At 35.6% G+C, this 121,896-nt stretch overlaps 1 protein-coding gene across 1 annotated transcript; it reads left to right on the forward strand.

Annotated features, from left to right (window-relative positions):
- The first annotated feature begins 19,324 nt into the window (after positions 1–19,324).
- Positions 19,325–121,689, forward strand: LOC149794781 (poly [ADP-ribose] polymerase tankyrase-1-like). The gene is made up of 29 exons (XM_089964430.1): positions 19,325–19,514; positions 27,490–27,714; positions 30,529–30,624; positions 31,609–31,721; positions 35,936–36,030; positions 37,674–37,740; positions 38,920–39,106; positions 40,194–40,309; positions 42,972–43,063; positions 45,858–45,936; positions 48,464–48,635; positions 48,846–48,925; positions 50,597–50,748; positions 52,323–52,389; positions 54,865–54,963; positions 55,575–55,668; positions 60,397–60,522; positions 62,810–62,919; positions 64,014–64,136; positions 69,254–69,319; positions 72,582–72,715; positions 77,485–77,774; positions 84,698–84,742; positions 87,613–87,695; positions 89,614–89,682; positions 90,891–91,074; positions 95,147–95,255; positions 95,841–95,997; positions 117,476–121,689. The coding sequence occupies exons 1-29, from the start codon at positions 19,331–19,333 to the stop codon at positions 117,557–117,559; spliced, it is 3,498 nt and encodes a 1,165-aa protein (XP_089820556.1). The 5' UTR covers positions 19,325–19,330; the 3' UTR covers positions 117,560–121,689.
- The last annotated feature ends 207 nt before the right edge of the window (positions 121,690–121,896 follow it).

Here is a 121,896-nt window from a genome sequence, read left to right on the forward strand (position 1 = left end):
TCCATCACCCGATTCAACATCACCCTAACATCGAAGGAGACCGTTTAGGAGCCTGGACAGACGAACATCCCGACGACAAGATTCTAAGTTTCGTCAGTGGCGGTCCCAAAAATTACGGCTACGAATACCGGGACAAACAAGGAGAAGTGCACACGACGTGCAAAGTGAAAGGACTGACTCTGAATTATCGTACCAGTCGAGTGGTCAACTTTGGGGTATTGAAAGAAGCCTTGCAATCGGGAGAGGATGGAAACTTTAAAGTGACCACTCACCAACCGAACAAGATTGTACGTTTACCCACTCACCACATCGTCAGTCGACCTTTGGAAAAAGTTTATCAAATCGTGTACCAGAAGCGAGTTCGACTTCCCAATCATTTCACCTTACCGTATGGACACGTTGGTATAAAACATTGGTTGTAAGAGGATAGTTACCCCACCAGAAAGATGACTTCGCCACAGCAAGAATCGAGTGAGAAACCCGATGAGAACTCCAAGTTCAAACCCTACCATTTTCCAGTCTTCTTACCTGACTATTGTGATTGTGCCCGTCGATTGGACACGTTTCAGAAATGGCCTACGGATAGGGAAGGATTACCTTCTTCGCATGTTTTAGCTAGAACAGGATTTGTCTACTTGGGACCTGAGTCAGGATTGGGATACGAGGTGCAGTGTTTCGCTTGCGGACTGAAGTTACGAATGGATCTATGTATCTATAAAGATTCAGCTATTCTGGAACATACTCGATGGTCTCCGCACTGCCCTTACCTTTCTATGGCCTTTCCACCCATCACACTACGGTACAATGTTGACGGTACCTTAGAGACGGTACCTTCCGAAACAAGACATAAAAAACGTAAAAAAGGAAAGATGTACAAGCTGGAGACTGCATTGCGACTAGTATAAAAAAGGGGCTATGGTCAAGATCGATAGTTCATTGTGACTACCAAGACCGAGCGAACAAGATGAATACTTTGAAAGAGACATCGTTCCAGTTTGGGGATTGTAAAAAAGCTGTATCTTTCTCTAGTGTGACTAATACTGGATGGATAAGACCCAGGCATTGCGACGGAAAATGTCCGGAAGGAAACTGCGATTGTCCATGTGGTTACCATTGTAATTGCGTAACGGAGTTTGCAGACGAGTGCGATTGTGAGCCTTGCGATGGGACCGATGCTGTACGTTGTGACCTGAGCGATGCCGTAAAGCATCATGGGAACTTTAGTGCCCCTACCCCTATCATGGAAAGTGATGCTGTGCGTGTCAAACCTGTGGGGTGCGAAAGCGATGCTGCTCGTCCTCTTGGACATTTTACTGGGTTTCGTTTTAAAGGGGAATGTTCACCTTCACGTCTACCCCCCTACGGATGTCATCCAGCCCTGAGCAAACTCCTGTTCATGTCACCCAACCCTCATCGAAACGAACCTGTGAAAGACGAATATTCGTTTCCTGTGCGTTTGTCGGAATACTGCGACTTTGAAAATCGTCTTCAATCGTTCAAAGGAAAATGGCCAAAGTATCTGGGAGGACCGACCCCCGAAGAATTAGCCAGAGCCGGATTTTTCTACTTGGGCGAAGGAGATAAAGTCAAGTGCTTCAGTTGCGGTGTGTCACTTCACCACTGGGAACCGCAAGATTCGGCCTACGTTGAACATGCTCGATGGTCACCGAATTGTCATTACTTACCTTTAGTGGGACCGAGACATTGAAGTAACTTCTTACCATAATCATCTGTTCATGGATACTTTACAAGAGAACATTCGTGCTTTGCCTGTGGAGTTGAGAGAACGCATTTACCGAGAGCTGGTCAAAATACAAGTGAAACGTAAAGAACAATTGCATCCGATACGTCACCGGTGTTTGAACCACTGGTACCTGAAGGCTATACAAGGACTGATTCAATTGAAAGTGTTCCATTGGACAGACATTGATCAACGACCTTCTGGTTATAAAAAGGAATGGTTTGGTATGGACGATTGTAGTTACTACATTGTAAACGTACTGCATCGAATTCCAGAGGAAGAGTTAACGAATTACAAACTTTTTGAACACAATGTCAACTTGGTGAAAGAGGAAACTTCTGAACGAATTGTAATGTGTAGATTAGTGACTCAACGATTTAAATTCGACACTGAAGTGAAACCATGTTTGTGCAAAGAGTACATTTCTTGTGTCAGACCAAAGAGGATTTAGTATGACCTATTCATGGATACTTTGCTAGAGAACATTCGTGCTTTGCCTGTGGAGTTGAGAGAACGCATTTACCGAGAACTGATCAAAATACAAGTGAAACGCAAACTCAAAGTGATTCATCCGTTTTTAAATTATGCTCTGTTCCAAAGTACAAGAAGACTGATTATGAGTGGATATTACATTAGGCACAAAGTTAAACGAGGCTATTGGCTACCACCCAGCGATTCCAAAAACAGTGTATATACTTATGGATACTTTACAAGAGTACATTTTGGGCTTGCCTGAGGAGTTGAGAGAAAGGATTTATCGAGAGTTGGTGAAAATACAAGTGAAACGTAAAGAACAATTGCATCCGTTACGTCACCAGATCTTTAACCACTGGTACCTGAATGGTATAAGAGGACTGATTCGTCAGAAATTTTTTCACTGGTCAGACCTTGTTGAATACTTTCAGTATATGAATGATGATGGGCTAGACGTTCGTAATTTTGGTTACTTGGAGATTCACTTACTGCAACGTATTGAGGAAGACGAGTTAAAGGATTACCAACATTTGTTACATGGAATCTGCTTAGAAAAAGACGAAACATCTAGACAAACTCTGGCGTTTCAGTTACAGTATGTAACATTTAAATTCCCTACTGGAGAACGAACGTGTTTGGTTAGAAATTACCTTTATTGCTTCCGAAACAAAGACACTATAAAATCAAGTTGCCATGCCACGGATTATGTCACATATCATTCAACAGATTCCGTGGAAGGAACTCAATGACCATATTCAAACCGTGGATCATTACCATCAATTATTACAAGAACTATATCCATTCAATTTGGGACGACAAGTGGTGTGTGTCTTAGTGACTTGTTTTCTGGGATTTCGTTTACCAGCCGATTCCTTGTGGACTCTTTACGATCAGTACTTACCACCTCCATGGCCTTAAATGGTCACGAAAAACTCCTTTTGCTCAAAGCCTTGCGTTTTCATCTGGATACTTCTCGACCTCAACAGGAAAAAAAGATTCGTCAACTTTTAGCTACCCAAGACGTGTATGACGATGTGTGTGTAGCTTGTGACTTACATCCCCATTGGACAGATGTTCGTGATTGGAAAAAGGGGGGTTTTGAGGCTTGGACCCAAGAAGTGGCCCAGTATGCACAAGAGTTGTTCAAGGAAAAAAGTTACTTTTCAACCTGTGTTAGTGACGGTGCCAGAAGAACCCGTCACCGAGAACAACCACTCGCTTCAGGACAGGACTGTCATGGACATGCCTGAAAGGTCATTCCGGGAGGACACTTGTGTGACAATACCTCATGTAGAAACTGTAAGAACATTACACACTGTCCCTAGGACATCTTGGTTAACCAAAACATGTTGTACAGACACTTGTTTATATTCCACTTTGATCGCTTTGCTGTGTTTTATATTCCTGTACATCACTATTTGGGTTGTATGTATTTTTGTCTTTCGTGTTCATATTTGAAACATTCAATAAACGTGTTCTGAAAAAAGTATATAAACTCTTGTCTTGTTTGTTTTTTCGTGTCACAAGTGACATTTCTCATACCATGGCTACCTCTGCTGTCTCCGCTCCCTCTTCCTCTACTGTCAAAGTCATCGACGAACACTTAGATCGTGCCAGTTGGGAGGCTTTGTATCTTCGCCATCCCTTTAACATGCTCATTGCTGGACCTAGCGGTTCAGGCAAAACCGAATTCGTCAAACGTTTGATCGAACATAAACATCATTTGATCGATCGGCCCCCTCAACGGATCGTGTGGTGTTACAAAGAGTGGCAATCGGCGTACAACCTCTTGCGAGAAAGTCAAGGCGATTCCATCGTGTTTGTGGAAGGCATTCCTAAAGAAGACGATGGCATCGTCTCTGACTCCCGTCTAACCCATTTGGTCATTTTCGACGACATGTTAGGAGAAGACGAAGAAGAAATTAAATTGTGGTTCACGCGCAAAGGGCATCACCGTAATGCCAGTGTCGTTTACATCACCCAAAATTTGTTTCAACAAAGTAAAGCCCATCGCACCATCAGTCTCAATGCGCATTACGTGGTCTTGTTTAAAAGCCCTCGAGATAAATCGCAAGTGCAAGTCTTAGCCAAACAGTTAGGAACGCCTTGGCTGACTCAGGCGTACGACGATGCCACTCAAACGCCACACGCCTATTTACTCGTCGATTTGAAACCTACGACCCCCGAGGATTTGCGATTTCGTACCCACTTGTTTCACCACTGGTGCCAAGACGGAGGACCTGTCCTGTACACGTCTCCGTCCTCGACTTCATTTCACTCCTCCCATGAAAAAAATCTATAAAAACCTCAGACCCTTTTTCGTCTGTCTCACACAGTGTGAACATGACGTCCCTTCAGTCACATCTTCCCGTCAAATTGATTCGTGCCTTGTATGGCATCAGCCGAGAAAAAGATCCACAAACACGAGCCCGTGTCTTAGAAGCTAGTCTCAAAGAAGTCTTACGATGGTTCACGGTGACGGCACGTCAATTACTCCAAGGAATCATTCAGATTCCTCATCAAACCCAACGCTTTTTCGATCGAAACAAAGTCGCTTTGGTCCAACTGGCCGATCCCCGCATCGACACTCAAACCAAAAAACAAATCATTTTGAAACCTGGAGGGAGCGGTACTCTAGGAGGGGTCATCATTCGCTCACTCTTAAGATGGGATCCTAATGCCCCCAAAGTTATCCCCAAGACAAAAGTCCAACGAAGCCCCAAGAAGAAAAAGAAAAAGACCAAGTCCCCAAGAAGAACTTCTCCAGTGGCGGGACCCTCCTCTTACCAGACACCACCACCATCACCCCGGAAAAAGAAAAGAAGCCCCAAGAAAAAGAAACAGAGAAAAAGTCCCCAGAAAAAGAAAAGTCCACAGAAGAAAACTAGTCGCAAGAGAGGCACTTCGGCCAGGACGCAACCTTACACTCGCAAGCCACGACCTGCCACAACGTCTCCGGCAGCCTCACGTTTGTCCACTTCTCCGTTGATGTCACCAGGAACTGAAGAGTACTTGGAGACGTTGATTACACCAAGAACTTCTCCGTTGATGACCCCCAAAAGAACTTCCCCAGTGGCAGGACCTTCCAATTTAGCGGCAGTGGCTGCTGCTCACAAAGTACCTTCTCCCAAAATCAAAGTTCAAGAAAGATCGGGCATGTTACAAAGTTTACTGGATTTGTCCAAGCAAGAACTGGCTCGATTTAGTCCGTTACGTACCCCTGCACGACGTGTCATGCCTGTCCTCAAACTGATAAAACGTAAAGACAATCAGTGGCGACGCGTTCCAGTATAAAAAAGGCCTGTGACCGAGTAGGGTATCAGTGTTTTTAGGTGCTCCTAAAGACTCAAAGATGTCACCCTCCAGAAAACCCAAAGGAAAGAAAAGAAAAGGACTACCACCACGTTTAGCCAAACATGGGGACCTGTTATCTGTCCTGTCCAAAGCTTCTCCACCCCTACGAAAAAAACTCATTCAAACAGCCTCCAAAGAGGTCATCGATACCGTGTGCGAATGTTGTTTGAACGTTTTGAAAGGCACGATCCCTTTGTCCAAACACCAGAAACAATGCTTAGGCAAACATCGTCACGTTCTTCGGAAAATGGTTCAAAAGAAAATTCCCATTCGTCAAAAAAAGAAGATGTTGGTCCAACGTGGAGGCATTTTACCTCTCTTGTTAGGCCCCATACTGAAAGGAGTCTTGGGAACCATGTTGGGAGGACTGATGGGAGCAAGATAAAAAGGCCTTCGGAAGTCCCAAGATCTCAGAATTCACCCCTGACAACCCCATGGAAGGACGAAAACTAGCTTTAGTGCCTTACAAACGATGGATGGAATACCATCGGTGGCAAGAACAACGCACCCCGCATTTACCTCCCAATCCCAATTTGAGCGAAATGTCCCAGTTACAACACGAATTGCAATCCTTGCTGGATCGCCAAGATTTGTCCGAAACAGAAAAATCGCAAAAGTACGGTCAACTCTTGCAAAGACTGCAACTCTTTCACCAGAAAGCTTTAGACGAAACAGCTTTACCCACTCTGAAAGATTTTAAGACTTTGATGAAAAGTCCAGCACCATCACCAGTACCAGTACCAGTACCACCAGTACCCGTGACCAAGACAGAAAAAGGAAAAGAAGAAGAAGAAGGGTTTCAAACTCCACCAGAAAAAGTACGCAAGTTAACAACACCACCTACCTCCAGAATTGGATGGATTAAAAAGATGATGGCGACCCCTTCTTCCTCACAAGAGAAAAAGAAAGTGAAGACAGAAGTGAAGACAGAAGTGAAACAAGAACCGATATCCCCTGCTCAGACATCCTCCTCCTCTTCGACACCTATTGCTGGCCGCACACGCAAAGCCTTGCAATCCAAGAAAATACCCCAAGAGAAAAAGAGTAGCCTCTTCCAAGAGTGGGTGCCTTATTAAGACACCAATCCACACAAAAAATGGAAAAAGTCTTAGCTAGCATTTACTACGATCCCTCCCATCCTGCAGGTTACGCAGGAGTTCAAAAATTGTATCGAGCTGCCAAAACGCGACTGAAAAGTCTCCGTTTACCTCAAGTGCAACGATGGTTACAAGAACAAGCTACCTACACTTTACACAAACCCATTCGACGCAAGTTTGCCAGAAGTCGCACCCGAGTGGAAGGCATCGATCATCAATGGCAAGCCGATTTAGCCGATGTCTCTCATTTGGCCAGCTACAATCGTGGCTACAAATATTTGTTTTGTGTCATCGACGTCTTTTCCAAATTTGCCTGGGTCGTGCCCTTGACTTCCAAATCCAGCAGCGAGTTAGTGCGAGCCCTGCAACGGGTGTTGAAACAAAGCGGTCGTCACCCTCTTCGATGGCAAACGGACAAAGGCACCGAATTTCTGAACCAAGCTTTCCAAAAAGAATTAAAGAAACGTGACATTCATTTTTTTACCACCGAGAATCCCGAAACCAAAGCCAGCATCGTGGAACGTTTTCAACGCACTTTGAAAGAACGCATGTGGAAATATTTTACGCATCACCACACTCTGAAGTACATCGACATCTTACCGCACCTGGTGCAAGCGTACAACCAATCTTACCATCGAAGCATCGGACGTGCCCCGCAAGACGTGACTCCCGACAACGAAGTGCTGGTGTTCGAGCGCCTGTTCGGTACGTCCCCGACGAGGGCTGTCCCCAAGAAAAGTGGAGAGTTGGCCGTAGGAGATTGGGTGCGCATTGGCAAAACCAAACGCACTTTCGACAAAGGTTACTTACCTAACTGGACGACCGAATTGTTTCGCGTCACTGGACGAGTGCATGGCCGTCATCCTGCCGTCTATAAATTGGAAGACATGAACGGAGAAGTACTCAAAGGAACGTTTTATTTGCCCGAGTTACAACGTGTCACCAAAAAAGAAGACGACGTGTACGACATCGAAAGCATTCTGGAACGCAGAACCCGTAAAGTGGGCAAACGACGTGTCAAAGAAGTCAAAGTACGTTGGAAAGGATATCCACCCAGTTTCGATTCTTGGATCGACGCTTCGCAAGTCATCGACTATAAAAAGAAGAAGTGACCATCATGCCCTTTCACACAGCAGACGCAGCTACGTCGACCAGTCCTTCTTCCCCTAGTTCTTCTGTGCAAGATTTACAAAAACAACCCTTGTGGGTGTGGTGTGGAGAACGTGTGCCTAAAACGCAAATCGTCTTTTTCTGCCAAATCTTCGTGGTGTATTGTGTCATCGGGGCAGCCATCGCCAATTTGAGTTTGCAACAAGGAGACAAACAATTGTGGACCATTTTATTGAGCAGTTGCATCGGTTACCTACTTCCCAATCCCTCCCTGAAATTCTCCTCGAACGGGAACGTTGTGTCCAGTGCCAGTGCCAGTCACCACTCCAACAACAACCACAACCAGAACCCCATTTTGGGCGGAGACACACCTCTGACATCCACTAATATTCCCTCGGACAGCCACAGAACTCTAGAATTATGAGTCACCAAAACCAATTTTACTTAACCTTACCCAGTGACAGTTCCATGGAGGTATTTCCCAACAACACGTTGTGCTGTTACACGGCCAAATTACCTCAAGCCATCCCCTTAGATCACGAAGCCCATTGGGAAGTGGCTTTGGTAGAAATGATTCACCCAACCCAAGTCCTCAATGTCATTCCACAGCAAAATTGGTTTAAGGTGGAAGTTCATGACAAACAATTGCAAGAGGAGTTAAATAAGATTGGCACATATACCAATAAAACCTATGATGACAAAACTCAAACGTGGACCTACAACTTGATCATTCCCGCAGGCTATTATTTCAGCGGTCAACATTTGGTCAGCACCATAGCCACCAGGTTTAATAGCGTGTTCCATAAAGCTTTGGGGAATGTCCAAAAAAGTGTCACCCTGGAATACCACAAAATAGCTCGTCGCTTTCTGATGAAATTTTCTGAGGGGTCCAAAAAATTCATGTCTTTCTTATTTTGTCCTGAATTGTTTGACATATTGGGCGGTGACACGGAGCTGAGGAAGACAGGAGAACAAAAAAAAAGCCCCGAATTAGCAGTCATTCATGACAACGACTCTTTTGCGAGGTATTTTCGTTTCCCGGTAGAACTGAACCAAGGACTGAATTTGATCTTCGTGTACTCCGATGTGGTGGAATACAACGTGGTGGGACACACCTCCGTGCCGTTACTGCGTGTCATTCCTTTCAAAGTGGATTCTGCCACAAACGCTGACGAGGAAGGTGGAAACACTTATCACGTCCACCGCGAATTTGTCCATCCTCACTATTTGCCGGTCAGCAAGTCGTATTTGGACACGGTCAACATTACTATAAAAGGAGATTTGGGACAAAATATTCCATTCACCAAAGGAAAAGTCACGGTGAAACTCCATTTTCGAAAACGGTTCTCTCACGACTCGTAAGTCATGTATCCAGTGTACCGAGGGGTGGCTCGACAGCGAGGACACGGTTTAGGAGACATGTTAAAATCGGCCTTTCGTTCGGTGGCCCCAGTGTTGAAACCGATGGTGACACGCGGATTGCACGCCTTGAAAGATGCGGCACTGACGCAAGGCAAAGAATTTCTCCAAAATGTCATCATCGACAAACAAAACCCTAAAGAAGCCTTCATGAGGGCTGGCAAAAATGTCTTGCTGCAAACGGGCAAAGACATTTTGGGCCGACGAGACACACCTATAAATGCCCTGCACGCTACTGAGTCAAGCATTCAGCAAGGACAAGGCAGAAAGAGACGACGACGAAGAAAACACCCTTTCACCAGACTTCAAGCGAGAAAGGCCAAGAAAAGAAGAACCGTTCGAGACTTAGACGTTTTCGATTATTGAAACACAGCAACAACAAAAAATGATGCACCGAGAGTCTTGCGCCTGTTCCAAGACGGAACTGGATCTGTTTGCCATGCCCCCCACCATGATGACCATGCAAGAATCCCAATGGGTGGAATTTCATCCCATCTCCTCATTGACCGATTCCGCTCCCATCGAGTTTGAAATCAAAGGACAGCCCGAAGATTACATCGATTTGAATAGCAGTTACTTGTACTTGAAAGTCCAAGTTCTAAAAAAAGATAGTAAAGGAGTAGAAGACGATGATAATATAGCTCCCGTCAACAATTTCATGCATTCCTTGTTCAGCTCAGTGGATTTGTACTTGAATAACAAACTGGTCAGCAGCAGCATGGATACTTACCCTTACCGTGCCTACCTGGAAAATCTCTTGACGTACGGAACAGATGCCAAGACAAGTCATCTCAATGCCTGTGTGCTGTGGGTAGATGACACACCGGACAAGTTCGACACAATAGATCCAAGCAATGAAGGCTTTGAGGCAAGAGAAACCAAAATCTTAAACAAGAAAAGTTTAGAACTGATGGATCGTTTGCATTTGGACATGTGGTTGCAAGAGAAATATTTGCTGAACGGGGTAAATGTCCGCTTGAGACTGAACCGCAGCAGTACCACTTTCCATTTGCAGGCTGCTGATCTTGCTAAGGCTCCTAAAAGCATAATCCAAGAGGCCAAACTCTACGTACGACGCGTAGAAGTGTTACCTAAAGTGGCAAACGAAATCAGTCAGACGTTGAGCAGAACGAACGCCAAGTATCCCATCCGACGCGTGGAAGTGAAAACGTTCACCATTCCCGCTAACCTTCAATCCATAACCCAAGATCATCTGTTTCAAGGACAGCTACCCAAGCGTTTAATCCTTGGTATGGTCGATAATGAAGCCTTCAACGGAGCCATCAATAAAAATCCATTCAACTTTCAACACTTCAACGTGTCCAAGATAGAAGTCAGTCGCGATGGCAAGACCTTGTGTACCCGACCCTTTGAACCTAAGTTTGGTGACGAAGAGAAGAATTACTTGAGATCGTACTTGTCCCTGTACGAAGCCACCGGCCAGTTAGGAACCAACACCAGTCACGGCATTGAGTACGAAGAATATGACGGAGGCTATGCTTTGTGGGCTTTCGATTTCACTCCAGACCAAGGCAGCGACGAGGGACATTTCCACCCTATAAAATCAGGCCAGATTCGTGTGGAACTTCAGTTTGCAAAGCCACTGGACAATACAGTGAACGTCATCCTGTATGCAGAATTCGATAATACCATAGAAATCAACAGTTTGAGAGAAGTCATTCTAGATTATTAGAAGTCATGGAAGACTGTTATCCCTCTTTACCTAGTGGAGAAACTTTGGAGATGAAATGTGAGGAGACCGTGGAAGGAGAAGAATCTCAAGACAAAGACGAAGAAGTTTTGATGAAGTCGAGATGGCCAGAACAAGAAGCCCATTTAGTCTGCTGTTTTGCCAAACACTTGGTCGACAAAATGACGGAATTGATCAAGAAAAATTGCTATGGATGTCAAAACGATCATCCCAGTCAAATTCAACACGATAAATGCCTGATGTTGAGTCAAGAAGAAAAATTGGACGAGTATCTGGACGAAGCTTGGAGCCTCATCTCGAACAAAGACGTGTTGCACCAGTGGTATAAAGACTTGCGTGAACATTCTTGTCCACCATTAACCACTCAAGAGATCCATCGTATCGAAGCTCTCCTGAATCAGAGTGAGGAAACAGAACGAATAACCGTTTATTCGTCAGACATTTTCAAGCAAAAAGTCAGGATCGAATTGACGACTTATTATTACCTGTGAAGAAGAAAAAAAAGCACACACAAATCAATGGATACCTGGGAACTTTATTACCTTTTGAACCACAGTTCGTATACGGCTTCTTGGAATCCTGTCGTCTGTGCTAAAGATGAACTCCCTCATCGCAAACCTAAAGACCATCAAGCTTACGTGATCAACACGGACGAAAGTCATCTCCCAGGAACCCACTGGGTAGCCGTCTACTTTCCTCAAGAAGGATGTGTGGAATATTTCGATTCGTACGGATTGCCCCCTTTGGAAGACGATATCATCGACTTTATGAGAAGAAATGCTCAAACCACCCGATTCAATAACGTGAAATTACAAGGCACAGATTCCTTGGTGTGTGGACAGTACTGTGTGTATTTTCTGCATCATCGCAGCCTGGGCTATTCCTTAGAACATTTAGTGACTCATTTCGATCCTCGTTCTTCTGCTAGAAATGATGTGAAAGTAGATCGATGGTTTTGTGACCATTATGCTTATCTTTTGTCTCAAGCTAGGAAACGTAGTGTCCATCAATGGCCTAATGATTTCCAACAGTGGAAATCACAATTTCATTCACAACGTTGTCAGCCCTGTTCAAAGTAGTTAGTATTTGAAGAAAAAAATGTTTCTGATTTGAAAAAAAATTGTTTGATGTTATAGTGTTGGATTATTGTTAAAAATGTTAGAAATGTTGTTGTTTAGTGTTAAGTGATTTTTGAATAAAAAATGTTGTGTTTTGAAAAAAAATGCCTTTGTGGTTTGTTTAGCTATAAGAATATTGGATTGATGCTCTTTCATTTCTTACTATCCCTCTCATGAACGTTGCGGCTCGAAAACCGTGTGGGGAATGTTTTCCTTCACGTCCGCGCTTTCACTTTAAGAACCGGGGTTGTTTCCAGTCTAACCATCCATTGTCGACTCATCCTCCTAAGAAGATGTGCTCCAAACTAGCTAAGCTCAACGAAGCCTACGTGAATTTGCATAGGGTCAGACACAGTTTGATACCGAAGCCAGAAGAAATAGAGAACGTGAGAATGTTAAAAATCACTGAAGACCTGATAGAAGAGCTCTTCAGAGAAGAAATGAACAGGGAGAAAGAAGAATGGACAGAGAAGTACAGACTTCAAAAACAGCAACAACAACAACAACAACAACAACAGCAGCAGCAACCTGAACCTGACAGAGGCTTTGTCGATTGCCGTATCGACACCAAAGAGTTCTTCTTCTCTTTCCGAAGAAGCAGACCTATTGCCAGAAAGTCTATCCTCAGAGGACATCGCATTCTTAGAAACTAAAAAAAGAATGCCATAGCAAAACAAAAAACAGCCCTTTTCAGGGCTACCCAATACTCTAGAAAAGAAATAACTATTAATTTGCCAATGTGTGTAGGTAGAGTAGTGTGAAAATAAACACTAACTCTTTTTCAAAAAATGTGAGGGTATGTGTTTGTGTGATTGTGATTGTAAGTGATAAAGTAGGTTGGTGTGGATAGTAGATTAAAATGATGTTAGTTTGTTTTTTTGGGCTGCTTGAGGTGTATATTTGGGGTTAGATTGGATTGCTTTGCGTATGTGGATAGTCTATTGAAGTGATGGGTAGCATAAAAAAGTGAGCGAGTGTTTCTTTTAGGTCCGCGCGTTGTTCTGGTTAATGATCTAGGTAAGATGAATTTTATGTTTTTAGGGGGATGTTTTCCTTCACGTTCGCGCTTTCAGTATAAATTGAAACTCGTTCGGCAGTCCAGCTACCCTTGTTGATTGATCAACACAGCCAGAAGAATGACTAGCAGAATAGTGAAACTGTTAGAACTCCAGATGCACCTGGAATATGCCAGGCGGATAGTAAATGAACTATCAGCGGAGGCTATCGTAGAAGAAGCAAGAATAAAGAAGGAAGAAGAGGAGAGAAGACAGAGGGAAGAGGAGGAAAAGAAAAGAGAAGAGAGGATGTCGTTTAATATTCCTGAAACAGAGGATTGGGGTGCTGAAGCGAATCATCCTCCCTCTGCGCTCCCCAGAAGAAAGGTGAAAGAAGACTGGGGAAGAAGATGCGTGTGCGGCGCCAGGCCAGGAAGGTGCAACCATTAGATAGGTGCATCTGGAGTTTAAAAAAACAGCCCTTTTCAGGGCTACCCAATACTCTAGAAAAGAAATAACGATCGATTTGCCAATGTGTGTAGGTAGAGTAGTGTGTATATAAACACTAACTCTTCATTAATAGTGTAAGTGAATGTGTTTGTAAGAGCTCAGGTATGTTTGTGTGAATAGTAGATTATGGGTTTCTTAGCGTATGTGAAGAGTATAGTTAGGGTTATATTATATGAAAAAAGTAGGGGGATGTTTTCCTTCACGTTCGCGCGTTGTTGGGCCATGATCTAGGTAAGATCCATTTTATGTTTTAGGGGGATGTTTTCCTTCACGTTCGCGCTTTTCGTATAAGAACCCACAGTATTCGTCGTTCAAACCATTCTTCATAGAAGATGGCTTCAAACCACCTGGATAAATTTCAATCATTGCAAGACGTCCTTGACAATTTGGGAATGATAGAACAAATGCTCGTACGACTAGTTGAAGATCACTATTCTTATAGTCCGCATAGAGTAAAAATGGAAATTAATAATTTAAGAAAAGCAAAGGATATGATAAGTGCTGTAATGAAGGAAATAAAGGAGGAGAAGGAGGATGAAGAAGAAAGGACAAGGATGAGAGCATGGAATGAAAAAATTGAAAAAGAAGAAGAAAATGAGAAGAGGAAGAAAGAAGAAGAGGAGGAAGAGAAGAAAGAAGAGGAGGAGAAAAAAAAGAAGAAAAAGAGTGTAGGTGAGAAAATAAGAAGTTGGTGGAGGAAAAGAAGAAATTAGAAGCAGAAGAAGAAGAAAACCCAAAGGCCCTTTTCAGGGCCAGCCATATTTCTCGAAAAGAGATAGCCTTTCCATTGCCTACCCCTTTTTTAAAAAAAATTTTTTTAAATTTAAAAAAAATCCCATGTTAAATTTCCCTTGTCCGTAGAGTGACCCACGATTTATTGCCATGTTCAATTCCCTTGTACGTAGAGTGACCCACGATTTATTCCCATGTTAATTCCCCTTGTACGTAGATTGACCCACGATTTTTCTCCATGTTAAATTTCCATTGTACGTAGATTGACCCAAGGGTGTTTTTAATGCTAATTCCCATTGTACGTAGAGTGCCCCCCTTCACTACTAATGTATTTTTCATCTTTGAAATCTTTGCCTTGAAATAACAAAGGTCTGTACACTTTTTGAGGGTGTACTTTCAAGGTGTAGCGTGGAGCCAAGACGTCTTGCAATTTGTGCATTTCAGGAATGCCACAGGATGTGTCTTTGAATAGGCTCACTCACTGTAACAGGAGGTTTGCTTCTCTTCATTATTTGGCATGGTTGGATTTTTGAATAGCTTTCCAGGCTCTTTTCCATTCTGCCGTCTTGTCCTTGTCGGCATACATTCACCCCACAACGATGGCACAGGCTAAACACATCTTGTCTTGAGGGTTGTTAATTTGGACGAGGCTACACTTGATGCTATGAAGGTCGTCCACCAATAACATTTTTCGTCCACAAATAACATTTTTCTGCATTGTCCGGTCCCTTTGGAAAGAGACATGTGGGTTATGAACAGTGTCGCCTTTTCATCAATGATATGAAACTTGTCGTTGGATTGTTGCCAAGCTGAATCTCGTCGATGACTTTGGAAGGTGACAGTTCTGCTGGGTTACTAAACTCGATCCAAACAGGGAACTTCAAACTGCCGTGATGAATGGAAAGTCTCAAGTGATCGTCTTCATTTGGCTTGACATTATCGTTTCAGTGGTTAACAAAGACTCCCACACCTCAGTGATGAACTCGTCTGCTTTCTCCAACGGTAAGTTGGACTTGAAACTTCACCGTGTACTTGTAGGCTGTGGTTCTAAATTTTCTAGAGAAGCACTTTTCCATCTCGAATATAGTAGTATTTTTCAGGGTTTACTGTGACTGTTGTGGACTTCGGTTGGGTGTTGACTCTCTGAATTTGGATTCTGGCTCACTCATGTCATCTTGGCAAAAATTTGAGCCAAGACATCAGCTACTATGCGAGGCGATAAATCACGTTTCTGTCTATTACTTTCTTCTCCTTTCTCCACAAAATGATGCCACGGCCAATGCCTACTTCTGGACATGCTCCTGTCGATGATGATTTGGTAGAAATCACTAGGGTGGGTATCTCAGGCATAGTAACAGGGTTGGGTAGTTTGGCTGGGGAAGATCTTTTCCTCTTGGATCATAATAAAGAAGTCTGATACATTTGTTTCAGACTCCTTGATCTGCCAAAATGTCTAAGAGTACCATCACCTTTTGACTTTCACTGTCATCCTTCTCTCCTAGATATTATTTCTTCGTTGCTGCTTCTTCTTCGTCCTGTCGTTTCCTTCTTCTTGCCTCTTCTTCTTAAAGCTGTTGCTGTTGAAGAAAAGCTTGTTCTGCTTCTTTCTGCTGCAGTAAAAATTTATCCAATTCTTCTTTCTGTTTCTGTTTAAAATCCTTGACGCGTGGTAAGAAAGGGTAAGGTGGCGAAAGTACTTTTACCGGAAGAAATTATTGTGAAGAAGAGAGAAAAGCATCTAAATCCCACTTAAAATTTGTCTCTTCTGGAAGTAAACATGTACTAACTTTGGTAGCCACTGCTATGCTATCGCTTATCGTCTCCACGGCCGGTGCACCCAAATTCACACTCTTCTTAGCTTCTGTCATGTTTGAAAAATTTGTTGCATTGATTCTCTGCACACAGACGCTAGTGCATCTATATAGGGAATGTGACGTCACAGGCAGCTCTCTTCTGTTTGGAAGACAGACTCCACAATGTGACTGAGTTTTGTAATGTGTACTGAGAGTGGTAAAAAAAAAAAAAACTCAATCCGTTTCAATCCACTCTTCCACTATAATTAACAGCTGATCATTTCATTTGCTTCACCTGTTCTCGTCACAAGATGTGGACTAACGTTGAATCATCTACCCTCGTGTCTTCAATACTTACCCATGTATGTCAAATCATGAAGATCACCAATACGAGCATTTGGAAAAGAAGGATATATGTGGAGAGACAAGGCCGTCTCAAGACAGTCCTCACATATGGTCCAGAAGTCAGAAGAACTTTAAGATAAGTAGACCTATGCGATGCCCTCTATGTTAGCGGAATGATGTCAACAAAAATACTAAAGGCTCTTTTCAGGGCCACTCATATGCCTCGAAAAGATTTGCTTACTTGCCTAAAAAATTTTTTTAGTCGGTTGTATAGTTGTTTGTGTGATAGATTAATGTTCATCCATCTATGTATATATGTTGCACGTGTTATATATGTCTGTGTCTATATCCCGTCAGTTCCGCCCCCACCCCCGTGCTGTTTAATGGGTATAGTTTATGAACTAGTTGAACTTACCCGCCACCCACTGAACTTATCCGCTACCCCCTGTGACTGTTTGTTGTTTGGCCCTATTGAGGTCAGCCCCTTGCAACATTGTTACCAATCTTTAGTACTGTGACGTCACCTCACCTGTTCCATTCCTACTGTCCCTACACAACAACCCCACTTTCCCTTGTCCGTATACAGTTCCAATATTCCCCATGTTAAATTCCCATTATCCGTATATCGTCCCAGGGTGATCTGAAAAGTCTTGTCCGTATATCGTCCCAGGGGGGGTCTTGTAATTAACTTTCCCATTGTCCGTATATCGTCTCTATACACTACTAATGTTAATATAATAGTTATATCAATGAAGATAGTTAACAGAAACATTAGCTTTAAAAAATATTCTTGTAGTGTTCCGGTGTGTGTTACAAGAAATCGAACGAGTTTATATGACCACAAAGACTTTCAATTATAAATTATATATTTTGTATTATGGACATCACACAAACAAGATGAATACCTAATGGGAAGAAAGGGTTTATTATACAGCGAGTGGAAAACAGTCTTGAACGTAAGTGTGGAAAGACAAATGCATATTCTTCCGATGCAGTTACTTACAAAATCAAAGGTGCATAATAAATTGATGTCAGAAACATTGAATGACAAAGCGTAAACGTGTCTTTAATGTTATTTCATTTGGTAGATAATTTCTTACTTTTTAAAGATGGAGAAAAAAAAAGACTTAAAAAAAGAGCATTGTTCCTGTACTCGTGTTAATATAATTTTATAATAAATAATACATATCAGAGTTCAACAACAATATAAAGTACGGATTTAAAAACGAATACTTTTTGTTACCAATACTGAAAAAGTTTTGCCGTATAACTGTCAGAGATGATCACTGATGGAAAACAATGGCAATATTTCCCATACTATTCAGTACCAAGCGTATGATAGTCTAAGAGAAGGGGGCAAAAAACATGTAATCGGATATGCGCTAAACATATTTTATCAAGGAAAATGTATTCAACGATCTATTTGACAATCTGAACCCTCTACTTACTCAAAAATGACTGTGACTATTTAATAGTACGTTTCATAAAATTAATTACATTTATTTGAACATAAATTAATTTAAATAAGTTGCGCACGGGACTTAAAATGGTTTTGTCAAAATGGGTTAAAAACAAAAATGTTTATATCAGAGTTACAAACAATGACGACTCATGCTTTTTGTATGCAATCAAATCAATTCTAAACACATCCGTAAGCGAAACCCTGATACCAACAATATTAATTTTTAAACAAGTGTTCCTGTTGTTTTAGTAGATGTCCGATAAAAAGCAGGATTGCAACAAATTTGACAATGATTTTGATACCACTGCATATATCTATGAATTTACAGAAATATGCCTAATGATCAAAAAGGAATATACACTTTTCTATGATGAATTTGTACCATTACATTGGAATACAGGTACAACATATAATCAAGAACAGACAGAGTGAAGCCATCATATAATCAAGAGGTATTTCAGTTATTCTAACCCAGGTTTGTTTCTATTAAAAAGGATACACTCTGATACTAAAATAAGAGGCAAAGATTAAATTCGATTGAAAATAATGGCTTTCATTGAAACTAAATAGTTAAATAAACAGTTACAATGAACTGTCTGCTTTTGATGGAGACAAAACTTAATAGAGACTATATAATAATCTGTTATATGATGTAACAATCGGGGCTGCTTGATTTTCTTACCATCTTGGACACCACACAGATGACTATAGCATCTCGTGTTTGGTAACTTTCAGACGAACAAGTCTGCTACAACACCTGACAATTGTGACAGTACTAAACAGCATCAACAACAGCAAACATCGATTCCGCAATGATCGATAATAATAGTCCGACATATACAGGGCCTAAGTAAACACTTGCAATAGAAAAAGACGTGTGTGAGGTAGTATAATTGAATTTCAGTGCGAATGTTAATAACGATGATTTATAATCTCAATTAGGTAAATGAACAATTCAAAATGCGATCAAATAATGTGGTAACTTCAAAGTGGCAACATCTTTGTTGCTAACAGCATTGTTCTAAGGTACACATTTCTATCTTTTAAATAACTTATTTCCTTCAAAGATAAATATTAAATAGCTTTTCTGGGTGACAAGTTTTGGGGTGACTTCTCCAACCATTTGGGGCGACTTCTCCAACCACTTTGGGGCGAGTTCTCCCAGGGCGAGTTCTCCATATACCTGCAACATGACACTTCGTTAGAAAGGAAGAATTATAAATGAAAAAAGAAGAAAAGCGCGGCACAAAGAGATCATATGTTTTTCTTATTTCTAAATAGCAACAATTTCCCATCATTAACTAAAATCACGCTGTTATTGACTTTATAAAATGATGCCTCACAGTACCCACTAGACGAGGTAGCGCATGAGCGGATATAGTTACTAAATACTGCTAGGAAACCAGCCTGGAAGCTTTCGATGCAAACCACGTTATTTGCGTGATGTAGACGTGAATTTAGAAATCAAAATGGCGACGAGCCGTCGCGCTTTGCTGGAACAAAATTCTCCGTCCCAGAACGATCCGGGTAGAGATTTATTTGAAGCATGCAGAAACGGAGATTTGAATAAAGTAAAAAAGCTTGTTAATCCACATAATGTGAACGCTAAAGATACAGCTGGAAGAAAATCTTCGCCTCTCCATTTCGCTGCAGGTGAGGGGTTTTGTTTTGATTTCTTTGACGTGTGACAAGTCACAAATCATTAGGTTATCTAGTGGTAATTTTCACTATTTTAGCTAATCATTGTGCATGTAAAAGATATTTAAAGTATTAATATTGGTACATGACTTCGACTCACGCTCTGTAGAGCTTATAAAACAATAGAAGAATTGTTAAAAATGCATAATTTTATCGAGACTTCTGTAGTATAATATCATAGTGGACATTTACTATCTTAAATTAAAAATTAATTTGTTGTTCAAAAAGTTAATAATAATATAGTTTAACCAAAGTACATTCAGTCCTGATTATTTAATGCTCAGCACATTAGCTGTCACGAAGAAACTCTCAGGTTCACTAGGGATGTTTACAAAGGTGGCCAGGTACACCCTGAGTTTCCTCTGACCCTTATTTTAGATTTTTTTTTACAACAACATTGAAAAGAGGGTTCATTTTTGATATCATGTGACTGTTTAACCTCTGTCATGGACATGTAGATTGCAAGATTAGTGTAGTCATGTTTTGGGGGGGCATGTAAATAATGACTTGATACTGAATGCATATATGACCTATGTGACTTTTACTATGAAACAACTTGAACGAAATGCTCTATGCATCTTGTCCTACTTTGTAAGGTGTCTACTCAGATAATTACTTTGTTTGGGTCGACATCGTGGCATTGTGCAGTGTGTTTCTTGGTTGACTAACGGGAACTATAGGCCAGATTTTCAGGATTGACTCTCACTTGGCAGCAGATATTTGGACTTTGCTGCAAATTAAATTATAATTGCTTTAGTTAAACAATACTTTTTCTGATATCTTTTAACTTTTGGAATCAAATTCTGATGCAAGTGGGTGGGTTTTCAAGTTGAATTCACATACATGTCAGTTGATTGAAATGCAATGGTAGCAGAGGAATTATGAAGTAAATTAAACTTGTGAATGTTTCATTAACAAAACAGATAAAGCATAATAATGTTGATGAAAGCAAATACGTGGCTTAGTTTTCTTATAGAGTCTCCGTTATCTTTTAACTGACTTAACCATTTCTTGACCACAATTGCATTTCAGCATTTTCTCAAGGTGATTAATTTGGAATACTTTAGTAGCCACTGTTCATTTGTCCGTGGATTATAAATCTACTTGCCTGACTCAAAGTACATCTCATATTAAGCACAAATTTGCAAGGTACAGTTCTCCTGAATTATGATTTGGTAGACTGAGTCCATAACCACAGATTGCATTATGTACCAAACAACATTATCGCAGAGATGATAAGAAATTATATGACTGTGTGTTGGGTTGGAGTAAATAAAATTAATGAGATGTTTAGTAATACCAGGGCTGATCAGATCTTTTATTCAGCTTGTTTCACCTGCATTTTTGCTTTCCCCAGAATTTTTTCTCTTTCTGAGGTTAGACGACATGTACATATTTTTTATTGATAATAAAAGCAAAGTAAACAGTGTACAACATATTTATTTCTTCAGAAGGGGTGGGTCATGTGGCAGAGTGGTATAAAGTGCTTTATTGATTACTGCCATCTCAACTGTCTTTGGGGGTTGGAGTCAATTGCTTGGCCATTGAGGGTATGTGAGAAAGCTTGCCAGTAGCTTCCTGTGGGCTGGTGGTTATTACAGGGCACATTTTACCGGGTTTATTTACCACCATTTATCCTGGATGCCATTTATAGCCTATCATGTGTTGAAAAGTCACAATAAACCCAAAAATGCACCAAAAAACTCTTCAAGGATATAATTTTGTAATTGTTTTAAACATCTGTGTGTGTGTGTGTGTGTGTATGTATATATATATATATATATATATATATATATATATATATATATATATATACACACACATTTCTTGCTCTGATATTCACATTTCGTCGGTCAGCAAGAATGGAAAGGAATTTAATTGAAATCAGACCTTTCCTAAAATGTCCCCAATCCTAAAAATTGATAGCACAAAGTCTCTTGCCCCATGTCTATTGTTGTAATTAGCACCAAGTTTAAGACTGTTCCTCTACACAGCATTTCCATATTTAAAAAATGGTTTTCCATATTAGATTAAAGTGTATTGCTTTTCCTGGTGGAGTGTTAGCAAGTCTAACTTCAGGGACTTTCTTTTCTTGCTGACTCATGTTATGCATATGTGGTGCTGTACAGGTTTTATGAGGTCCAAAACTGTCATGGGACTTGCTTCATTAGATCAGAATTTGTCAGTTCCTTTGACAAATAAAATAGCTGAATTTTCAACCATTGCTTATTTGGGATATTGTTTGCAGTAACTGCTAAATGCCTTTCAGAGTCAGTGAATTCAAGCCATAGATAATTATCAACCCAATTTGACAGAACATTTCTTTGTTACTTAGCAGGGTATAAAAATAGTATTGATGGGTGGGTGCAGGACCTGTCACCCTCTGAGGGAGCCAGGTCTGACATGATTAGAAACAGGTTAGAGTTGCTGAGCTGTTGTGAGAAACATCAGATTCAATACAAAAGCATAGCTATATGTTTGAGTTTTAATAAATGAATTAAGTAGTTATTTTTAAACAATGCAATTTCCATTCTTTACTGATCTGAATATATGTCCAGCTTTTGTACATGTTCAGTGTCTGTATGCCTGCCTGGCACACTGTATTCAAGAAGGATAACACTACCAGGTGAAGTTTGTGACTAAGTTGCTGAAAAAATGTGAACATTACCAATTTTTTTAGGAATGCAAAAATGGCTTTGCCCTGTGATTTTTTTCTTCTTTTTTGGACATACATTGAGTCAAATACTTAATGGTTTTTGAAATACTCCCTCAACCTACCCAAGTAACTGAGGATGTAAGCCCCCAGGCAAAAAGTTATCTTTTGAGTGAGAAAATATAGTTTGTGTTTTGAAACTTCAATTATCAATATGTAAACAACAATTTGTGTTTTGGAATAAAATCAGTGAAAGCACTTTCTTAATATATTTAAGATGAGTGATATATGTTTCCATTACTAATTTTGATCTTGATTTTGTCCAAGTTCAACAAATAGGAATCATTGTTTGGGTATTTTCTGGTTTAAAAAGTGGGATCCATGCCTGATGCTGCATTTGAAGCAGGTTCGCGAGTTATCAGGGCGCAAGTTGACGAGGAAGTTCTGTACTTCACATCCACATGTCTTTCCGCATAAACATATGGATGCAGTTACACCTTTTTGAGCAACCTTTGCTATGAGTGAACACCTGTCATATATGGCATAATTGTAATGCACAGATTGATTTTATAATGCAAATGAATTTTCATGAGTGACCACATGCATTTCATTGTTGCTATGAACAATTGCATCCAAAAGAGATAAATGCCACGACCTTGGTTTAATCCTTTGTAACCATGACTGCTTATGAGGGTCTGTTGCAAGGTGCAGATTCTTTTTAATAACACTGCTATAAAATAAACGTATGGCAAGAATGGAGACAAACAGCATTACCTTTTATTGTAAACATTACCACTTTAGAGGAAAGTAAAGACTGTTACAAACAAAAAACAAAATTAGGCTACTGGTTTCTTAAATTTTACAGGTGATACATGTATCATATATTATAAACTGTAGACCAGTCTAAGGCACCCACAGATTGTCGCAAAATAACACTACATGTACTATGAATGAATTTATCATGAAAGAACAGTTATAACTGATCTAACTTAAAAAGTAAAGACCACTCTACCCCCCCCCCCCATTCAGGGCTGGTATCTGGTTTCCTATTTTACAGGTCATGCATGTAATGTAATATGATAGAGGGCTGTAAACTAGACTAAAGTACTTGTCACTAACCTCCATTGTAGTGTTTGATCACATTATTTGTAAGAGTTAATCCCTAATGCCAGATGAGGGGGGAGCTTTTTTCTTTGTCTTCAATATCAATAATTGCGAATCATTTTTTAGATTTGATTGCCCTTGTTGAAAGAAGGACTGCATCACTTGACAGGGAGCAATGACTGATCTAATGCTTGTATGTAGCTCAATTTTTAATACTGGTGAACTGTACATTATTGGGTCCAGTCAGGTTAATTGGGCTCTCTCTTGGAATTTGAATGGTCATTTTTAAACTGGCCAAATATCAGTAGATGTCAGGCCTAGTTAGTATGCAGACAGCCAGTGTTCCTTTAGCCAAAATTTGTCCATTTTCCACAATTTCAATGTAAAAGAAATTCCCAATCAAAACTTGAACAAAACCCACAAAAAACTGATGCAGTTTAAGAAAATATGACTGCATATTGAGTTTAGCAGTGGATCTATAGAGTCCAAGTAGTCAGGGCTTTTGCATTATGTCCTGGAATATTTTCTTTGTCAGTTTTGTGTAAATTAAGTGGTTTTTTTTTATTATAAAAACAGTCTTGTTAAACATTAGTAGGATTTTGGTTATGGGGGCCATAGTAGTACTGTATTATGTTTAAAATCAAGTTATAATCAGTTGGATTATACAGCTGTGGTAGCATAATCTGCAACAACATTTAGTACATTGCATAAATTAAATGGGATGACATGTAGAGCACTTTGGATGAATGGGTATGATCTCTTGTGCACAATTTATAAACGTAAACGATTATGATCTATTGCTTGCATTGGACGAATTGAATGAGTATGATCTATTGTATGAATTGAATGAGTATGATCTATTGTATGAATTGAATGAGTATGATCTGTTGGATGAATTGAAAGAGTATGATCTATTGTATGAATTGAATGAGTATGATCTGTTGGATGAATTGAAAGAGTATGATCTATTGTATGAATTGAATGAGTATGATCTATTGTATGAATTGAATGAGTATGATCTGTACACAACTCATCATACTCATTCAATGTATACAACTGATCATATTCATTTAATCCATTCAATGTACACAACAAATCATACTCATGCAATCCATTCAATGTACTCAACAAATCATACTCATTTAATCCATTCAATGTACTCAACAGATCATACTCATTTAATTCATTCAATGTATACAACAGATCATACTCATTTTATTCAGTCAATGTATACAATAGATCATATTCTCATGTTGCGTGTTTAGGCTCAAATAAACAGTAACACAAGAAAGTGTTAAAACAACAAGCTTTGAAAAATATAATAAATAATTTATTTCTCAAGAAAAATATTGTAAAAATGAAAAAATATGAACTTACGGTTTAAGAATCAAATCCAAAAATAATCCACGAATAATATTTTAGAAGTCCTAATAATAAAATGTTCTAGTGATTTCAAGTTCGAGTACCAACTAAGAATCCAAGATGTAAGGCGATGACGTAAGCTGTACTATGCTGAAGTCTATAGTTCCTTTGAGAAACACAATAATTAATCCTCCTGTTTTGGAAATCCAAATAAAATTTGTAAGAAATGTCCTTGTTCAAGAATTCTGTATGAATACAATAATATTTCCAGAGAAACGAATTAATCTTTTACAGTACAAATAATCTGAAGAAACATTAACATTTAACTCAAAAAGTTAGTATTAGTCACAACAGAAGAAAACTTGACATTAAATTTTGAAAGCCCAAAAAACTCTCAGATCTCTCTCTCTCTAAACATCACTATTAATACTAAGTATTTTGCAATTTTGAAAATGCCTAATTGCAAACTAGAGGATCACGTGATCATGTTTACATATAAAATCACAGAGCTCCAGTATGTCCCTGATAAGAACCAATCATTTTTCTCCGAAAATAAAAGTTGTTTACTTGACCCTCAGTCAAGGCCAGGAACTAAGTCATAAATAGAAACAGTTTTTCTATTATTAGATATTTATGGAAAGATTCAGATCAAATTGAATTGTCTGGAAAATATCAAATTCCTAGCAAACAAAACCACATTACATTGACATGTAAAGAAAATAAAAATATTACAAAACCCACAATCAATCAAATCAAATCAACTCAAATATAAATTAAATCAAATATATGTAACAATACTCATTTAGTTCATTCAATGTATACAGGGGGCCCCGAGTGGCCGAGTGGTCTAAAGCACTCTCCGTTACGGATCACTGCCATCTCACCTCTGTCTGCGTGGGTTCGAGTCTCGGATTCACCCAATGTGGGTATGTGAGAAAGCTTGCCAGTAGCTTCTCGTGGGTCGGTGGTTCTTTCCGGGTTCTTCCTCCACCATTAATACTGGCCGCCATGTATATCGTGTGCTGAAAAATGGCGTTAAACCCTACAACAACAACAACAAATCAATGTATACAACAGATCGTATTCATTCAATGCATCTGATGTATAAAACAGATTATACTCATTCAATTCATTCAATGTATAAAACAGATCATACTCTTCCAATTCATCCGATGTATAAAACTGATCATACTCATTCAATTCATTTTTGATGTATAAAACAGATCATGCTCATTTAATTCATTTGATGCATAAAACAGATCATACTCATTCAATTCATTTTTGATGTATAAAACAGATCATACTCATTCAATTCATCTGATGTATAAAACAGATCATACTCATTCAATTCATCCAATGCATACAATAGATCATACTCATTCAATTCATCCAATGCATACAATAGATCATACTCATTCAATTCATCGAATAGATCATACTCCTTCAATTCATCCAACAGATCATACTCATTCAATTCATACAATAGATCATACTCTTTCAATTCATCCAATGCATACAATAGATCATACTCATTCAATTCATCCAATGCATACAATAGATCATACTCATTCAATTCATCGAATAGATCATACTCCTTCAATTCATACTCATTCAATGCATCCAATCAAAATTAAGTTGTTCAAAATTTGAAAACTGTTCTTACATGATTGAGTCAAGGGAAGAACACAACTTAAATGGACAGATAAATAAGCAAGTTTCTAGTGTCAGTCCCTGTTTGCACAAATACATTTCACTCAAATATATCTGTAATGGCTTCCCTTTGGTACATAGTCATACTTTCGATGTTAAACTTGCAAAGTATCCTTTTTAGGTCAATTGCCCCCTTCCATCTTTGGCTGATGTACAATGCACCACACTTTTTGTTGGTTGGCATTACATACTGAGGGAGGCAATTCATGAAATCCAATAGATGTTGCTTGGACAAATCACCAGTACATCTGTTTAATCTGCCATGGCATAGATACAATTATCATATTGGAACCTTGACTAGCAAAGACGCTTTAACTCCTGTTAGTAAAAGTAGTAATGCATTACTTCCGCTTCCTTTCTCTTGTAGGCTGATTGAACTGTTTTCCCTTTCACAAAATGGTTTCAGTTTATGTAAATTTTGAGTTTTTGTTGATTTCACTTGATTTTATAATCTGACTGACAAAATCTTTGTCTCTAGTAATTTTTGTAAGTGGTACAAACAAACCAGTGTTGAGAGTGAGAACAATTTTCATACTTTGCAACTAGTGTGCACAATTTACATTTATAATGGTGAAAAAGTGGTTTAAAAAAAACCTGTAAAATATTTCAGAATGAATATTTATGTTACAATCTTTTTTACATTTAGAACAAACACTTACTGACAAAGTACATATACATGACCAAATATAGTTCTGCAATTTGTGTTATATTTTCTGATTTTGCACAACAGTTTTTTTGTAAAGAGTACATTTCACCAGTCAGTTTGAATTTCTTGTCAACAACTTCCACTCTAATAGATTCTTTGTTTGAAAATGGGTAAACTATGCATATTAAACATAAATTTTACATGTACCACAACATTCATACATTGGTACGGTTCACTCAACTTCATCATGCCCCCCCCCCATTTTTTAAAACTATTCACTGTGTGAAATTACTTTGTACTATCGCATCAGCTTATACTTTATATAGGTCAATGCTATGCTCATACATCAATCAGTAATTTTTACCTGTTGGTAAGAACTGTTTTTTTGCCAGTCCCCTGAATGGTCTCTAAATACAGGTGTAAATATTATGCATTTTTGTTTGTTCTCTTTGTAGGTTTTGGTCGTAAAGATGTTGTTGAACATCTCTTGGAATGTGGTGCAAGTGTGCATGCCAGGGATGATGGAGGGCTGATACCACTGCACAATGCATGCTCCTTTGGACATGCAGAGGTGGTACAGCTTTTACTGAGGCATGGAGCAGATGCCAATGCCCGTGACAACTGGAACTATACCCCCCTGCATGAAGCTGCCATTAAAGGGAAGATAGATGTGTGTATCGGTAAGTTCCAACTTTTTTTTCTCCACTAATATAAGTGGATGCAGCAGACTATGAAATTTACATTTCTTCACATTCATCCTTTGAAGACTTTTATTATTCAGGTTTTAAATTGAGGTAGGAAACTATTTACCAATAATGATAAAATGTCAATTGACTAAGATAATGTGAGATTGTGTGTGTCTTTCATTGAATTAACAACTCTTGAGGGAGATTTAGGACTCCGTGTGTGTGTGTGTGTGTGTATATATATATATATATATATATATATATATATATATAGGCTATATAGTGCAGAGTAAAATCTAGTTGTAGATTCAAACACCATGCTAAAATTTCCAGGAAGACAAACCCCTCAAACCAAAAGTAAAAATATCCGCTTTGAGACAAAAGATAAAATATAAAGATGTAAAATTTCCAGGAAGGCAAACTCCTCAAACCAAAGATAAAATGTAAAGATGTTGCAAACAAAGCAAAGAGGAAGTCCTCTTAATTCTTTTATAGGAACTGCAGTCTTCTTGAATATCTAAGATGTTTTCAGTTAGAACACTACGATCACAGGATGTATCACACTGCAAACAGGTGAACAGTAAAATATTTAAAAAGATGCAATGGCTGAACTGTTGCTTAACTTCCTCTAAGGGGATTAGAGGCATTCACCCGCAGTAATAGATGTTTTAAATTATTATTATTTTGTTCTGAAAAGCTAACAAGACAAAGGCGTGCATTACAAGTTTGGCTTGAAGGGAATGGGGGAATTTTATTATGAAACTTGTATAAGCAGCTCCCATTAAGAATAATAATTTTAATTTTACCCATTCTGAGTTTTCTTTGTGAAACCTTTAAAATTCTCGGTTATGGTTTTTGATTGCTCTCAAATTAGGCCATAATGGATATTGTCAAGTGGCTGTAACAGTCCATATTGAGAGGTAACATTCTCTGAATGGAGTAGTGTGCTAAGTTAATGTTACAAGAAAACAGGCTGGTCTTAACAGCTCAGCTGGTGTTGTCAAGATATTCTAATTGGTCATGGATGATTGAGCCCCAAGCAAGCGTGTGGGCTGCCATGAAACACTCACTAACTACTTGATGAGCTGGATAGTGTTAAATCAGTGGAACCATATTAGTGAAAACCAAGTTCTACTCATGTTCACAGTGGAGTTTCCAGGTGTATGTATGCTAATCCCCAAGCACTGAAAGTGTCATGAGAATAACTCACAAAGCTTAGAACCCTTGGGGCTCAATTCAGGTCCTGCCATATAGGTCTTTGGTGTGATAAAGATCTTTACAATAGAAACAGGAGACAAGCATTAGAAATGTTGCCTCAGGTGATAAGTACAATATATTTGTCTTCCTGTATTAAGCAAGTATTTTGTTAGCTGACATGTTAGTGAAAAAGTCATCATTTGAAAGTGTCAGTGCAGTGAAATGAATGTGTTTCTGTGCAGGATGCTACTTTAAAGAGAGGAAATTACCAAGCTTTTTTTTAGTTGGTCTTTTTTCTTATAAAAGTGGTATTTGTTGTGTACTTTGATCAAAGAAAGACATAGAGTATTTGTGAAAGATATGATTTGTTCTATCATTTGCTTGCATGGATTTATAAGGAAAGAAATTGGACTATTTTATTCACTATTAGTGTTCTGTTGCACTGGAGCTAAAAATCATAAAAATCAAGAAACTATATTCCATAGTTGGACCTTTAATGTTAGCCAAGATTTTTTACTCCTAAACTCAGTTCATTATTGACAGAGACTGCATATATTTTTTAAAAAATCACATTTTACTACTACATTGATTACCATACTGCAGTTAATTTATTCCATTCTTGATATTTACTTTTACATTCCTTATATTTCTTTTTGTGTAAATATTGTAAAAATCGTTTTAAAATTTAAATTCTTGGCAAAAGTTAGGATCAGTAAATTGTGGTTTGAAAGAGTAAATGTGTTCACAAGACAGCAATGAGAAAGAGACCAGAAGGTGTTGGAAGCAGTTGCCGGGAACGAGAAGCTTACAACATTTGCACAGGAGATGGACAAGAGGACACATCTGAATGGAGTGTATCCTACTCTGTCTCATTTGGAACTCCTCATTTGCGCGCACAGTCAAAACAGTCGCATTTTAGACCAGGTGACAGGAAAAAAAATGCATGTAAGAAGACATGCAAACAGCATAAAACATCCATTCAGTTTGAAAATCAGTTGGGCCACAAATCTGTGCCATCCCAACCTAGATCTGTGTTAAATGTTTCCCCATCTAGTCAGTATTCTGAAGATGAATATCTGCCAAAATACGGTGATACCTACACTGGTCGGGATTCCAAAGATGTAGACAGATGTTGCTCAAGATATTTAGGAAACAAAGCTACTGAGGCACGCATATCAGAACGTATGAATGTACCCTGCACTCCTGTCCATCGTAGTTATAAAGATGGACATGCAGGTGGAAAAAATCCAACATCCACTGGTCGTAAAAAGCAATTTTTTCGAGCTAACCCAAACTGGGATGTATCTTCAATTGATGTTGATGTTTTGTCAGATGAGTCTGATGCTTGCAATTTTCCTGAAATGCCACTTCATTCACATAATTGGGGTGTATCCAGCATATACGCCAACCCTGCTCCTACTGAGTGGGACTTGTCCAGTATTCATCCATCTATGGATAGGCAGTCTTTCCTTGATGCCACAGACTTTGAGCAGTCAAGCTTTGGGTCTATTGATCAAATAGATTGGACAGATCAGGAGACTTTATTGCAGAGTGAGTGGGAACAGTCCAGTGTAGTGCCATGTAACCCCAATAATACTCTTGTTTCTTCAGTGTTACTTCAACATAGCGCTGACCCAAACATAAGGAACACAGACAGTAAGACGGCTCTTGACCTGGCAGATCCATCAGCGAAAGGAGTGCTTACAGGTAAGTTATTACACAATATATATTGGTGATTCATATAACATTAAGGATGCAGTAGCATGTTTTGTCAAGTGCTGTAACAAGAATAACTTATGGCTAAAAGATGTACGTTATTAAGTATCTTGCTGGTGATAAAATGTTGCCAATGCCAAAATATTGTACTCGCAATAACTGTCAGTCCATTCATCATCAGATTTATGTTAAAGTTTTTGAATGGTCAGTATCTATTTCTGTTTGCACCATTTATCATACAAAGATTGCATCAGAGAAATTGAAGGTCAAGGTCACTAAACAAACGATTACATTTTAGGTGTAAATGGTGAAAGTTTTTAAGTCAGATGTTGTTGGCAATAAACTGTCACCAGACATTGAAAATAAATTTGTTGTGATATATAAAATACATATATGTTTAGATATTGTGACATTAAAATATTTTATGTCAATGTAATGGTCAGTTCATGTTTGAAAAAAATTGTCATTGATTATTGTTTGGGGCATTCTGAGGATGACATATCAAGGGGTCAAATATCTGATCTTTTAATGAACTAATTGTTTTGTCAATCAACAAGATTTTTTAAAGAGTTTGTATATTTAATTTTTCCTGAATAAACTTTTATCAGGATCAGTTGTGTCACTTCTGTCTTATCATCTATTTTTCCTAAGTTAAAATTACGTGCTGAATGTGCTTCACAGTTGAGCAACATCGCTGTCAAGAAAGTGGATATGAATGACCTATATGAGACCAATAAGTCCGAATTTCTTAATTTCTCTTGAAGAAAGAAAATGAACAAACCCACCTGTTAAAAATAAATTTTTTTATTATTTTACTTTGATTGTTAGTCTTGGTGATATAATAAAGAAGTTATTATCAGTTCGATTGGGATCTTGCATAAAATATTGTCTTTCCTTTAGATCGGGTCACAGAATTTCATGTTATGTCCACATCATATTCCAGTATACAAACATTATTTTATAACATCATTTAAGGGGAGTATAAGAAGGATGAGTTGTTGGAGGCAGCCAGAAGTGGGAATGAGGAAAAAATGATGTCCTTACTGACACCACTTAATGTCAACTGCCATGCTAGCGATGGCAGAAAGGTGAGTCATGTAACCATTTTGTTCTTAAAACAGTAATGCTGTGTTGAAAGACCTGCTATAGATGACAGAAAGGTAAAAACCTACAGCAGCCACGCTACGTTCTTTAAAATGAAATGTATGTTTTGCTTCTATCACATTGGAAAAACACTTTTTTTGTTCAATAATTATCCTTTATTTTATGAAAAAAAGTTGTATTATTGTTCCATATTTCAAGTAGGAATTTCCAATTTTTATAAAAGAAATATGTACCAAAATTGAGTTTGGTCTATGAAATATGCATGCAGATACATTTCATCAAAACTAATTCAGCCATACCAAACTTTGGTCACACTCTAATGAGTCTCCATAGCTAAACCACATCTCAAGTAGTGACATAACTTGAATGACTCCAGTATTTTTGTCTGTACCACTCTGTATATTATTGGTTACTCTAAATGTGCCCGCTTGACAGGGGATTTGTGTTTGAGTAAATACCTTTTTATGTTTCTTTTGATAATCTTTTCTCTGCAATGTTCATTGACCTGCTTCGACATTAAGGCACATAAGGCTGTCATGTATACACCTATGAGATCGTTTTATTTTATCCCTAGAAAAGGTTTACAAAACCTGCATTTGTTTAAACGATAAATAAAGTGCATGACAAAAGACATACTGTAACACCTAGTCTTAAGTAAAATGGCTGAAAGTAAGCATGGCACATGATTTCCTGTCTGAAAGTGTGCCACAGCTGTTTATGCCCATGGCAAGCATGAAGTTAAATGTAACCCAAACACTACATTGTATTCTACATTTGGCATAGCACCAGTATAATTAACCATCCATGACATGCATACAAGTCTTTTAAATGTCTGCATGTGGTTTCAGGCAGAAATGTATTCATCCAGAATAACATGTCGTGTATGTGTGATCTACCACGCAGCTGCATTCAAAATTTGTTGTGCCTTGTTAAATGCCTCTTGTATAAAGTGCCAAGATAAGTAAGGACAGTTTGAGGTGAACTCCATTGCTTGGCAGGAGAAATAAACAATTGACTTGACTGGTAACAACTAAAAAAACGTTTTGCGGTACAGGTTAGTTTTGCATAGGTGTTATTGCTAACTGATTTGTCTATATCAGTACTCTCCATGAATGATCTAAATAAGATTTTTATGTCTGTAATTATTCACTTGTAAATTCTAGGAAATTGTCTTTGCATGTTTTTGCATTTAGTCTGTGAGGTAAAATTGTGGTATGCTTAACTTTTGCTTTACAGTTTTCAGATATAAATTTTGTACCTTTTGGTCTTTATCTACAACCTTGTCAAGCAAATGTATGTACCAGGACAGATTGAAATTGTGTTTGAGTTCTATTACTACTTTTAACCTCGTTAACAGTAATTTAATTTATGGAATAATTAGAACCTAGGAATCAGTCCTTACTCCATAATACACCTTTCTTCCCCATACTTATACAGGTCTTGTTCAATCAAAGTAAGTGGTCGCTTAAGTAAACTGGTAAATACTATTTTCTAGTAATTTGTATTACTGTATAAAAAATTTAATTTCAGACTTAACTGAGAACACTTTACTGTCTTGTCAAGACTAATATTGAAACAACTCACATTGCCACGTCTGGCATGCAGCCAGATTTATCATCTTTAAATGGAATTGTTTGAAGTTCCGATGATTGTAAAAATGTTAATAAGTTTTGTAAACATGACAGACTTAGTGGCCAGTACCCTTACTCTTTCAGAAATAAATCTGTTCTTAATGCCACAGTATTGATTAATATTTTGTTTTCTTTTGGATAGAACTTGTTTGAATTGCTCACTTTAAGTAGAAAATGGGATTTTATAAACATTTACATCGCTTCAGTGTTAGGATGGGTTTATCAGTGAATGTATGATTACATATATTTACTGAAAGTAATATGACCCAAATGAGAACTTGTAAAAGATGATTTGATGCATTTCTTTACTTGAGTCATTTTGGAAAAATAATTGGTGTCGAGGACAAGCAGGCATTATTTGTATCAAGGAACTTAATTGGTCTATTCTGTGAACTCCTAATAATGGTCTTGTCTGATCTTCAATTTTCTATATCAAAAGATTACACTTTGATTCAAAGTTACATGTATTATTATTGGGGGATTAATGTGGATGCAGTGTTCCTGCTAAGGAATATGAGTGAAATAGTCAAACTGGAGCCATTTTGCCTAAACATGATGATAAAGCTAAGACCACTGTCTTAAATTGATTCCACTGCATTCCCCTGTTCCATTTTGCTTCTGTATAGTCCATTACATTACAGAGTAACACAATAACTGTTAATTTTACCTGGAGAGATAAAGGTGGAAGGTTAGTAAAAATATGTTTTCTGCCTTGTCAGTTTGGTGCCAGTTTGATGTTAAGAAATGCCAGAAATTGCTATCTATAAAATTCCCATTAAAAAATTCATGCATTAAAAAATATGGTGAAAAGTTGGATTTTATACAATGATAGTTGAAGTAAAATAAGAAGAATTTTAATTCTCAGCAATGTTTTAATAGTATTCATTGGGATTTTAGCAGTCTGACATTGAAATATGACAAAAATAACTATTTTGAACATCATAAATTTGGAAATGCTTTAAAAGAATTATCTTAAATAAAACGGTGCATAAGAAAGGTTTTTAGTGGCAACATTTGAATTTGGTAAGTCCCAGCACTGTACTTGATAATATGTTTGCACAATATCTTCACAAGTTGTATCTTTTTTTTGTCATTTGTTTGAAACAGCTCACAAAAATTCTAAATAATTGCCCTGAAAATAAATACTTTTATTTGTTATAAAAATCAAAATTTACCTATTTTTCTGTAACAAAAGATGGAATAGTTTTGAATCTGTATTTGACCACTTATCATTCAGAGTTCTCTCCCATTTATTGTCCTTGCATCAAATCTTCTACTAGAAAGCAAAAGCACAAAACAATTGGCCAATCAGCTACTTGCTACTCAGCATTTCTACTGCAATTACTACTTCAGTATCTTACAGAACTGGGTACAGCCCAAAATTTGTACTGCAGCATACAGGGGTATTTCTCAACATACTGTGATTTGTAGCTTGGTATGTATTAGGGATCATCAATTCAATGTTCTGGGGCAGGAGTCTGAAACTTCTTTAATTCTGTCTGTCAATAACTGGGAAAAATATCTTGCTCTGATTTATAGCACAATAACACCATATTACACCCATATTATTATTAGGACAAAATAATAACATATTACATCCATATTATTATTAGGAACAAAATATTAATTATCTTGTTATAAAAGAAAAGAAAATATTTCAGCTCAAAAGAAAATTAGTCCCTCCCCCCACCTGATAGTTAAATAGCCAGTACCTTACAGTAAATGAATTTGCTAAGTGTATGTTAATAGTTGTATAATTTGCAATCAAAAAGCTGTAATTGCAGTGGAATGATTAAGCTTACACTATAGCTGATACTGTGAAAGACATTGTGCTTCTATTAGAGAGCCCATTGATAAATATGAAGGGTTGATACTGTAGCATACAATTTGGTAGCTACACTGTTGATATAACAGGCATGGAAACTTTGAGTGGTATGCAACCACCTGAGCAAGATATTTAACAGAGAGGCCCAGTAAATATTAAACATGTTTACTCTTCAAATGAGAAAATAGTTTCTTTACTTGAAATTTTGTATAGTTCAGAAAGAAAACAAGTGCGCTCCTGAAAATTGTAGGATGATTTGCAGACTTATAAAGGATTACATATACTTAACAATTTTACATGTGGTAGTAAATACCTAAAACATATTTTTTGTTTTCTTAAATCTGAAAGTTGGATTGTGTCTGAAATTTTTGCACAGGTCATTTGGTCACTGTGTTGTCATACATGACAGGTGTTAAAGATATGATTAAAGGATCACAAATAGAATTAGATTTGTCATCATTAATTTGTGTCAGATCCAACCATTTTGTAAAAAAACAAAACAAATGAAAATAAACCTATTATCATTAAAGTTATAACATGATTCCTTGGGAATTTCCATACATTCCTTGCCGGTGGAAACTACAGACATACTGGTACAGTCAGAAAGGACTGTGGTACATACCACCCAAAAAAGTGTTACACTTATACCATGCACTTCAAGTATCTTATCTATCTTACTTACTTACAGACTCTAGATATATGCTTACATACTCACTTAAAAATTATATCCTTTTATTTTCAGTCAACACCTTTGCACCTGGCTGCTGGATACAACAGAACCCGGATTGTTCAGCTCTTGTTGCAGCATGGAGCAGATGTTCATGCCAAAGACAAGGGGTGAAAGAACTTATTTCTTAATCCTGATTTTGTTAAGACACACAGTTCTATTGAGTATGATTTGTGCAAAGTTAGTGGACAATTTAATTTTCAAAAATAATTTCATAACACAGTGAAAGCAGTTTAACTGAGTATTATCTCCTACTTTATCATGAGTGATTTAAAGAAAATGGGCAAGAAATGGTAATGTTATTGTTGTCCCTCCACTTGCAACATACACAAACTCTAAATAGGGCAGTTATCCAATATGGCCTCCATAGTGGGTATTTTGCAGATCTTCTCATCGCTATTCCTTCTGTATGGATGAATGGGTATATGAACATTTCCTATCAATTTTTGTCGGTACTAAATGAAAATGGTGTTATGGTACATCCAGTAGTCACCACAATACCTATCTTGAAAATATTATCAATACTTGAACGTATGGAAATATTGATGTGGGATTATCACAAAATGAGATCTTATGATGTCTGGTTTGGGCCTAAATGAATATCTTGCATCCAGTATGACTGGCATGGTGGCCATCTTTAGAACGTTGTTATTGCTCATAAATAGCATGTTGTTATCTGTCAACGTGACACAATGAATTGCGACTTCATAATCTTCAATGAAAGACTTGTTCATAGACAGATTAATGATATGGATATGGTGTCTGATTATTTCTATTCTGCATGTATACACAGGTATTAGTTGTACAGGAACTACAGTTTTTATAGTCTAGAAAACATTCTTGTGTTTTCAAATTTTCAGCAGTATTTAATAGTTTTTCTTGTGTTATCACTAACTACATGTATCATGCATATTTTGGTATGAATCAAGATACAAAAGATAGATATTCATTGTGGTCATTTTGATTGTATGATAAGAAATGTGTTAACTCTACCTTCTGCTAACACATATGTATTGCTAAAAATAGCCTTGTACCCTAAGAGATGCATATACAGGCTGCTAATAATATTCTTTGCCCCTGTTGGCTCATACATGCATTTCTGGCCAAGGGTTGGGAAACCCCAGAAACATATGTAACCGTTTTGTATTAAAGCATTGTATTAGATGATATTGCAAACATATGACTTTAATGCAGATTCAGAGCCAACATTTAATTAGATGAAAATGCAAGGGAGATAGATTTCTTAGAGTTTTTTTACTGAAGAAATTTTCCAGGTGTGCAAAATAGTGGTGAGAAAAGTAGTCTAATATACATTATAGGATTATACAGACTTGTTGGTCGAAATGAGTGGCACAAAACTTTGATAAGTGTTTAAAATATTAGTTTTCATTAAATTACATAGTTTGCAATGGGCAAGATTGATATAGAAAATGTAGACAGCATGTGCACTAACTCAAGAAGCTGTCACTCAGGCAGCCATTATGATATTCTGGGGTTCAGCCTACAAACAGCTGCTAGAAGGCAGGCTTCGTAGGCGGGGCAGTAAATACTTGCAGAAGGTAAAGTGTTAAAGAACATAAAATTGCATTTGATCTATAAATAGATGCTTATGTAAAATTACTAATTGTTAACTGAGTTGACCAGATAGATGGTATCCTATATATAATCTCAAGTTGCCTTTAATAATTGACGCAATGAAAACTAACAGATCATATTTTTATTATTTGTCAACTGTTGCTTTATCATCTTACAGGGGCTTAGTTCCACTACACAATGCATGTTCCTATGGGCATTTTGAAGTTACAGAGATGTTGCTGAAGGTGAGTAAATTCTGAATTATCAAATATGTTTGTTTTGTTTTACTTTATTTCTTGTACCACGGCACACTTCTCGGTTTATTGGCATCTCATGTATCACAGTCAGTGTTTTATTGCCGAGGTCAAGCTTACGGATATCTTTCTTACCCATTTTCTCCATTTTCCTTAAGTGCCTTTTACATATGGCAATGAAACTTATCTCTGTTTTATGTCATTACTGCTTTGTCTTACAAGGTTACTTTAAATAGATTGATTTTTATGATTCATATTGTTGCACTTCATGTTTACATTTATTTGGAATGGTTTATCTTCCATGTTTTGTGATGAATTCTTACAGTCAGATATATTCTTAAAGGCTTCAATCAAACACATTCTTGTAAAGGCTACAGTCCGACACATTCCTATTGGTTACAGATAATACTTAAGATTTTATTGTTGTGAATTTTAATGGCCTCTCCAGTCAGCTGAATTTGCTTAAATCCATATACAGGGTTTATATGGTTTTTGAAGGTCACTGACGGTTTGGGAAAAATGAGGTAACATTTTCAAGGCCTTGAAAGTTTGGGAAAATCGAACAGATTACCCTGAGGTCTTTAAAAGTCTTTGAAAATTTAAATAAACCCAAATTTTTAAAATTATTTCCATAATCACAAATAAAATTGTCCAAGGTTGTTAGATTCCGATGTAGTCGAGTTTTCCCGGTTTCTTTCTTTTGATGACCCGTTCAGTTTCATTTCATCATTAAACAATATTGTAGTATTTTGCATTCATTTTTTTCTCATATAACATAACTTGTATACAAAAAGTTAGTGAAAATAGTTCTTGGAAATTTCAGTTTGTGGTCTTTGAAAGTTTGGGAAAGGTCTTTGAATTTATCATTCAGAATTCTGTTTGAACCCTGATACAGTATGTTTTATATGTAATACACATGATGATGGCAAGGTGATATGACATCAAGCAAGAGAAAAGGTGTTATTTTATATATGCGAATAACATTGAGATCATCTTGCTGAGAAATTAAACCCAGAAAAAAAGAAGTACATGTTCGTCACATGATAAATAGATGTTTGCATTGTGTATTGAACATTTTGCTGGGTTGTGCAATATTGCATTTGTCAGCTGAAAATTTGCTTGATTACATTAGATGTTAAATTTAATCTTAGGAATGCTATATATTTGCAGGCTGGAGCTAATGTTAATGCCATGGACTTGTGGCAGTTTACCCCACTTCATGAGGCAGCTTCCAAGTCTCGTATTGAAGTTTGTTCCCTTCTCCTCTCCCATGGAGCAGATCCAACCTTAGTCAATTGTCACTCCAAGAGTGCATTGGATGCTGCCCCATCAAGAGAACTTGGAGAGAGACTGCATTGTAAGTTGATTTGGCTTCACTGTTACTAAATTATGCTGTAGTTGATGTATAGACTTGAGATTTTGACTTGAGCAAAATTGTCACACCTAAATAGGGATGTATTATTAAGGTAAAAAATGACCTAGCTCATAATCTCATTATTTCTGATATATTACATCTCACTTTTGATGCATAAGAAATAACTGTTGCTTCTTGATTATCACTGAAGATGATGCTGATCTTAGAGCCAAAATGGCCACTATGGTTCTGTCCTTGAAAATCATATTTACATGAGGGGCCCTGAGTGGCTGAGTTGTCTAAAGCACTCACCGTTACAGATCACTGCCATCTCACCCATCTGCATGAGTTCGAGTCTCGGGCTCGGCTAACATGGGTACGTGAGAAAGCCTGCCAGCAGCTTTTCGTGGGTCGGTGGTTCTTCCCGGGTTTTCCAGGGTTCTTCCTCCACCAATTATACTGGCCACCATGTATAGCCTATCTTGTGCTGAAAAATGGCATTAAACCCTACAACAACAACAACATATTTACATGGGGATTTATACAAGAGACTTCTTATATCAGAATTTATGGTCATATTGACATAGGGATTTATACAAGAGACTCCTTATGATATCTAGTTGGTCCTACATGCAAATGGTGCCAATTTATCAGATATATCTCTGTCATGATAGCTGTCTTAAAACATATTGTGACCACTATTCATCCTGAATGGATGGTTATTGGTATGATGTTTTGAACATCTTCAGATGACATTCAGTTTGTCTTAAATGAAAATGGTGCCAATCTTACATCCTATACTAAAGCCACAACAGCTAATTTTTGAAAATCTATATTTTTGAAGAATACAAGAGATGGCTTTGACACTTCGAATTTTATAAAAAAGAAAGTTTTATCTTTGGTTCCTGAATTTACATATTTAATGATTATAATTTTGATCTGCCGTAATTGTGTTTTGGGAAAATAGGTATTTGGAATAAAAGAACTTTTTACTGAAGACTTATTTATTCCCATGTTTGTGTTTAAACTCAGTGACAAGAATAATGGCTTCTTATTTTGTTTATCGTGTTTTTTCTCACCTGTTTTCTAGATGAGTTCAAAGGTCATTCATTGTTGGAAGGGGCCCGACAAGCAGATATAGCAAGGGTCAAGAAATACCTGGAGGTTGTGAATTTTAAACATCCTTACACAGGGGACACAGCTTTGGTAAGTCATTAACTTCTGACTGAGGTATTGTCTTAGCCTGCAGTTATGACATAAATTAATCCAGTAATTGCCTTCATATGATTTTCAGTTCTCTTGCAGATTTTATAATTTTGAATGTTCACTCTCTGACATTTGAACAAGCTCATCAGATGGTGAAGTGGATAAATTATGTGATCATAGTTAAGGAAATGTTTTGGAATATTTACATAATTGTTATTCACTTCGGAATCCATCTCACTGGAACCAAGCAGATCCCATCAGAAATCAGAAAGCCATCTTCAGGCATGAGCAAAACTGCTTGGACTTTGTGAAATTTAGTTCACAATCCACTGTACAAAATGATAGCAAATATATAATGGACATGCAAGTTTCTGTTATGTGTAGTTTGATTGTGTTAGTTCAGTGTCATATTTCAGCATATGGTAGGTTATACATGGTTGATGACGAGCCTAGGAAGACCTCTGGAAATTCCATCAAGCCACGGGAAGCTACTGGCAGGTTTTCTCACACACCCACATTGGCTAAGCTGAAACTCCCACGTGTGGACAGCAATGAAATGTGAGTGATCTAAGACTCCCACATGTGGACAGCAATGAAATGTGAGTGATCTAAGACTCCCACATGTGTGGACAACAATGAAATGTGAGTGATCTAAGACTCCCACATGAGTGGACAGCAATGAAATGTGAGTGATCTAAGACTCTCACGTGTGGACAGAAATGAAATGTGAGTGATCTAAGATAAGCACATTATACCACAGTCCCACCTGGCGCCCTATATTAAGAACAGCAAACTAATATAGGGACATATTTGAAATAGCAAGTCAGTAACCTGTCTTTATTTTATTTACAAAATTCTGAAGAATTTGGAAAGAATAATTCTTTTAAACAGTGTGTAGATCTTACAGTCCAATGTATTTTTATACCAGAACATCACATGTGATGGTCTGTGATCCTTTACTTGTTTTAATGATCTGTCATCTGTTGCCTACCCCTCTCAGTAGCATTTTCCCATCTTGATCTGTCATCTCTTGTCCATCCCTCTCAGTGGTATGTTTTCCATTCATCTGTCATCTTCTCTCCATCCCTTCGATAGCATCTTTTCATCCATCTTGATGATCTGCCATCTGTTGTCCATGCATCTCAGTAGATTCCAATTCCATCTTTGTCTTTCATCTGTTGTCTATCCCTCTTGATTACATATGTTGCCCATCCATCTTGCTCACCTGTCATCTGTTGTTCACTGCTAATGATGGCTTGATATTTGTTGCCTGTCAGTCTTTTTGGACATGTTTTAGTTCACTAGTGAAAATGATGCAGAGTTCACCTTCAGAATGTCTCTCTTAATGTCAATCCTGAAAATCTGTTTTACTTTTTCTGAAAAGATGTTTGTAACAGCATAAGTATATATATATATATATATATATATATATATATATATATATATATATATATATATATATATATATATTTTTATATATATATATATATATATATATATATATATATATATATATATTTATATATATATATATATATATATATATATATATATATAATATATATATATAATATATATATAAATATATAATTTTGTAGCAAGTCATGAATGAAATTGTTGTTGATATGACTTTCAACATGGCGGCCATCATGATAATCTGTTTATCACAACTTCTTAAGAAAAGTTAGTGGCATTGACATGTTTTGTGTGCTAAATTACCTCCTGTAATTGGTAATTGGTCCAAAATAAAAATTGTTTGGACATTAACTATACCAGTTGTAGACACATGAGAAAACCTGACCTACTTGATCATGGAGATAATTCAAGGTTGCAATTTCATACTTAGTTGAGGTTATGAACATGGACTTGTACATATACAAATCAGTTTTAATTAGACATTATATTTAGCTGCATTCCAGTAATCAGTTAATAGCACTCTGACATTGATTTTGTAGTCAAAAGTTTAAATGGAGTTTTTTTTATCAAACCCAGTTTGTGGACTTTTCTAATACCTTGAATCACACCAGTTAACTATAAAATAAATTTAAAAAATGATATGTATGGATTAAACATAGCATGTGGGTTTTTCTTTACAGTGCAAGATTATATCAGGCTCAGGCTCACTTATCTTTAACTATTACATGTAAAAAGGAAACTTTTACCCCCCATTTGGTATCTTGGATTTCTCAAAAATTACTGGGATGTTTCAGTACTGAGCAGGTGGGAAGAAACTTCTCATTAATTTCTAGACATTTGTTACACAATTTTTACACACAGTAGAGCACAAGCCCCTTCAAAAGACATTCATAATTTGAAAATGCACAATGTTTTGGGTTTTTCTCTGCATCCATATATAGAAGGTTTGGTTAGATTTTCAAATCGTTACATCAGTTTTTAAGGTTTTTGTACACTGTCCAGCTATTTAGATTTTTAATCTTTTTTTCTTAAAAGCCTTGATAGCACAAATAAACTGAGACAGTTTAAGGTAGTCATATACAATTTTGTAGGCATATTTGTTTTAATATCTTGATAACCTTTCATGCAATTATTTTAATTTTTCAGATATTTTACATTTTTTCAGTTTTTGTTGCACTGGGTGCATATGTGTTGTACAATTATAAATCTAGTTGTAAATATACTAAAGAATGTCATGTTCTTACAGCACGCTGCTGCTGCCTCACCATTTCCAAAGAGGAAACAAGTAGTTGAGGCACTTATTAGGAAAGGAGCAAATCTAAATGATAAAAACAAAGAGTAAGTATTGTTATATTTTGAAACCCTTTTGTATTTTGCTTTGATCATGTCAGTCCATCAATCCATCCAGAGAAACTTGTTAGAAGAATGGCATGAAAACCACTCAGTACATACAAATGAAATCTTGGCACATTTGTATCCACAGTGTTGCACTTTTTGAACTTGGGTTCATGAGTTTCCTGTAGTTTTTTGTTGTATATCCCTTCCAAATCTTGACCTTGTGCATTTTTTTTCATCAGGAAAATATGCCTTCATGTCTTTGTTGGTAGTACAATAACCAGTCACAAAAGGTTCTTTGACATGTAAGATTGCAGTGAATATCTTTTTAAAACAATGGCAATGAAAATATTCAGGAATTAATATGGTCACAGCGTAAAGTATTCAGCAGTCATTAGTGTAACACTTTTTCCAGGTTCAAATAAATTGAAGATAGTTTAAATTTATGCAGATATTTTCTCCATTAGTTTATGGAAAAAAATCAATCATAGCACGGAAAGAAAAGGCAATAAAGAAACAAGTATTTGTTATAATAAATGCTAGGAAGATAATGATTGTTATAATAAATGCTAGTAAGATAATGATTATAATAAATGCTAGTAAGGTAATGATTGTTATAATAAATGCTAGTAAGATAATGATTGTTATAATAAATGCTAGTAAGATAATGATTGTTATAATAAATGCTAGTAAGATAATGATTGTTATAATAAATGCTAGTAAGATAATGATTGTTATAATAAATGCTAGTAAGATAATGATTGTTATAATAAATGCTAGAAAGATAATGATTGTTATAATAAATGCTAGTAAGATAATGATTGTTATAATAAATGCTAATAAGATAATGATTGTTATAATAAATGCTAGTAAGATAATGATTGTTATAATAAATGCTAGTAAGATAATGATTGTTATAATAAATGCTAATAAGATAATGATTGCTATAATAAATGCTAGAAAGATAATGATTGTTATAATAAATGCTAGAAAGATAATGATTGGTATAATAAATGCTAGTAAGATAATGATTGTTATAATAAATGCTAGTAAGATAATGATTGTTATAACAAATGCTAGTAAGATAATGATTGTTATAATAAATGCTAATAAGATAATGATTGTTATAATAAATGCTAGTAAGATAATGATTGTTATAATAAATGCTAATAAGATAATGATTGCTATAATAAATGCTAGAAAGATAATGATTGTTATAATAAATGCTAGAAAGATAATGATTGTTATAATAAATGCTAGTAAGATAATGATTGTTATAATAAATGCTAGTAAGATAATGATTGTTATAACAAATGCTAGTAAGATAATGATTGTTATAATAAATGCTAGTAAGATAATGATTATAATAAATGATAGTAAGATAATGATTGTTGTAACAAATGCTAGTAAGATAATGATTGTTATAATAAATGCTAGTAAGATAATGATTGTTATAATAAATGCTAGTAAGATAATGATTATAATAAATGCTAGTAAGATAATGATTGTGCACTAAAGTTAAATGAGAACAAGATCCAGAACAGATAATTCCATGGTGCAGCTCATTTTAGGTCGGTCAGATATTCAAGAATGTTAATGCTTACATGAGACACTAGAGCACATAAAAAAATATAATTGCAATAATGTAAACGGCCAAGAAAAATATGATAGTACTGTGCTGACCAGAAAGCTAAGGTGTCAGAACTTGAAGCAATAAGATTATCTCATTTTTATCACACATATTTTCTATTGCCCATCTGAAATAATGTGTCTGCCAAATTTTGAACAGTGGGGGACACAGTGTTCCCCTCCATTTGGATCATGTGTGTATCACTGATTTCTTATGTAGATAATTTTATTAGATTTTCAGGCCATTACAACAATTTTAAATTTTTTTAATTAATTTTACAAAGTTTTTTGACTTATTTGACAAAAATCTTGATGGCACAATTAATCAAAACCACTTGAGAGAAGTGACATATGGTTGGTGTGTTTGCGTGAATACAAAGAAGACTTGAATACTTTTTCCTGTCATTAGAGCCATTTTTCAAAGTTTCATAATTGTTGCTAATAATTTGAATTTTACAAAATTAAATGCATTTTAATTGTTTTAAAAAAAGGGATTTTCATGTGGACCGAAACAATTTAAACTTATGGACATAATTGAAGAGGATTTTCTGGATTTGTGTCATGGTCAGAATAAATTGATCTACTCGGGGTTAGGGATTGTGGGGGGATATGTTTGACCTGTATTATGAGAAGGGAAGGAAGGTATTTAGGTGTATATTCATATTTTATATTTTTAAACACAATTATTGTTTCAATAGGAACTTATTTTTAATGTCATCCTTACCGCATCAAAACTTGTTCATGATTGGATAATAATTTGTGGATCTGTATTGTGGTCTGAAATTTTTTATCCACTCATTTGCTAGGATAGCAGCTATAGATGATTGATTTGGATTGGGGAAGGGAAGGAATGTTTATTAGATGGTGCCAGAACTATATTCATAATTTAAAAAAAGTGTGAAATGTGCTTTGCTGCAGGTTTCTTTTATATCAATTTGTCAAAGGCTTAAACAGGAAGTTAAGCCTTTTTTTATTTTTTAAGATCAATTTTAATATACTCTATAAGAGTTAGCAGCATTTAAGGACCAAGTTTCAGTGCTCTGCAAATGGTACCACCTCCAGGATGTGTCTGAATTTTTTAAAGATGTTGATCTCTGATCTAGCACAAGACCTGCTGCATAGAAAGAGTGGTAACTCATATAATCTTGTTTTTCTTTTTTGCTTCCAGCTGTTTAGCTCCCCTGCATATTGCTGCTGACAAAGCTCATTATGATGTGATGGATGTGCTTCTTAAACAGGGAGCTAAGGTAACAGACATTTTGAAATGGAATATATGTATTATTCAGAATGAAAAGACTGTTTCTGTATTTTAAAATATAATTCCCCCAAATGAGATAATTTTGAAAGATCATTATATTTTCTAGCTTGCTTTCTGTCATTTGCTTATACATGAAGAAAACATAGGTAAGTCTTTCATTGTTAAACACATAAATATGTAATAAAAGAAATTGTTTTAATTGGATTAATGAGGTCAGATGGTATTTGATACTCCATCATGAGTGTGATAGGGGTGTGTTGTTATCATCCATCCAACCATTTAAATTTAGATAATTTTTTCAGGCATTGTGGTTAGACATTTCATGAATACATTTCCTGTTCCAATTATATCTGATAATCATCTTATAGAAGTGTTTTTAAAATAACTCTCATTTCATATTTTAATCTAATTATTTCTGAATCTGTTATTTACATGATTGTTGTCTTAAATTATTCTCCCTCCTTTCCTGAGATGATAATGCCTTGTATGGACATGTACACACTGTTACTGGCCTGGTACAGCATAATTTCTAGGTACTGTGGTATATAATTTGTTGAGGGAGCCTCATTGGCTCGGCTTGTAGAGCACTGTACTTGTAATCTAATGATTCCAGGTTTGATACCCACTCAGACTTAAAACCAATCCTATTTCCTGAGCGTGATATAGCCAATAATATGTTAAAAGTACCAGTAAGCCAACAAAAACACAAAACTTTGTCCAGATGGGCTAATAATCTTCCCTCTTTTCATTTTTTTCATGCAATTGAATACCTTGGATGGCCAAGGACAGTCTTATCGCAACACTGAGTGCTCCTTTAGGGCAATACGGTTGCCTTACAAAATGTTACATGGAAGACTGATATTTATAATTATTTTGCTAATTATCTTCTACCATCCTATACAGGATTGTCCTTTAAGGAGTATCCCAGTAGCGCAGAAGGATTATACTGCCCTCTGATTCAGTTTAATGCTGAGGATGGTATAATTACTTCATAGGGCAGTATAATTACTTCATAGGGCAGTATAATTACTTCGTAGATTATCATCTACCTTCACATAAAGTTAAATCCTCTACTTGCATACTTGCATAGCTGCCAACCCTCACGAATTTGGTGTGAATTTCACGACTTTTTCAGTGATTCACAGATTCACGCCGCAAGCCAGAAATTCACAAATTTTCCAATCAATTATTTTAAATCTTTAATAAAATAACCGATTTACCGTTAAGCACTAGTCGTGATATTCGCAGTTGCCGAAATGGTCTTGTACTTCTGGTCGTGATATTAGTAGATCTGCAGCCAATTAGTACAGTTGGCCCGGTAGCAAGCATTTTAGCCTATTTTAATCTATATCTATAAGAGTAGTTTTACAAATGCTTTTGAGAGAAACTGGGGCCAAACCGGAATTTTGCTCCGTGCATGCGTCACCAACACTGATTTGCCGTTCCGCATCGCATGTAAGATCTTGAAAATGTTTTCTCCACCAAGGAAAAAAGACAGGTATTACTCAAAAAGTGAAGTTTAATTTGGAATATATCAAAAATTGGCCGTGCATTCTAATATTCATCATGCTTTTTGCACTCAGTGTGCCATCGCAGAGACGATGTGAGGAAGCACATCGGTTGCAAAAACACTTAGAAGTTGGGGAAAGTTAAGAATTTGCAGATTTCAGCTCTGGAATATTTTAAGCCATCAGCGGAAGATCTGCAGGCTACTGATGCTGAAGCATTATTTGAGTTTCTTGTCAAACACAATCTACCTTTATCAGCTGGAGACCATGCTAAACATTTGTTATGACAAATGTTCCCGGACTCGAAAATCGCTTCCAAATTTTCCTGTGGAAGAACCAAACGTGCTGCAGCTCCTGTGCATTCCTCACAGCAGCAGTGACAGCAAAAGAGTATTTTCTCTAGTGAGGAAAAATAAGACAGACTTTAGGGCCTCCTTAGCTGCAGAAAATTTGTCAGCAATTTTAGTCACCAAGATCAACCAGCAGGCAAGAAGTCTGAACTGTTTAGAAAACAAATTTACGATCAATCAGTTGAGGAAGTTCAAGTCTGCCACAGTATCATGTCTTGATAAATAAATATTTCTGCATATATGTAGTGTTTTAGTTTTTATATTGCGAACTTGATATAGTGTAGTATTGACGGTCAGAGTGGATGGAGTTATTGTCATGGTATTTTTCACTAATTCATGTCCAAATTCACAACTTTTTATCCCTATTTTCACTAATTGTGAGCCAGGAAGGTTGGCAGCTATGTACTTGGTCACTATCATGCTGACCTTGGCAGTGATTCAAGAGGGCAGTATGATTACTTTCTAATTGTCTTCTACGTCATCCACCCACTCCCGCATTGTCCCGTGGTCTCATATGAATATGTTCAGTCTTGTCTCATTCTCATACCTTGTTGCTTCAGCATATTAATTTTTATAGATTAATGCTCTGGATGGATATGACTTATAGAGTGGTCCAGCAGATCATATCTTATTTCCCCAGTATAATTTTACTTTGCAGGTTAATGCTCTTGATGGTCAGGGCCAGACTGCCCTCCACCGAGTGGCCCAGCAGGGCAATGTGCAAGCCTGCAGACTGCTCATGTCATATGCTGTGGATTGCAGCATCAGATCACAGCAGGGATATACAGCAGCAGAACTGGCCACAGAAAACATACAAAAAATGCTACAGGGTTTGTATTTTTATATATTACAGTATGTTTTGTTTTGTCATGATTAGCAAATCAGTGTCGAAAACATGTCAGTAATAACTATCTTCAACTTTTAATTTACTTTTGTGCATCATGCATTTCAATTTAGAAAAAAGAATTAAGTTTTATGATGATTTGTAGGTGCATTTTTTAGACAAGCACTGACCTCATGCATATTGCTGTTTATTTCAGATGATCCACCAGTTGGAGGAACAGATGTAGACCTTCAGCTTCTGGAGGCAGCAAAAGCAGGAGACCTGGAGGTTGTCAAGGTAACTGTGACCATCACAGTTGTCATTACTGGATTATTATTAGTGTTTTAGCAACAAACATTTTAAAAGTCTGATCATTTTTGTTTGCTTATTGTCAATGGCCAAATGTATGAGGTAGTTCAGTCCTTGTATTCTCAGTGGCCAAACTGAAGGCATCAGATAGGCCAGGTCTTGTATTCTCTATCGTGAAAGTGAAGGCAGGAGGTAGTCCAGGCCTCATCTTCTCCGTGGCCAAAGTGAAGGCAGGAGGTAGTCCGGGCCTCATCTTTGTGGTCAAAGTGAAGGCAGGAGGTAGACCAGGCCTTATCTTCTCTGTGGCCAAAGTGAAGGCATCAAATAAATTTGGGCCTTGTATTATATGTTACCAAAATGAAAGCTTGAGATAGTCCAGGTCATGTATTCTCTACAGCTATCAAGAAGGCAAGAGATAGTCTAGGTCTTGTATTCTCTATCTCCAAAGTGGAGGGATAAGGTTGTTGTTGTAGGGTTTAACGCCTTTTTTCAGCACACAATAGACTATACATGGCAGCCAGTATTAATGGTGGAGGAAGAACCCGGAAAAACCCCGGAAAGAACCACCGACCCACGAGAAGCTACTGGCAAGCTTTCTCACATACCCACATTGGGTGAATCCGAGACTTGAACCCATGCAGACAGAGGTGAGATGGCAGTGATCCGTAACGGAGTGCACTTTTGGCCACTCGGGGCCCTGGAGGGATAAGGTAGTCCAGACCTTGTAATTTCAGTGGCCAAAGTGAAGGCATGGTGTAGTCCAGGTCTTGAATTCACTATGGGTAAAGAGAAGGCATGAGGTAGCCCAAGTATTGTACTCTCTAACTTTCTTCACAAGAAACCCATGCTCAAAAATCCCAAACTTTTGAAAGGCCATAGCTTTAATTGGAATTAGGTTAGAATCGCAGAGCTTTCAGAATTTTGTTAATTTCAGTTGCTCCACTAGACACATTTTATTTGGGTTATATAAGTTCTTTTTAAGTGCCATATCAGATTTTGGGGTATTGAGCTGGAGTATAACTGGCTTAGAATACTTGCTAGAATATGTGACCTGGATTTTTAATTTTTATTATAAAAGCACCAATTTAAGTAAGCAGCCATCAGTCCTTGAACTAAGTAGCATGATGCCCATTGAGTTTTCTTGCTGCTGATGTGCTTGCCAGTTGAAAATCATTTAGACTTTCAAGACATTATTTGTGAAGACAACTGCTCCGGTGGCCTGGTGGTTAGAGCGTCCGCCTCAGATGTGGGAGGTTGTGGGTTCAATCCCCGGCTGAGTCATATCAAAGACTTAAAAAATGTTACTAACAGCTGCCTCGCTTGGCGCTCAGCTTTAAGAGGTTAGTGTTAGGACTGGTCGCCTGGTGTCGGGATAATGTGACTGGGTGGGACATCATGCTACATGTCTGCGACATGATGCCCAAGTGCTAGACATCACTATAAACTGTCACACTGCAGACATCATAGCGATATGACTGAACAATTATTAAAGCTACGTTAAAAATCCAAATCACACACACACACACACATTTGTGAAGACTAAGAAGAGAAGATACTACTGAAATATATATGATCTTAAATAATTGTGATTTTTCCACCCATTATTTTAACAAAATTTACAAATAGGTCAGAGTTAATACTTCGGTTTTTTCTTTGCAGAAACTGATCAGTGCAAATCCACATGCGGTTAACTGCCGGGATTTGGACGGTCGACACTCCACACCCCTACATTTTGCTGCAGGATATAACCGAGTAGTAGTGGTTGACTATCTCCTACAACATGGTGCTGATGTACATGCCAAAGATAAAGGGTCAGTTTGATTAGAAGTCCTAAACCTATAAAAAAAAATTAGCTTTATGTCATACCACAAATCTTAGACCTGTTGGTAAAGGCATTTAGTGTTGACCTTGTCCACCTGTCCATGTTTTGTTTTTATGTCACTTTGTAGGCTCAGTGGTGGGTTATTCATGCTCTTGAAATAAATTTTAGTTTGTCAAGAAACAGTTTTAAAAAATTTAGTTTAAAATTTTTATTTTAAAATATGTAGAACTGGCAAGAAGGGGATTCATCTGTTAGATCTGTTTCATCTTTTTGTCAGCTTCATCCATTTTCATAACTTTTAATACACTGGTCATCACAAAGCTGTGTCCAGTATATGTTACATTTACAAAATTGGGAGTATTCATATTCTTTCTTCTTGCTGAAGCATTTGTGCAGATTAGAAGAAAGATCTTGGTTACTAACTAACAGTAACAATTGGCAAAATGAAATATATAATTTTTATTAGGCCTGTATTGAATATTCGCTTTAGGCCTGAATAGTTTATTAAATGAGGTATTCAACCAAATAATATGATGGAGCCAAATACGAATAATACAGTTAAGTCAACCTTTCTGAATATCAGACTCATTGCAATCAGAAAAGAGGACCTTAATTTGTATCAATAACCAATTGAACGAACTTCTGAATGAGCCATGTATCCCATTGGATATTGATCCTCCATCATGGTGGCAGATCAATGCTGACAGGTTTCCTTTACTCCATTCTTGTACCCAATGTTATCTAGCAGCGCCTCCAGCAAGTGTCTCAAGTGAACATCGATTCAGTACTGCTGGTAACACCTTGTCAGACAACAGATGTCTACTCGCAGACATTGTCGAGAGACTCCTTTTTTTTAAAAGCTAATGTTTTCTTCATGCAGTACTAACTTTTGGACTGCTTTTGAAAATTTGAATCTTACTATTCATTAGTTAACATATAAAGCATTATCAAGACGTTTAACTGTAGCACTCTGGTATTTTGGTAATGCCTTAGTTACTGTGAATCTAAACATGTTCATTGTTATTACTTTATAATTAATTTTAAAATGTCATTAGACCTGCTGAAAAAATTATTTTATTTTGGAGCATTCAGTCACTTCATATTCATAATTGGCCAAATAGTTATGGGTCTCTATTTGTATTTGGCAGAATAGTTAAAACCACTATTCAGTACAGCCCTAATTTTTATCTCACAAGATTTAATTGTTTGCTCAAGAAATATATTATTATCCAGAATAAAATGAAATGTTTAAACATCAAACCTTTTATTTCTCAGAATGTGAATAATTTTTTAATTTAAAAAAAAAAACATCTTGTTCCCAGTGCATAACCTTGCAACAGCTGAAATTCTTCATTTTTGTTTTATGGCAAAAATAGTCTTCAAAACATGTTTTAATAATAACATCTCTTAGATCATTTTGACACTAACAGAGCAATCTCCTTCAGACTTACAGACATCTAGAACTATATTACACAGAATGATGCACATGACAAAATATGAAAAATACAAATTCTGTTTCTCGTCACTGGAAACTAAACAGCCTTGTATGACTTTGTCTTTCAGTGGGCTGGTCCCATTACACAATGCTTGTTCCTATGGTCATTATGAAGTTACAGAATTACTAATAAAGGTAAGAATAGAAGTAGGAATGTGATTTGTATCACTTTCATCATTTGCAGGAGGAATTATTTCTGTTTCATTAAACTTAACATGTATATTAGCTTTACTTTTCTTGAACCAGGAGAGCTGAAGTCGGTTGTTCATCATCCATCCATCCAATAAGGGCTGTTCCATTACAGCATGCATGTAACCCAGGGAAGGCACTTTTAAAGTGGGGTACTCACCCATAGATGCAATTTAGAATTGTCTTATCATTTTAATATAAACTCTGTGAAATCAAAGTACCCTGGCATATATTTTTTTTAAAACTGCCTTCCCAGGGTAAAATGGAACATACCTAACTCAAGTTTGTAAATGCTACTCTTTCTAAGCTGTTTAGAGGAGTGCCATGAAATTTTACACACACATTAATCGCATGGTCTAATTATTCCATAATGAAAATATTACAACCGGTATGTACAGTATGGCCACCTGAATAGATGGTCATATCAACATGGGGTTTTCAGCAAAGATTTATTATCATGTCTAGTTGGTCCTAAATGGTGTCAATCTGTCTAGTAGGGCCACCATTTTGACTGGAACTGGGGTGGCTCAGTTGTTAGCATGCTGGACTCACAACTGAAAGGGTGTGGGTTCAAATCCTACTGTTGGATCGGCCTGGGTCAGCTAGTGTAGTGTCCTTGTTCAAAGCACTTTACTCCAGTTGCATGAAATAACCTGCATTTGGTGCTGTACCATAAAGCACCAAACCAAACTAGAAAGTCTTATTGACATAGGGTTTTCACCAGAAGACTGCTTAAGACTCCAAGCTGGGCCTAAATGAAAATGGTGCCAATCTGATATCTACAGCAGTCATTGTAAAACCATGTTTGGTTACGCCTCCTGAACGAAAGTGATATTTTCACAAGAAGACTTCTACCTAGCTTGTCTGAAATGAAAATGGTACTGCTTGTACTTCCAGTATGGCCACCATTGTGACCAGCTTGAAAATTTTGTTATTGCTTGTGCTCTTGAATTGATGGTTGTATCAACATGGGATTTTTTTAATGACATCTTATGTCAGGTTGGTCCTGAATGAAAAGGTGCTTCACAGACATCCAGTCTTCCTATCACTATTTATCCTGATTGAATGGCATTATAAGCAAGGAGTTTTCACTGAAGGACTTCTTATGATGATTTGTAAGTAAAAATAAAAATGTTGCCAATCAGAACTTAAATATGTCTGATAATATGGCATTTTGAAAATCTTGTTATTGCTACTTATCTTAGATGGCTGGTCATATCAGCATTATGCACTCGCCAAAAGATTTATTATGTCTTGTTGGTCCTAAATGGAAATGGTGACAGTCTGATATCCAGACTTATTATGTCTTGTTGGTCCTAAATGGAAATGGTACCAGTCTGATATCCAGACTTATTATGTCTTGTTGGTCCTCAATGGAAATGGTGCCAGTCTGATATCGTTCAGGGCACAGACACTCGCTGCCAAAAAGATGTTTCATTTGGTTTTGTGTGTTTAACACCATTTTTCAGTACATTATAGCAAGTATCTGTCCCCTCAAGAAAATCTAGTTTAGTTAAGAGAAAAAGTGTGAGGGTGCATAGTAATCTCAAGAAAGAAGTTTAGTTCATTTCTTCACCAAATAATGAATCATTTAGGCTCCTATCTTTCTATTGCCTTGACCTTATTTTTTAAAAAATCTCTGTGATTAATTTTCAATGAGGCAGACTCACTCATATTTTATGGAAATATTTTTTTTTACTTGATAATGAAAAATAATTCTTCTGCTTCAAAAGAAAGGACTCTGCTAATTTTAATTGCTTGAATTGTAAGTGTTGTGTCTTGGGTTTGCCTTTTATTTGAAGGTTACATGTACGTAAATAAATTTACTTGCCTTAATCATTGATAAGCAGAGTCTGTGCACTGAAGATTTAAAGATAGTTGTATTGTGGCTACACTCATCAAAGAGATTGAAAGAATAATGGGCCCTAATATCTTCTTACCAGAATGGTACTTGGATATTCATTTCAGTTAGAAATGTTTCTACCTGTATTCAACATTTATATAACAAATTTTAAAACTTTGTGTCAAAAGAGTTAATTTCAGAGAATTTAGGGGAGAACAGCCATGTATTTGGGGATCTAAATTGAGTTTTATCAGTGATGCACAAGTGGAGCCAATAAAACACCTTTGTTAAAGTAAAACCACCATGAACATTCTCAAATCATCAAATTTCTGTCGTTTCCCAATCTAACACACTTAAAATTGTGTTGAAAAGTAGAAAAATAAAAAGTAATTTTCCATGGCTTAACATTATAAGGAAGGCAATGACTTGACAGTGATATCAACATTTCCAACAGTTTATTCGTTTTATTTGACCATAAATTTTGATGCTTGACCAATCAGAAATCATGTTACATACACTGGTCTGTTAAAATGCAAGATTGATCACATTGAATAAAAGAAACTATATCAATATTCCAGCATGGAGCCTGCGTTAATGTAGCAGATTTGTGGAAGTTTACACCTTTGCATGAGGCTGCAGCAAAAGGGAAGTTCGAGATCTGTAAATTATTGTTAAAGGTATGGATTTATTTGTAACTTCTTTGGCTATATATTATGATGTTTGGTTGGATGCATTGATGAATACATGCATGCATGAATAGATGAAGGATCAATAAAAAAATTGGAATCAGAAATGTGTCTACTCAGTTATCGTCTTTATGATAGCAATACCTTTGTTTCAGGATAAATGCAAAGAACATTTCTTTTTTTTGGTTGCAGTGATGACTCTAAAGCTTGACTCGAAGAGCTCTAAATTTTCATTCAGAGTCCTAGACAACTGGATATGGAAGCATGTGGACAATTTATAAGAAAGAAATGTAGTTGGGATTGATGTAATATATTGTAATGGTTTTCATCTGTAATGATATTAGACTACAATTTTTTTAAAATCATTGTATTGTCAGAAGTATTTTAGTTTTGTACTTCTTACCATAAAGATGAGTGCTTTATTTTTCCAATTTTAAGGCAGAAGTTATAATTTGTATAATGCAATCTATTTATTCGAATCAGAAGATAAAAAAGCAGCCTTAAAAGGCAGTCATTTTGTTAAATTTTTTTTATTTAAGGAACAATAATTGTTTCGTTAAAAGTTACAGGCTGCATTTAGGTTGTATGCATTTTTTTTCCAGCATGGTGCTGACCCTAACAAGAAGAACCGAGATGGAAACACACCACTTGACCTAGTGAAGGAAGGTGACCAGGATGTTGCGGACCTTCTCAGAGGTATACATGATTGTTGTCCAACTCTACTGGATATAGACCAGAAGAACTTATACTTTGGTCTATAGTCCATCATCTGTCATCTGTCCTTTAGCAAAAGTTGTTATCGCTACTTCACCTAAACTACTATGAAAAACTCAGTTTGTTTTTTTTTTAAATTTTTGATTTGAGTAAAAGTAACATATTGATGGGTACCTAATTTTGTGGATCTGTCTTTTACAAGAACAATCCCCCAACAATGTATTTGTCTCTTTAAACGATTATGTTGACATTCATTTCCACACATTTGTGAGCAAACAACCAATTTGTACTGTTTATTAAGCTGATTGAGTGATAGGTTTCTAACTTGTGGTGTAAATGTAGAGATCTTTTTTTTTGCACAGATATCTGAGTTAACACATCTTAAGTAATTAAGTAATAAAGTTCTTAACAATTAGGGATTTAAGTGCCTGAACAATGCCAGTGATTTTAAATGTCTTTGTTTGAAAAATCACCCCATGGGAACCCCTTGTTGCTGGTTGACCTTGAAGTCCAAAATCGGATCCATAAAGTTCTGATGAATGTGGTTGTTATTAATGCATGTATTGTGATGGCTGATGCTGAAGGAATGGTTCTAAAATATGCAAAACGTAAACTGCAAAGATATGGACATTTTAGATGTACATTCAGATCATGTCTCGGTTGACCTGAAATCATCTACCCTTTAAGCCAAGTCATGCTAGGTGGCTTATCTTCATACATATATCACAACATAGCCCTTTGGAGAGACCTAATTGAAATGGGCTTTGAAAAAACTGGGCTAATCAGTTGATTGTTTATTTAACAGTTAGTTGATATGTGTAAAAATGTATATATAAATGGGAATAATACGTACTTTGGGAAATAAAGGACATGGACATTGATTAAATTTGCATTTTAACTATACATCAATTAGAGTTATTACAACCTCACATGAGTTTTCATTTAAATGGTAATCTGTTCCACTATTCCTTGTCAGTACTTATCCTAGTGCATATTTCATATTCACAACACTATAGATAGCCATGGTATTAAAATAAAGAAACAGGTGATGCCTTTCAATTTCATATTATAACAGGGGTCTTATCAGTTTAGGTTTCTTCACTTAAAAATTTGTTATGTCATTTAGTAGCCCCTAAGTGAAAATGGTGTCAATCCAGTGTTTCGCTTTATCCAAACTTATGTGGCAGAAACCCTCAAATTTTAAAACTTGATCACACCCAGTTCTGACATCGAAATTTGTTGTATTACTCTGTGACCCCCAGTTCTGACACCAGAAAGATTTGAAAATTTCAGTCTTGCATACTTACTGCAATGTGATATCCAAAATGGCCTCAATGGCACGCAGTCTTGATAGTCTTTTTTATTTCATCTCATACTTTACAGAAAGTCATATCAACATTGGGTATTCACCGGAAAACTTCTTTTGGTGTCTGCTTGATTCTAATTTAAAATGATATTGATATGACTGCCATCTTGAAAATCTTATTATTGCTACTCCTGAATGTGTGGTCTTGTGATGACTAGTTGGTCCTAAAATACAGTGGTGTCAATAATGTCTAATATCACTGCAGTGAAGGGCATCTTGGGCATTTTGTTGTCCCTGTGTTTGAATGGTTGGTCATATTGACATAAAGGGGGTCACCACACGATTTATAGTTGTAAATGTAAATGATGCTAATCTTACATCCAATATGGCCATCACAGTGGCCATCCTGAAAATCTTGTTATTATGCAGTTAAAAAAGAAGTCCTGTCTTGGATTCATGGAAATTCGTTTTTGGCCACTAGTGTCAGTTCCTTTGAGGGACTCCTGCTTTACTGAGTATTTAGCTCAGGGATATTTTGATGCCCTTAATTTGTCTGTTCTTCAGTCAGTCCATAACTCTTTCTCCTCTTAAACTGCTTGTTGAAGATTAAACAAACTTGAAAAAGATTGTTCACTTAACATGTTGAATACCAGATCCTATAGGTTGGTCTTTCATCCATTGTTTATTAGTACAGGTTATAGCTACCTCTTCCTAAACTTTGGAGGATTGCCAAGAAACTTTATACACACATTATCCCATAGTATAGTTGGTCCTAAATGAAATTGGTGCCGCTTGGACATAAAATATGGCAAACATGACTGCCATCTTGAAAATCTTCCTATTGTGCTAATCCTTTTGAAAGGATGATCATATTAGCATGGAGGGGTTTTTCACAAGAAAGACTTCTTATGATGCATGGTTGGTCCTGAACAAAAGTGGTGCTATTTGACAGTCAATATCGCCACCATGCTGGCCATCTTGAAACTGTTCTCACTGCTTCAGAATGGAAAGTCTGATTGACATGGGGTTTTTAACAGAAGATTTCTTATGATGTGATGTTGGTTTCAAATGTAAATGGTGTTGATCTGTTGGCTAATATTTCCACCACAGCGGTGATCTTAAAAATCTTTTATTGCTACTCATCATAAACAACAAGTCATATTGCCTTAGTTTCTTCACCTGAAGACTTATAATGCCTAGTTGGTCCTAAATGAAAGTGGTGCCACTCAGACATCCAATATTCCCACCACATTGACCAGCTGGAAAATCTTGTCATTTCTTCAGAATGAATGATCATATCAGCACAGGGTTTACAGTAAAAGAAGCACAAGGTTTACAGTGAAAGACTTGTTATGTCTAGAAAATGAAAATTATGCCGATCTGACCTCCATCAATTATGGCCAAGCAGTGGCCATGTGAAAAATCGTATTCTTGCTACTTCTCATAGATGTCTGGTCATATCACCATTGTGCATTCAGCAGAAGACTTTTTATTATGTCAGCTTGGTCCTACATTGAGTACACAATATGGCCATGATGGCAGCAATGTTGAAAATCTTGTTATTGTTACCACACCAAAATAGAAAAACATCACCTCTCGGTTTTCACTAGCAGGCTTTTATGTATCTTGTAGGTCCTAAATTAAATGGTACTGATGGTGGCCATCTTGAAAATCTCATTGCTGCTCCTTAAATGAAAATTCATTTTGATACGAGGGTTTTTATGGCATGTAGTTTGTCCTAATTGGAAAAATGCCAACTGACCCTTGATATGGCCATTATGTTGGCCATCTTGAAAATATTATCTAGACTTTTGCCAAAATTATGGATCTATCAATAATGGTTGCACCAATAGACATATTATGATACTATGTTGGTTCTAATTTAAAATGACTATCACTACTCCAGAAAAGATGGTCATATTGACTTCGGGTTTTCACTAAAAGTCTTGATAATATTTACTTGGTTCTAAATGGAAATGATGCCAGTCTGACACCTAATATATGTCCACTGCTTCTTTTAAAATATTGCTGAAGAATATTATATATGGTTTCAACAATGAAAAGCTAAAAGAAAGAAATGGTCTTATCTTGAATTCATTGTAATTCTTTTCACCCATTAGAGGGACAGTCCCATTGAAGGACTTTTTGTTATCATAAGGCAGCCATTAACCAACAACAGGAAGGGTGCTTTTTATGGCTCCCACCCTTGGGGTCTTTGGGAATCAATCATAAGTAGAATGTATAAAATTTAAAATGACATTTTCAAATATATTCTTTTTCATACCTGCTTAATCATATGAAGATATAGGTGTCACCATTTTGCTATATTTTATGCAGTGGAGGTAGGGGGATGCATCATTGCATGGATGCAGGTGAAATGGCAGGTTCTGCAGTAAACATGTTTTATCAAAAGTATTATAAATGCAGTTGCATCAGTTGATGAATGAAGGGAAGGTTTCCGTTGGTCAGAACATAATCATGTGATCAGACCCAATTGTGTTTATTTCTGTATAAACCAAAATTCTATAAATAGTCATGTGCAAAGTAACTAACAAAAACACTGAAATGGAAAGCATACACACTGCATACCTTTAAAATGAAATAAAATTGGTGGGTTTATATTTTATTCAGAAAACTGAATAAATTGATTTGACAGAATCAAATAACACATTTTTGCTGTGTTTCTGAATATAAATAATTCTTTATTTGATTAGATTTGAAAAGAAAAGCTGGAAAACTCAATCTGCCAAGAAGATTGTAGCTACAGCACTTTCACTACAGCTTGTTACAAATGAATTGAAAATATAGGTTAATGGATATAGGGATTTCGAGAAGGGGGTTCAGATACTAACATTACAACAGATTTACAATCCTACAATGTAAGGTGCAGACATTGATGATTATGATGTTGGGTGGGTGGGAGATTTGCTTCCTCCCACTCGTAACTGTTTGTGTTGATGTCTTACACTGTTTGACTATTGGACCCCATCACTATAACCATTTACTGATAGACTTAATTTCATTTGTAAGTAGCCCCTGTAGGTAACCTAAATTGTAAATCAACACGAAAATAGATTCACCAGAAACCTTGAAATAGTTTTACTGATGCTTTTATCCTTCTGTGCTCGTTTCCTGTCTCACCTGTTAGAGTAGACATTAACATTAAAATATGTTAGAATTTTGTAAAGTCTTATTTCTCGAACATCTGTTGCTGTTTTCAGTTGAAACTTTGGTTTAATATAGATCTTACTGTTTGCACCCTGATATCAGACCCAGTCTTGGCAGCATCAGCATAAATGTTTTTAATAACTCAGTTCACAGATGAGTCACTTTCTTCCATAGAACCTTGTTTTACAAGGATGTTCATTTAAGACTCCCTCACATAATGAATGTATGATTTGCAGGTGATGCTGCTTTATTGGAAGCAGCAAAGAAGGGTAATTTAGCCCGAGTCCAGAAGTTGTCCACACCAGAAAATATCAACTGCAGAGACACACAGGGCAGGAATTCTACACCATTACATCTTGCAGGTACTGTTAAAGTTAAGAATACTTAAGTTTATCTTTTACAGCATAGAAGGTAACATTTTAACACTCGTAATGGTCACCTTTGATGATCAATAGCAACCTTACATGTATACAACCTGTCTCAGTTTCCCAAATGTTCTGGTTCTTGGTGGTAAAGTGGTCGAAAGTGTTTGCCTTTACAAATCACTAACATATCACCTGTGTCAGCCTGGGTTTGAGTCTTGACTTAGACAATGTATGTGAGAAAAGCTTGCAAGTAGTTCCCGTGGGTCAGTGATTATGGCCGTGGTTTTCCAAGGTTCTTCCTCTGCCAGATATACCGGCTGTCATGTATAATCCTATCATGTTCTGAAGAATGACATTAAACACACAAAACAAGACAAACTTTTCCCAAATATCATTTTCAGCTTACGTATTACAACCCTTAAACAGCCCAGTTGTTAGCTTGCCAGATTCATGACTGAATGGGTGTGGATTTGGATCCTATCATCAGATTAGCTTGGGTCAACAACTGTGATGTGTCCTTGGCACGGCCTTTATTCCAGTTACTTCCATTTTAAATAACCTACTTGAGTTGCTGTGCTGTTAAGCACCAAACCAAACCAACATTTAAATTGCCACCAATCTGAGAGTATGATTTGATCCATTAGGTAAATGATAGAGACTAGGTTACTTTTTTTTTAATGTTCGTAAATATACAATCTCAAAATTCCTTACTAATTGCCTCTTGCCACTTTTTCTTCCATGGTATTTAGCTAATCATATATATTCAACTTTTTGTCAATTTTGTTTTGGTGAAAGGATGGCATAGTGGTTACTTTTGGCATCCACGCATCCATCTGTCTGTCTGTGCACCCATTATTAATCCCAATGTTAAAGTTGTTTAGTTACCTTCTTTATTAATACCATTTCATCTGACCCTCTGAGTATTTTGAATATAGCTTCCATGTCCCTGTATTGCTATATGCATTAGCTATGTAAATTCCTCATAGGAATTGGGATATAGTCTCCATGTGCCTTTATTGTTATATGCATTAGCAACGTAAATTCCTCTTAGGAATTGGAATGTAGCTTCCATGTCCCTTTATTGTTATATGCATTAGCTACGTAAATTCCTCTTAGGAACTGGAATGTAGCTTCCATGCCCCTTTATTGTTATATGCATTAGCAACGTAAATTCCTCTTAGGAATTGGAATGTAGCTTCCATGTCCCTTTATTGTTATATGCATTAGCTACGTAAATTCAATTAGGAATTGGAATGTAGCTTCCATGTCCCTTTATTTTTATATGCATTAGCTACGTAAATTCCTCTTAGGAATTGGAATGTAGTTTCCATGTCCCTTTATTGTTATATGCAATAGCTACATAAATTCCTCTTAGGAACTGGAATGTAGCTTCCATGTCCCTTTATTGTTATATGCATTAGCTATGTAAATTCCTCTTAGGAATTGGAATGTAGCTTCCATGTCCCTTTATTTTTATATGCATTAGCTACGTAAATTCCTCTTAGGAATTGGAATATAGCTTCCATGTCCCTTTATTGTTATATGCATTAGCTATGTAAATTCCTCTTTGGAACTGGAATGTAGCTTCCATGTCCCTTTATTGTTATATGCATTAGCTACATAAATTCCTCTTAGGAATTGGAATATAGCCTCCATGTCCCTTTATTGTTATATGCATTAGCTACATCAATTACTCTCAGGAATTGGAATATAGCTTCCATGTCCCTTTATTGTTATATGCATTAGCTATGTAAATTCCTCTTAGGAATTGGAATATAGCCTCCATGTCCCTTTATTGTTATATGCATTAGCTATGTAAATTCCTCTTAGGAATTGGAATATAGCCTCCATGTCCCTTTATTGTTATATGCATTAGCTATGTAAATTCCTCTTAGGAATTGGAATATAGCCTCCATGTCCCTTTATTGTTATATGCATTAGCTACATCAATTCCTTTTAGAGTTTGGAATATAGCCTGTGTGTGCCTTCATCTTTATCAGCAGTATAAATTCCTCACTATAGAAGCATGGGGACAGGAACAATATGCTAGCCATTGGAAGTTTCTTCTGTAATTTTTGGCATGTTATTTTCTTGATTAGATTTTTGGAAATAAATAGTTGACATGCTCATATTTATGTATGTATAAACTTCTTATGTACAAATATAAACATACAATTACAAAATGTCTTTATGAGCAAAATCATGCAAGACATTTAAAGAGTAATTAATTAATTATTTAAATATGTAAGGTTAATAGAAAATAATTTCTTTTTCCTTTTTTCAGCTGGTTACAACAATGTAGAGGTTGCAGAGTTTCTTCTGGAGAATGGAGCAGATGTAAATGCCCAGGATAAAGGAGGTCTAATACCACTACACAATGCCTCCTCATATGGGGTTAGTTACCTCTTTCAATAATTACATTTATTATGCCAGGATACAAGTTATATTATGTTGGCCCCGAATGGTCTCGAGCACTGACCGTTATGGATCATTGCCAGCTCATCTCTGTGTGGGTCCAAGTCTTGGGATCAGACAGTGTCTGTGAGAAAGCTTGCCAGTAGCTTCTTGTGGGACAGTGGCTCTTTCTGGGGTTTTCCGCAGGTTCTTTCTCCATCATTTATACTGGTTGCCATGTATAGCCTATGTTGTGCTGAAAAATGGTGTTAAACCCTACAACAACAACAACAACAACAACATTCATTACATCTGGATATTAGTTAAATTTGTTTGTCTAGATATTGATTACTCAAATGGATATTAGTTGAATTCTTTATGCTAGGATGTTTGTTAAATTCATTATGCCAGAATGTTTGTTAAATTCATTATGACTGGATATTAGTTAAATTCATTTTGTCTTGATATTAATTAGTTAAATAGATATTAATTAAATTCATTATGCTAGAATGTTAGTTAAATTCATTATACAGGATGTTAGTTAAATTCATTATACCAGGATGTTAGTTACATTCATTATACCAGAATGTTAGTTAAATTCATTATGCCTAGATAATGAACTGAAAAATGTCTTTGATTTTAAAAATTCTTTAGGAAAGTGTTTGGCTTTTATGTACTTCAGGTTTTCATTCAAAATTCATGTACCTGGTTTTAGTTCACTCTTAAGACAAGTTTTATTGATGTTTGGCTTTGAGAATACCCCTTGAATATATTTTCTAAAAATTATGGCTTTGAGATTACCTCTTGAATGTAACTTAAAGCTATGGTTTTGAGAATAGCCCTAGAATATAATTTCAAATTATGGCTTCGAGAATACCCACTGAATATAATTTCAAATTATGGCAACTTTTTCACAAACTTCTTCACGTGGATTTTACTTTAGTCTGTAAACTTATGTGAAAATTCTTTTTCATTTATCTTGGCAGCAATAGGATTACTGGAAATGATTATTATTTTAATTATACTTTTTCTTTATCTTGGCAGCAATAGGATTACTGGAAATGATTATTATTTTAATTATACTTTTTTTTCAGCACGTGGATATTGCAGCACTGCTGATCAAGTATAATACATGTGTCAATGCAGTTGATAGATGGGGTTTCACACCATTACATGAGGCAGCACAGAAGGGCAGAACACAACTCTGTGCTTTACTGGTGAGCTTTTTCATTCCATTTTATGGCATCAAGCATGTTAAATGATCGTAAAGCATTTGAACCATTTCCACACTACCTCCAGTCCATCCTGGCAGAAAAAATATGTTAAGTATATATTTTTATTTGTTTTAATGGCAAAAGTGCTAAAATGTAGTTCACTTGCCACGACAGATTTCCCTTATTGGATAGAATATATTTTGTTAGATCGAATAACTCAGTTATTGCCTGGTCAGTATGATTTTACATGAGACCTTGCAGATACCATCCATTCATTAGTACGCGTGATCCATCCAAGTTACCTCAGGTAACTATACTCCATCTGTATTCTTACACAAACTCTTTCTTTCATTGTTGTCGACAATTTTATTGCACTTCAGTTGCCTAACTTTGTCACATGACAAGTAAATCAGCCTTCTCTATTGATCACAGTACTTTGTTTTTTGTAAGCTTTATGTAGTAAAATGATCATTTATTTCTGGAAATAAAATCATTTCTGTAATTTACTTAGGCATTTATCTTAATTTTTAGCATCCACTGAGCTTAGTGTGATAATTGACTAATTTCACATGTTTTTATTTTGGTAATGGGAAACACAACAGTGGGTTCAGTTTCCAGTGTATATATACTGATGACAAAAACTGGTTGAAACCCAACTTCTCTGCCTGACAGCCTTCCAACAGAAGATGATGCCATGCTTATGCCACTCTTGTTCAAGAAGAGAGCTGGGTTTTACCCCAGCACGACTATTTCATGCAGATCCGTGACCAGGAGATAAAGACCATAGTAAATGGCTTTTGATCATGCCAGATATTATTTGGAAAGGGCATTCTTATTCTGTTCAGCAAATACAGACCTCTGCATTCTGATTCGTGATTTTTTCTCTCAGGTGTTTCCATCATTGACAAATCCACATTCAAGTCTGTGGTATTGCAGACAGGCTTAGTTCCTAGTGAACTCATTCCAGTAGATTCACACAGTGTTTCATTTACCTCTCCAGTGTAATCAGCTTCCGCTAGTCTTTATCTTTGTGGATCCCATTGTGATGAGGTGGTTTGCCAAACTGATAACGTTTTTATCACCAGCCCCAGATATGAATGCCAGGGCGGTCAGTGCCCTTCCCTGAAATTACCAACCTATAGTATCCTGTAGCAGAGATTCGCAGGAGAATCTGACCTTCTTGTTAGCCATGGGAATCACACATGCAGATTTTATACCTGTACCCCAAGATGTTGAACAATTAATTGTACATGGTTCAAATCAAAGAAATACTTGTATATAATTCTCTGTGTAAGTGGTTGACTGAATTGCTCAGGCTAGACAGCCTACCACTTCAAAAACATGTATGGAGAGTTTTCTCTGGGTGGATTGAGCAGAGTTTCATCTCTCCTCAGTAGCCTCAGTATCACAGTTAACTTACTTCTTTGGCTCATCAAGAAGCTGCTGCAGATAATCAATGGTGATTGTTCCCACAATTCAAAAAATGTTTTGCCATCATGGAAGGAAGACATTGGCCAGAACAAAAACCTCTCTGACCTTCTAGCCAATTTTGACTTTTTCAGCCAAAGGCTTTGGCCCATTGTCTGAATTGGAACATATCATGGGTTCTGGCATGGCTAAACAAGGGACACTTTCAGTCACTGACTTGCCTTTTGTAAAAGACCTGCTTCCTGGTTGCTTCAGCCATGTCAGGTAGAATTAGTGAAATTCATATTTTATCAAAACCTGAACTATCTGAAGTTCCACCATGATGTTTCAGCTTTTCTTGACAGACACTGGAGTGTTTTATCTTAAAGCTATGGTCATCTTTGTATCTCTCATCCCAAAGGTATTATCAAAACCCTGGCAGGGCATTAAAATGGTGCCTGATGCAAACTGAGTTGAAAAGAAGTTGCTTGTTCTTGCACCTCAAGGAAGGGGTGTTATTTCATCTCAGGCCCTTTCATCATGCCTTGTACCTATTTGGCTGTCCACTCATTCTGCATTAACTGACCCAGGGATTTCATCTCAGGCTCTTTCATCTTGTACCCACTGGGCTGTCCACTCAATTAACTAACCAGAGGAATGGGTGTTATTTCATTTCTGGCTTTTGTACCCATCGGGCTATTCACTCAGTCTGCATTAACTAACTCAAGGAAGGGCTGTTATATCATCTCAGGCTCTTGTACCCATTGGTCCGTCTACTCAGTCTGCATTAATTGACTCAAGGAAGGGGTGTTATTTCATCTCAGGGTCTTTCATCTTGTACCGATTGGGCTGTCCACTCAGTCTGCATTAACTAACTCAAGGAAGGGGTCTTATTTCATCTCAGGCTCTTGTACCCATTGGGTTGTCAACTCAATCTGCATTAACTAACCCAAAGAAGGAGTGTTATTATATCTCGGGCTCTTGTACCCATTGGGCTGTCCACTCAGTCTGCATTAGCTAACTCAAGGAAGGAGTCTTATTTCATTTCAGGCTCTTTCATCTTGTACCCACTGGGCTATCCACTGCATTAAATAACCCAAAGAAGGGGTGTTCATCTCAGGCTCTTGTACCCATTGGACTGTCCATTCAATCTGCATTTACTAACCGAAGGAAGGGTTGTTATTTCATCTCAGACTCTTTCATCTTATACCAATTGGGCTATCCACTCAATCTGCATTAACTAACCCAAAGAAGGGTTGTTATTTAATCTCAGGCTCTTTCATCTTGTACCCATTGGCTATGCATTCATTCTGCATTAACTAACCCAAGATCAGATTAATTTCTTTCACATATTTGGTCACAGGGTTAGGAGAGACACTGCTAACACTGCATTTGAGTGCAGTTGTTTGGTGTCGTTTAAACCTTAGAATGTAATTATGATGACATTCTCCACCCCAGAGACTTTTCATTCCAAAGGACTTAGTTTGGTGTTTCTTTTTGTTGTTGTTCGGTATTTTAACAACACTTTTAACACCTTGATGGTTGTATAATGCACAGTTAATAGGAGTTGGCCTAGGCAGGTATCAAACCCATTAGCCTTGGATTCTCTACCACTTGAGCTGCCGACTACAGTGGTTAGTTTTAACTATCAGTAGTGCATTAAGCTACCTTTGCAGGTCACTCAGCAGCTTCATAAGTGCATGTATTATCTTAACTACATCCATGTGGTTACTCTAGGCTGTAGTTCACATGGCACTTGAAGCTGTTTCACATCCTTTAAGAGATATGAGGCAGGGTTAACTCAGGGGTGAAAGGATGTAACTGCTTTTGCCAATTCTTCAAACACATTGTTATTGGATTACATATTTGAAAAAGAAACCTGTTTTTAGAGTAGTTGATAATACTTACATAACATGTGAACACCATACCACAGTAACATCCCTGGTAGCACGTCCACATCTCCTTTATTAGTACCTAATGATTGTTGGGATTTGGCACCATGTCCTAATTCCATGTGGAGGCTGCTCTTCTTGAACTTCCATATTGGCTATGAGACAACTTTTTTTAGAACAAGTCAAAAGGGGTGGTTTCTTGGTAGGGCTGGGTTGGTGAGGTTGTGGATGTACTCCTAAATACATTACGATCAGGTAAACCTTATTAAAGAAATGGTGTACTCCTGAAGTTAGTTTTGGTAAGTGGAACATAGATGGGTATTTACTTTATCCAGCTCTCTTGCATTTCTCTGATTATTGCCCTACACAAGCAGTCTTTAACTCATTTTTGAGTAATTGTTGAAACTAAACTTGTAATATGGGTGCATTTTGGCTGAACATAGTTACAGATCTTAACTGGATTGCTGTGACCTACTTTCTTGGGTTCATTTAATGTTGCACAGGAAAACAAATAGGATCCAGGCTAAAATTGCAGTGAACTTTACTTAATGGCACATGAGTTGCAATGTAGGTGCAACTTTTGAGGAATATTTTTCACGTACCAAATTCAGTTCCATATGACCTGCTTTCACGAGATTTTGTTCCAAGTTGCTTAAAAAGACTAACCTGTGACATAGAAACCAGAATCTAGTGAGCAGTCTCAGAACAAATCTACTTATCTTCCGTTCAGATAGATACTATGTATTACCATTCATAATCACCTCTGTCTGCGTGGGTTTGAGTCTCATGTTCAGCCAGTGTGGGTACCAACAGCTTATAGTTATCTCTCATCCGGTAATGGATGTCATTACTAATGTATAAAAAGGCTATCATGGAACAACTTTCTCTCCCAAATTGCCTTTTGATAGTTGATTATATGTCTAACATGAACACCTTTCACATTTGCACTAAATTTGAATATGCACTAACTGGCCCAGGTGAAGTAACTTAAAGTAGAAACACAATTAAATAGCATGTTAACATTACCAGTTTCTGCCAAATAACTGAAAACTATCTCAACATGGTGTCTTTCAACCCAAAATGATTGCCTTATTACTATTATTACTACATTTTCCTTTTAGAACAATTTATGAGCAGTATTAGGCATACTAGGGTCTTTTCTTTCCTTAGTAGGTTTATATATATGGTTCTGTGAGATATTGTGTGTTCTAGGTTCTCACAGAGGTCAACAAAGAGTTTTGTACATCATTAGCACAGGTGATATACATGTATGTATATGTACATGCATGTAATTACCTTTTGTCATGAATTTGTAAAAGTATTTAACACTAGAGAGCAGGTGATTGTAATTACCTTTTGTAACCTGCATGTATTTATCATGATAGAAACAGATTAGTAAAAAGATATACCACTACAGAGCAAGTGAATTGTATTTACCTTTTGTCATGGATTAGTAAAAATATTTAACACTAGAGAGCAAGTAATTGTAATTACCTTTTGTCATGGTATAGTAAAAATATATAACACTACAGAGTAAGTGATTGTAAATACATTTTTTGTCTTGGTGCAGTAAAAATATTTAACACTACATAGCAAGTGGGAGCAGGTGATTGTAATTATCTCTTGTCATGGTTTAATAAAATATTTAAAGCTGCAAAACAAGTGCATGCCATGAAGTTTGCCTATAATTTGGAATTTACAACCCTTTTGTTTGTTCACCTCAACCAGCATTGTTGACATGAACCTGCATGTATTTATCATCATAGAAACAAATATTACTTTTAGCCTATTATTCATAAATTTTATGTTCCTTTATTTCAGCTTGCTCATGGTGCTGATCCAACATTAAAGAACCAAGAGGGACAGACGCCCTTGGATTTGTCTTCTGTAAGTTTTTAAACAATTTGGTTTTCCAGAAATTTTATGGTCTTATGAACATTTTTAAACATTTTTATTAAAAGATGAATAGATGGTCTTATGAACATAGTTTTTTTTATATTAAAAGATGAATGGCTGGTCTTACCAACATGGGGTTTTCATTCAAACATAAATGGCTGGTCTTATCAACATGGATTTTCACTAAAAGATAGGGGCCCTGAGTGGCCGAGTGGTCTAAAGCGCTCTCCGTCACGGATCACTGCCATCTCACCTCTGTCTGCGTGGGTTCAAGTCTTGGGCTTGGCTAATGTGGATATGTGAGAAAGCTTGCCGGTAGCTTCTCGTGGGTCGGTGGTTCTTTCCGGGGTTTTCCTGGGTTCTTCCTCCACCATTAATACTGGCTGCCATGTATAGCCTATCTTGTGCTAAAAAATATCGTTAAACCCTATAACAACAACAACAGCACTAAAAGATAAATGTGTCTTATCAACATTGGGCATTTACTAAAAGATAAATGGATGTCTTCTCAACATTGGGTTTTTACTAAAAGATAAATGGATGGTCTCTTCAGTATGGGGTTTTCATTAAAAGACATGATATCAAGTTGTTTGCTAATGAAAATGATGCTGATTTAACCTCAAATGTAGCAGCCATGGTAACATTCCAATATGACATCTGTGGCAGCCATCTTGAAAGTCTTGTTGTCACTACTTCTCTGAATGGAAAGTCATGTCAGCATGGGGTTTTCACCAGTAGAATTCTTATGGTACTTGGTTAGTCCTAAGAAATAATGGTGCCAATCTGACATCCAGTATTGCCACCATAGTCATCCTTTTGAAAATCGTTTTAACTCTACTGCTCCAAAATGGATACATCATATAATCAAGGAATTTACACAGGAAGACTTGCAATGTCTGTTACTGCTCCAGTGGCCTAGTGGTTAGAGCGTCCACCATGGATGTAGGAGGTTGTGGGTTTGATCCCCAGCTGAGTCATACCAAAGACTTACAAAAATGGTAATAACAGCTGCCTTGCTTGGCGCTAAGCATTAAGAGGCTAGTGTTAGGACTGGTTGGCCTGGTGTCAGGATAATGTGACTGGGTGGGACATCATGCTACATGTCTGCGGCATGATGCCCCAGTGCTAGACATCACTATAAACTGCCACACTGCAGACATTTTAGCAATATGGCTGATTTTTTTTTAAGCTACGTTACAAATCCTAATCACACACACACACACGCAGAGTCTTAAATGAAAATTATGGCAGTCTGATATTTGCAATGACCCCGTTGTGGGCAGTTTGAAAATCTTGGTATCAAATATATTACAAAAATATGCTCTAGACAAGTAGTAGAAAAGAGTGAAAACCAACAAGTTTTGTAAAATTCAACAAATAATTTATTTCCCTAGAATACAAAGTGAAAATTAAAAAGTACTTACAGTAATGTGAATTAAATCCCAAATAGTCCTAGAATTTTTAACACCAGTTATAAATTCCAATGATATTTGAAAAAGGGGTTGCGGTGCCAACACTCTTTTGCTGAATCACAATAATACAATCCAAAATATCCATGTTTGAATTAACCATAATTCCAAAAATAATTTTCTCTGTCCAAGAATATTATTGAACACTTTGTAAGTCCATAGAATAATAATTTGAATAAATAATTGTACCCCAAATCAAATACTTAACACAATTGATTATACTTCAAGATCTTAGAACACAAATGAATAATTTCTAGAGAAACAAGATTATAAATTCTCCTACTTGACCTAGGTCACAATTAGCATTTTCTGGAAATACTATGACTTAATGGATTTTTCCATTCTAGAACAATTTGTGACTAAAATTATAACGCAGAATGTGGTAAACATCAGGCAGACCTCGCATTTCATGGGAAATTTCCAATATTCTGGACTTAGTTTATTTTTTTATAAAAATTCAATGATTCTGATCAGGTAGAAAATTAACTTGATTTGGGATCTAGTCAGCATATGTGCATAATCATTTATACGCATGTGCAGTCATCAATTTCTTTTTTCTGTACTGGAAGTTTCTTTATACATGTTGTTTGATTTATACCTTCTACAGTAGCAAGACTAAATATTCTTTCATCATGAATTAAATTTAAAAAACAAAATTCTACTATAAAACATTGTTCAAGGATGCGTGGTTAGAAGGTTTTTTCAACATTTCCAACATGGAAGAGTCCGCCTTGACATCACATATGAAATTGGAGACACATTAGAAACAAATATAGAATGGCAAACTGTCTATCTGTAGCTTCATTTTTCAAGATTAGGTAGCTACTAAATCTGGTCAGAGAAAACCAGCATTGGAATCAACTTCAATATACCAACTGCAACTCAAACTACACCACCCACATGTGATCAACTATCATCAAACAATGGCAGTGAATATGAGCCATTATTGCAGTCTATCCAGGTTTTGGCTTCACTTTCTACATTTGGTCAGAGTTTGAATGGGCTGCGTGTCACTACTGATGACACCCTAAAAGCTGAGATTATCTGGGCTCTAAAAGTGGCTTCAGCACATTGTTCTTTTTGTACTAGTGCAAATATTGCACAACTGTTTGTGCAGATGTTTCCTGAACACTCAGTCTCATACATATTTAAGTCAAATTCCTTGAGTTGCTCTGCTAAAAGGAAGAAATAAGCCCTTAAAAAACTTTTTAAACAGTCATTGAAGTTAACGTGAAAGAAATAGGTGGACTATAAGCACCTGATCTGCTGTGTAAAACTAAATAATCCTTTGAGTTTTTAAAAAAACTTTGTTTCATTTATGGAATAAATTTATCAGTTTATCCTGGATTATATATATGGTTATAAGAATAGTTACCTTAGCTGATTTTAAAAATGACCCCTGAAATTTGTCATTTTCTTCTTAAAATCTCCTGGACAACTCATTAAAAATAAAAATCATATCGGTGCAGGAACCCAGAGAAATAGTCTTCCTGGAAATACTTTTTGGAAAGTTGAGTCCCAGTACTATTAGATGTCAGCCAGGAAAGTTACTTCCCCTTGTCTGATTCTTGTAAATAGTTTTTTTGTGTGTGTGTTAGTGAGCAATTGCTTAATATGGGAACATGTTTTATTGATGGTTAAGTAAATTAAGTTTATCTGATACTCATTAGACACTTTTTTTGGATACTGTTTGAGTTTTAAAAAAACAGATTAAAGACTAGAGTTTAATTGAATGTTTTCATACCTATTTAATGTTGATCTAAGACATGTGACCATATTTACAGGCTGATGATGTGAGGGCATTACTGCAGGATGCGATGCCCCTGATGCCTCCTCCTGCCACTGTATCCAAAACAATCCTCCCTAGTGCTTCCAACAGTACCACTAGTAACAGCAGCAGTACCTCTTCCAGTATAAGGTACAAGCAAAGTCAGATTTCTTATAGATGCTAGCCTTTCAGTAGTATAAAAAGTCTTCAGCCTTGTCTGAGTCAGCCATGACATAAAGATGTTAAAGTAATGATGAAAGTATTCAGCCATGTCTGAGTCAGCAATGACATAAAGATGTTAAAATAATGATGAAAGTATTCAGCCATGTCTGAGTCAGCAATGACATAAAGATGTTAAAGTAATGATGAAAGTATTCAGCCATGTCTGAGTCAGCCATGACATAAAGATGTTAAAATAATGATGAAAGTATTTAGCCATGTCTGAGTCAGCCATGACATAAAGATGTTAAAATAATGATGAAAGTATTTAGCCATGTCTGAGTCAGCCATGACATAAAGATATTAAAATAATGATGAAAGTATTCAGCCATGTCTGAGTCAGCCATGACATAAAGATGTTAAAATAATGATGAAAGTATTTAGCCCTGTCTGAGTCAGCCATGACATAAAGATGTTAAAATAATGATGAAAGTATTCAGCCATGTCTGAGTCAGCAATGACATAAAGATGTTAAAATAATGATGACAGTATTCAGCCATGTCTGAGTCAGCCATGACATAAAGATGTTAAAATGATGATGAAAGTATTCAGCCATGTCTGAGTCAGCCATGACATAATGATGTTAAAGTAATGATGAAAGTATTCAGCCATGTCTGAGTCAGCAATGACATAAAGATGTTAAAATAATGATGAAAGTATTCAGCCATGTCTGAGTCAGCAATGACATAAAGATGTTAAAGTAATGATGAAAGTATTCAGCCTTGTCTGAGTCAGCCATGACATAAAGATGTTAAAGTAATGATGAAAGTATTCAGCCATGTCTGAGTCAGCCATGACATAAAGATGTTAAAGTAATGATGAAAGTATTCAGCCATGTCTGAGTCAGCCATGACATAAAGATGTTAAAATAATGATGAAAGTATTCAGCCATGTCTGAGTCAGCCATGACATAATGATGTTAAAATAATGATGAAAGTATTCAGCCATGACTGAGTCAGCCATGACATAATGATGTTAAAATAATGATGAAAGTATTCAGCCATGTCTGAGTCAGCCATGACATAAAGATGTTAAAATAATGATAGAAGTATTCAGCCATGTCTGAGTCAGCCATGACATAAAGATGTTAAAGTAATGATGAAAGTATTCAGCCATGTCTGAGTCAGCCATGACATAAAGATGTTAAAATAATGATGAAAGTATTCAGCCATGTCTGAGTCAGCCATGACATAATGATGTTAAAATAATGATGAAAGTATTCAGCCATGACTGAGTCAGCCATGACATAATGATGTTAAAATAATGATGGAAGTATTCAGCCATGACTGAGTCAGCCATGACATAATAATGTAAAAGTAATGATGAAAGTATTCAGCCTTGTCTGAGTCAGCCATGACATAAAGATGTTAAAATAATGATGAAAGTATTCAGCCATGTCTGAGTCAGCCATGACATAAAGATGTTAAAGTAATGATGAAAGTATTCAGCCATGTCTGAGTCAGCCATGACATAAAGATGTTAAAATAATGATGAAAGTATTTAGCCATGTCTGAGTCAGCCATGACATAAAGATGTTAAAATAATGATGAAAGTATTTAGCCATGTCTGAGTCAGCCATGACATAAAGATGTTAAAATAATGATGAAAGTATTCAGCCATGTCTGAGTCAGCCATGACATAAAGATGTTAAAATAATGATGAAAGTATTTAGCCCTGTCTGAGTCAGCCATGACATAAAGATGTTAAAATAATGATGAAAGTATTCAGCCATGTCTGAGTCAGCAATGACATAAAGATGTTAAAATAATGATGACAGTATTCAGCCATGTCTGAGTCAGCCATGACATAAAGATGTTAAAATGATGATGAAAGTATTCAGCCATGTCTGAGTCAGCCATGACATAATGATGTTAAAGTAATGATGAAAGTATTCAGCCATGTCTGAGTCAGCAATGACATAAAGATGTTAAAATAATGATGAAAGTATTCAGCCATGTCTGAGTCAGCAATGACATAAAGATGTTAAAGTAATGATGAAAGTATTCAGCCTTGTCTGAGTCAGCCATGACATAAAGATGTTAAAGTAATGATGAAAGTATTCAGCCATGTCTGAGTCAGCCATGACATAAAGATGTTAAAGTAATGATGAAAGTATTCAGCCATGTCTGAGTCAGCCATGACATAAAGATGTTAAAATAATGATGAAAGTATTCAGCCATGTCTGAGTCAGCCATGACATAATGATGTTAAAATAATGATGAAAGTATTCAGCCATGACTGAGTCAGCCATGACATAATGATGTTAAAATAATGATGGAAGTATTCAGCCATGACTGAGTCAGCCATGACATAATAATGTAAAAGTAATGATGAAAGTATTCAGCCTTGTCTGAGTCAGCCATGACATAAAGATGTTAAAATAATGATGAAAGTATTCAGCCATGTCTGAGTCAGCCATGACATAAAGATGTTAAAGTAATGATGAAAGTATTCAGCCATGTCTGAGTCAGCCATGACATAAAGATGTTAAAATAATGATGAAAGTATTTAGCCATGTCTGAGTCAGCCATGACATAAAGATGTTAAAATAATGATGAAAGTATTTAGCCATGTCTGAGTCAGCCATGACATAAAGATGTTAAAATAATGATGAAAGTATTCAGCCATGTCTGAGTCAGCCATGACATAAAGATGTTAAAATAATGATGAAAGTATTTAGCCCTGTCTGAGTCAGCCATGACATAAAGATGTTAAAATAATGATGAAAGTATTCAGCCATGTCTGAGTCAGCAATGACATAAAGATGTTAAAATAATGATGACAGTATTCAGCCATGTCTGAGTCAGCCATGACATAAAGATGTTAAAATGATGATGAAAGTATTCAGCCATGTCTGAGTCAGCCATGACATAAAGATGTTAAAATAATGATGAAAGTATTCAGCCATGTCTGAGTCAGCCATGACATAAAGATGTTAAAATAATGATGAAAGTATTTAGCCATGTCTGAGTCATGACATAATAATGTAAAATTAATGATGAAAGTATTCAGCCATGACTGAGTTAACCATGACAAAGATTTAAAGTTAATAATGAAGCTTTAGCCTGGTCTGAGTCAGCCATGACATAAACAGGGCTTCTGTTAGTGTGATATTTTATGAAGCCCCAAGGATCTAACATTTGAATTTTATAGGGTCCTTACAAGATGTTAAAGGGTTCCACTACCAAGTTTCTGGAATAAGACCAGGCAGAAATGTAACAGACACTCATGAGTTCTTTCATCATCATGCTTGCATTAACTGAGTTCATATTCTCCTTTGCTGTGATAAAGATTTTTCCTGGTCAAAGTCAGGGTGCCTGCTTTCACCCCTGATTAAAATTTTATTTTCAACAGAGTGTAATTTGAGGTCTCACTAGAATTTTAAAATTATGAGTCCAGGGCTCCTGTTTCGTTACAAGTTGCAATCCCCTCCTAGAAGCATGTTGGGCATTCTTGAAATCCTTTTGAAACTAGATATTTGGCCACAAAGATGTTTGTGAACATTTTTTTTATGTTGTTCATTTTTTTATTTCCCTATGAATTGTCTCAGCCCCATGGTAGCCTATGCTAGCCTTCATAATTTTCTTATATAGACCAAAATCTAGGCCAACTGAAGTACATGCACATGTGCCATGTAAATGTCAATTACAGATCCACCTGCTGATGCAACAATGAATGTCAGAGTGAATTATTTAGTAACATCTTTGTTGACAATGGAGTAGAGATCAAACAAGGACTACCATTTTTTCATATATTTGTTTTCCTGCAGGATGTGACTACAAATGGTAGTAATATTTATTTTGTAGGGATTATTTTCAAATTTAATATTAATCCTTCATTTTGAGGTCACATGCACTGCTTATTGGCTACACTCAGAAATGAACACAATGCATAATTAATGAACATGGCCCAATTCTAAGTGCTGACTGGCTGATCTGAATAACAGTGTAATTTTAGCACAGTAAGAGAAAACCATGTGCATAATACATGTATTGGAGTGTAAATTTTTGATGTTTTAATGCATCATTTTTAATTTTATTCTGTCAGGGATGCATATTTGTGCATTATCGGAAGCACTGATAAAGTTAATAATGAAGGTTTTCAGCCTGGTCTGCTTCAGTCATGCCATAAAGATGTAAAAGTAATGATAATCAAGCTGGTTTGAGTCAGTCATGACATAAAGATGTAAAAGCAATGATACATGTAATCAAGATGGTTCAAGTCGGCCATGACATAAAGATGTAGAAGTAATGATACATGTAATCACGATGGTTCAAGTCAGTCATGCCATAAAGATGTAAAAGTAATGATAATCAAGCTGGTTTGAGTCAGCCATGACATAAAGATGTAAAAGCAATGATACATGTAATCACGATGGTTCGAGTCAGCCATGACATAAAGACATAGAAGTAATGATACATGTAATCAAGATGGTTCAAGTCAGTCATGCCATAAAGATGTAAAAGTAATGATAATCAAGCTTGTTCGAGTCAGCCATGACATAAAGATGTAAAAGTAATGATACATGTAATCAAGCTTGTTAGAGTCAACCATTACATAAAGATGTAAAAGTAATGATACATGGAATTTCGCCGGTTCCAGTTAGCCATGACATAAAGATGTAAAGGTAATGAAGAAAGGCTTTAGGCATGATGTGTGATTCATTGACAGATAACCTTTTCATATGTAATTTTTTTCAGTGCTGACTTGACAATGGGTGCTACTGGTGGTATATCCAGTCCACAGATGGGAGATGGTTGTATTGAGAGAACTATGGCAGAAGGAGAGAGGACAATAGAATCTATTAGTGTTTCAGTGTTTCTGACAAGCATAGGACTTGAGCAGTTACGAGAAGTGTTTGAAAGGGAACAAATTACAATGGACATTCTTGTGGAAATGGGACATGATGAATTAAAAGTTATTGGTATAAATGCTTATGGTCATCGACACAAGATTCTAAAAGGAATAGAAAAATTAATGTCAGGAAAAGGTGAGGATACTTCTGTGTTTAAGCTCTGACCATTCATGGTAATTGGCATTAATATCATGGTTCATACAGCCTTTAAAAAAATCTTTGAATTTAAGGAATTGCCTTGTAAACCCTTGAATTTTGAAACGTTTTTTGTTTTCATTGACAAGTTTTTTTAATTTCTTAATAACTTTTGAAGTTATGCGGAATATAAAGCATTAAAGCTAAATAAAATACATCACATTTTAAATTCAGGAATTTTGCTTATTACATATTTTTCCAAAACAGTGAATAGATAAATACATACAAGGAGATAAAATTTGGTCTGTCAGATGATGCATTACATGGATAGTTTCATTAGCATCCCTTAGTGGCACACAAATTAATTATGTGGGTTTTCTTATATTGTTGTTGAGTATTGGTGTGTCTCTGAGTAAGGTACTTTTGACCTCAGCATAATATCACTTTACATCTTTTGCTGTGCTGTTGACCAAAGTCAGACAGTCTTCTTGGGCATACTGCTTGCAAGTTAGTAGTTTAGGGCAAAACTACTTGCAGTTTGGTGGTTTAGGGACCCTTTGTATGCCATACTACTTTGTTGGCCACACTACTTGCAGTTTGGTGGGTTAGGGTCCCTTTGTTGGCCATTTAGTGGTTTATGGCCCCTTTCTTGGCCAGACTGCTTGCAGAAGGATCTCACTCCTGAGCATCATTTGCAAAGTGTGTGCCCGCATCATATTCAACAGGCTGCAGCTGCTGGCGGACCGTGTGTACCCGTAATCCCAGTGCGGCTTCAGAGCATGCAGGTCGATGACAGACATGATCTCCCTATGACAACTCCAAGAGAAGAGCAGTGAGCAAATGCCGCCTTCGATGGCTGGGACATGTCTGACGCATGGAGAATGGGAGGCTGCCAAAGGACATCCTATATGGACAGCTGGCAACTGGTACCAGAAGAGTCGGCCGCCCCTTACTCCATTTGAAGGATGTGTGCAAGAGGGACATGAAGGCATGCAACATTTCGCCTGATGGCTGGGAAGTGCTGGCTGAGGACCAAGGCACTTGGAGACTGATGTTAAGCAAGGGCATAGCAGTCGCTGATGCAAGGAGAGGCCAGTTGGTGGCAGAGAAACATGAAAGAAGAGCTCGGCAGCAACCCCAGTAACTCAGACTTCCCAGTATGTCTGCATCAGCTGCAATAGGGACTGTCACTTGCATATAGGCCTGCACAGTCACAGCAGATGATTCCAACACCCCAGAGTCAGACGATACTCCAAGGACGCTATTTGCATGGTCTATTGAGACTGAGTAGATGATGATGATGATGACCAACAAAAAGGGGCCCCAAACCATTACACAGCTGGTTGGCCAAGAAAGGGATGCTAAACCACTTAATTACAAGCAGTATGGCCAACAAAGGACCCTAAACCACCAAACTGCAAGTAGTCTGGCCAGGAAAGGGGCCATAAACCACTAAATTACAAGTAGCATGGCCAGCAAAGGGACTCTACTTTGTAAAACATGCAGATAACTGAAGTATATGAGAAGAAACCTGGAAAGGCAGATCTACACTTGACCTTATATTTGTTTGCTTACATTTACAGCTTTTTGGCAACATATTGTAGAAAAGTTTTAGGTTAAAATAAACGTTTAATGGTTGCTCATTGTAGAGAACAAATTAAAGTTTGTTTATGGTTTTGTTGATTGCTTGTAGGAAGGAAGTATGTATTTCAATTTTACTTTTTTGTGCTAAATAACATGTACTTGATTTGATGACATTGGTTATTTTCCGAAAATTCTGGCAAAGAAAATGCCAGAATGGTTTGAGTCATTAATAGGACAGCTGACCATTCCATGGCCAGTGTGCTGACTGCTCTGCCAATCTTTACAACATGCTTGCACTGCATGTCGCTCAAGTGACAGATGATGCTGTTTGGCTTGCCATTACTTTTTGGATGCAAAATAGAAGACATTCAGAGCAAGTGCCAAATCTACTACCCACAGATATCCTATCCATAGGTGCCCAACTTCTTCAATTCATGTCTCACTTGATTGCCCTATTTCTCCAGAAAAAAGAAAGCAAATTCATTTATCCAATCGCCTCCTCTATCCTCCTCTTCCCTTTTCATGGATGTAATAACAAATCAGGAGAAGGAAGCTTTTCTACAGCACTACATATGGCCTCTCAGTGACAAACAGGCAATGGAGATTGTATGAAAACCACCATCTTCATTTTCTATGTTCCAGACTTTTTCTTATCCAGAAGGCAAACAGCAAGTTGAGGCCAATCATTGACCTGAATTGCCTCAATCCATATAGTATGCCACAGAAATTCAAGATATAACAAGATCAACACATCTATCAGAAGGAGCGAGTATGCCATCAGTCTTGATCTAAACACGCATATTTACACCTACCCTGTGCCACATACATTTCACTGTTTTGCTTTACACAATAATGGTTTATAAGTTTCAGTTCCTACCCTATAGCCTAAGCATCAGCCCTTATACATTTACTAAAAATATAGATTAAATAGTGGCCAGGATCTAGTAGACTTCATCAGCAGTGACTGTGGCATACTTGGATGACATCCTTGAGAAACATATAGTAAGTTCTATTCTCCTAAGGAACAGAAACAGTCTTCTATCATATTTGCATCATCTAGGATTTCTAGTGAACTGGAAAAAGTCTGTTCTTCATCCATCTTAGAATTTTGTCCATCTGGCTATGAAGTTTACCAAATTCAATTTGATATGATAGTACAGAGCATCAAACTTGAGTCCATTTCCAACAGGACTTTGATCTCAGCAGAGTTCTTTCAACTCATCAGATTGTTTAAAGCAGCAGCAGACTTGATCCCCCTCAGCCTTTTAATGGGCCCCTTAAAGATGACCTAACTGGCCCAATGGCTCCCATTTTTAAGTTTCCTCAATCAAACGTGATGTAGTATGATCATTTTTGTGTCAATAGTACATTTATTTCTCTCGAGAAGCCTCAAGCAGAAACAACAGCATTTACCAATACCAGTATGTACAAATGTGGTGCTGTTGCATGATTTTACTACAGTCTGCACCATGTGGGAGTCAGGGAATTGACCTCTTATCATCAACATTTTGAAAATGAAGGCTGTCATCATCGTTGTGAAATGGTTGACCTCTTTACATCAACATTCTCAAAATGAAGGCTGTTATCATTGTTGTTCAAGGAGTACTAATCATGTTGACAACTCTATAGTGGTGACCTGCCTCCTCAAATGATTGGTCGGTACCAAATCACCAGACCTATGTCTTCTCATTATTTGGCAATTTCTATGATGGTGTGACCAACTCCATATCAACATACAAATCAGGTACATTCCCAGCAAACTTATTATCCTGGGTGACACGGTGTTCAGAAAGGATCAAATCATTCAAGCAGAACGGTCTCTCATCAGTCTTTTTTTGGATTTGCACAATTTGGGGTTGCTCATTGATCGATTTTTGGGGGACAAGGTGGAATCATAGCTGCCAACCCTCACGAATTTGGTGTGAATTTCACGACTTTTTCAGCGATTCACGGATTCACGCCGTAAGACAAAAATTCACGAATTTTCCGATCCTCAATTATTTTAAATCTTTAATAAAATAACCGATTTCCCGTTAAGCGCTAGTCATGATATTCGTAGTTGCCGAAACTGTCCGGTACCGCTGGTCACGATATTAGTAGATCTACAGCTGATTAGTACAGTTGGCCCGGTCGCAAGCATTTTAGCCTATTTTAATCTATATGTATAAGAGTAGTTTTACAAGTGCTTTTGAGAGAAACTAGGGCCTAACCGGAAATTCGCTCCGCGCATGCGTCAAAAACATTGATTCGAGTTACTGTTCGGCATCGCATGTAAGATTTTGAAAATATCTTCACCACCAAGGAAAAAGAAATGTATTACTCAAAAAAGTGAAGTTTAATTTGGAATATATCAAAAATTGGCCGTGCATTCTGCCATTAAATATTGATATTCATTAATGCTTTTTGCACTCAGTGTGCCATCGCAGAGACGATGTGAGGAAGAATGTCGGTTGCAAAAAACACGTAGAAGTTGGGAAAATTAAGAATTCGCAGATTTCAGCTCTGGAATATTTTAAACCATTGGCGGAAGACCCGCAGGCTACCAACGCTTAAGCATTATTTGTGAGTTGTGTCGAACACAATCTACCTTTATCAGCTGGAGACCATGCTAAACATTTGTTCTGACACATGTTCCCGGACTCGAAAATCGCTTCCAAATTTTCCTTTGGTTATTGTCATCGTATTTTTCACGAATTCATGTCCAAATTCACGACTTTTTATCCCTATTTTCACTAATTGTGAGCCTGGAAGGTTAGCAGCTATGTGGAATCCTATGTTGCCCACCGTTGTCTGTCCAGTTCTGGACCCAGAAGTTCTGAATATGGACACACTATCAGCAGATTGGATTTGTTTTTTTACCTTTACCTACCCTCCCACAGTCCTGGTACCAAAAATAATCCAGAAGCTGCAGGGTCAGACTTGTAAGATGATTCTGATACCCCATCGCTGATGGGACTAGTCCTGGGTCTCTGATAAACTCGATAGATCTGCCCAGGAAGATTATGGTCTTCTTGGTCATGGTTGTTCTTCTGCTTGGATTGTCTTCACGCTTGGCTCTTTTAAGGACAACCATGTGAAGACTTTAAACCTTTGATTATGGAGAGAATCTTGCAGGCAAGAAGGCCTTCTATTCTGAAGGCTTATGAGAGAAAGTGGTGGCTTTTAAGGTACTGGTACAGGGTTAGTAACATCCTCCTCCTCCTTAATGGGCAGCACATAAAACATGACCCGACACCAACATAGCTTGCTGTGATTTTGGACAGATAACTAACTTTGTATAACCACCCAAAGAAATCTGGTCCAAAACTGAGCTCTTAAAACAACCCACTCTGCAAACTGGGGTGCTAGTGCTCAGACACTCAGACATCAGCACTGGCCCTGATATTCAACAGCTGAGCTGCCTGGGTGCTCGATCATTCCATACTGAGCTAATTAACATTCAGCTCAACACAACAATGCACATAATCTCTGGAACACTGTTTTAATCCTTTACGATGGCTGTCTGTACTCAGCAACATTTCTCCTCCACATCTCTGTTGCCAGGAAACAACCACATACTGTTGAAATAGGTTTATGCCATTGAGAAGCTTCCACTGTACATGGATGTAACCTCACATTCAGCAGTCTGCTTGGCTTCGAGACATCTGGTCTGGTTAGGTCCGTCGCTAGAGGAAATGACAGTTATTTTGGCATGGAGTGATGAGCGGTCTTCAGCAGATGTTGTAAACCACCACCTCATAGCTGAGCCATCTGTCTGCCCTCCTGGCGTCAACCTTCCATGACATCTTTGGGCAAATCTGACCCATTTCTGGACAAATCTGGGTATTTGTACAGTCAGTCTTGTCCGATGGGGCAGGCAACTGACTCTACCTGTAGATGTGGTGTTCTACAGACCATATCACACATTGTGAACCACTGTCTGCTGACAAACTGCCCCATTGGACTGCAGGCTCTACACCTTGTTGATGCTGTTAAATGGCTGGACGTGCACTACATATGATAAATAAATAATAAATCCCTCTGAGTGCCTTAAGACTTCAACTGACTGACTTGTTTCTTGGTCTCTCTGAAACAGTTGGCCCCAGTTACCATCAAAGACTTCTGCTCCATGTGACACATTCTGGCATCATAGCAGACTCAATATCAGTCATGAAAAAGATCTGTCAGACCTTTGAGCCAATTCTGATCTGAATCAACCAGAATCCCTCATCCTCTTTTCAAATTGAATCTCTCCTGAATTTTAACCAGGTTAAGGTCACATAAATTCTAGCCTTTAGCCCACACTTCCATGAAGATGCTTTTGTTCAAAACATGTTTTGTGATGGCATTAGTTTCAACATGCAGGTCAGCGAGTTACATGCCTTTTCCATTGGTCTGAACTATCTTTGGTGGTCATCTCAGTGTGAACAGGCTTTGTAACAAAAAATAAGTTTCCATAAGTTGGCAATCAGAGTCCTCACATGCTCCCTCTCTTCCAAAGACATGTCAAGAATAGAAGCCCCACGAGACCCTGTGCAACCTGCAAGCACTACCTGAAGAGCAGAGAGGCAAGCCATGCAACAAACAAACAACTCTTTCTCACCCTAATACTGTCCTAGAACCAGATAAAATGGAGCCATTCTGATGGCCAGTATATGTTTACCACAGCAGCAAATGTGAATATCTTGTTAATGCTGAAGAATGTCAGAGATGGTTCCAGGAATTATCAATTACAATGAAGAAATAGTGTGATCTTGAATTCCTGGAAGTTCTTTTCAGCCAGATGAAAGTCAATCCCTTGTAAGGACTCTTTATCTTTACATTTGAAATTGCCTTTATTAGTCCTATCATAGATTAAATATATATTTTGATGCTGTTTATGCTAGTGGTCTTAGAGCTACAAACATGTATAAAATTAGGCTTTTCTCCCTTTCTTTTATAGTTCACTTCATTGCTTTTCACTCAATCTAGTCATGCTATTCAGTGTTACAGAAGTGTATTTAGTTAATTAGCTGTGCATGATGTTGTAGAAGTAAGGACAAAATGCACATTTGATACGAATATAACTACTGTTTTCTTTTAGAAATGAGCACAATGTACACATTTGATATGAATATAACTACTGTTTTCCTTTTAGAAATGAGCACAATGTACACATTTGATATGAATATAACTACTGTTTTCCTTTTAGAAATGAGCACAATGTACACATTTGATATGAATATAACTATTGTTTTCCTTTTAGAAATGAGCACAATGTACACATTTGATATGAACAGAGCTGTATTGTTTTCTTTTTAGAAATGAGGACAAAATACGCATTTGATACGAACATAACTTTTCTGTTTTCTTTTTAACAGATCTTAGTGATGATTCAGATATCAAGACCCCCAGAAAAGTTTTAGGTTAGTACAGTTTTAAATAAAAAATTATAAATGCCTGTGGCATATAAGATTTGTAGTTATTGTACATAGTGGGGATAGTAATAATTGATCATGCAGTGATAATGTTTATATATTTTTTATTACAGAAGTGTTTGTATTTTGTCTTAACTATGTAAGGATTTTGGAGTGCAGTAGTGACTCATAACCAGGCGTTGTCATTGTCATGAAAAGTGTTGACTGTCAAAAGTCACATCTGATTCAGCAGGGGCTGGATTCATTGGAAACTTGAGGAGGATATTGCTGTAGCATTGTTTATTTATATAAATCCTGCACAATTTTTTTTGTTATGAATGGATGTCTGGTGGAAAATCAATACACCAGTCAATGCCATTATTGTTGGATGCAGAGTTCTAATCTTTTTAAAAACCTAAATGCATATGATTAGTTGCTGCATTCAAGTAAAACTTTGATGATATCATTCTTGGTCCACAATGTATGTTGTGATGTGCTAGGAGCTCCTGTAATGTATACTAAAGCAGAGAGCATGGTTCATAATCATGAACAAAGCATTGTATCGAAACCTTTGAAAGTCACATGCTTTTATCATCAGGATATTCAGCTTAAAATAATGTATAATATTACCCAACGGTTTCTTGAACTTGCTTACTTTATAAACACTGTGGTCAACACTGTTCAAGTGTCATGTGAAATTTTATGACAGAAACAGGGTTTATACTGTCAAGCATATATCTTTGGAACACCTACTAAATAGCTATGAAAGACTCTCAGCTTAATGTTTCTTGCAGCATACCTGGGCTGCATTAAGGGTAACATTATGTACATTGCATTGTAAAGATGGTTGACAGATCCTTGCATCAAATTGTAATAGCATTGAATATTTCCAATTTGTTGATCATTCATAAGTAAAAGAATAAACACATAAATGTATATGTAACGAAGATTGTTGATTAGATTGGTCTTAATACAAGTCATGTAAATAATCAAGGCAAATAAGCTGTGTATATAGTTTTTTTTGTCTCTGTTTGTAAGTCTTAGTAGGCATGAATTTACAAGTCTTAGTAGGATAGTCTTGACAAGTTTTAGTAGGATAGTCTGTACAAGTGTTAGTAGCTAAGTATTTACATGTCTTAGTAGGCAGATCTTTACAGATCTTAGTAGGATAGCCTTTAAAAGTCTTTGTAGGATAGTCTTCACAAGTTTTAGTTGGCAAGTCTTCACACGTCTTAATAGGCAAGTCTTCTTCGCAAGTCTTAATAGGCAAGCCTTTTCAAGTCTTAGGTAAGTCTTTACACTTCTTAGTTGGATAGTCTTTACAAGTCTTGGGCATGTCTTTGCAAATCTTAGTTGGATAGTCTTTACAAGTCATATTAGGCAAGACTTTGCAAGTCTTAGTTGGATAGTCTTTACAAGTCATATTAAGCAAGTTATTCTTTGTAGGCAGATCCTCAAAAGTCTTAGGATAGTCTGTACAAGTCTTAATAGGCATATCTTTACAAGTCTTTGTAGGATAGTCTTCACAAGTCTTAGTAGGCAAGTCTTAGTAGGAAAGTCTTTACAAATTATAGTAGGCAAATCTTTACAGGTCTCAATAGGCAGGTCATCACAGATTTTAGTGTGCAAGTCTTTACATGTCTTAGTAGGCAAGTTTTACACATCTTAATAGGCAGGTCTTTACAAGTCTTAGTAAACAAGTCTTTAAAAATCATGCTATACAAGTCTTTACCAGTCTTAGGAGGCAAGTCTTTACAGGTCTTAATAAGCAAGTCTTAGTAGGATAGTCTGTACAAGTCTTAATAGGCATGCCTTTAAAAGTCTTGGAAGGCAAGCCTGTATAGGCAAGTCTTTGGAAAGCTTTGTAGGCAGATCTTCACAAGTCTTAGTAGGCAAGTCTACATAAACCTTAGTGAGCAAGTCTTTTCAAGTTTTAGTAGGCAAGTCTTCCCAAGTCTCAGTAGGCCAGTATTTACAAGTTTTAGTTGGCAAGTTTTACACAGCTTAGTAGGCAGGTCTTTACAAGTCTTGCTATACAAGTTTTTACCAGCCTTAGTACACAGGACTCATACACAGGACTATACAGATTTAAAGGTTTTGTTACCTGTCATACGTGACAGGTGACTTGGAACTTGGTTTACATCAATTTTACTCATCTTACTTAATGCAAAACATCCAGTTGAATGAGCATCTTGAAAATACCTTCCTCAGCATTAAATATGGCTGGCTAAGTGGATTTTTCAAGCCCTGACACAATAGGCTTGTTAGCTTTCATGGTCTTATTGAATGCAGCTTTGCTTTGAGGTAAAGTCACCAGGAGAAAATGCCACTTATTCAGTCACATGGGCATCTTGAAATTTTTTTTGCCCTTCCTTAGCCATTAAATAGAACTGGTTAAGTGGAATTTTCAAGCCCTGACATGGTAGGTTTGTTAGCATTTCACTGCCAAATGCTAGTCTTAATGAATGCAGCTTTGTTTTATTGTAAAGTTGCCAAATGAAAATGCCACCCATCCAGTCAGATGAAGATCTTGTAAAAGTGTTATGCCCTTCTTCAGGCATCACTTAAAACTAGAAGAATGGAATTATTAGGCCATGTTATTGTACATTTGTTTGCACTGCTAATGATAACCTTATTGAAAACAGACATACTTTGAGTTAATATTTGGGTTATGAAAATATAATGAATTGACCTTTCCTTTGTAAATCCTTTAATAAGATGGCCAGTTAAATAGTATATTTTCAGTAGAGAATAATGTGACTTGCCTTCTGATCAAACGTTTGTCACCAAGTTTACTGTTTTGCTGGTCTTATGTTTTACCTTGAATTCCATTAGTGCCTGACACAGAACAACCAACTTGCTTTAACTTTTTTATTCAGGTGGACAGTCCTATCTGCCACAGGGTACAGTTCTTATTGATCTTACACCTGATGACCAAGAGTATGTTTCAGTTGAAGAACAGGTAACTCTTGCACATGCCTTTGTGATTAATCTCCTCTGTCTATGCTTTTGCTGTTTCTCTTTTTATCTCTCAGTCTATGGGTAACAGAGGATTTCACCCAACAATGAATGCCACAAAAGGGGAGACAGTGGTCATAATGTGCATTTGATGTCCTGCTGTCTGTTTGGCCCCCCTTGAGGTTGAAATTTTTTGAAAGTCTATATCACCTATTTGCATATTATGGGCCATCAGCAGACATACCTACATCATCGTGAGACAGGTAACATTCGTAGGGGTTGGGCAGCTAAAACATTTGAAGGTCATTGCTCCCAAGGTATTTTTTTCTTCTTCAAATAACAGCATTGAAAGAATTTACTGCTGAAATCATCCTACCTATTTATTGGCCAGCATCTCTTGCATTTGCTCCTAAGCAGATGTTAGCCAAGTGAGTGATACCTTTTGTCATTTTAATTTGCTAATCATGTACCTTTCATTGTTTTGACCAGCCAGTCATCATACCTTTCATTGTTTTGATTAGCCAATCCTCATACCTTGTGCCCTAACATCAATTTCTCACCCCATGTGATGTGGGCAGAGTCATAGCATCAGTCCATCATACCATATGGTGTGTGGCAGTATCCTAACATCATTCCTTCACCACCTGAGATGTGTAGCAGCTTCCTAACATCACTTCTCACATACCATATGGCAGTGTCCTAACATTAGTCCCTCACATTATGTAGTGTGTGGCAGTAGCCTAACATCAACCTACATACCATGTGATGTGTGGCAGTGTCCTAACATGAGTCCCTTACACTATGTGATGTGTGGCACTGTCCTAACATCAGTTCCTCACACAATGATGTGTGACATTGTCATCACATCAGTCCCATACACTATGTGATGTGTGGCAGTGTCTTAGCATCAGTCCCATACACTATGTGATGTGTGGCAGTGTCTTAGCATCAGTCCCTCACACCATGTGATGGGTGGCAGTGTCCTAACATCAGTCCTTCAAACCTTGTGGCAGCATTTTAATAAGAGTCCCTCACACCATGTGATATTTGGTAGTGCCCTAACATCAGTCCTTCACACCTTGTGGCAGTGTCTTAACAGTCCCACACAGTGATATGTGGTGGTGCTGTAATATCAGGACATTGCACCATGTTATGTGACAGTGTCCTAATACCATTTCCTTACAATATGTGATGTATGGCAGTGTCCTAACATCATTCTTTCACCACCTGAGATGTGTGGCAGTTTCCTAACATGACTTCCTAACACAGTGGGATGCATGGCAGTATCGTAACATCAGTCCTTCACACTGTTATGTGTGGCAGTGTCCTAACATCAATCCTTTACATTATGTGATGTGTGGCAGTGTCCATACATTACTTAAGTCCCTCACACTGTGATGTTTGGCAATGTCCCAACATCAGTCCCTCACACCATATGGCATCGTCCCAACATCAGTTCTTCTTGCCATGTGATGTGTGTCAGTTCATACATGACCTTAATATAACATTCCTATAGTCTAGGCCCCAATGAGAACCAAAGGAAAATATAACAAAACTAACCTTAATTATCGTCAACAGAATACTCTTTTGAAAGCTAGTTAAACATCAGGCTCAGCAAATTTTGTCTAAGTTGGTGTTTGGTATTTTGCAGGGTCTTATGTTTGCTGCTTTTAAGTTTTTTTTGATCATGACAAACATTTAAAACAGTTTAGGGTAAGATTGTGTAATAATTTTGTATGGAAGAAAATATATTTTGCTTAATAAAAGATGTGATGAATGGAGCACACTAAAAACAAACAGCAGCAAACACCTCACAGTGATTGTCTTGTGCTTAAACACACACATTTCAGTGATATTCATTTTTGGGGACTATTTTTTGCCATGACTATATTTATACATTAACTACTTTGTTCTGTTCACAGATGCAGAATACAATTAGGGAGCATAAAGAAAATGTGGGTGGAGTTTATAGTAGATACAATATACTTAAGGTAAGTGCTTTTCTATTACATAGGACCATTTATTCAATTACATGGACCATTTATTCTATTACATAGGACCATTTATTCTGTTACATAGGATTACTTCTTATATAGGTTTTAGATGTCACTTCTAATGAAAATGTTTTTACAGATTGTAGAAAATGTTTGCACAATGAAAACAGTTGGACGTGTTAAGCTGAGATGTTGCTGATGATGAACTGGAATGACCAAATGTGATATCAATTTCTTTATTGATTGGTTTACTACTGGAATGACCAAATGTGGTATCACTTCTTTATTGATTGGTTTACTAGTGGAATGACCAAATGTAGTATCATTTCCTTCATAAATAGGTTTACTACTGGAATGACCAAATGTGTTATCACTTCTTTATTGATTGGTTTACTACTGGAATGACCAAATGTATTATCATTTCCTTCATAAATTGGTTTACTACTGGAAGGACCAAATGTGTTATCACTTCCTTTATTGATTGGTTTACTACTGAAATAAAGCAAGCTGAAGATAGGTGTATGATCAGGGTACCATATGTGCCCACTTACAAGTTGTATCCAACTGCAGACAGCATAGATTCTTATCTGCCTCCACATGATGCAATGGCAAATCAGAGTAAATGTGTTTGTTGTACTGATTACTCCTTCCTAGCTGAAAAAGAATCCAGATCTGCTACTGCATTATGTGATGGTAAATCTGGGACTATGCAGTTTGCAATTGGATTCATCTTATAAGCAGGTATATATGGCGCTTGGCAGTGTGGGACAGAATTGTATTTTTTAGCATGGATTTTTGGTATGTAATAATGCTCCACAACTTGTACTCTTTCATTTTGCTCTGAAGATTAAACTTTAAGCCACTGTAAATTTTAACCCACAGGTAATACCAATGGTGTGTCTCACCAATCTTTATTTTAATGGGTATACACAATTATTAGATTGCAGAAATCAATTCATGTATGCTTTGAACCTATTTTGTATCATTCATGATTTTGCTGTATACATTATTCATGATCTTGCATTATAAATGCAGTCATAGTGTAATTATTATTAATACTACTAGTAGTACTACCATTACCACAACACAAAAGTAAATTTCCCATTTGCATAAATATGCTTCTCTCTCTCTCTCTCTCTCTCTCTCTCTCAGCTTCCTTAAATGTTTATACATTGAAATATTGTAATATTTACTTTGATTGTCAGATTCAGAGAATCAGAAATAAGCGGTTGTGGGAACGGTATTGTCATCGGAAAAAGGAGGTAGCAGAGGAGAATCATGGCCATGACAATGAAAGACTACTGTACCATGGTTCACCTTTCATCCAGGCAATTGTACACAAAGGTTTTGATGAAAGGCATGCCTACATTGGAGGAATGTTTGGAGCAGGTGGGTCCATTCTTTGGAAAGAATTGCTGTGCATTATATTATGAAGTCATGAAGGCATAACTTGCACTTAAGAAGTCTCATTTTTATCGAGCCCACATTAGTGGAAAGTGAGATATAGCTGTTTTCCTTGATGGTATCAGCATTGTTGATAGTTTCTTACAGTTTTGCTCTGAGTTTTTCATTTTGCACATCATGATCAGCATGAATCATCATCAAGCTAAAACAGTCAATAATTTTACTTGCTTGCCTTTTTTACCATGGGGTCAAGGTCCCAGTAACAGAAAATTTACATTAAGGTTTTGGTTACAGTTTTTTCATTTGCTTATATTCACTTTTATAGATTCTTATACTTGGCTATGAAACTAAGACCATTCTTTGTACAACACATTTAATAAAGACACAATCTTTTAAAATTTATGTTACAGTTTTTAAAAGTTTTTTTGCATATATTTCCGGAATCCCTTGATGGATATCCTTCATACTTTGGAGAAATTATTATGAAGCTAAAGCAATTCATTCTGACACAATGCTAGTCCCTTGCTCCTATAGCATACCTGCCATCAATTCTGGTTTTGCCGGAATCATTCTGGTTTCAGAACCATAATTCTCCATTTAGAATATGCTGTTGAAAATTGTGATTTTTATGTCTCAAACTTACAAAATATTGATTTCAGAATCTAAAAGCTGTTTTCTTGTCTTGTATTCTTGAGAATGTGGGGAAAACTCTGTGAGAGCATGTCATCGCCATATTTATTACCTTTGTTTCATTGAGAGCATTGACAGCCATTTATAAAATTATGACCTTCCAGTAAGCATATATAATCATGGTGGCATTACATTAAAAGTATAAGATTGTTGGATGATACGAAGAAAAATACGTACAACCAAACATAACCAAATGTAAAGCCAAGATGAAAATCAAACAAATAATGTCAGAAATATGCACCAACTTACCCATATGTAATTGTTAAATCATGCTTGGGTGAAAGCTCATGTTTGTGCCAAATTTTCAGATAGGCATTATCAGTAGCTATGGAGGCATCAGTGACAGACATGTTTCTACTAAGAAGTACATTACTGTGGCAAAAGCTGTGGAATCTAGTGGTAAAACAAGTTCATATTTTATGACTCCTGCACACTACAGTTGCATAACTTATTGTGAAACATGGACTTCCAATATCTGTGGCAGATCATGCCAGGAAACTCTTAAGAAAAATGGGAAATATTAGCAAAGCTGTACTGGCAGTATATCAGTTTAACACTGGTTTTTAGAGGATCTGTGGCATTGTGAACAAAAAAAATGTCCAGATAAATGATGATGGCAGCAGCTGATAGTTATATTACAGAATAGAATCAAGGGTTGCTAAATAAATGTAAAAATGCAACTAGAGACAATCTGGCTGATGATAATATCACTGTAGAATAATTCCAGCTAGGTGAAGTAGTTTAATGCTTAAACTTGTTGGAATTTTTCCTAATGTTTTTAAATTACTATAAGGCAAATTTTCAACATTTGTATTATTTTATTAACATGTGACTAGTAGCTAGGTGGTTGTATATTTTGTATTATTTGTATTATTTTATTAACATATGACTAGTTGGTAAATGGTGATCTATTTAAATTATTTGTGCTAAACTAACTGTTTGATTATGCTACATCTGTTCCTTAATTAATGGAATATGGTCAGATGTACTAAATAAAATCAGTCTCTTTTAATGAACAGAAATATTAATGATGTCACCTGTGAATAAAACTGATAACCTATTCTGTGTATAGGTTGTTTAGTCTTAGAAAAAGTTCCATTAAGATTTTTTTCATTTGTTTATATTTTCTAAACCTCTGTATGGACTTTCTTGATATTTTGTATGAATCATTATGAGCAAAGACAGTCATTCTGTGGTGTTCTGACCTTGGTGTTAAGTCACATTTTATTGCATTGCTTTGATTGTGGACTCAGGATAAATACTCGTGCCTTCTAGTATCTGGAATAGACTTCTTAGGGTTCCACTCACCAAAATCACTGGAAACTGATAGTAACCATGTTCACTTGTCCGGTTGTCAATACATCTGTCTGGTTGTCCATACAGTTGTCTGGTTGTCAACACATCTGTCTGGTTGTCTATACAATTGTCTGGTTGTCAATACATCTGTCTGGTTGTCCATACAGTTGTCTGGTTGTCAACACATCTATCTGGTTGTCCATACAATTGTCTGGTTGTCAACACATCTCTCTGGTTGTCCATACAGTTGTCTGGTTGACAATACATTTGTATGGTTGTCCATACAGTTGTGTGGTTGTCCATACAATCGTCAGGTTGTCAATACATCTGTCTGATTGTCCATACAGTTGCCTGGTTGACAATACATGTCTGGTTGGCCATACACTTGTCTTTTTGCCCATACATCTGTCTGGTTGCCAGTAGAGTTGTCCCTCTGTTTGTCAGCAGTTTGGTTTCCACAAGATGACTTGGAATCATTGGAATTTAACCAAATTTGGTGTGCAGTGATGAGACCTTGAAAGGGTTCGATTTCTAGCATCCTTTGTCATCATTTAGTGGAATTATATTCCCAGATTGTCTGTCTGACTTTGGTTTTGGTAGCATAACTTTACCTGGTATTGTTTGATTCACACCAGTTTGACCTGTAGCTCTGTACTGATAAGGACTTGTACAGATTAATTTCCAACCTTACTTGATATCAGTTACAGCAATTATTCACCCATGCTGCCTGTTATCTCATGTCTTTGGTTTCCAGAGCATTGTTTTACAAGGAATTGCTGGCTTCCAACCAAATTTGGCTTAAGGATTTATATTGATATTATATTGACCTTGAATATCTTTAATTTTTAGCATTCCATTACAAAATTTACACCGCACCAGTGGCCTAGTGGTTAGAGCATCTGCTTTGGAAGCAAAAGTTTGTGGGTTCAAACCCTGGCCAAGTCATACCAAAGACTTACAAAAACAGTTCTAACAGCTGCCTCGCTAGGCGCTCAGCATTAAGAGGTTAGTGTTAGGACTGGTTGGCCTAGTGTCAGGATAATGTTACTGGGTGGGGCATCATACTGCATGTCTGCAGCATGATGCCCCAGTGCTAGACATCACTATAAACTGACACACTGTAGACATCATAGTGATATGACTGAAAAATTGTTAAAGCTATGGTAAAAGTCCTAATCACACACACACACACATACACAGAATTTACAGGAGTTATGGCCCCTTGATTGCTTTGCCTCTTGACTTTGATTTCCACCAGTTAACTTTACCAAAGTTTGTTAGATGCCTCAGTGCTAGACATCACTATAGACTGACACACTGCAGACATCATAGTGATATGACTGAAAAATTGTTAAAGCTATGGTAAAAATCCTAATCACACACACACACACACACACACATAGAATTTACAGGAGTTATGGCCCCTTGATTGCTTTGCCTCTTGACTTTGATTTCCACCAGTTAACTTTACCAGAGTTTGTTAGAATTAAGCCACATTTGGGATTCTGCTTGTATTCCAAGTATTACTTATTCCCCAGATTACCTATCCTCCCAACTATAATTTTAATAAGGATTCTTGGATTTGAGTCCGATTTAGTTTTCACGTTTCTAGTGACATTGCCTTGAATAAGTGTAATCTCTAACATTCCATGACTTTACAGGAGTAATGGCTTATATTATCTGTCCTCCTGAATATGGTTTTTGCTGCATTACTTGTCCAAAGACTGTTGACATGCAGCTTTATATTGATTAGACCCTTCATTAATTTAAATTCTAACATTCCACATTATCAATTGGAAGAGTTATGGCTCTTGAGATTCTGTTGTACAACTTTACTAAGGACTTGGATTTCAGGTAAATTTTGGGTTTCCCAACAAAAGTTCAATAGTATAGGCCCTAGGGAGTAAATTTAATGAGAAGGGCCCTTTGCATGACACCCATTCATAATAGTTCAAATTCTTATCGTAAAGTATTCTACAGTCTTGTCAATATCACCCATTTGGTATGTTTATATAATTTACTGTGGAATCTTATTGATAGCTTTATCTTGATAGCTGTGTCTCTCTTTCAGGTATTTACTTTGCAGAAAACTCCTCCAAAAGTAATCAGTATGTGTATGGTATAGGAGGAGGAACAGGATGTCAGATACACAAAGACAGATCATGTTATATCTGTCAAAGGTAAGGACTTCTTAAATTCCCAGTTTTTAGTTTCAGTTCATGCATCTTCTATTCCAGCTAGGTTGGTCAACATTAAAGTGTTGGATGTTTTTTTGTTGTAGTTCAGAATCTGTCTGACCGATAAAAAATAAACTTGTTGGCATATTGTTTTTTTTTTGTAAGAGCCTCCAAACATTTTTTTTCAACTGCAAGGTGCAGACAATACATAGTCTTGAATAATTACTTGAAAACATTGCATATAATCCTTTCCTCATTATTTCATAGCTGTCAAATATTGATTTCTTAAGTTTGAGCAACTTGATACAGACCTCTGGAGACAAATCAAGTGTTTCTTTTATTATTTTGAGAATCACTACACCTAAATTGCATTTATAGATTCATTTAGGAATGGTACATGGAACATTTGAACTGTAAAAACAGGCAGGATTACTTTTTGAACCAAATAAAAATAGTGATATCCAGAGAGATTGAATTTGGACATGTTTACTATTATTTTAATAGTATTTCCTTTGATTCTGTAGAAAAGACCACTTAGAACTTTTCTTTACATTCAGGTGCTGTTATCGTTGTCCATTTATATTTCAGGCAATTATTGCTGTGTCGAGTAACACTAGGTAAATCCTTCCTTCAGTTCAGTGCAATACGTATGGCCCATGCCCCACCTGGCCACCATTCTGTGATAGGACGTCCAAGCACAGGGGGGCTGTGTTATCCGGAGTATGTTGTATACAGGGGTGAACAGGTAAGGTTTTTTTGAGACAATATTTGGACGTACAAATTAGAGAAAGAGGCTGGCTGAAAGTAGTCCAAGTTTTCTGCTCCATGATTTGATATTCATCCAAAGTTGTTGGAGTAGGGGTGCAATTTGTTTTGAAAAGTTGGAATTCTCCACAACCACATGGTTGCAGCATATGATAGGACTAAGCCTAGCAGAGTTAAGCAACCTTACATTGAGCTACATTAGCATGAAATCAATAGGAAGAGGATCTGTTTCCTCAGACATAAAAAAATTAAAACATTTTATCTCTTTACTTAGCAATACTCAAATAAAATATACGTTTACAAACTGGGCCTTATACTCTGCATTTTCTTACATTGTTTGCTGACTTGTTCCAATATGTTACAGCCTATATTTTCATTCACATCTGAGGTTATATGATCACACATAAGAATGGTAAAGGCCCATAATTTAATTGTTTTTGAATAAGTAGGCAATGAAATTTGATGGTCATGATATTAAGCAATGCTGTATCACAGAGAGGAATCTGTTTATTGGATAATTGGCTCATATACTGGCTTATTCAAGATAAAAATTGTGTTAAAGTTGTGGTCTAAAATTAATGCTCATATCAATTTCAGGCAGGTAGGGTTCAGTGTAAGGTAGCTTACTTATGGAAGCCCCGATGGCTTTGTTGAATTCTGTGTTTTCAGGAGGGCTACCCAAACATAACTGTCCAAATATATTGTAATGGCTAGAAATAGTCAGCAAAAACTTTGACTAATATGGAAGTAGCAATTACCTTTGACATGATGCACGAAATTTGCAAGTTTGTTTGCCCTTTAACAGTCACCATGTACTCTTAAAGTAGAGATGCAAAACAGTTTGATCCCAGGAAACAACTCTTGCATGTGTTATTTCTGTCATTTCTTTGATACCATGTTTAATCTTGGGTTACAGGGTTAGTGGAAACATGTCCATGGTTTTGTGGGGTTTTTAAAAGTTACGTGGGATTCTCCATTTCAGAAAGCACCTCATGTCACCATGTGGGACCATGAAAATTATGTATGATTAATCTGCTGGCCATAACCTTAATGTAATTTTCCCCAATACATTCTTACCACCTTTTCTTAGTGAAAATATAGGGATAATTTCACTGTGTCAGCACAAATGTGTTATGAGTATACAGTCCATACTCCTGTATTTCTAGTTATGTTTTGCACTCAGTCTTAGGGGAGTGCATTCCTGTTCCAAGAATTTCATTCAAGTTTTCATGCCTCTTAGTGATAACAAAAATGGGTAATATTGCTTGTTTGTATATCTGTATAACAAGAATGGGGAATATTGCTTGTTTGTATATCTGTATTTCTGCAGTCAGTATGTATAACAAGAATGAGTAATATTGCTTGTTTGTATATCTGTATTTCTGCAGTCAGTATGTATAACAAGAATGGGTAATATTGCTTGTTTGTATATGTATTTCTGCAGTCAGTATGTCAATATGTTCACCTCTGATCCATTTTAATGTTTTAGTACAAGAATTCAACACATCCATCTCTAATCCATTTTAATGTTGTAGTACAAGAATTCAATACATCCATCTCTAATCCATTTTAATGTTGTAGTACAAGAATTCAATACATCCATCTCTAATCCATTTTAATGTTGTACTAGAAGAATTCAGTACATCTATCTCTAATCCATTTTAATGTTGTACTACAAGAATTCAGTACATCCATCTCTAATCCATTTTATTGTTGTAGTACAAGAATTCAATACATCCATCTCTAATCCATTTTAATGTTGTAGTACAAGAATTCAATACATCCATCTCTAATCCATTTTAATGTTGTACTAGAAGAATTCAGTACATCCATCTCTAATCCATTTTAATGTTGTACTAGAAGAATTCAGTACATCCATCTCTAATCCATTTTAATGTTGTACTACAAGAATTCAATACATCCATCTCTAATCCATTTTAATGTTGTAGTACAAGAATTCAATACATCCATCTCTAATCCATTTTAATGTTGTACTACAAGAAGTCAACACATCCATCTCTAATCCATTTTAATGTTGTACTACAAGAATTCAATACATCCATCTCTAATCCATTTTAATGTTGTAGTACAAGAATTCAACACATCCATCTCTAATCCATTTTAATGTTGTAGTACAAGAATTCAACACATCCATCTCTAATCCATTTTATTGTTGTAGTACAAGAATTCAGTACATCCATCTCTAATCCATTTTAATGTTGTAGTACAAGAATTCAACACATCCATCTCTAATCCATTTTAATGTTGTAGTACAAGAATTCAGTACATCCATCTCTAATCCATTTTATTGTTGTACTACAAGAATTCAATACATCCATCTCTAATCCATTTTAATGTTGTACTACAAGAAGTCAACACATCCATCTCTAATCCATTTTAATGTTGTACTACAAGAAGTCAACACATCCATCTCTAATCCATTTTAATGTTGTAGTACAAGAATTCAACACATCCATCTCTAATCCATTTTAATGTTGTACTACAAGAATTCAACACATCCATCACTAATCCATTTTAATGTTGTACTACAAGAAGTCAACACATCCATCTCTAATCCATTTTAATGTTGTAGTACAAGAATTCAACACATCCATCTCTAATCCATTTTAATGTTGTAGTACAAGAATTCAATACATCCATCTCTAATCCATTTTATTGTTGTTGTACAAGAATTCAACACATCCATCTCTAATCCATTTTAATGTTGTATTACAAGAATTCAACACATCCATCTCTAATCCATTTTAATGTTGTTGTACAAGAAGTCAACACATCCATCTCTAATCCATTTTAATGTTTTAGTACAAGAATTCAATACATCCATCTCTAATCCATTTTAATGTTGTACAAGAAGTCAACACATCCATCTCTAATCCATTTTAATGTTTTAGTACAAGAATTCAATACATCCATCTCTAATCCATGTTAATGTTTTAGTACAAGAATTCAATACATCCATCTCTAATCCATTTTAATGTTGTAGTACAAGAATTCAGTACATCCATCTCTAATCCATTTCAATGTTGTACTAGAAGAATTCAACACATCCATCTCTAATCCATTTTAATGTTGTAGTACAAGAATTCAAAACATCTATCTCGAATCCATTTTAATGTTGTAGTACAAGAATTCAGTACATCCATCTCTAATCCATTTTAATGTTGTACTACAAGAAGTCAACACATCCATCTCTAATCCATTTTAATGTTTTAGTACAAGAATTCAATACATCCATCTCTAATCCATTTTAATGTTGTACTACAAGAAGTCAATACATCCATCTCTAATCCATTTTAATGTTGTACAAGGAGTCAACACATCCATCTCTAATCCATTTTAATGTTGTACTACAAGAAGTCAATACATCCATCTCTAATCCATTTTAATGTTGTAGTACAAGAATTCAGTACATCCATCTCTAATCCATTTTAATGTTGTAGTACAAGAATTCAACACATCCATCTCTAATCCATTTTAATGTTGTAGTACAAGAATTCAGTACATCCATCTCTAATCCATTTTAATGTTGTAGTACAAGAATTCAATACATCCATCTCTAATCCATTTTAATGTTGTAGTACAAGAATTCAGTACATCCATCTCTAATCCATTTTAATGTTGTAGTACAAGAATTCAGTACATCCATCTCTAATCCATTTTAATGTTGTAGTACAAGAATTCAGTACATCCATCTCTAATCCATTTTAATGTTGTACTACAAGAAGTCAACACATCCATCTCTAATCCATTTTAATGTTGTAGTACAAGAATTCAGTACATCCATCTCTAATCCATTTTAATGTTGTACTACAAGAAGTCAACACATCCATCTCTAATCCATTTTAATGTTGTACTACAAGAATTCAATACATCCATCTCTAATCCATTTTAATGTTGTAGTACAAGAATTCAATACATCCATCTCTAATCCATTTTAATGTTGTACTACAAGAATTCAATACATCCATCTCTAATCCATTTTAATGTTGTACTAGAAGAATTCAGTACATCTATCTCTAATCCATTTTAATGTTGTACTACAAGAATTCAGTACATCCATCTCTAATCCATTTTATTGTTGTAGTACAAGAATTCAATACATCCATCTCTAATCCATTTTAATGTTGTAGTACAAGAATTCAATACATCCATCTCTAATCCATTTTAATGTTGTACTAGAAGAATTCAGTACATCCATCTCTAATCCATTTTAATGTTGTACTACAAGAATTCAGTACATCCATCTCTAATCCATTTTAATGTTGTACTACAAGAATTCAACACATCCATCTCTAATCCATTTTAATGTTGTAGTACAAGAATTCAACACATCCATCTCTAATCCATTTTAATGTTGTAGTACAAGAATTCAGTACATCCATCTCTAATCCATTTTATTGTTGTAGTACAAGAATTCAATACATCCATCTCTAATCCATTTTAATGTTGTAGTACAAGAATTCAGTACATCCATCTCTAATCCATTTTAATGTTGTATTACAAGAATTCAGTACATCCATCTCTAATCCATTTTAATGTTGTACTACAAGAAGTCAACACATCCATCTCTAATCCATTTTAATGTTGTTGTACAAGAATTCAACACATCCATCTCTAATCCATTTTAATGTTGTATTACAAGAATTCAACACATCCACCTCTGATCCATTTTAATGTTCTAGTACAAGAATTCAACACATCCATCTCTAATCCATTTTAATGTTGTAGTACAAGAATTCAATACATCCATCTCTAATCCATTTTAATGTTGTAGTACAAGAATTCAACACATCCATCTCTAATCCATTTTAATGTTGTAGTACAAGAAGTCAACACATCCATCTCTAATCCATTTTAATGTTGTAGTACAAGAATTCAATACATCCATCTCTAATCCATTTTAATGTTGTACTACAAGAATTCAACACATCCATCTCTAATCCATTTTAATGTTGTAGTACAAGAATTCAGTACATCCATCTCTAATCCATTTTAATGTTGTACTACAAGAAGTCAACACATCCATCTCTAATCCATTTTAATGTTGTTGTACAAGAATTCAACACATCCATCTCTAATCCATTTTAATGTTGTATTACAAGAATTCAACACATCCATCTCTAATCCATTTTAATGTTGTAGTACAAGAATTCAGTACATCCATCTCTAATCCATTTTAATGTTGTACTACAAGAATTCAGTACATCCATCTCTAATCCATTTTAATGTTGTACTACAAGAATTCAGTACATCCATCTCTAATCCATTTTAATGTTGTTGTACAAGAAGTCAACACATCCATCTCTAATCCATTTTAATGTTGTTGTACAAGAAGTCAACACATCCATCTCTAATCCATTTTAATGTTGTAGTACAAGAATTCAATACATCATCTCTAATCCATTTTAATGTTGTACTACAAGAATTCAGTACATCCATCTCTAATCCATTTTAATGTTGTACTACAAGAAGTCAACACATCCATCTCTAATCCATTTTAATGTTGTTGTACAAGAATTCAACACATCCATCTCTAATCCATTTTAATGTTGTTGTACAAGAATTCAACACATCCATCTCTAATCCATTTTAATGTTGTTGTACAAGAATTCAACACATCCATCTCTAATCCATTTTAATGTTGTATTACAAGAAGTCAACACATCCATCTCTAATCCATTTTAATGTTGTATTACAAGAAGTCAGTACATCCATCTCTAATCCATTTTAATGTTGTAGTACAAGAATTCAACACATCCATCTCTAATCCATTTTAATGTTGTAGTACAAGAATTCAATACATCCATCTCTAATCCATTTTAATGTTGTAGTACAAGAATTCAACACATCCATCTCTAATCCATTTCAATGTTGTACTAGAAGAATTCAACACATCCATCTCTAATCCATTTTAATGTTGTAGTACAAGAATTCAACACATCCATCTCGAATCCATTTTAATGTTGTAGTACAAGAATTCAATACATCCATCTCTAATCCATTTTAATGTTGTAGTACAAGAATTCAACACATCCATCTCTAATCCATTTTAATGTTGTAGTACAAGAATTCAGTACATCCATCTCTAATCCATTTTAATGTTGTACTACAAGAAGTCAACACATCCATCTCTAATCCATTTTAATGTTGTAGTACAAGAATTCAACACATCCATCTCTAATCCATTTTAATGTTGTAGTACAAGAATTCAGTACATCCATCTCTAATCCATTTTAATGTTGTAGTACAAGAATTCAACACATCCATCTCTAATCCATTTTAATGTTGTAGTACAAGAATTCAATACATCCATCTCTAATCCATTTTAATGTTGTACAAGAAGTCAATACATCCATCTCTAATCCATTTTAATGTTGTACTACAAGAATTCAATACATCCATCTCTAATCCATTTTAATGTTGTAGTACAAGAATTCAACACATCCATCTCTAATCCATTTTAATGTTGTAGTACAAGAATTCAACACATCCATCTCTAATCCATTTTAATGTTGTAGTACAAGAATTCAATACATCCATCTCTAATCCATTTTAATGTTGTACTACAAGAATTCAGTACATCCATCTCTAATCCATTTTAATGTTGTACTACAAGAATTCAACACATCCATCTCTAATCCATTTTAATGTTGTACTACAAGAATTCAATACATCCATCTCTAATCCATTTTAATGTTGTACTACAAGAAGTCAACACATCCATCTCTAATCCATTTTAATGTTGTATTACAAGAAGTCAACACATCCATCTCTAATCCATTTTAATATTGTAGTACAAGAATTCAGTACATCCATCTCTAATCCATTTTAATGTTGTAGTACAAGAATTCAACACATCCATCTCGAATCCATTTCAATGTTGTACTAGAAGAATTCAACACATCCATCTCTAATCCATTTTAATGTTGTAGTACAAGAATTCAACACATCCATCTCTAATCCATTTTATTGTTGTAGTACAAGAATTCAGTACATCCATCTCTAATCCATTTTAATGTTGTAGTACAAGAATTCAACACATCCATCTCTAATCCATTTTAATGTTGTAGTACAAGAATTCAACACATCCATCTCTAATCCATTTTAATGTTGTAGTACAAGAATTCAGTACATCCATCTCTAATCCATTTTATTGTTGTAGTACAAGAATTCAATACATCCATCTCTAATCCATTTTATTGTTGTACTACAAGAATTCAATACATCCATCTCTAATCCATTTTATTGTTGTAGTACAAGAAGTCAACACATCCATCTCTAATCCATTTTAATGTTGTAGTACAAGAATTCAATACATCCATCTCTAATCCATTTTAATGTTGTACTACAAGAAGTCAACACATCCATCTCTAATCCATTTTAATGTTGTAGTACAAGAAGTCAACACATCCATCTCTAATCCATTTTAATGTTGTACTACAAGAATTCAACACATCCATCTCTAATCCATTTTATTGTTGTAGTACAAGAATTCAATACATCCATCTCTAATCCATTTTAATGTTGTAGTACAAGAATTCAGTACATCCATCTCTAATCCATTTTAATGTTGTATTACAAGAATTCAGTACATCCATCTCTAATCCATTTTAATGTTGTACTACAAGAAGTCAACACATCCATCTCTAATCCATTTTAATGTTGTTGTACAAGAATTCAACACATCCATCTCTAATCCATTTTAATGTTGTATTACAAGAATTCAACACATCCACCTCTGATCCATTTTAATGTTGTAGTACAAGAATTCAATACATCCATCTCTAATCCATTTTCATGTTGTAGTACAAGAATTCAACACATCCATCTCTAATCCATTTTAATGTTGTAGTACAAGAAGTCAACACATCCATCTCTAATCCATTTTAATGTTGTAGTACAAGAATTCAATACATCCATCTCTAATCCATTTTAATGTTGTACTACAAGAATTCAACACATCCATCTCTAATCCATTTTAATGTTGTAGTACAAGAATTCAGTACATCCATCTCTAATCCATTTTAATGTTGTACTACAAGAAGTCAACACATCCATCTCTAATCCATTTTAATGTTGTTGTACAAGAATTCAACACATCCATCTCTAATCCATTTTAATGTTGTATTACAAGAATTCAACACATCCATCTCTAATCCATTTTAATGTTGTAGTACAAGAATTCAGTACATCCATCTCTAATCCATTTTAATGTTGTACTACAAGAATTCAGTACATCCATCTCTAATCCATTTTAATGTTGTACTACAAGAATTCAGTACATCCATCTCTAATCCATTTTAATGTTGTTGTACAAGAAGTCAACACATCCATCTCTAATCCATTTTAATGTTGTTGTACAAGAAGTCAACACATCCATCTCTAATCCATTTTAATGTTGTAGTACAAGAATTCAATACATCATCTCTAATCCATTTTAATGTTGTACTACAAGAATTCAGTACATCCATCTCTAATCCATTTTAATGTTGTACTACAAGAAGTCAACACATCCATCTCTAATCCATTTTAATGTTGTTGTACAAGAATTCAACACATCCATCTCTAATCCATTTTAATGTTGTTGTACAAGAATTCAACACATCCATCTCTAATCCATTTTAATGTTGTTGTACAAGAATTCAACACATCCATCTCTAATCCATTTTAATGTTGTATTACAAGAAGTCAACACATCCATCTCTAATCCATTTTAATGTTGTATTACAAGAAGTCAGTACATCCATCTCTAATCCATTTTAATGTTGTAGTACAAGAATTCAACACATCCATCTCTAATCCATTTTAATGTTGTAGTACAAGAATTCAATACATCCATCTCTAATCCATTTTAATGTTGTAGTACAAGAATTCAACACATCCATCTCTAATCCATTTCAGTGTTGTACTAGAAGAATTCAACACATCCATCTCTAATCCATTTTAATGTTGTAGTACAAGAATTCAACACATCCATCTCGAATCCATTTTAATGTTGTAGTACAAGAATTCAATACATCCATCTCTAATCCATTTTAATGTTGTAGTACAAGAATTCAACACATCCATCTCTAATCCATTTTAATGTTGTAGTACAAGAATTCAGTACATCCATCTCTAATCCATTTTAATGTTGTACTACAAGAAGTCAACACATCCATCTCTAATCCATTTTAATGTTGTAGTACAAGAATTCAACACATCCATCTCTAATCCATTTTAATGTTGTAGTACAAGAATTCAGTACATCCATCTCTAATCCATTTTAATGTTGTAGTACAAGAATTCAACACATCCATCTCTAATCCATTTTAATGTTGTAGTACAAGAATTCAATACATCCATCTCTAATCCATTTTAATGTTGTACAAGAAGTCAATACATCCATCTCTAATCCATTTTAATGTTGTACTACAAGAATTCAATACATCCATCTCTAATCCATTTTAATGTTGTAGTACAAGAATTCAACACATCCATCTCTAATCCATTTTAATGTTGTAGTACAAGAATTCAACACATCCATCTCTAATCCATTTTAATGTTGTAGTACAAGAATTCAATACATCCATCTCTAATCCATTTTAATGTTGTACTACAAGAATTCAGTACATCCATCTCTAATCCATTTTAATGTTGTACTACAAGAATTCAACACATCCATCTCTAATCCATTTTAATGTTGTACTACAAGAATTCAATACATCCATCTCTAATCCATTTTAATGTTGTACTACAAGAAGTCAACACATCCATCTCTAATCCATTTTAATGTTGTATTACAAGAAGTCAACACATCCATCTCTAATCCATTTTAATATTGTAGTACAAGAATTCAGTACATCCATCTCTAATCCATTTTAATGTTGTAGTACAAGAATTCAACACATCCATCTCGAATCCATTTCAATGTTGTACTAGAAGAATTCAACACATCCATCTCTAATCCATTTTAATGTTGTAGTACAAGAATTCAACACATCCATCTCTAATCCATTTTATTGTTGTAGTACAAGAATTCAGTACATCCATCTCTAATCCATTTTAATGTTGTAGTACAAGAATTCAACACATCCATCTCTAATCCATTTTAATGTTGTAGTACAAGAATTCAACACATCCATCTCTAATCCATTTTAATGTTGTAGTACAAGAATTCAGTACATCCATCTCTAATCCATTTTATTGTTGTACTACAAGAATTCAATACATCCATCTCTAATCCATTTTATTGTTGTACTACAAGAATTCAATACATCCATCTCTAATCCATTTTATTGTTGTAGTACAAGAAGTCAACACATCCATCTCTAATCCATTTTAATGTTGTAGTACAAGAATTCAATACATCCATCTCTAATCCATTTTAATGTTGTACTACAAGAAGTCAACACATCCATCTCTAATCCATTTTAATGTTGTAGTACAAGAAGTCAACACATCCATCTCTAATCCATTTTAATGTTGTACTACAAGAATTCAACACATCCATCTCTAATCCATTTTAATGTTGTAGTACAAGAATTCAACACATCCATCTCTAATCCATTTTAATGTTGTACTACAAGAATTCAACACATTCATCTCTAATCCATTTTAATGTTGTACTACAAGAAGTCAACACATCCATCTCTAATCCATTTTAATGTTGTAGTACAAGAATTCAACACATCCATCTCTAATCCATTTTAATGTTGTAGTACAAGAATTCAATACATCCATCTCTAATCCATTTTATTGTTGTTGTACAAGAATTCAACACATCCATCTCTAATCCATTTTAATGTTGTATTACAAGAATTCAACACATCCATCTCTAATCCATTTTAATGTTGTTGTACAAGAAGTCAACACATCCATCTCTAATCCATTTTAATGTTTTAGTACAAGAATTCAATACATCCATCTCTAATCCATTTTAATGTTGTACAAGAAGTCAACACATCCATCTCTCATCCATTTTAATGTTTTAGTACAAGAATTCAATACATCCATCTCTAATCCATGTTAATGTTTTAGTACAAGAATTCAATACATCCATCTCTAATCCATTTTAATGTTGTAGTACAAGAATTCAGTACATCCATCTCTAATCCATTTCAATGTTGTACTAGAAGAATTCAACACATCCATCTCTAATCCATTTTAATGTTGTAGTACAAGAATTCAAAACATCTATCTCGAATCCATTTTAATGTTGTAGTACAAGAATTCAGTACATCCATCTCTAATCCATTTTAATGTTGTACTACAAGAAGTCAACACATCCATCTCTAATCCATTTTAATGTTTTAGTACAAGAATTCAATACATCCATCTCTAATCCATTTTAATGTTGTACTACAAGAATTCAACACATCCATCTCTAATCCATTTTAATGTTGTAGTACAAGAATTCAGTACATCCATCTCTAATCCATTTTAATGTTTTAGTACAAGAATTCAATACATCCATCTCTAATCCATTTTAATGTTGTACAAGAAGTCAACACATCCATCTCTAATCCATTTTAATGTTTAGTACAAGAATTCAATACATCCATCTCTAATCCATTTTAATGTTGTACAAGAAGTCAACACATCCATCTCTAATCCATTTTAATGTTTTAGTACAAGAATTCAATACATCCATCTCTAATCCATTTTAATGTTTTAGTACAAGAATTCAATACATCCATCTCTAATCCATTTTAATGTTGTAGTACAAGAATTCAACACATCCATCTCTAATCCATTTTAATGTTGTAGTACAAGAATTCAGTACATCCATCTCTAATCCATTTTAATGTTGTACTACAAGAAGTCAACACATCCATCTCTAATCCATTTTAATGTTGTACTACAAGAATTCAATACATCCATCTCTAATCCATTTTAATGTTGTAGTACAAGAATTCAATACATCCATCTCTAATCCATTTTAATGTTGTACTACAAGAATTCAACACATCCATCTCTAATCCATTTTAATGTTGTAGTACAAGAATTCAATACATCCATCTCTAATCCATTTTAATGTTGTATTACAAGAATTCAACACATCCATCTCTAATCCATTTTAATGTTGTAGTACAAGAATTCAACACATCCATCTCTAATCCATTTTAATGTTGTAGTACAAGAATTCAGTACATCCATCTCTAATCCATTTTAATGTTGTAGTACAAGAATTCAATACATCCATCTCTAATCCATTTTAATGTTGTACTACAAGAAGTCAATACATCCATCTCTAATCCATTTTAATGTTGTAGTACAAGAATTCAGTACATCCATCTCTAATCCATTTTAATGTTGTACAAGAAGTCAACACATCCATCTCTAATCCATTTTAATGTTGTACTACAAGAAGTCAATACATCCATCTCTAATCCATTTTAATGTTGTAGTACAAGAATTCAGTACATCCATCTCTAATCCATTTTAATGTTGTAGTACAAGAATTCAACACATCCATCTCTAATCCATTTTAATGTTGTAGTACAAGAATTCAGTACATCCATCTCTAATCCATTTTAATGTTGTAGTACAAGAATTCAATACATCCATCTCTAATCCATTTTAATGTTGTAGTACAAGAATTCAGTACATCCATCTCTAATCCATTTTAATGTTGTAGTACAAGAATTCAGTACATCTATCTCTAATCCATTTTAATGTTGTAGTACAAGAATTCAGTACATCCATCTCTAATCCATTTTAATGTTGTACTACAAGAAGTCAACACATCCATCTCTAATCCATTTTAATGTTGTAGTACAAGAATTCAGTACATCCATCTCTAATCCATTTTAATGTTGTACTACAAGAAGTCAACACATCCATCTCTAATCCATTTTAATGTTGTACTACAAGAATTCAATACATCCATCTCTAATCCATTTTAATGTTGTAGTACAAGAATTCAATACATCCATCTCTAATCCATTTTAATGTTGTACTACAAGAAGTCAACACATCCATCTCTAATCCATTTTAATGTTGTACTACAAGAATTCAATACATCCATCTCTAATCCATTTTAATGTTGTAGTACAAGAATTCAATACATCCATCTCTAATCCATTTTAATGTTGTAGTACAAGAATTCAACACATCCATCTCTAATCCATTTTATTGTTGTAGTACAAGAATTCAGTACATCCATCTCTAATCCATTTTAATGTTGTAGTACAAGAATTCAACACATCCATCTCTAATCCATTTTAATGTTGTAGTACAAGAATTCAGTACATCCATCTCTAATCCATTTTATTGTTGTACTACAAGAATTCAATACATCCATCTCTAATCCATTTTAATGTTGTACTACAAGAAGTCAACACATCCATCTCTAATCCATTTTAATGTTGTACTACAAGAAGTCAACACATCCATCTCTAATCCATTTTAATGTTGTACTACAAGAATTCAACACATCCATCTCTAATCCATTTTAATGTTGTAGTACAAGAATTCAACACATCCATCTCTAATCCATTTTAATGTTGTACTACAAGAATTCAACACATCCATCACTAATCCATTTTAATGTTGTACTACAAGAAGTCAACACATCCATCTCTAATCCATTTTAATGTTGTAGTACAAGAATTCAACACATCCATCTCTAATCCATTTTAATGTTGTAGTACAAGAATTCAATACATCCATCTCTAATCCATTTTATTGTTGTTGTACAAGAATTCAACACATCCATCTCTAATCCATTTTAATGTTGTATTACAAGAATTCAACACATCCATCTCTAATCCATTTTAATGTTGTTGTACAAGAAGTCAACACATCCATCTCTAATCCATTTTAATGTTTTAGTACAAGAATTCAATACATCCATCTCTAATCCATTTTAATGTTGTACAAGAAGTCAACACATCCATCTCTAATCCATTTTAATGTTTTAGTACAAGAATTCAATACATCCATCTCTAATCCATGTTAATGTTTTAGTACAAGAATTCAATACATCCATCTCTAATCCATTTTAATGTTGTAGTACAAGAATTCAGTACATCCATCTCTAATCCATTTCAATGTTGTACTAGAAGAATTCAACACATCCATCTCTAATCCATTTTAATGTTGTAGTACAAGAATTCAAAACATCTATCTCGAATCCATTTTAATGTTGTAGTACAAGAATTCAGTACATCCATCTCTAATCCATTTTAATGTTGTACTACAAGAAGTCAACACATCCATCTCTAATCCATTTTAATGTTTTAGTACAAGAATTCAATACATCCATCTCTAATCCATTTTAATGTTGTACTACAAGAAGTCAATACATCCATCTCTAATCCATTTTAATGTTGTACAAGGAGTCAACACATCCATCTCTAATCCATTTTAATGTTGTACTACAAGAAGTCAATACATCCATCTCTAATCCATTTTAATGTTGTAGTACAAGAATTCAGTACATCCATCTCTAATCCATTTTAATGTTGTAGTACAAGAATTCAACACATCCATCTCTAATCCATTTTAATGTTGTAGTACAAGAATTCAGTACATCCATCTCTAATCCATTTTAATGTTGTAGTACAAGAATTCAATACATCCATCTCTAATCCATTTTAATGTTGTAGTACAAGAATTCAGTACATCCATCTCTAATCCATTTTAATGTTGTAGTACAAGAATTCAGTACATCCATCTCTAATCCATTTTAATGTTGTAGTACAAGAATTCAGTACATCCATCTCTAATCCATTTTAATGTTGTACTACAAGAAGTCAACACATCCATCTCTAATCCATTTTAATGTTGTAGTACAAGAATTCAGTACATCCATCTCTAATCCATTTTAATGTTGTACTACAAGAAGTCAACACATCCATCTCTAATCCATTTTAATGTTGTACTACAAGAATTCAATACATCCATCTCTAATCCATTTTAATGTTGTAGTACAAGAATTCAATACATCCATCTCTAATCCATTTTAATGTTGTACTACAAGAAGTCAACACATCCATCTCTAATCCATTTTAATGTTGTACTACAAGAATTCAATACATCCATCTCTAATCCATTTTAATGTTGTAGTACAAGAATTCAACACATCCATCTCTAATCCATTTTAATGTTGTAGTACAAGAATTCAACACATCCATCTCTAATCCATTTTATTGTTGTAGTACAAGAATTCAGTACATCCATCTCTAATCCATTTTAATGTTGTAGTACAAGAATTCAACACATCCATCTCTAATCCATTTTAATGTTGTAGTACAAGAATTCAGTACATCCATCTCTAATCCATTTTATTGTTGTAGTACAAGAATTCAATACATCCATCTCTAATCCATTTTATTGTTGTACTACAAGAATTCAATACATCCATCTCTAATCCATTTTATTGTTGTAGTACAAGAAGTCAACACATCCATCTCTAATCCATTTTAATGTTGTAGTACAAGAATTCAATACATCCATCTCTAATCCATTTTAATGTTGTACTACAAGAAGTCAACACATCCATCTCTAATCCATTTTAATGTTGTAGTACAAGAAGTCAACATATCCATCTCTAATCCATTTTAATGTTGTACTACAAGAATTCAACACATCCATCTCTAATCCATTTTAATGTTGTAGTACAAGAATTCAACACATCCATCTCTAATCCATTTTAATGTTGTAGTACAAGAATTCAACACATCCATCTCTAATCCATTTTAATGTTGTACTACAAGAAGTCAACACATCCATCTCTAATCCATTTTAATGTTGTAGTACAAGAATTCAACACATCCATCTCTAATCCATTTTAATGTTGTAGTACAAGAATTCAATACATCCATCTCTAATCCATTTTATTGTTGTTGTACAAGAATTCAACACATCCATCTCTAATCCATTTTAATGTTGTATTACAAGAATTCAACACATCCATCTCTAATCCATTTTAATGTTGTTGTACAAGAAGTCAACACATCCATCTCTAATCCATTTTAATGTTTTAGTACAAGAATTCAATACATCCATCTCTAATCCATTTTAATGTTGTACAAGAAGTCAACACATCCATCTCTAATCCATTTTAATGTTTTAGTACAAGAATTCAATACATCCATCTCTAATCCATGTTAATGTTTTAGTACAAGAATTCAATACATCCATCTCTAATCCATTTTAATGTTGTAGTACAAGAATTCAGTACATCCATCTCTAATCCATTTCAATGTTGTACTAGAAGAATTCAACACATCCATCTCTAATCCATTTTAATGTTGTAGTACAAGAATTCAAAACATCTATCTCGAATCCATTTTAATGTTGTAGTACAAGAATTCAGTACATCCATCTCTAATCCATTTTAATGTTGTACTACAAGAAGTCAACACATCCATCTCTAATCCATTTTAATGTTTTAGTACAAGAATTCAATACATCCATCTCTAATCCATTTTAATGTTGTACTACAAGAAGTCAACACATCCATCTCTAATCCATTTTAATGTTGTAGTACATGAATTCAGTACATCCATCTCTAATCCATTTTAATGTTGTACTACAAGAAGTCAACACATCCATCTCTAATCCATTTTAATGTTGTACTACAAGAATTCAATACATCCATCTCTAATCCATTTTAATGTTGTAGTACAAGAATTCAATACATCCATCTCTAATCCATTTTAATGTTGTACTACAAGAAGTCAACACATCCATCTCTAATCCATTTTAATGTTGTACTACAAGAATTCAATACATCCATCTCTAATCCATTTTAATGTTTTAGTACAAGAATTCAATACATCCATCTCTAATCCATTTTAATGTTGTACAAGAAGTCAACACATCCATCTCTAATCCATTTTAATGTTTTAGTACAAGAATTCAATACATCCATCTCTAATCCATGTTAATGTTTTAGTACAAGAATTCAATACATCCATCTCTAATCCATTTTAATGTTGTAGTACAAGAATTCAACACATCCATCTCTAATCCATTTTAATGTTGTAGTACAAGAATTCAGTACATCCATGTCTAATCCATTTTAATGTTGTACTACAAGAAGTCAACACATCCATCTCTAATCCATTTTAATGTTGTACTACAAGAATTCAATACATCCATCTCTAATCCATTTTAATGTTGTACTACAAGAATTCAACACATCCATCTCTAATCCATTTTAATGTTGTAGTACAAGAATTCAATACATCCATCTCTAATCCATTTTAATGTTGTAGTACAAGAATTCAACACATCCATCTCTAATCCATTGTAATGTTGTAGTACAAGAATTCAACACATCCATCTCTAATCCATTTTAATGTTGTAGTACAAGAATTCAGTACATCCATCTCTAATCCATTTTAATGTTGTAGTACAAGAATTCAATACATCCATCTCTAATCCATTTTAATGTTGTAGTACAAGAAGTCAATACATCCATCTCTAATCCATTTTAATGTTGTAGTACAAGAATTCAGTACATCCATCTCTAATCCATTTTAATGTTGTACAAGAAGTCAATACATCCATCTCTAATCCATTTTAATGTTGTACTACAACAAGTCAATACATCCATCTGTAATCCATTTTAATGTTGTAGTACAAGAATTCAGTACATCCATCTCTAATCCATTTTAATGTTGTAGTACAAGAATTCAACACATCCATCTCTAATCCATTTTAATGTTGTAGTACAAGAATTCAGTACATCCATCTCTAATCCATTTTAATGTTGTAGTACAAGAATTCAATACATCCATCTCTAATCCATTTTAATGTTGTAGTACAAGAATTCAGTACATCCATCTCTAATCCATTTTAATGTTGTAGTACAAGAATTCAGTACATCCATCTCTAATCCATTTTAATGTTGTACTACAAGAAGTCAACACATCCATCTCTAATCCATTTTAATGTTGTAGTACAAGAATTCAGTACATCCATCTCTAATCCATTTTAATGTTGTACTACAAGAAGTCAACACATCCATCTCTAATCCATTTTAATGTTGTACTACAAGAATTCAATACATCCATCTCTAATCCATTTTAATGTTGTAGTACAAGAATTCAATACATCCATCTCTAATCCATTTTAATGTTGTACTACAAGAAGTCAACACATCCATCTCTAATCCATTTTAATGTTGTACTACAAGAATTCAATACATCCATCTCTAATCCATTTTAATGTTTTAGTACAAGAATTCAATACATCCATCTCTAATCCATTTTAATGTTGTACAAGAAGTCAACACATCCATCTCTAATCCATTTTAATGTTTTAGTACAAGAATTCAATACATCCATCTCTAATCCATTTTAATGTTGTACAAGAAGTCAACACATCCATCTCTAATCCATTTTAATGTTTTAGTACAAGAATTCAATACATCCATCTCTAATCCATTTTAATGTTGTACTACAAGAAGTCAATACATCCATCTCTAATCCATTTTAATGTTGTAGTACAAGAATTCAGTACATCCATCTCTAATCCATTTTAATGTTGTACAAGAAGTCAATACATCCATCTCTAATCCATTTTAATGTTGTACTACAACAAGTCAATACATCCATCTGTAATCCATTTTAATGTTGTAGTACAAGAATTCAGTACATCCATCTCTAATCCATTTTAATGTTGTAGTACAAGAATTCAACACATCCATCTCTAATCCATTTTAATGTTGTAGTACAAGAATTCAGTACATCCATCTCTAATCCATTTTAATGTTGTAGTACAAGAATTCAATACATCCATCTCTAATCCATTTTAATGTTGTAGTACAAGAATTCAGTACATCCATCTCTAATCCATTTTAATGTTGTAGTACAAGAATTCAGTACATCCATCTCTAATCCATTTTAATGTTGTACTACAAGAAGTCAACACATCCATCTCTAATCCATTTTAATGTTGTAGTACAAGAATTCAGTACATCCATCTCTAATCCATTTTAATGTTGTACTACAAGAAGTCAACACATCCATCTCTAATCCATTTTAATGTTGTACTACAAGAATTCAATACATCCATCTCTAATCCATTTTAATGTTGTAGTACAAGAATTCAATACATCCATCTCTAATCCATTTTAATGTTGTACTACAAGAAGTCAACACATCCATCTCTAATCCATTTTAATGTTGTACTACAAGAATTCAATACATCCATCTCTAATCCATTTTAATGTTTTAGTACAAGAATTCAATACATCCATCTCTAATCCATTTTAATGTTGTACAAGAAGTCAACACATCCATCTCTAATCCATTTTAATGTTTTAGTACAAGAATTCAATACATCCATCTCTAATCCATTTTAATGTTGTACAAGAAGTCAACACATCCATCTCTAATCCATTTTAATGTTTTAGTACAAGAATTCAATACATCCATCTCTAATCCATTTTAATGTTGTAGTACAAGAATTCAACACATCCATCTCTAATCCATTTTAATGTTGTAGTACAAGAATTCAACACATCCATCTCTAATCCATTTTAATGTTGTAGTACAAGAATTCAACACATCCATCTCGAATCCATTTTAATGTTGTAGTACAAGAATTCAGTACATCCATCTCTAATCCATTTTAATGTTGTACTACAAGAAGTCAACACATCCATCTCTAATCCATTTTAATGTTTTAGTACAAGAATTCAATACATCCATCTCTAATCCATTTTAATGTATTACAAGAAGTCAACACATCCATCTCTAATCCATTTTAATGTTGTAGTACAAGAATTCAACACATCCATCTCTAATCCATTTTAATGTTGTAGTACAAGAATTCAGTACATCCATCTCTAATCCATTTTAATGTTGTATTACAAGAAGTCAACACATCCATCTCTAATCCATTTTAATGTTGTAGTACAAGAATTGAACACATCCATCTCTAATCCATTTTAATGTTGTACTAGAAGTCAACACATCCATCTCTAATCCATTTTAATGTTGTAGTACAAGAATTCAATACATCCATCTCTAATCCATTTTAATGTTGTATTACAAGAAGTCAACACATCCATCTCTAATCCATTTTAATGTTGTAGTACAAGAATTCAACACATCCATCTCTAATCCATTTTAATGTTGTAGTACAAGAATTCAGTACATCCATCTCTAATCCATTTTAATGTTGTATTACAAGAAGTCAACACATCCATCTCTAATCCATTTTAATGTTGTAGTACAAGAATTCAACACATCCATCTCTAATCCATTTTAATGTTGTACTACAAGAAGTCAACACATCCATCTCTAATCCATTTTAATGTTGTACTACAAGAATTCAATACATCCATCTCTAATCCATTTTAATGTTGTAGTACAAGAATTCAACACATCCATCACTAATCCATTTTAATGTTGTACTACAAGAATTCAGTACATCCATCTCTAATCCATTTTAATGTTGTAGTACAAGAAGTCAACACATCCATCTCTAATCCATTTTAATGTTTTACTACAAGAATTCAACACATCCATCTCTAATCCATTTTAATGTTGTAGTACAAGAATTCAATACATCCATCTCTAATCCATTTTAATGTTGTACTACAAGAATTCAACACATCCATCTCTAATCCATTTTAATGTTGTAGTACAAGAATTCAACACATCCATCTCCAATCCATTTTAATGTTGTAGTACAAGAAGTTAATACATCCATCTCTATACAAAGCTAGATTGTTAACACCACTTGAGGTAGAAAAATAAAATTTGATGTAAATTTGTATTAATTGTAGATCATAATTAAATTTAATGCCAACCTTTCAAATTTTCTTGGAATCCAATTCCCTTTTCTCAAGCTTAAGTAATAAGCACAAGCCTGCTGAGTATAACATTTGCCAAAGTAACAAAAATCGGATTGCAATCCCATGAACTGTGATACTAACAGTGAAAAATGTTGTGTAGAAGGAAATTGGGAGAAAAGCTTGGACCACCCAGGTGTGCTCATGGTGAACTGCACTTGCCCTGCAGGTTTTTCAGTGTGTCCTGAGTGTCCCAGTAATTGACTTACCAACACTAGCGTGTCATGTTGCACATCTCACACAGAGACTTCAGAATTGGAAAATCATAAAAGCATGTTTCTAAATGTTAAATACAGTCTTAACATTTTGTTGTTTGTATGGTTTTTAACAGCACATTGACTCATGAAAACTTCTATCATACTTTGACAATTTAAATAAAGCACCTGGGCCAGGGACACCTTATGATTCCCAACCTGGCTTGGTCTGGGTAGGTTTCAAACCTGCACCTTTTTGATTGCTAAACCAGTGAATGTTCACAATGCCTCTTACAACTTTGACTGTGGATTTGGAGGTTGCTTGGGGGTGAGGATAAGGGATCAATAGGGTTGTGAATCTGTAATGAGGGAAAAAAAATATGAATATTGCTTTCTTGTATGTCATCTTTAGTACATATTTAGAATGATATTGCTCTTTCTTTCAGGCCTACCCAGAATATCTGGTCACATTTCATATTCTCAAACCTGATGGACCACCTGGAATTGCTGATCCTGCTTTGGAATCCTAACTGAAGTGGGGAGTGCATGTGTGGAGAGTGAGAGAGAGAGAGAGATAAAAGGAGAGAGAGAAATGCTGGTATGGTGATGTTGTATTAATTTACACTTGTGTACATGATAGAAATATGATTTGTGTAGACTGGTTTGCATGCTGTAAAAAGACTCCATCAGTTTTGTTTGTCCTCTGCTTATTCTGACATATGTAGAGACTGGTGCTTTGCATTGAATTTTTTTTTTAAATGACATAAGAGGCCCCTCAAATTAACCAGTGACTGTTTGATAGGCTGTCCACTTTCAGATAGCTGGTCAGGGATTATTCAATTCATACACAAGATAACTGTAGCTGTAAAATTTGGACACCTAACACTGCAGATGGCTAAACCAAAAAATGATGGGTGGGGTGGGTGGGTTGTCAAAGGAGCATTTCTACATCATAAGTATTTTTTCTACTTAGTAAAGCAAGTTTATTTAAAAAAAGAGCAGACTGTAATTAGAATTTTACGGATACTTTCCACAAATACTTCCCAAAAACAAGTTTTATTACATCATCGAGTTTAACATGAATGTTTAGAAGACAAAAACCTAAATTTTGAGTTTGACTTATGAAATAAAATAATACATCAACTCTTAAATGATCATTGCACTTTTTGGTTCATTCTTCTGCAATAACCCAAACAAAAAGATTGATGTAGGTTACTTGTACACTATTGCCTGAAGAGATGATTAACTTGATATGTAGATTCACCATTTAGAGTGCTACACTCTTCAGTCAAAACTTGATTACTGTGACCAGTATTTCATACTTTAGTGATCTGTGTAGATCTTTGCATTATCTTAGACAATGTTACTGCAAGGTGATGCAAGTTGATGCATAGAATGTATCCTAAGCATGGATTGTATCCTAAGTGCTATGCCATTTAGACAATGATACTGCAAGGTGATGCAAGTTGATGCATGGAATGTATCCTAAGTAATATGCCATTTAGATAAAACTTTGAAGTCTGGACATAATGCCACACTGCTTTTCTTGTAATGGATATCTCATTCAGTAGGAACTAATTGAGGTATTTTATTTGGAAAGTGGATACCATATGCTGTGGTCTCATCTCAGCAAGTATTCAAAACAGGAGCTTAATACAAACCTTTATACAAACCTTTCAGAATAAGCCTGTCCTTAAATTTTTGAACCAATATCATTTATGTTGTTTATGCACACCCAGATAACTTGCAAATATGCTTATAATGCAACTAGATCATTGGACTTTTTTGTTCTTTAAAAGTCGGCTAAAAAAATAAAGAAATGGACAGTAACAAAATAAGAATGTTTTACAGAGGTCCAGTCATACTGAACGTCCAGATATCCACACATTTTAAATGCTAAAATGCCTCATTTTCTTCTAGAAGAGAAATGTATGAAAATATCAGTATATAGGTAGGTGTATTGACGGAAGACTGCTTAGACTCGAATTGAATTATGCATAGCGACAACGGATACAAGAAACAAGCAGTTGATCTAACATTACTTATTCAGCAGGGTAAGATGGCTTTACTTTGATAACTATTGAACTAAATAGATTAATGGCCCCATCTCTTTACAATACATAAAAGAAGCTGACATCAGAATAATATTTGGGTGCAGGGTCTGCCCCATTTGTTAAAATTACACACTGATGACAGCTTCTGAGTTTTTTTCTCTCGCTTAATATTTAGTGAAATATTTTTTTAAAAATTACTTATTTTTTATCTGATCCAGATTTAGTATTCCATGCCTCTGCAACTGCTGCATGCCAACGGTATTCATTAGGGATGTTCCATTTAAACGTACATTTTACCTAGGGAAGGCAGTTTTTAAAACGTATATGCCAGGGTACTATGATTTCACAGAGTTCATATTAAAATGATGAAAAAATTCTAAATTGCATCTATGGGTGAGTACCTTACTTTAAAAGAGCCTTCCCTGGGTCCCATATATTTCAATGGAACATTCCTTAGAAATTCTCTAACGTTTTAAGCAGTCGTATAACCACAAGATACCAACAGAGTGGTTATAACAACAAAGTATCATCAGAGTTTATGCCATTTAAATGGCTGTCTTGAAGAATTAGCCACTGCAGATATATTGATGGGTTTCTGAATTTAATTAGGCTAATTAGCCTTGGAGTTAGCTCATGATGGATAATGATACTGAAGGTAGGTAACTCCAACTTGCATGACTACTAGTGAACTTGACAAGCCTGTTGTCACTTTTTTGACTTCAGTTGATTTCTAATGAACCAGGATCCTTCAGTGTTAAAATCCACTAGACTAATGTTTGTGTAGGACAGTGCAAATTATAGCTCTCGGAAATCAGATGACAGCTGCTTTCACTCCATCATACCCCCTATGCCAGTGCTTAAGCAAACTTCTAGTCTCTCTTGCTGTCTCACATCCTATCATATGTTGCTATTTGGGAATGAACGACAGACAGACTACCCAGTAAAATTGTGTATTTTCTGGCATTTTCCATGTACAAACAAAAATCATGCATTGAGATTTCATTATTACAAGGTCAGTACTTTTTTTTAATTGATAATGTTTCATAAAATGAAATTAAGAAATGTTCATTAAATGTTTGATCAGATAATAGGTGTTGACTCTGGCCTGATATATTTTGTTTGCATGTGATCGTACTGCACACACATGTTGCTGATGAGCAAATGTGCTGGATATTTAGAATTCCAGGTTGTGCATAAAATGATTGCAACTTATAATCAGGGGCCCTAGGTAGCCAAGTGGCCAAGAACGCTCACCTTAATCTGCCATTTCACCTCGGTCCATGTGGGCTTGAGTCTTGGGCTTGGACATTGTGTGAATGTGAGAAAGCTGGTCAGTGGTTTCATCTGGGGTTTTCTGCAGGTTTTTCCTCTACCAGTTATTTTGTCCACCATGTATAACCTATCATAAAATGGTATCAAAACAAAAAGAACCACAACAGGAACTTAAATTCAAAATTGGCAAGTTAAAATTTTAACTGGTCATGTTTGGTGACCATAAGAATTAATAAGACAGCAAGAAAATGAAACATGCACTTTCTAATTAAAGGTATATATAATGCATGAAATGGTTGGTAGATTTGTTTTATTCACAGCATAATCCCCTTTTTTATTGTGAGTCTTTCTGATTCCTGTCATTGCATATGACTAGACTGGTTTGCACTTAGTAAGTGGTGACTCTTATACAGGACATGCAGTCAACCTAGTGGCATGGATCCAGAAAATGGAGACCTAAAACATGAGAAGTAAAATTGATAAATACCAGTATGGATTAGGCTTCATTATGTTATAAACCATCACAAAAAAGAAAATGGAAGGTAAAGACCCTTATCAGTGAATTGGAAACCAGGCAGTATGTAAAGAGATGCTTTAGAGAATTTCACATAGTGAATTTCTGAGGCTGACCTAATAGCAACACCCTTTTGTCACATTCTACAATTCCCTTTTCGGTTGAATTCTGCTCTAGTTTATGGCAACCAAATTATTTGGGCATGGCAACCTAATATCAGTAATATCTACTAAAAGTTTAAAATTAGGTTTGCTCCATATCGGCAAGGTACTTGGAGCACTTAATTTCTATTCTTTCTGTAGTGAATCACATATTTCATTTGCAAGCCCATTTTAGGCATTTGGTTCGATCTTACACTCGTGCTGTTCATACATATCATTTCTACATTTCAGAATTGTATTGCATTTGTATTTCTCTAAATTTTTACAACACCAGCAAAATAATTTTGGTAAATCTTAGGTTGTTCCTAAATTTCTGTCTCATTTGTTAATTAGTTCCCTGACAATATCACTGAATCGTATAAAAATTTCCATACATTAATTTGGGGTCTTGCTGCACAGTTCAGTTTGACTTTTTAAGAACTGTTAAGAATTTAGACTCATCATACTTGTAAATGCATACAATTATATTTTTATGTAAATTTTTGGATACTGTTTGGAACAATTTTATTTTCACTGAATGAAATGTACAAGTTGAAAGGAAACTGAGTTGAAGTCTGTGTTATTTTATCATCTATTTTGATGTTCGTTATGTACAAGACTGTTGTAGAAATATTCAGTATGTGAATAAATGTATTCTGAATAAAAATGGTTAACACGGATTTACTACTTTTTTTTCCTTCTCACATGGCCTGCGAGTTTGTGGTATGGTCCTTCTCACATGGCCTGTGAGCTTGTGGTATGGTCCTTCTCACATGGCCTGTGAGCTTGTGGTATGGTCCTTTGGTTGTACATCGTCAGTCCAGTTCTTATTTACTGCTTCTTCTGAACTGTTTTATCAATTTGCATGATTTTACAGGAGGCATTCT

Source organism: Sinohyriopsis cumingii, chromosome 7 (genome assembly GCF_028554795.1).
Source record: "Sinohyriopsis cumingii isolate HCF-2022 chromosome 7, ASM2855479v2, whole genome shotgun sequence".
In the NCBI taxonomy this organism is placed as follows: domain Eukaryota; kingdom Metazoa; phylum Mollusca; class Bivalvia; order Unionida; family Unionidae; genus Sinohyriopsis; species Sinohyriopsis cumingii.

Coding starts and splice junctions, on each gene's coding strand:
- LOC149794781 (XM_089964430.1), top strand. CDS start 19,331: ATGGCGACGAGCCGTCGCGCTTTGCTGGAACAAAATTCTCCGTCCCAG. Junction 39,107..40,193: donor ACTTGGAGAGAGACTGCATT/GTAAGTTGATTT, acceptor CCTGTTTTCTAG/ATGAGTTCAAAGGTCATTCA. Junction 54,964..55,574: donor TCTGTAAATTATTGTTAAAG/GTATGGATTTAT, acceptor TTTTTTTTCCAG/CATGGTGCTGACCCTAACAA.